Source organism: Mugil cephalus, chromosome 16 (genome assembly GCF_022458985.1).
Source record: "Mugil cephalus isolate CIBA_MC_2020 chromosome 16, CIBA_Mcephalus_1.1, whole genome shotgun sequence".
Classification (NCBI taxonomy): Eukaryota; Metazoa; Chordata; class Actinopteri; order Mugiliformes; family Mugilidae; genus Mugil; species Mugil cephalus.
The window spans coordinates 3,371,965-3,516,143 of NC_061785.1; the positions used below are offsets into that span (position 1 = coordinate 3,371,965).

The following is a 144,179-nucleotide window of genomic DNA, read 5'->3' on the forward strand; positions in this document are numbered from 1 at the left end:
ATAAAAACTCAAAAATCAGAATTTATGGAGTTGCAGAGATTTCAGAGTAATCCAAAAGAAACTAGTAAAGACCAAAATCCAAAGACAAACAAGGAAAAATCCAAAGAAGGAACGGTACAGAGGGGAATATAGCAGGCAGCTTGATGGAGAGCAAGGAGAAAGACAAGACTACAGTATTAACATCCAGAGGGGTTAATGAGACCACAGGCGATTGATGAGGGTGATTTTTTCCCTAAGTCATTCATTTATTTTTTTATTAAGGTTTAAAATTTTGTCTAATTAAAGGCGTTCCCACTTCCAGTGACAGGTGGTAGCCTGAGCTAACAGGTAGTGGAGAGTTGGTTGGGCGGGTCTCAATGTCCGACACAAAACTCCATGCTCATATTTGGAGTATCAGTGTGTGGTCGGAGTAAAGCTCATCCAACATCCACTTCTGGCTTAATTTTTGAGGTTCATAATGGGTGACGTCACCATGGGTTTGTTCATAGTATAAACAATTTATAGGTGGGGGGCACGAAACAAAAAATGCACCTTGTGCAACCTTCTTCCTTCAAAGAACTGAGAATCTGAGTTTGCTACACATCTATGTTCGTTCACCTACATATCTGGAGGAATCCTGTCAATTATAACATTGAAAATAATCAAATAAATTGACAATTATAAGCCATATTTCTTTTGTCTTGATCAGAGCTTTGAGACGTAAACAACAGCACATCTGACCCAAAATTACAGATGCTTAGATTGAGCTGGAGAATAGACTTTTTCCCTCTGCTGATTGTTAAAGATTTACAAAAGACGGAGGGGAGGAGAAGAGGAGGCTGACAGATTGTCAGAAGGGAAAATAAACAGATGCATGAAGAGATGGTGGTGGTGGTGGTGGTGGTGGGGGTGGGAAAAAGAAAGAAAACCGGAGGAAAACATTTCAGAAGATGATGCACACAACCTGCAGAGAATAAACTGATTCTTATTTCTGAATGCTTTGAAATCATATGTATGAGTGTAGGTGTGTATGGGTAAAGGTAAACACAACTGTAAAAGCAATTTCACAGCACATGCGTAGGAGAATGAGTTTGTGTAAAACCATGGGAGGTACACACACCGAAATACTCCAGTGTGGGGGTCCTCTTTCCATATGGTTCATATTAAATGTGTGTCACGGATGAGCTGACCTGAAAGTACAGCATGAAGCCTTCATCAAACCCTCTGCTGCAGCTCCATTCCAGGTCCAGAAGAAAGAAGTAGTAGTTTTAACAATAGATGGAACTCATCACACTGGAACTGGAGCAAAACTGGAACAGGGTGTTACTGTCTTTTTGAAGTGCTGATTAGTTTTTTTTTTTTTTTGGCGAGTTCTGAAGATTTGTATTTGAAGGGTTGTTATTCAGATTTTTATGTGTTAAAGATCTGGGAAAAGTGTGGAATTGTTATTAGAAGGTTGGAGGCCATCTTGAAATGGACCACAGAGCGAGTAACACATTGTAGACCAGATATTAAACCCAGCGGTGCCCAAACTGTGTCCATTTTTAATTGGCTTGCAGCAAATAAAGCATACAATATAATGGAGTATGTCCCCACACAAGAAACTTGCACTTTACTTTTGTACTATTTAGTTTTAGCAGAAGGTGGCGCTGCAGCTTCTCCACAAAACAAGATTAGACTAAGACCCAGGGCTGGGTGATACGGGGTATTTTGGTATCGCACCGATACCAAGTAAATACAGGGCTAGTATCGCTGATACCAGCACTTTTTTCTTGAAATATCGTATCATTGAATAACTTCATAATTTTCCCTTAAGTTAGTTGATGATAATTATGATTAAATACAGGACAAATATTTAGTTAAATATACCTGTTTTTCTTAACTAATTACAATATAAAACAGTTTGACAGTATAAAATTTAAATACAACATGACTGTTTCAGGGGGAAAAAAGTCATTAGTGCAAAATAAGAAAAAGGAACAATGTAACAAAAATATAATTATAACAATTTAGACAACACAACAGCAATTGAAAATAAAGTCAGTAACAAAGTCAATTGAGCAAAATAATTAAGCAAAAGCAAGAGGGTAAGAATAAATATAAAAACTGTTTGGAATGCATCTTAAATTACTTAAGATAAGGTTAAGATCTTTAGGTATTTGTGAGTAGTAGGACCCAACGGAGAATAAAAACTGTGCATTGGAAAAGATGAAATCCCAACTTCCTCAAACGCATACTTCTGAATTTGTTAAATTTGCATGTCATATCAAACTAGAAGCGTAAAAAAACAAGTGTATTGACCCTTTGCTACCAGTACATGACAGACAAAAATGTCCCCTTATGAGGATGCCGGGTCTCAGGACATTAAGCTAAACTAAGCCACGCAAAGCTAACAATGTGCGTCTTTCTAGCACTTTTTCACGTCCGCTAACAATAGCAACCCAAGCAACAAAACAATGTTAAAAATACATTTGTTCTGATGAACATTCCCATCATATTACTTAATCAAGTGATTTCCAAAGCTGCTGAAAACAATTACATTAATAAAAAACATTAGCTTACGTGACAAATGGGTGGTGGGATATTAAATTATCTTTCCCCAATATCCAGTGCAGTGATTATGGGTAGTATTGGATTGCCTCATGCCCAGAGCTACAGTCAACTGTAATAACCATTTTAATGAAAATACAAAAACAAAAATGTAAGATTTAAAGATCTATGCAGCACGATGAATAAAGGACAAAGTGTATATATATAATATAATGAAAAAAATAAATGAAAAGAAAGCACTAAAATATTGTCAGCCTTTGACATTTAGTTTCCACAGATTGTTCCTTCCATCTAGAGAGGAGTGGGTGACCCTTTTCCTCTCGGGAGAGGAGGCAATATTCTGTATCATCGTGGAGGTGAGGTAGGAAGGAGAAAATGATGGCAGGACAACGGTAGCGCCCTCTTAGAAGTAATTCAGTTCCCTCTGTCAGATGGAAGGTCACTCCATATGAGACGTTGGACAACCCCATTTAGCTGTGCTACGGAGCCCGAGTGGCTTAGAAAGAATTAGACGGCAAGCACCAGAAAATCTCTCTGCTCTCTGTAATCAGTACAGACAGAACAGGGGGAAGCAGGAGTCCCATGATTATACAGAGATGATAGTTCAATTACAGAGATGGCTTTTCCTACTAAAATCCCTCAGACTCATGTTGGCCTGAGCTTTTTTATTAGCTAGTGATTACAGAGCTCAATGACACCAATATGACTATGCTGTTATATATAGATACAGTGTAATCTATGGCTGTTCATATATTAATATTAGACAAACATTTCAACTGTTTCTTTGTCAATTCTGGCTAAATTGCTGATAAATAATACATTCCTGTGATGTTTGTCTACTGTTAGCCTATAGTTTCATCTGTTTGTCCCGTTTTCTTTTGTTTAGCCTACTCAGAGCTAATTATTTAAATGCACATCCGTCAATGCTAGCTAGTCATTTTAGCCAGATGTATTGTTTTATTGCTAATAGTCAAACTACTTATTTGTATTATTCCAAATGTTTTTAAAACTATTTTATCTGGCTAGCATTTTCTCTTATGCTTCTCTGTTGTTAGCTGTTAGCTAATCATTTCATCCATCCATCCTGAGCTTTTTTGCTAAGCAAGTGTTATTTCAAATCTTAACATTAACTTATCATTTCAGCGGTTTATCCTTAGCGTTTATGCTAACTGTTTCTTTTATTTGCTAACTTTAGCCTGAAGTTTTCTCCTGTTTTCACCACCATTGCAACTACTGTAATTTTTCCCACTATCACAGCATGCAGCTTCAACGTTGTTGTTTTTTTTATGTGGCTGGTTGTTATCACACCATTGACACCACATACTGTAGGTATGATATATTTAACTTATTGCTGCAATAAAGTTTGCAAAAGGAATTACCGACCCAACCAGTTTCTATACTTTTTTTTTTCCCACATATCCACTCATACCTACATAACTACCCTCTGGGGCGCACGTACTGTTCGATGGGAGTCATTGTTAATGTGCCGACACAGCAAATATACCCAACACCTTAAATTTTAGCAGCAGAGTCAGTTTTCTGTTCTGTGTGTGTTTGTCGGGATATGTGTGGGTGTTTCATTTTTCATTATCAAAGAAAACCAATCTATGTTTGTCTATGTTCAATGCAAAATCACCGAGATGGGGAGTTTTACCTCCTCCTCATCATCCTCCTCCTCCTTCCCGTTTACACTTGTATTTACTGCGAAGATGAATAGATGTAACGATCCGGACTTCCCGCACCGTCAGCTGAGACGTGTCTTAGAGGAGCTTAGATAAATCCCTCCGTGTCTCCAGATTAAATGCTGGGTTTCTCCTAACTTCACTGAGGTTCAAAACTTTTGGTATTAGATTATTAAGCAGCTCAGTTATCTTCATCTCTGGAAGGAGGAGGAGGAGGACGGAGGAGGAGATTTTTTTTTCTTTCTTATTCAAAGACAAGGTCAAGTAAACATTGCTCGGTACTAATTCAAGCTGAGTGGGGTTTTCTGAATGAAAGAGCCCCAGCTGTGCGTTGGCTAATGCCCCTCTGGGTGAGCTGATGGTCAAGGCTGCACTAAATGGTTTCCCTGCAGATGGATTGAGCAGCACGCTGATGATAAACAAGACACAATGATGGACGCGAGAGGGAAGGAGATCTTTCAATCAATCTGTCATCCTCAGTTCCCGTCTCATCTGTGGGACTGATGCTGCGGTCGATACGGGCGGCCTTTTGTCACCGGCTGATGTGGGTTTGCGTTACAGTACCTGCTGTACAGTCGGAGGGGGAGCTGAGCAAATAAGAGGGTTATGAATTTGTTTGTTTTGTCTGCGCGCTCTGGAAGTTTGTCTCATTCAGACGTGTGTACGCGGGCGAGTGTGTTCGAATGTGTTGCACTGAAGTTAAGTAGGCAAACAGTCACCATCTGCTGCCTGGAAATACCCGCTGACATTACGCACCACACAATATAAATGCTCACTTCAGCACTGGGCTCGGTGGGTGCAGCTCTGCTCATCCTGAACGAGTGTCTATAAGAGCAGCTGTTTCATCTTTGCATCTTAGATTTTCATATATATTTTTTTTATTTTTTGGAAGATAAGATTGAAAAATGTCCAGAACAAACTGGAGCTTTGATCTCATCATGAATCTCTATCAGCAGCTTTTTTTCTTTTTTTCTTTTTTGCCAAGCTCCAGGTTTAATCTGCTTCAGTGACCTTGTCCATGTCTGTTTTGGATTTTCTGTTCAGAAAAGGATATTAAATTCAAGTTATAATGGAAATTCAAGGCATTTTGTCTTCATCACGGTGGAGAGAGGGATAAACAAAAATTTAAAAACTGGTCGATTTAAATTTTCTGCTTCAAAAACAACAAAACAAAATTGTTAGAAGACAGAAACAAAAAAGCGCCTGTTTTTTCATCAACTGTTCCCTGATTGGAGTTTTTTTTTTAAATTTTACCTGAAATTAGTTTTTCTGCAGTCATGTCCTCTTCACTGAGACTTTTATTGTTTCAACGTACGGATCCATTAACTTCTGTTATACAATAGGCCTTCCTCATGCGTGCTCTTACTTTGAAAACGACAACTTCCGCTTTTATTGTTTCGATTTTATTTTTTGCTTCTAGAAACAGAAAATGAAAATCGACTGTTTTTTAAAGTTTTATTCATCCATTCTCAACCGATGCCTTAAATTTCAATTTTAATTTCTGAATTTTAAAATGAAATTCTAATAACTGCTCCTAAATTTCTGAAGGATATTCCAATGAATCCAAAACATACACGGACCGTCCCCGCTGGTACATAGGCAAATCAAGGATTTTTATAATAATAATAATATGATTTAACAACAAAATATATTGATGAAGATTTTAAATTGGTTTAGTTTTGTGTAGTCTCATTTCATTCCCTGGACCTTGTCCCACCCTGGACAGGTCTCCAGTCTACACCCAGTTTAGAATCACCACTGAACCTAACGACCATGTCTTTGGACGAAGGGAGGAAACCAGAGAACCTGGAAAAAACCCACAGAGACACAGAGAGAACATGCAAACTCCCTCCAGAAAGGCCCCAGTTGGCTGAGAGACCACCTGAGGGTGACCAGACGTCTTTCTGCTTTAGTATTTCTGGCTGCTTCTCTATCTTCTTCTTCATCTTCTACTCATTTCCGCATCCAGTAGAAGGTGATGTTGAATGACATGATACTTGTACCCAGTAAAATATTACAATTTTTTGTAATGCCTTACATTACTGCATTACAGCAAAAAGTAATGTGTTACAATAATTCCATTACGTGCATGGTCTTAAATGAGCCTTTAGTCTCTGTAGTAATGAACCGAAAAATTCACCAAATTCTCCTTTGAGACGTGAACCATGGCCAGTCAGTGTGGAAGCAGCAATTTAAGCTACTTTATTGGGTTCATATTTGTAACCTCACAATCACAATACGTTCATGACTGTAAAAGCACAGGTGGGAAAAAATACACGTTTCAAGTTCCACACAAAGAGCAGTAATCCTCTTCCTGCAGCTCCAGAACTCCTTGTTGCACATTTAAGTATTAAAAAATGATTTATTCGCACCACACTTAAGTTATTAACTGCCTCAAACTCAAGGACGAACATGCAGTCAGTAAAGCATCATTACTTCCAAGTAACTCCTCCATAACTCACTGAGCTGTAATGGAGCTAACGTGTGACTCGTGTGTCTTCATAAAGTGGGAACAGGCTCTCGATGGAAAACTAAAGGGAGGGAATTTTGTCCTTCAGCCACTTACGACTGCTTCCTGCACTCATTGTGTAATTGACTATGGCTTAGGTCAACTCACTAGAGTTTATCTGAATATAAGGATATAAGATGTGTTAGATCAGAGTCAGATTCAGTAAAACCTTTCACAGGGAACCATCTCAAAGCTTCAGGTGTTTCTGGATCACAGCTCAAAGATCCATGCATGTTCTGGTGAGAACAGAGCGAGTTAATCCTGCAGAGCTTCCTCTCGGCTGCAGAAACCCGGAGTCGAAGCGAAGCCGGGGAGCAACGCTGATGAGAGAGATTATCACCTCCTCTCCTGCAGCTTCTCCTCGGAGCAAACATCGACACCAGCGCCGGCGTCCAAGGCTGCTGCTCCGGTTTCTCTCGGGTTCGATATCGGCCGCTGCACTCGAGGCCAACGATGGATCAGTCAAGGCCGCGGGTTTCACACGAACAGGAGTTCTTTTCACCGCGTTATTTATTTTTATTGTTTCTCTTCTGAGCCTCGCGGTGTTTTGAGTTCTGAAAAGTTCACTGCAAAAATGTGGATTCGAAGAAAGCAAAAAATCCTTGTATCAAAGAAATATATTTTATATTTTGTTCAGGGACAAGAACTTTGTGCTTATTTTAAGAATTTATATCAAGCAAAAAAAAAAAAAAAAATCCTCGCAAATCCCGATGATTTTACTGTATATAAGAATAGTTTGCTTCTTTCTAGTAATGATGTTTCTGCAGTGAACTGGAGGAGTTACGTCTGTTCATCCAAAGCTGCTAATAAACATCTACAGTGTGAAAAAAGGCTCCAAAAGACACAGATTAAAGAAAACTTCATTCATACACCAGATTGAACCGAATTAAGGGTCAACATATGAAACGTGGAAGTTGAAACGAGAGTCAAAGGTGTTCCACATCCCTGCAATCAGCCACAACATTATGACCACTGACTGGAGAAATAAACAACATTTAAACCGTCCTGTGACGATTCATTGTTCTGCTGGGAAACTGTTGGACCTGTTATTCATTCCACCACCCCATAGCAATGACACATCCCAGCAGGATGCAAGTCAAAAAAATCAAAAAAAGTACCAGGCCTCTAAATTCACTAGAACCCAAACTGATCAAGTATTCCCTCAGATACCCCCAGAGTAATGTTCTGCCTGATCAGGGCTCAGAAAGTCAAATGGGAGTTAATTGTTTCTAGTAAAAAAAATACATGAGCATATTAATCGCTGTCTAACTCCAACATGAACCATTGTCCCGGTTTCCAGTACAAACTAAAATCCTCTCGTCTCATATAAATCTGCTTTTTATATATATATATATATTTTTTTTAATTTCAAAGACGTCATTCTGCTCCTTTAATCTGCACAACACCAGAAAACTAACAGAACCATCACAGACACTGAGTCCCACTGACTCTGCAGAATGATGTTAACGAGCGTCGCTTCAGACTCAGTTTGGTGTCTCCAGGCTCTAGGTCCTGATCAAAGACCGGCTCCCCTTTCCTCCCCCTTCCCTCCCCCCTTCCCTCCCCCCACGTTATTACTCCAGATAATGCTGTAGCACCTGAGCCAGGAGGCAGAGGCATGCAGGTGATTACTGGCGCCCAAACAAACAAAGCAGACGTCCAGTTGTCGTCGGAGGAAAAGACGACGGTCTCTCACCATCTGTTCTGGAATTATCTTCAACGTGACACGAGGACGCAGAGAGGAGCTGATTCATTTATTTTTTCTCTTCTTTAATAAACGTGCTCTCCACATGTATCCTGAAGCATGTGCAGGTGTCTCTCAGAAGGAACGGATAAAATATCTTTTCTTTTCTTTCTTTTTGCTCCACGAGTTTGTTTTAAAGGATTCATTTTCTGCTCATCAACTATTTATGCTCCTAAAACGCTGCAGAGATTTAATATTAAAAAAACAAAAAACGACTTTTACAGAGTGAAGATTGAACAGGCAGCGCCCTCTGGTGGTTACACGCGAACACAACATTCACCATCGTCCTCTGATTGGTCTAATCTGTTTTAACTGTTGTGAGAATCCTTGGATGACTTGAGAGGCCAATATAAATAAAAATGAGTATTATTATTATAATAAAGGAGAAGGAGAAAACATAGATGATCAAATTTAATATGTCTAAATTAACCCCAGACACTTAGTGTTTATTGTCAATAGTTTTATACTTTTCAAATGTAATAATTATAGTTTTAGTTATTTTTTTTTTTGTTCATTAAAACTCTCAAATCAAATCCCGCTTTTGTGTTTTTCTACATTTTAAACCATTAATAATCTAATAACCCATTAAGCATCACAGTAATCAAGGTGGTATAATTTCCTGGTGCAGTATTAGTACATGTGCAGAATTTTTGTTCATACTATACTTTATAGTGTATATATTTTTTTCATATATATATTTATGTATATTTTCCAACGATCCATCAGGCTGCCAGGAAGCTCAGCTCAGGACTTTTATTTTTATATATGTATAGATTTCTTTTTTTATTTTAGTTGTGTACGTTCTTTGTTTCAGTTGTTGCATCGTTTGAGGAAAGAAGTTTCAATCCTTTGTAAGTGTTGCACTAATACAATAATATATATAAAAATAACGTATAGTGTTACTTTATTCTGTTTGTATTTTGCAGCCGTCACTTTATGTGAGAATTTCCTTGAAGGATCAATAAAGTATTCCAGGAGGACTCCAGGGACCATCACAGCGCCAGAACCGATCGTTTCCATTCTCCTGAGACGTCTCCTGGGAACATCGCGACATCTTTCTTTTTTTTTCTTCTTCCCGTCTCATCCTGCTATTTTCTGGATCTTTTTCAGTCTACAGATAAATTCTGACCTCGTCTCATCTTTCAGAAGAAAATAAATAAATAAACGAAAGACACCATCCTTCTTTTAAGTGTTGAACTCTGTCACAAACACAGAGCTGCTGTTCTTCAGGGAACAGAGGGTTAAAAATAACGACGAATAAACAAATAAATAAAATAATAATAAAAATCTGTTACTCAAGTTTTTTTTCTGTTAATTAAAACTCTAAAATCTAACTCTGTTTTTCTTCATCACACTCTATAACATGCAGTAAATGATAAAAAAAAAACGTAGTCACAGGACATTTTCTGACCTTTGAGTCAAAATAAGTTTAAAAAGGTCAAATTTGACAAAATCTGTCGTGTATGCAAGTGTTGTTTTGTTTGTTTGTTTGTTCATTTTTCTTCATTTTAAACCCTTGTCACACTGTTATCATGCAGTAAGTTGTAAATTTTTATATTAAAAAGTTTCAGGTACTCTCTCAGAGGACGTTATAAGAGTCAAAATAAGCTTTAAAATGATCCATATAGACCTTTATTTGGTTAGAGGGTTAATGAATCTGCTCCTGTTTTTTATTTGACCTGTAAAAAGATGTTTAAGAGATGAGTGACTCTTTAAAAACCATTAAAACAAGACCCGACTCCTTTCATTTTTAAAAAATGTGTTTTATTTAAAAGGGAATACTGAGCATTAGCATCTCACTCCCACGCCGCCGACTTTATGTGCCAAAAAAATGGAAGCAGGCCCCTGTAGCTGGAGGAGAAGGGGGGGGTTTGTATAATACAGGTCTGATTGCAACGTATGAATGAATACATGACGGTTTACATAATACTTTTAAAGTTCAACACAAACGCACAAAGAAAAACACGTAGAACGAGACAAAGATTCAGATTTTGGTCCAAGAATCTGCAATAATTGGAACAATTATTATTTATAAGAACCAGGAAGTATCCAGTACCAACGTCTGACTAACACAGATTATTAACAGGATCTCATGTTCTTTGTTTTTTTTCATAGAATGGGAATTAAAAAAGGTAAAAACATTTTCCTGTACCAGGCACCGACTTGTTTTTGACTCTTTTTTGACAACTTCAACTGTGTTTTTTTTTTTTTTCTTGATCCATGAAATGTTAAAAAAATAAAATAATGATGAAAACTTCCCTCAGTTTTACCACAGACACAGAGACAAACTAAATAACACATTCATTCATTCATTCATGGTATATTACATATTTATAATGCAAGGGTAACTTTTTTTTTATGAGATTAACAATTGCACATAATTCTTGGCTAAAATATTTCAGTGACACTGGGAAACTTTAAAAATGACACTGGCTTTTTAAAAATAGACATTTGAACAGAATTGTACATTTGCTTCTTTTGCTAATGCTTTACAAAAAAAACAGATTTGTAAAAACTTTTCAGGACAACGTTCGAAAAAAAACAAACAGACCAACAAAAAAAAAACCTGATCTTTGTAGAAGTTTGTAGTTTTGTTTAGAAGAGACCTTTGCTCTTCTTCAGGTTCTTCTGCTTCCAGTTTGGCAGCGCGTTGAACTCCACTCGACTCATCTCAAGAAGCGTCTGCAAAACATTCAGTTCACGTCAGAGACGTTACACCAAGTAACTACATTTATGATTTTATGACATATAAAGGCTCAGACCTGCTGCAATAATAAAATAAGACACATGGATGAAACAGGAAGTATCGTACCAGAGTAAATTAAGGATTACTACCTCGCCTCGTTGGTTGTGGTTGTTATCATTGTTTTTTTTGTTAGATCACTGAAGTGTTTTCCTTTTGTAAAATATGGAAGCGTTTTGGAGAAGCAGTGGCACTAGATAACTTTTACTTCCTCCCGCTTCTGTTTGAATATGTTCCATGTTTCTTTTCTTTTAAATATATTTGAAATAAATAAAGCTTGAACTCAAACACATTTCAGATTTAATGTGTTGTCATGTACATTCTGTCTTATGCATATAAACGTTTATATATAAACGCTTATACTATACTATACTATTTTATTTTATTATTATGATATGATTTTGATTATTATCTAATTACTATTATTTTATTTTTTAATATTTTAATATGATTTAATTTGTTGTATTTTTGCGTATTTAATCGGATTTAATTATTTTTGTTTCATTTTATTTATTTATTTACACCTGCCTTTCTCCTACTTTTCTTTGTACTAGTAGTTTTCAAAAGATTTTTTTTTATTTTATTTTATTTATTTATTTTTATGTGCAACTGAACGACAGTGATCAAGTCCAACACGTTTCTCACAATTTTTGATTTGGACTTTTTGATTCCGCTAATGGGAAGAAAATCCATACCGGTTCCAGAAACCTGAGCAGCCAGGGTGGTGTCGCTGTGGTAGTTTCACTTACTCCTCCCCCAGAAGGTGATTACACTCTAATAACATCCAGACATTAAAAGGCTCCAGATATTGTTGGAACTTATTTTAAAGTTTGAAAAAGTCTAGGAGGACTTAGGAGAGAGGCTTAGGTATTAAAATGTTAATTATCTCTGCATAATTATTTGCAATTAAATAATATGAGAGGACTCTCTTCCTTTCGATCTTATTTAATGTCAAAATATAAGTGCCTAATTACAGCAGCAATATTCCTTTATTTATCCCTCATGGTGAAATTGTGTCTCTGCCTCTGATCCATCCAGTAGAGTTTACATTTAAAATCCATCTCTCACCATCTCAGAATGATTTTAATCTGCTTATGTAGAAAGACAAACAGGAAGTGGTCGTCCTACCTTGAAGTCCTCGTCTGAGAGATAATCCTCCAGACGTAGAGGGTCCACTCCCTCTGGTAGAGGCTTCCTGGTCAGCTCCTCGATGGAGTACTGCTCTTTACTGAGGTTGGACAGAGCCTCCTTCACCAGGATCACTTTGCTCTTGGAGCTGTCGACCTGAGAACAAACACACACAAACATATATAAACAGAACTTAAGAGTAGGGAGAGAAATGCAAAACTGAAACACGGTTCCTATAAAGATTATATCAAGTGATGGAGGAAGAAAAGCCACCCACTCCTGAAGCGACGCTGGAGTCCTTCTCCCAGTACGGGAAGATGTTAGTGAAGGTCAGGGGTTCACAGCCTGCTAGGACCAGATAGGCCAGAGGGGGGCGCCGAGGATTCTTCTCTGTTAAGTCACAATCCAGGATTGGAGGAGGGAGTTAAATTAAATGAATCACAGACCGAGATAAAGTAGCTGTGCAGCAGGGTGCCCAAATGTCTATTTAATGAGAGCGAGTGCAGATTCTGAAAAAATTATACAGTGTCAAATAAAATTCATCCCCAAATTGGGCAGCCAGGCTGTATAGTGTCAAACGACCCATTTAACCATCGAACACTGAATAATAAAAAAAGGGCCCGCTGCTATAAAAGGACACATGGTTTCCGGTGCTGCTAACCTTTGCAGTACTGCAGCACCGTCTCCATTGCACACTTCCTCTCGTTGTCCCAGCGCATCTTTGCCGATCCGGTGGACTGCGAGTCCTCCGGCTGCCAGCCCTGCCACAGATACACCTCCATACGGTTGTCCAGCAGGAACAGGGCTGCAGGGAAAGAGATGAAGCAGCAATTAAATAGGAAATTTATGAACTCTATGAACTGAAGGGATGTCAAAATTAACCCGGATTAATCCATCATGATGATTAATGTGATTAAAAACTCAATTAACACGTCTTCAGCAGACAGAGTATGTACAAGAATCTTGAAGTTAATTTCAACAGCTTTTTAAGACTTTTTTAAGACCTTCTCAATATGTTTCGACTTCATGGTATCAGTTTTAGTTTAGTCCGATAAAGTGTAAGACCACTATCAGACATTTGTCATTTATTCCACCGATTTAACGAGTAATTGGATAAGAAATACTTTCACTTTGTTGTAGAGCAAAACAAACACAGAAGAAAAAAAGTCTTTCTTAAAATTTCTATTGCACTGGTGGTGCTTAAAGTTAACAGCACCAACACATTTTTCATACATAAAATAAAGGCAAAAGCCCGAGTCAGACAGGTTTGCAGTTGCAGTGGCACAACTGGCATGATAGCTAGCAATGGATAGCTGCCGCTAGTGGTGGCTAACTGTGGCCATGCGGCTGATGTCATGACATAGGTGTGTTCATAATGTGCACCGAGAGCGAAACTTACACAGTTTTACAATGTTTTTGGGCTCCAAATCAAAATTTAACTCAAAAATAGCTTCAAATTTTAAGACCTCGTAAAGTTGGGGATACTACTACCTTTTAAGACTTTTTAAGGGTCATAATTTTAAAAACAAGACGGAACAGTGGGGCCACAAAGTATTTTCACACTCTGAAGGAAGCACTTACAGCTTAACATAGCACAATAACGAAGCCAAGCATACGTTAGTCAGGGATTCTGCTAGCACTTGGGCTAACGTGGCTAACAGCTGGAGACAAACCAAGAAAAACCAAGACAAAGACAAACTGGTAATGCTGGCTGCAACCACCGTTCCGTGTGAGAGACTGTAAATAAGCTCATGCAAAATGAAACGCGATTACCGTAGATTAAATTATATTTAATCGCGATTAATTGAAATTAATCCATACTTAACTCGCGATTAATCTGATTAGAAGGTTTTAGTCAGTTTGACAGCACTGATATGAATTATAGCACCCTCCAGGTGACTGTGTTACCTGGCTGCTGTACAGAGTAGAGGTTGTCCTGCAGGAAAGGCAGCGCCATGACTCCCTCCACTACCCGGGCGGGGTACAGCTGCTCCTCCCCCTCAAACACCCCAGAGCTGGCGCTCAGCCTGAAGAGCCGGGGAGTGTAGTTGTATTTTCCTGGATCTGCAGAAGAAAACTTATTATTTTTCTGTGAACTGAAGGTCGTCTGAAGCCGTCTGAGAGTTCTGGTCCGTACCTTGAAGCATACAGTCGTACGCTTTCTTATCCTGTGAACCCAGAGCCTTCACAAACTCTGCAGGTTCAGATCCCTCCTCCACCTCCTCAACTTTCACACTGCTGCCGCTGCTCAGTCCCAACTCCGAGGGACACCTTTGAAGACACAGAAAACCATCAGCCCCTCCATCGTCCATTCGCTCATCAGCTCCTCTCTGCGCGTGTCTTACCTCTGGGTTAGTTTGTCCACAGCCCTTTTTGCCACCTCTCTGGCGCCTACATGTGCTTTGCATCCATGCCACAGGTAAAGACGTTCCGTCTTAGCGTTGAGCAGCACCAGGCTGGCCCGGGACCGCAGGCTGGCTCGCTGGCAGTCCACCTCCACCAGGGAGGCCTCCACCTCGGCCTCCCCACGGACACAAAACAGCCTCCAGCACCCTGGACACCAACAACATGTGCACCCTGATAACTCTGTTTATATGCAACATCTGCATGGTTACACGTATATTTATTTATTTATTAAAACTGACTTTATGCCATTTGCACATCTGCTTTTAGAGACAGTTTAGCTTGTGGGGGCGGGCACATACAGTTTAATTTCAAGGGGGAAGGACTAGTAACATAATAAAATGATAACCCGTAAATAATGATAACTCAGTAGTACATTATTTAAATGTTTACTTTTAATTTTTACAACACATTTTATGAACAACTCTGAAATTTCTGCAGAAAAATAAATGTAACTCATTGCTGTTTAGTTAGTAGGGGAAAAATTATGATCAGCAGATGGCCCCCGGGCCGTATGTTTGTACGTGAATTTGTTTATGAATCTTGATAGATTTATTTTTTATCCTCTTTTCTTTCTATGGTGCTGCTGTGACTCGACCTCTTAGTTTCCTTTCTTGTAGCCGCTAAGGACGAGTTTACAGTATTTAACGTGAATCAGCAGAAACACGGAGCTTCTTGTTGTTGTTTGTGGTTTGTACCTGTGTTGTTAACGCTTCCCTCTCTACTCCCCTTGTGGATGATCAGACCTCCCTGGAAGAGCTGCAGGAAGCACGGAGGCTCTTTGCCTTGACTCACCAACACCTGGACAGAAGAAGGAGAAGAGGAGAACAAAGATGATGAGGAAAGATAAACTACTCACTACAGATGTCCTGATTGAGTTTTTTGCCACTAGATCTGATAATATTAAGTCCTAAAGTTGGTCTCCTGTAGAGTCCTAAAGTCTTTTCTTGTCTTCTCCGGGAGTCGACTGGATTCAGTCCAATAAATCTTGAGGTCAGAGTTAATGTAGTGTGTAGAGAGGAGCTTGTACCTTGTGTTCTCTACTCCAGAAATGTACTAGACCTCCAGCGCTGCCATAAACTACCTAACCCTCTCTCTGGAAGATTAGTCTCCAGGAAACTTTTCTCTTCTTTTAAACGCAGCGTCCAGTGTTTGTTCTTGCTGTTTTTGTAGGAAGTTTTAAATGACGATAAGCTACTACGACCTCATCAAACATTAGCATCAAACTTTAGGGAAGCAACGATGCAAAATCAATACAAATGTGACAATTCAAATCAGCCGAGACAAAAAAAAATGAATCCAGTGCCCCTTTTAAACAGCAGAGGGTTAAATCTATGTTTGAGTTCACAATTTCTTAAAAGAGAAAACTTTTTTTTTTTAGTTTTTATATATCTAAATAGATATGTTTAAAAATGTATTCACTGCACAGTCTTTTGTCTGAGAAATAATTAAAGGAATCTTTTCAGTCATAATTTATCTGCAAGTTCATTCTGTTAAAAAGACAACTGTATCGTTAACCCAGTATCAGAAATTGTATCTAATCTTGAGTTGAGTGTTTCATCACATCTCTATCCTGCATAATTTACAAATTTCTGTTAATTTCCAGAGCAAAGTTCAGCAGACATGTTTAGTCACATGACTTTGGTTCTTCTGCTACATAGATTTTTGGCAGCTGTGACACTAAACACCATCATCAAAACAGAAGAACAAGTCGTCGTAACGCTGCAGCGACGTGGTTTTGGTTCAGAGCAGACCTAAAATAAATAGGGTATGAATGCGACGTCACCACAAGCGAAGTCTCCATGGTTACAGCCACAAAAAAAGTGACAGATGATCATGGAGATTAGCAGCATTAGTTTGAATTTAATTTGCTTTAATAGCGTCTAAACTATGAAATGAAAAAAAAAAAGTGAAGAGTTGCGTAATTGACTGAACCAACAGACGTGAAAGTCAGTCAGAGATATATTTTTACAGATATCTGCCAAAGAAAAGAGAAGTTGTGGTTCACATTTAGTGTCAGATAATTATGCTGTCTAACAGTAAATAGTCTGGCTGAATGCACAGACTTTATCTGAAATATCTGTATGTAAATGCTTGTATGTACATGTAACTGTAGACTGGACTGTACATTTTTTATACTTTAAATTATTTTATTCTTATTCTTGTGTAACTGAAATGATTTAAAACTAACTGAAACTGAGGCTGATCCACTTTTTCCACATCCACACTAGTTCCTATGGATCATTGTTGAGTCCACTTATCATTAATCTGATCTGATAATCCACATTTTTCCTGGTCTCTCTGTATTTACCGATACATTTCACGGCGTGACGTCAACGCGTTCCCTCAGGCTTGGCCGAAGTCTCCATCCCTGCTACTGAAAAGTGACCGTGAATGTCTCAGTACTCACTTGTGAGCCCCTGTGGCTGCCCAGCTCCACCGTCATCAGAGCCGAGGTTCCCTTCTCGCTGATGCTGGAGTGACGGCCCTGCCAGAAAAAACAAGCCACCCTCTCTCTTCCAGGAGCTCCGGCGCTCAGCTCTCCAGGTTTCTGCCGCTTCCCCACTGACAAAACAGACCAAAAAAAAAAACACACACATTTGAACCTCTTTACCCTTTTTAAAGTCGGCATCCTCCTGCGTGAGCGCGTGACCCACCGAGCGTGGTGATGGAGTACTTCCAGCGGATGATGTAGGCGTCGCCGTCGTGCAGCTGGCCCAGACTCTCTTTGGGCAGCTCCTCCTCCCCGTGCTCCTTGATGTGCCACGCCTCCACGTCCACGGTGGCCAGCTCCGCCTGCCGCCCGTCCTCCGTGCGCACCAGGCCGTGGCCCCGCTGCACGTCCACCCCCTCCAGGAGCGTTTTCACCGGCTCCGGCTCGTTGTCCAGCAGGACTTTGGCGTCGCACGGATGCAGCTCCTGCTCCAGAGGGGGGCGCGTGGTGGAGTGAACGGGGCTCTGAGCCAACACAAGGGCTTTGGTTAGTTTGAAATTACTTCAACATTAAATTAAATTGCACCAATAACACCAACTACAAATAAATCTAAACAGATTTATGAAAGCCTTCACTGGTGGTACATTGAGAATGGATTATTTATCTTTTATATCTATATAATGTGTATTTACTTTTATTTCACACCTAGTTTTCTTTTTACTGCCAGTTTCTTAAGAGTGTTTTCTATGTGCGGCTGCGTGTGGACCAATAAAGTCGGTCTAAGTTCATCTACCTTGATTTCCTCTGTTTGAGCCGTTTCCTCTTTCTTCCTCTCGGCCCAGTCCAGGAACTTCTCTCTGAACAGGGACGTCTCATTGTGCTCCGACAAACGGCCGAACAGAGCCCAGCTCGGACGACTCTCCCCCTGCCTGAATAAAAAAAATAAAAAGACACACAAAAGACAACTATTATGTGATGGAATCTCTATTCTTGACCTGAATATGAATGATGAGAACAGACAACTCATGAGCTACATACCGAGAGCTGCAGACATCTCGCAAGTAATATTCTAGCAACCATTTATTTCAGTTTCAGTTTATACATAGAATACAATAAACGCCAGCCTGGATGATCTGTTCAAGAAGGCTTGGAAATAAGAACACTATATTCTATATTGGAAATTCCAGACTTCCGATCTCACAGCTACAGGTTAACTCAGAGGGGAAAAGATAAGTTTGGTGTATTGTCACCGTTTGATGAACGTTAGCTAATGTTTTCAAGTTGTCTTGAATGCAGCAACAGCTGCAGCTGGATCTCAACCAAGTTTTCTGAGTTTTCTGTTTTTTTATGTATAGCCTGTATAAAAACAGGCTGCACCTCAGCACCATCAGTAGCATCTAATAGTCCTCCACATCATGTTGTTACATGGGATAGTGTAGCAGCTAAAGGTCTAACAACTTTATTAAATTGCTTAATAAGCAGCCTCCTTCTCTCTGTTACTACAGGGCGTTGGGCGAAGTTGTTACTTCATCTTTAGCGAAATATTTCCACAAACTTGATGAACCAACGACCCCCTGAACTCCTCACCTTCTACTTCTTCGTCTTCTAGGAGGCGTCCATGTCGTTATTTTATCCTCTTAGCTAAATATTAGTTGGTCTAAAAACGTTAATTTCAGCAAATTCATTCTGCAGCTGATCACATAACAAAAGTGGAGAAGGTAGAAAAGCTCATCAGATTTAACAGTTGAAACTTGCTTATTTATTATTATTAACTTTTCTAGTTTATTATGACAATTCTTTCAATAGCTATAACTTCCGCAAATTAGCAAGTACTTGATTGAGGATGTTGGGAATTAATTTTCATGTGTCAACACTGCTGTGCAAAAGCAGACTTGCAAATAATGGTTTCATATTTTGCTACATATTGGGGACTCTATTATAATACTGAGTGAAATAATCCCTGTGTCCACACTTGAGGACATAATTTTTTTCCAAAACCTATTTCCTGTTCAAAGACAATGCTTATTTTTTATAGTTCTACTAATCTCAAATAAATAGAAATGGAGAAATTAAACATGCATATCAAACTAAAGGTCAGGAGGTTAAAGCAGTGAAGCCGACCAGTCTGTGCAACCACTAGTAGTAACAGTGAACAACCACTAGGAGTCACAACAACACAACCAACAGTCCGATAACATGCACGTCAGCTTGCTCTCATACTCACTGAGCCACATCCTTGTTGGTGCAGGAGGCGTCTAAAGGATTCACTCTGCAGCTGCTGTAGTCGTAGCTGCCGCTGTAGAGCTGTTTGCCCAGTTTCACCGCTACTTTCCTGTCGCCCAGGGGCACGTCTTTCCCATGCCACACGTACACTTCGCTGCCAAAGTCAAACACTAAGACCTGGCGTTAGCAGCAGGAGGAAAGAGATAGAGAGAAAGCAAAACAATAGATACAGTTATCAAGCGTTTCAGATTTGTTTTCGTCATTAATCAAATCCTCGCTAACGTATGAGCTGCGTTACCTCTTTAGAGTCGAGTAAGGTCACGCTGGGGATGGAGGCCCAGGCCTCTTCATGAGGCACCAGCTTGTCTCCCTGGAGCCTGTAGACCCCGTTAGAGTCCACCACACCGCTCTCATACAGCTCGTCCTCCTCTGGCTCTCCGGCCCCTACAGAATATCCGCAGGACAAAAGACAAGCTGAGCATGTGTTGGCGTGGCAGGAGGCCGAGCAGACGGATAATCCCCCATCAACCAACCCCTCAAACCTCGGTGTTAAGAAAGGATAAACAGAGCTCTAAAGAGAAAAGAGTGCAAGCTGAACGGAGATCAGCACCTGCGTGGGCGTTTCCCTTTGTCCTTTTTTTACCTCTGTATTTGGTCTTTCCACCCAGAAGACTCCAGAACTCTTTGGCCCATTTGCTCTCGGTGTTGATGCCCTCCTCCAGCACCGTCACCTGAGGGGCCTTACAGCCCAGATCCCTCTTGGCTTGAACGAACGACGCCATCTCCGATGCCTGCACCACATCACACACACGCACCCATCAGGCATAACATTATGACCGCCTTCCTAATATCGGGCCACAGACACTTGATCAACACCTTGTTTTTTTTGAGTTATTCCTGAAGTGTTTTTATGTTTGTGTGTGTGTGTCATGCTGCATCCTGCTGGGGATGTCTGCTGCCGTCAAGGAGTGTCACTCAGATAAGTTTTAAGCCTATGAGAGCGATGACGTGCAAACAGAACAACACGCTCACGCTTCTGACATTTACGGACAATTTGGTGTTGAATATAGACTCATTACGAGGTGGAATCATTTCAATTCAGGTGCAAAGCCTCAACTAAATAAGGCATGAAATGGGATTAAGATGTTATTTGATACGCATTTCTCGCCTCCTCCTCCTCTCGCCTCCAACTGGCTCATACCGAGTCAATGGAACAGAGGTTATGTGAGTGTCAGTGGGGTCTGGTCTGGTCTGTGTGGCGGCTACATGTCTAAGTAACATCCACACCAATGAATCTAAAAGTTTTCCAGAAGAACACTGTATTGTCACACGATGGTTTATTTCCTTCTCCTGTCAGTGGTCATAATGTTGTGGCTGATTGGTGTATAGCTACTAGGTCTTGGGCACAAAAAGGACTGAACGCATGGTGAACCTTGGTACTCCACTGACTGAGTGTCTGGGACAGAAGATAAAACATAAAGACGACCCCGACTTATTTCGCTACCTTTGCCTTTTCAATGACGTTGGCGAACTCTCCGCTCCACATGTAGCAGTGCTTGGGCGTAATGAGCAGGAAGCAGTCGCCGCTGTTCAGAGACTTTGCCGTGGGCTCCATCAGACGCACCTGGACGTGCCTCCGACCTGCAGACGACCAGCAGCTTTTTCACTTTCAGCCTCATTTAACACCTTTCACATTACTGAGCCGCTTCCCTGTGACCGGAAGCAGAAGCACCTCTGACCTTTGATGCGAATGAGCATGAGCTTGTTGAAGGGCACCGCGCTGTTGTTGGTCACAACATCCGTGGACTTCACACTGCGCAGGTTGACCTTGCGGAAGTTCTCCTTGCTGGCGAGCCCGGCCAAGGCCACGTCAGCCAGGTTGGAGTGTTTGGCCACTGAGGTGGGAAAGAGAGACCAGAGAAGAACATTTACAGAGCGAAACCTCAGCGCTTGACCTGACGAGCTACAAACGGAACAAAACAGAGGCGAGTTTCAGCAGACGTCTCTTCTCTCGTGTGTGCTATACTAGGCTGCTGTTACGTAGCTGCGGTGCAACACTTCCTCTTGTGTAAACACTGAAAGAGGTCACTGAGGTCAGGACTAGGCTGAAGAATTTCTAGAGAGAACAAGTGAACGCAGAAATAAACGCAAACAGCAGTAAATAAGCAGCGCTCCTCACACTGTAACTCGGGGTTAAAAGGTTGAGATCGTCACAGAATCTACAGCTACAGGACAAAAGTCTGGAGGAAAGATCAAATTAGTACATGAAAGAGCATAGTGTCATCGGTTTACTTTGCGTTTTTACTATAATTATCAGGTATTTGGGTTTTTCTTTCTTTCTTCAAAGTAATCTCCTCTGGCTTTAACCACATCCTGGCAGATATGAGGGATGTCTGTACACAAGCCAAGGAGTTAAAGTGAATAATATAAACTATGATTAATTTTATTTTTTTTTAAACTATGCACTAAGGTCGACTCTAAAACTAAGCCCTTCTTTTCTTTCGCTGACATTTATTTATGTACACCTACCTAAAAGGTGAATTGAGGAAAATGGTTCATATCAGTAAAAGCAGAGTGTGATGATGCAGTAAATACACAGAACTGATGCTGCTTTTTAAGAAAGACACATGAACAGAAACTTGTGGTGCCTTTAGTGTAAATATAACACAATACCATGAGCGTAAAAGGTCCAGCAGCGTCTGTTTTTCATAAGAGTTTTAATGCCTCTGTTGGATCAGTGCTTCACTGAGTCTGTTCTTACCTACCACCTACTGCTGTGTGGCCTGGTTTGGTTTCCTCACTCTCTCTCTAGTAAAAACAAAGCTTATCAAAACTGCAAGTAAGCTGATAGGAGTGCAGCTCGCCCAGCTCCGGGATGTTTACTTTAAGCAGTTAAGGAACAAGGCTGAACTTATTATCCACTTTTTAAGGAGTTTGACCTCCTCCCTTCTGGCCGCCGCTTCAGGATGCCACAAATAAGGAGGCGGCGTGTCCAGGGTCTGTTCGTCTGTTCCATCCTCATCACCATAGACGGGCTTAACGTCCTGGGCCAGGTTTGTCTGCAGACTGGAAGCAGCTTCAAGTTTCTTTCTTAAAAAGCAGCATGAACTCGTCTGGGATGTATTTACTGCATGATCACACTCTGCTTTTACTGATATGAACAAGTTTCAGGGCGGAGAAGGTTTGCAAGAGTCACAACTTCAGTGCACAAGTAAAAAGAAAACTAATCACAGTTTGCATTATTCAATTTAACTCTTTGACTTTTGAGAGTCTTCATACAGATCTCTGTTGTTAAACGAACGCTAATCACGTTTACTATGATCTTCCACACATGCAAACATTTCACACGTCGTTTTTACTTCTCATTTCTTCGTCTCAGGTTTGCACTTCTGCCTTTCACTCTAGTGTGTCTCGTTTTTATTCATAGTATTTTTATTACTTTCATTGTGGTTATTGTTTCTGTTGATGTTGGTGTCTGCTGCTAAACGAATTTCCTTCAGGATACAAATAAATCTGCTCGTACCCTGAGAATATTTAAGTACAACTAACTTATAGAAAGCATCAGCTGATGGGAACCTGAGGTGCATTAAAATACTGCGCATATTGATTGTTACTGTTCCATTAAATCCCAGACTCTCACTTCTCTCCACTTGGATCCTCTTGGTTTCCACCGAGGCCACGTTCAGCCTCTGCTCCGTGTAAACCTGCCGGATGTCGTTCCGGGCGGCCAGAGCCTTCAGAGGGTTCCTGGAGCCCTGGTTCCTCCGGGCGGGACGCACGGCGCGTTTATGTTCAGCTACGGAGGAAGTTAGTCTGAGGATGGAAGGAAAATAAAATAAAATAAAATAAACACTCACAGACTCAACACAACTCAGTAAAATACTCACAGCCGTTACAGGAAGAAAGAGAATAAATGACAGAAAGAAAAGACAGAGACAGGCAGAAAGAATAAAGTAATAAAGACGGAAAAATGAAAAGGGAAGGACAAAGAAAAACATAAATAAAAAAGTAACGGAGAAACCCAGAGTCCATCCGTCCCGTCCTGATTGAACTCACTTTGGAGTATTTGCTTGTATCTGGCTCAGGTCCTCGTCCGTCACCACCACCGTGGACTCGTGGGACGTGTAGGACGAGTAGGAGATGGACTTGTAGAAGTTACCGAACGTCTCGTCGTCGTCCAGCGTCATCACTTCTTTCTCGGTCTGAGCCGTCACCTCGATGGTGGACGTCTTGTGTTTGCTCACACCTGAGACGAGCACAGACAGAGCAGCGTGTCAGGAACCAGGACGTCAAACAGGGGAAGACGGGGCGGGGGACAGGGGGGGACGGACGGGGGACGCTGTACCTTTATTGTGGAGCTTGTCCAGGAAGGACTCCAGCTTGTCGAGGCGTTTGTCTCCTTCCACCTTCACGTCTGTTCTACTGGAGATTTCTGTCCAGCGGAGACACAAACACATTAACATCCAGTCAAACAATCTAAATATAACTCATTCATTCATTCATTCATTCATTCATTCATTCATCGGACCGTACCATCGTGGGGCTTCACGGGGGTGGCGTTACACTTTTTGAGGGAGATAATGGGCGACTCCTCTGAAGTGACACCTGAAAGAACAGCATGTTTTCAGCATGCATTAGCCACGCCCCCTTTTATTTATTTAATTATTTATTTATTTAAATGTCGGGAGAAAAACGTGAGACGTCATTAAACAGCGCTGACCTCTCCTGGCCATGCGTCCGGCCACGGTGAACTGGACCGAGTCGTTGGCGGCTCCTTTCCCTTTGTTCTTCCACTGCTCCTCCTTCTCCCTGAGGATCTTCATCCTCTCTGCCAGGGACATCTTAGGCTCCACGTCCACGCTGGACTTCTGGTGGGACATTCACCTCAGTGTGTTAGTGCTCCATTTATTTACTCATTCATTTATTTACTTATTAATGGAGAAGTGTTGTTTTTAATTCCAGTCCCTCATGTTCAGGGTGAACCAGTCCGGATGCTTTAAAGTCTCATATTTGTTCTGATGTGACGACGACTTGTTACTTTTAGTTGATCAGTATTTTTTTATGTAAGTTTGTTTTTGATTTTTATTAAAAGGAAAATTATAATGACAAGTTCCTTCCTTCCTTGTTTCCTTCTTAGTTTGCTTCTGTCCTTCTTTGTTTCCTTCCTTGTTTGCTTCTGTCCTCCTTTGTTTCCTTTTCTTCCTTCCTTCCTTTCTTCCTTCCTTCTTTCCTATCTTACTTCCTTGTTTGTTTCCTTTCCTTCCTTCTTTGTTTCTTTTCCCTCCTTTCTAGTTTCCTTCCTTCCTTCTTCGTTTCTTTTCCTTCCTTCCTTGTTTGTTTCCTTCCTTCCTCGTTTCTTTTCCTTCCTTCCTTGTTTCCTTCCTTCCATCTTTTTTCTTTTCCTTCCTTTCTTGTTTCCTCCCTTCCTTTCTAGTATGTTTCCTTTCCTTCCTTTCTTGTTTCCTTCCTTCCTCCTTCCCTTCCTTCCTCATATGTTCCCTTCCTTCCTCTCTTGTATGTGTCCTTCCTTCTTTGTTTCCTTTCCTTCCTTCCATAATTTTTTCTTTTCCTTCCTTTCTTGTTTGTTTCTTTTCTTTCCTTTCTCGTTTGTTCCCTTTCTTCCTTTCTTGTATGTGTCCTTCCTTCCTTTCTTGTATGTGTCCTTCCTTCCTTTCTTGAATGTGTCCTTCCTTCCTTTCTCTTATGTGTCCTTCCTTCCTTCCCTCCTACAGTAACAGACGGTCACTGTGTGTTTGATGCAGTGAAGTAACCGTGAGGAAAGTTTTTCATGAGGAACAGATTCTGTGGTGAAGGATTCTCAATCAGCCATAAAGGCAGAAACAAAACCCTGTTTTAGGGATTTTCTTTCTTCCTTTCTTTCTGTTTTTTTTTATCTTCCCACTAAAAACACTAGAGCCGGAGAACGTGACACTAAAGAGACGTGACACTAAAACATATAAACGTTGGTCGTCCATCACATCGTTATTCTGTACAGAGTCCTGGTGTGATTTACTCCTGCTGCCATTTCTGCACCTGAACCCGACCATTAAAAATAAATTACCAGTGGTTTAATGATGCCCCCGCCCTCTAACCCCCCCGATCCCCCTCCCCCAGGAGCCCAGTGGCCGTGTTACAGTAATTAATGATATTCCACTCCTTAATATCTGAAGCGTTTTATAGGCCTTCGTGGGCTTTTGCTTCTTTCCCTGATAACGAGCGATTCCCTGCGTGTAACACACACCAGGCTACGTTCAAGACGCAAAAACATACAGTAGAGGGTTCTACTGCACGAAATTAAAGTTAAAGACAAACACATGAGCGAGGTCCTAAATCCGCATAGATTGTTAAAGTCGGGGAGGAATTTTCTTTTTTTGGATGAATGACGAGTGTGTGCTCTGCCGAGTGTCAGCCTCTAACTCACAGCACCGGCTCTTCGCTCTGAGCGCCCGACAACCCACCTAAACATTCACAGATGTCGGCGGCTTTAAGGAGAAAAAGATGTTCGGCCTGAAACGGATGATGAGCTCCAGCTTGAGATCAGACACCGGAACAAAACCTCCACAATAATAATAATAATAATAACAACAATAATGATAATAAGTCTGGTTTCTCTCGGTTTGTTAAACATCAAATCAGCATCAACTGGTTGATAAAAAAAATGTCTCTGGTCATTTTTATACAACAATATTCATAAATATATCCCCTTCTTTGTTTCCTTCCTTCCTTCCTACTTTCCTTCTTACTTTCCATCCTTCTTTCCTTCCTCACTTTGTTCCTTGTTTGTTTCAAACAGTCAAAAATATGAAAGCGAGTTTTAAAACACAGTCTGGCAATTTCCTAGTTTCTTTCCTTCTTTCCTTCCCTGGTTTCTTCCTTGCTCGTTCCCTTCCTTCCTCATTTGTTTCCTTCCATCCTCCTTTCTTTCCTCACTGTGTTCCCTTCCTTAATTCTTCTTTCTTGTTTTCTTCTTTCCTGCTTTGCTAATTTCCTTCCTTCCATCCTCCCTTGTTTATTTCCTTCCTCCATTCCTTCTTTGTTAGTTTCCAATTGTCAAAAAAGAAATATATATATATATATATGAAAGGAAATTTTTAAAATACAGGGTAAATAACTAATTAAAGTCTATTTCCTTGTTTTGTTCCTTCCTTCCTTGTTTAATTCTTCCCTTCTATCCTCGTTCACATCCATCTTTCTTTGTTTCCTTCTTTATTAATCTCCTTTTTTAATTTCCTTCCTTGTTCATTTCCCTCCTTCCTACTCTCCTTCCTTATCGCCCTCCCTTCTTTGTTTCTTTCCTCCCTTGTTTGTTTCCAATAGTCGAAAATGCTCTAAAATACAGGCTAAATAACAAATTTAAGTCTGGAAATTTCCTTGTTTCCTTTCTTCCTTTCCTCGGTTCTCTCCTTGTTGGTTCCCTTCCTTCATCCCTCCTTTCCTCCTTTGGTAATTTCCTTCCTTCCTCCCTTTCTTCCTTGTTTGTTTCCCATAGTCAGAAACCCACAAATACATGAAAGCAAACACAGACAAACACCACAATGGTCACCACAAATAAAACGTAATCAGACACATTGTCGTCCTGAGCCACAGCGAACCTTGTACAAACATCCACGAAGCAGCAGCAGTTTCTCATGTAGCAACAAAGTGTGTTGATAGAAAAACAATCTCCGGCTTAAACAAACCACTCGCGCTCTCTCTCTTTTTTTTTTCCCCATCTTTCTCTTTCTTGTTGCATCTTTCGGTCAAATATTAGCTCAATGCGAGACAAAAGCTCAAACAGGAACACGTTCAATCATGCTGTCGTGCAAAACCTTGTGCAAACGTTCCCACTCCGGTTTACACAAAACGACCGGAGGCATTCGACTGTTACGTAACAGTTTGCATCATAAAGATCAGCTTTAAACCTCTTTAAATACTCTTAAATATCGTTTTTTTTTTTTTTTTTACGTTGTACGTAGAGTTTCGTGCTGAGCTGTAATCTGCAGCCTCATCTTAGATTTCCGAAGCTCTCTCCCACACTTCCACACCACTGATAGCTAGCTGGGCCATCTCTGGAGTCAATCAGAGAGGGGAAATACCTCGGCCTGACAGGACCCCAGGGAGAGGAGAGAGGGGAGGGGAGGGGAGGGGAGGATAGGGGAGGAAAGGGCCTCAACACCACCACCACCACCCCTCCACCTCTCACCCTACCACACAGGAAACCATTTTTCTCAGCCCTGCCTTCCTACCGTACGTACGACGTAGGCACTAACACGGATATCGACCACCAAACCACATCCATTTAGCAGGGGCTAATCTGTCGGCAGCTTCTCGGACGCAGCTGGACGAGGATATGAGCTCAGAGAGAAGATATTAGAAGTCCATGCAGATGGGTGCATGCCCTATATAGAGATATATATATACACACTCACCTGAAGGGATGGGGAAAGGTTGACAAGCAGGTGTCAAAGAAAGGGGTCTGCAGATGAGGAGGGGAAAACGGGAAAAGGAGGAGAAGAAGAAGAAAAAGAGAGTGGGAAGTATAAGTTAGGAAGAAGCAGGGAAACGTTAAACTGGAGCTGGAGGTAAAGCAGGATTTAGCACGGGAGGAGTAAAGGAGAGGCTCGGATCAGGCCCTGGCATAGAGTGGGTGTGGCATTAAGAGAAAGCAGAGGTCACAGGAGGCATGAGTCATTCTTATTTATGAGAACCCAGCTTCCAGGTGGAGTCTGAAATAGTCAGGGTCCTTCAAATTACCCTCTAATTGCGTTGTTTGGACTCAACCAGATAATGAACTTTAGCTAATTAACTCTGATGCATTTTCTGAGAACGGACTCGCGGAGGACGACGTTTCCCGGTGAGTCCTAATGCCGTGAGTCGAGCTGCTGCTGTGGCTCAAACTACTCCAGTTTAGTCATCACTGGAATATAAAAACCAGACTCTGAACAAACCCCCAAAGAATTTCAAACGTTATTTTAAAGAACACTTAAGCCAGAACCAGCAGCAGCAGGTTAGCGCGGAATATGATTAATTATTAACTGGGGACACATTGACGGGACAGTCAATGCGGGTTATGACTTATGAAGGGTTGTTCTTCTATAAATTAATCTCACAACACGGGGGTGTGCGGGACAGCTAAGCAGGACTAACAGGAAACATCTGGAGCTGACCGTGGTCTGGTCTTCCACGCGTCAACCATACGGCAGAAAGCAGAAAACAGGACTTAAACATTAAAAAAAAAAAAAAACTAAGAAGAGGCCTCTCATTTGAGAAGAGAGGGAAACAGAAATGTCACATGCAACTGAGAGCTAATGCAGACTTGTCATCGAATGCACCGCGCATCATCGGCATGTGCGACGCCGCTTCCCCAGAGCGCTACAGTAGCAGCCGGCGGTGAACAGACGTTTCCAATTCACAGGCAACAACCTCCGAGAGAATTAAAGCGAGAGGAATCCACAGACTCTCAGGACACATGGCTTGGCGCTCGCTCACGCGTGAACGTTTAAGATGAAGCTTTTGTGCCATTAATGTGAATAACACTTAGATTATTTGTGGACACAGCGAAGGAAAAACCACACGGACACAGAATGACATCATCCCTCAGTATCTGACTGGGGATTAGGTTTTTTTTTTTTTTTTTGGGACGTCTGTAGTTTCTTGTGCAGTGGTTTCCTCTTGGAGACTTCGTTCTAAGGTTAGCTCATCGTTGGACCAAATCTGAATCCAAGTGCTCCCCTCCTTCCCCCCTTATCTCGACAGACATTCTGCCAGAAGATGAGCAGTATAAATAAAAATGACATCACCTCAGTCTTACAGCCCATTTACTCTTCCAGGAACGTGGGACTTTTTCCACCTGCACTTGCACCAAAGGTTATAATGTTGTGTTGACCAAGGGTGGTCTTGTTTACACGGGAGGAGAAGATTAAGTATAGAGACCTGCACACACTTCCATCGCCACGTCATAATACTATTTTATAGTGTATATCTAATACTAAGGCTAATATCGTGCAACTCTACATTATTGCAATATCATAATATCGCAGTAATGTATCATATCCTGACTCAAGTATCGCGATACGTATCGTATCGTGAAGTCCTCGCCAATACCCACCCCTAACGTGTTATTGAACTCGGCCTTATAAATATGCACTATTATCATCAGTTTGCATTAAAATATTAAGACAACCATAACAGACATAAACATACAGATAACGTCTCTACTAAAATATGTTGGAGTCATGTTGATGTGTATTTAAAGAAATTTAAATCTGCGGGGGATAATTAGAAAAAATTAGTGGGGACTTTGGGTCCTATGGGTTGAGTTGTTTGGGATCAGTTTGGGATCTAGTGCATTTGGAAGCCAGGTCAACACGTTGTGCTGTTTTTCATGATTTTTTTTTTCCTGAGTTGCTCCCATCAAGGAGTGTCATTGCTATGGGGTGGAGATGTCTGGTCTGGTCTAGGTGGGTGCTACATGTCTAAGCAACATCCACGTGAACGAATGCCAGGTTCAAAAGTTTCCCAGCCAAACACTGAACTGTCAGTGGTCATAATGTTGAGGCTGATCGGTGTATGTCAGCTGTCTAAGCCTTCTCTGCTGACCTGTACAAACCTCTATGGCCTGGATGTTTATATACAGTCCATTTGTGAGAAACAAAGTGTGCAAAGAAGACAAAAGCTTGCTTGTGTAAGGAATTATTTTTCTAACTTTCTGAGAGGAGAGCGCAAAAGCCGCCAAAGGAAGGAAGGCTCCGCTTGGAAAGCTCGCAGGTGTTTGGTCATGGTGTAGGATTTTATTTGTACAGAGGGGGTAGGAGGTGTGTCCTTTGTTCTCTCTGGGAGGTTAGCTTAGCCCTGGATCTCTGGCTCTGGCTCCAACGCTCCCAAATGTGCGCTGCACCCCGAGCCCTGCTAACCTCACACCCTCTTGGCAGCGACTCAGGGAAATGAGCTGATTCAGCATGAGAGGAAGAAAAATATCCACGGCCAAGTTTTTTTTTTTTTTTTCCCTCTCCCTGCACACACAGTTGTAACATACTGCAACAATACTGTATGGCAGTTTTTACCAACACTTTTCCACAACCCTTGAGTAGATGCTGTCATAAAAGCATTGCAGAGAGTTTGTTCGTCAAATAAACCACTTGGGTAAGTCACCTTTTTCTTCCAGGCATTTTCAGCACCTTGAAGCAGGTTGAAGCGTTCCGACAGCGGTGTGTTGATCAGGTTGGACGGCTTCGTCTTCTTCGGTGTGTCATTTTCTCCACTGTTGAACTCTGCCAATCTGAAAAAAGGCAAAGGACATAGTTCATAGTTCACTAGGGACATGGTAAAACCCTAATTTGACATAAGGAGTCAAAAGTGTACTAAAGAGATGTGCAATTAAGCTACTGTGATCAAACTATGTCATTTGTGGATCAATAAAGTCTATGCAAGTCTAAAGACAACAAAGACAAGGCAATCCACTGCACATATAGGTCCAATGCTGCAGCCTAAATGGCTGCTAATGTTGTCCGTCAACCAGGATGTGGCCATTTATACTGCACGAGAAACTCAAGTGCTGGACTCCGGGGAGGTCCTCACAGGCCCCTGATACTGCAGCATACTTCACACGCACCAAGCATTGTGGGAGATCCGGGAGATAGACGACGAGAGGCACTCATTATTTTCAGATGTTAGCGGACACTCTGACTATTAGCATCTGGGAGCTCACAGAGCAGACCAGCCGCTAGCATTTCTGCTTTTCTGCATTAACCACTTCCAATTTCTGACCAATCACAGAGTAGGTGTCACGCCAGAAAAAAAGTTCTGCCTAGTTGAGAACAAACTGGAGGATCTAACAGCCCTGTGAAAAGGTTACACATGTCCAGCTGGATGCATTAGGGCTGGGTGGTATACTGGTTCATACCGAATACATGCATGAATTTTTAATAAACCAGCATAACGATATATTTTATTACACAGCGTTTGGAACGCTGCACCATGAGACACCATTTCAGACCAGACTATTTTCAATGTAGCGCTTCTAAACACACACATGCCATTGTGAGGCGTGGCGAAGATGGAAATGTCCAAAAAAAGAAGCAACAAAACGAGAAGACTTGCACCAAAAAAAATCTCTGTCCTGACCAAACAGTGTTTTCGGGTTTTTGTCCATCCCCGTCACGTCTACAAGTACGCAGCCGCGGGTTTCTGGATACCGACAACAACACCAACTTCCACTGCCGCCCTGTACGTACGCCGTATGAGGAAACAGAAGAGGGGGTAAGCGTGGAGGTATCCAAGCGAGGCTAGCAGCTTAGCCACACTAAGCCGGCGATTCCCACCATCGTTTTGGCCGACGTATGCTTATTGGACAACAAACTAGACTACATCCGACTACTCCGCTCTACTCAAAAGACTGTGAGGGATGCTGTGTTTTTTGCGTTTGTGGAAACATGGCTCAGACGCCGTTCGACATGCGTGCTAACATGCTAATATGCTACCGAGCAGATAGAGCTATCGTCGAGGGAGGTAAGACCAACACCGGCGGGCTCTCTGTGTACATCAACATTGCCTGGTGCCGTGATGCCGTCTTGGTCAGTAAACACTGTTGACCACTGCTGGAGTTCATGGTTCTGAAGTGCCGGCCATTCCATCTACCGAGGGAATTTACGGCCATACTGCTTGTGGCTGTTTATATCCTCCCCAACTCCAACAACAACAACAGGAGTGAGGCACTGAATCAACTATACCAACACATCAGTGAGCAGCAGACAGCCCACCCAGATACCCAGATAATTTCCCCATCCTTCCTGGGGATTTCAACCATGCTGACCCCAAGACTGTGTCATGTCAGCAAATTAACTTTCCAACACGGGGAAATAACTCTTTGGACAATGTTTTTACCTCCCACAGAGAAGGAACCATCTCTCTTAATCGAGCTATGCTTGGAATTCGACTTTCTGAATGTGGTCCTTGTCCCAGTTTACATGAAGCCAAGAAAATCGAATAACTGACGGGAACATGTCCTCCTCCTCCACACTAGGTGGCGATATGTGTCTTTTCAGTGGGTTAATACCACGTTGATATGGCCCCCTTTCCGGTTAACCTAGTACATCACATAATAAACAAGACTTGTTCACGCGGCAGACCGCGATTTCAAACAACAACCAGATGGGTAATACTACACTTCTTTAAATCCCATACGTATTGTTCGCCCTACTTCTGGTGCACTGTTACCTTAGAGGCACTTCAAGACTGTTTCTCCACCACAGACTGGGACATATTCAAACATGCTGCCGCCCACAACTCTGCCACTGACCTCCGGGAGTACACACAGACAGTAACTGCCTACATCAGCAAGTGCATGGATGATGTCACCACAACTAAGTCCATCAACTGTCCACACAAATCAGAAGCTGTGGCTGACAGGGGAGGTCTACAGGCTACTGAAGGTCTGGAACGCTGCCTTTAGATTCGGGATGAGGAAGGCCTGAGGACAGCTGACCTACGACTGCACAACTCCATCTCCATCAACTCCATCAAGTTTGCAGATTATACGACTCTGGTGGGTCTCATCAGCAATGGGGATGAGACGGACCACAGGAGTGAGATGAACCACTTGGACAGTTGGTGCACACACAACAATCTCTCTCTGAATGTGGACAAGGCAAAAGAGGTTGTTGTGGACGTCAGGAGAGTTCACACCCAGCCTGCTCCTCTGTCCATTAACGGTGCTGCTGTAGAGAGGATGAGCAGCACCAAGTTACTGGGTGTGCATGTCACAGAGGACCTCTCCTTGGATACCAACAAGGCATCACTGGCTAAGGAGGCTCAACAGCGTCTCTACTTCCTCCACCAGCTGAGGAAAGCCAGAGCCCCAGCTTCCGTGATATATCTGAGCTGTAAATGTCCCCAGATTTCCACATTAGCAGTCAGTGCTAACACGGGGCCATTGAAACCTGTTTTACTACTAATGTGGGATTATTCTACAATGTTTACTCATCATCACAGTAAAATAGTCCATCCTTAGTCAATCTGCTGCATTAATTCCTCTCTAAACCAGTAGAAAATGTTGTGAACATGTGATTATGCATGAAACATAAATACTGTGATGTACATTTTTGATCACACCACCCAGCCCTAGGCGGCATCTTTGTGCACGTAGGCCTTATTAAACGAGTGCATCCTGACCTCTGCTTCAGAGACGAGCCCACACTTCCTTCCAAGCTGCTCTCCAGCTCCTCGACATCTTCGGACACCGAGGAGCTCCTCTCCAGACTCTCATCAGGCGACGGGCTGCGCACCTCCTTGAAGCTCCCTCCCCTACTGCTGCCGCTGCTCCTGCTGCCGTCCTCCTCCCGTTGCCTGTTAACGCTGAAGCTCCCTCCGTCTGTGACGTCTTCCGTTAACGACTCGTCAACTTTGTCGAACTCCATCTCTTCCTCCTCCTCCTCCTGCTCCTGCTCCTGCTCCTCCTCCTCCTCCAACACATCCTCCTCTTCTTCACTCTCAGGGTGGCTCAGGGTGACGCTGCTTTGCCGGACCGGCGGCCCGTGATCAGGCGTGGAGCCCTCGCTTTGGTCCGACTCCACGCTGGTGGAGCGGCTCTTCTTTAAGATTCCCTTGATCCCGTGAGGTCCTGAGTCTTGGCGCTGGAGCAAGGACGAGGAGGACTGGCATGGAGGACTGGGAGGAGGAGAGGCTTCTCTGTTCTTGCTGATTGGGAGAACGGTGTCAGAGAGAAGACTGGAGGACTGGTGAAGAGAGGAGGAAGGAGAGAGGGAAATATCTTTTTATTACCGGCCGTGATATTTATGATGCCATTAAAGTTGCAATCCAACATGGGCCTTCTGAGGGTGTTTGTGTGTCTATGTAAGGCTGAATCCTGCCATGGGGTTGGGGGGGGGTCTGGTCTGGTCTAGGTGGGGGCTTCATGTCTAAGTAACATCCACATGAATGAATGCCAGGTCCAAAAATTTCCCTGCAGAACACTTTGTAGCAATTTGGTTTAAATGTTATTCACTTCTCCTGCCAATGGTCATAATGTTTTGGCAGTTCCCTGTATACTAGACATTGTGTATCTATCTTGTATCTCAATTTGTTTTCCAGCAGCCGGAATAACAGCAGGCACCCTCCAGAGAGGTCAAAGGTCACGAGGGAGTGCTGATTTGGGAGGAGAGGGTGAGGCCGGCCGGGTGTGAAAGTGCAACTCTAAACCGGTGGTCTGGATTTAATCAACACCAGAGCTCGGTGTGACGTCTTCTGCTCCGTCGGGAAAGTATGTGGACATAACTCCGCTACTTTCAGTTTAAAATCCGGGTCATGAAATAAGATAATTTTATCCAGATTAGTTACAGAATGCGTGTGCTGCAAAACCTGGACATCTGTGACATGAATTATAAACTGCACATCAACTTCAGGAAGGATGAACTAAACTCTACCAGACCAGAGGGAAACAAAGCCAGAGCTAAGGTGAGTAACAGTTTTGGAATTGGCTCATGTACGTGGTGGTAAGAATGTGACCTTCCAGATTTATGAAGCTCGTTTCTTTTTTTTTTTTTTAAGATGCTCTTTTGTGACGTTAAACATTTAATATGCATCATCTTTCATATTAAAAAAAGAAGGGAAACGAACCTTCTTTTCCTCTGCAGCAGACGTTTGCTCATGCCGCTCCTTCAGTGACGCTTCATCTGCAGACTCTTTCTCTTCCATCGCATCGCCTGGGTCAGTTTTAGGGAGGCTAAAAAAAGGATGATGATAGAAAGACACAAAAAACTGTTGTCACTTTGTGCACTGTTGTGTTTGTCCTATTTAATGTTCTTTGCTGCCTGCTATTTAATTTCTTTCCGGTCACTGTTTTTTTTTTTTTCTTGACTTGTGCTGCTGTAACATCTGAATTTCCCCGGTGGGATCGATCAATAAAGTTTTATCTTACAAACGAAAAGGACAAAGACAACGTTACAAAACGGTAAAGCTGGGAAAAGCTGCAAGATTCTGCAAACAACAAATGATTTTCAAGTAAAAAATCTATAGAATGGGAGCCAATATCAATACAGGCACAACGATCAGGCATAACCTCCTAATACTGTGCAGGTCTCCCTTGCGGGGACTCATCAGAGAATGGACGTGGGTCTTCTGAGAGTGTCTTGTGGTGTCTGGTTTTGGATCCTATGGGTTGCAGGGAGGGGCCTTTATAGTGGATCATCCCACAGATACTTGATCATGTTGGGATCCATAGAATTTGGAGGCCAGGTCATATTTTTTTTTGTGTCTGTGTTAGGCTGCATCCTGCTACTATCAAGGAGTGTCATTGCTACGGTGGGGTGTCGGTGCCTGGTCTGGTCTAGGTGCTAAGTAAAAGCCACATGATTGAACACCAGGTCTAAAAGTTTCCCCAGCAGAACATTAAATGGTTACAAGATGGTTTTAACAGTCACGTCTCCCTGTCAGTGGTCATAATGTTGTGGCTGATGGGTGTACGTCAGCTGTCTCAGCCTTCTGTGCCGACCTGTACAAACCTCTGTGGCCTGGATATCATTTATTTATTTACAGTCCACTTGTGAGAAACAAAGTCTATAAAGAAGACAGACGCTTGAGTCATAATGTTGTGGCTGATCTGCGTGAGCCAGGACCATAAGCTCATAACAATCTGATCTGACCTCCAGTGTTTACTTCAGGTGGAGCTGGTTACATACCGAAACCATTCCTGACATATGAAGAGTGTGACTCTGTTTGAGCTCCACACAGACACAAAGTGACTATGATGAAAGTCTTTTTTGTCCTTAACCACTGGACTTTGTGTGTGACTTTGTGTGTGTGTGTGGATCGGTTACAGTGCTACCAAGTACAGTCTGGCTCTCACTGCTGCAGCCATTAACTTGAGCCTGGTTTGCATCGCCACAGTTACCACGGACCCATGAGTGTTTTGTGTTTATGTGCGTGTGGCTCTGCAGGTTTATCTGGTTTATCTCTGCAGCTGTTTACAGCATCAGGTCGTGCTTTGGTAATTACCCGTGTGTTCCATTGTGTCATCTGGTGTATCTGCACAATTTTACTGTAAAACTCATTATCAATCATCTTTTTTTTTTCCTTTTTTTTTTTAATGAATTTAGCCTGATTAAATGATCCAACCAGGCTGGCATGAGGGCCAGTCTGAGGTACTCACGCTGCTGAGGCTTCCTCTTCGTCGCTGCTGATTAGCTGATGCTTCACTCCGTCATCGGCGTGACGACCGCTCCGTCCATCCTTCGTCCTCTCCTCTTCCTACAGGCAGAAACAGAGAGGAGAGGATGTAGTTCGTTTGTGCCAAGATAGAAATAAATCCTGCTCAAGTCCCGCTCCGGCTGTAAAGAATATCCCGATTGGGGAAGTGAATGAATGAATAAGGCTCCGCCCCTCCACTTGAGGGAAGCAGTTAACCCCTGCAACGCTCCAGCTGAGCTGCTCAGAGGTCAGTTCACCCATGACGGAGGGATTGTAAAAGCAGGGCGTTGCTGAAAAGTATTAAGTCAAAGATCAAGTGCATACGAGACATAAACCCACCCACACACTCACACACACACACACACACTCGGTTATTAAATAAGGCAGTATGGGGCGAGCCCTGCTGGTAACACACCTTTTACACATGAAACGTCTCCTCAAGGGAATCATCATGGTTTATTATTTGTTTTTCTATCATCTCCATGGTCAAATGTTCCCTCAGAGGACGCAACGTCTGACTGACTGTCTGTCTGACTGACTGACTGACTCACGGTCCATTTTAGGAAACAAGGGACAGACGCACCACTGCCAACAGAGGCTTGGTCTCCTCTGATATTTGTGACTATTAAAACTTAATTATCAGCCCTGTGATGGACTGGAGACATGTCCAGGCTCTAGTCCCCCAGAAACCCTCCAGAGGACAAGCAGTTACAGAAGATTAATGAACGGTTCAACTTAAATTATAAAATCTTACCTCATAAAGACTTTTTAATACTTTCTATGGGTCTTAAACGAGACTGCATTCAGCTGGCTTAGCTTAGCATAAAAAATGAGAAGAGCTATCCTCTTCTCCTCCTCCTCCGCTCATTTATTTCTGCGTTACTTTGTTTGCACATGTTTGTATATTGCATGTGCATAATGGGTATAATTATTTATCATTATTAAATGTTTGTTTGTGCATTTAGAGAGCAGGAGGCTAGCGATTTCACAACTTGTTTATGCTAAGCTAATGGGTTCCATCCGTATTCATCTTTTCATCTTTCTCCAGGAAATCAGAACAGCTTATTTCCCCCCGAAATAACTCTTTCATAATAATCCTTTACTGAAGATAAGTTGATCTTCAGCAGTGAAACTAAGTGATGTGTGTTGTGCCTTTGGTGAAAACACATCTTTGGACACTTAGGATATTCGGTCAAACTTTAAATGAGCTGTGTCCCCCTCCAGACGTGTCCACGCTGTGACCTCACTCCTACTCCGTCTCTTCTGACGGAGACACTGACTCACGGCTTCTCGTCAGGGATCATGGAAGAGAAAAGTGGAGAACGTCCCTGCTGCTGGTGGTGCTGGTGGTGTTGGTGGTGAGACACCTTAAAATAACAGAGCTCTCGGTCGCAGCAAAGGACGGAGGCCGAGTCGTGTGATTTTAAGATTTGTGGGAGTGCGTTTTCCCAGCCCAGAGTTTTTCGGTTGGAGCAACTTGCTGCCATCTGGGTTCACTTGGCCAACCTTGGCACAGCTCCTGGTCTGTTAAGGCCAAGTTAGCACAGCTATTTACATCAAACATGATGAAACCCAACCACTTCTGAAACCTTAGCAGCCTGGGAAAGCCTGATCCTCTGCACATTTTCTTTCTTTCTTTTTTTTTTTTTTTTTAAGCACACATGTGAAGATCTCCCCTTAGGATTGGGGACATTACCAACGTTTTTGTTCCTCAGTGCATCTCTAGACTTTTCTTCCCACCGCTGCTTTAAGACCTCCATGGACTATGGGAGCTGAAGTCATGACTTTGGCCCAGCGTGCATCCAGGTGCAGGACAGCTCAGTGCCGTATGGAACAGCTCAATTTGTTATTAATGGAGCAAATTTCCAGAGGGGAGCTGAAGTGTACACCAGCTGCACTGGCAGAGGCAGAGAGTAAATCAAGGAGGGAAATGAAAAGAATTCACCGTCGCATCTGAATGTAGTGAAACAAAATGTATAACCTGACGTTTCTGATGTACGCGTGTTATCTTGCTAGAGGATGGAAAGATTGACTTTGAATTTGGGCGGAAAAGACGAGGACGGAAGGTGCCTCACTTCTACGTTCTGTGACTTTTAGCGAATCCCGGACTCATGACTCCAGGAAGAGTCCTGGGTTTGGTCTGGAAGCTGAGCGACATCAACTAAAAAAACTGTATGAGGAAACGAGTAACGCAAATGGAAAAGACAATAAGAAAATGAAAATGCAAGAAGAAAGAACTTTCCTTTCTATATTTCCAGTTATTACTTAATTATTCCCCTTCATATTTATCATTTTATTTGTTTCCATTTATATTTCTGCAATCATCAATTTATTTTTAATGTTTTTATTATTTTATTTATCCCTCTTCATATTTATAATTTGATTTATTTCCATTTATATTTCTGCATTCATCAATTTATTTTATTTATTTACCATCTATTATTTTATTTATTCCTCTTCATATTTATAATTTTATTTATTTCCATTTATATTTCCGCATTCATCAATTTATTTTATTTATTTACCATTTATTTATTATTTTATTTATTCATGTTAATATTTTCCCTATAACTGTACAGATTATTATTATTTTTTGGCACTCCTGAAACTCCATATTTCTGTAGGCAGAGGATGCAAACTGGACCTCACACTTAATAAATAATAAATAAAATAAAATGAATATTTAGGGGGTTAAATGCAACATGTTTCCATCACGTCACAAGATACTAAACTGATTTATTTTCCAGAGTTCAACCACCAGTAGCCAAAGTCTCCTTTTTCCTTATTTCATTAAAGGAAATTTTTTAATAATCTAAATTGCTTTAAGATGCTTTAAAACCCCCGAAACCCTAAAAACATGGTGAAAGAAACCTTCAATCTATCTGATAAATAAGACCCAAACCTAAAAGTATTGTGATCATTGGTGTCGGCTCTGTAGTCTCAGGTAATAAGAACATATTAGTGACTTTAAGCAGAGCAGTTTCTGTGCTGTGATGAACTCGAAAACAAACCGTTCCTGACTAAATGGTCACATACCTGATTAGAAACAGCCTTTTCTAGGATTATAGTTACATTAACAATCTTTGGCCCCCACCAGAGCAGCTGTTCAAACACAAAGAGGAGGAAAGAAAGTAATGGAAATACACTAAAACTGCGTTGTACCTTTAAATGAGACGTCTGGGACGTTGCAGTCCTCTTGATCAATTCCACAGGCTTCACATCAGCTGGAAAAAACAAAACAAACACACACTCAACAGTAAGATTTAATTTGCTCATGAAGTGTAATTAGCACCTGCCAACATAACACAGCATCAGTCAAAGCGACGTCTGACACCGTCGACCATCTGTGCTCGGCATCCACAACATAACTCACTGCCGGTGGTCCTGAAGTGCATTTCTGCATTTTGTCACGAGACAATACAAACGTAAAGAAAGACAGAAAGGAGGTAATTCAGTGATTCTGTGCACATGTCAACACCTTGTGCTGTTCTTCATGTTTTTTTTTGAGTTATTCCTCAAGTTCAGTGCATTTACATGCACAACTTAATGCTCCAAATTCAACTTTCCGAATATGGTCTTTGTCCCAGTTTACGTAACTCCTCCACACTAGGTGGCGATACCTGTCTTTTCAGAGCATTAACACGGCCCTCCTACCTCCCTACAATAAACAACGTCATGCAACATGATGGATAATAGCTCAGCTTTTTTAATCCCATGCGTAATGTGTGCGGTTGTGGTGCATGTGCACATGCGTTGTCTAGTTTAACTCTGATTAAGGCGTAAACCTGCCGGATTATCTGGGTGTCTTAGTCGGATAAAGACAACTCCAATATCAGTCGGAGTGACATGTTTTATATCAAGCGTCTGAGCGATTAGGCCCATGTGGAAGTGCACAAAACTGCAGTTCACCCAGTGGCCACTAGAGGCTCCAAAAGGGAGCAAATCCCCATAGACGCCCATGTTAAAAAGCCCAACTTTACAGCGTTATTAAACATGTTTACAGCCTGGTAGAAAAACTGGTTTTGGTCTCGATAGTTTATTTCACTTTTCATGACAACTGTACGGAGGGTGATTTTCATTCATTCGTTTATTTTTATTAAGGTTTAAAATTCTGCATAATTAAGGGAGTTCCCGCTTTGAGGTGGTTCGAATAAATTTGAATTTTCGGTGGTTTATATGTTATTTAATTCCGCCTGTCAGTGGTCATAATGTTGTGGCTGATCTGTGGTTTCTCAGGCAAAAGTGTGCAGCACTTAAATGAGCCGTATGCGCACAACAAACTCCATGCAGCTTTAAAACACGCATGCAGGAATTTAATTAAGTTTCAAAGACGTCCAGAGATAAGACATCAGCACCTGAAGACTCACCGAGTGTTTAAGCAATGCAAAAGATTGATATGGAGATATAAGACCCGAGTATGGAATAAATCAACCTAGTGTTGGTGCATACTGTACATGCTAGAAAGAATTACATTTCATGTGAGCCGTCACATAAAAACCAGCAACCGAGTCTTCTAATCAGAACGAGAGGAAAACATTAAATTTAATGGTATTCCAAAACAACACAAATTTCTTAAGTCAGCACATCCGCAGCCATTATCCCACTCTAAATCTGCTTTTTATTGCCTCGACAATGTGACATTTCTTGCCAAAATAATAGCACGTCTCTGACAAACTCAGTGTTTCCAGTGGAAGGAAGAAAAAGGCAAAAACAGAAAAAACAGAAAGCTCCAGTTTTGATTTATGTTTCCAAGCTCCCCTGCGGTCCAGGACTAAGCGTGATTTAGCTGAGATGATGAAACATTAAGCATTGCAGACTGGTGACTGCACTCAGACCTCACTCGTATAGTTTTGACTCGAGTCCAATCTCTTTTACATCATCATCCGCTCAACGTCCAAACTAAAGACAAGTGGGGGAGAAAAAGAAAAAGAAAAACACAGGAGATGGAAAAACCTCCACTTGAGTTTACAGTCTCTTCTGTAAGTGTTTTAAACCATCTCAAAAGACAGCTCACTTACAGCCGGTGAGAGCTTATTGGATCGGTCTTTGAACTGTGGAAATAGTCAGAGGAGAATATGTAAATATTAGCCACATTCACAGCGTCGAAATGTCACATTTGCATAATGTGAGCGGACATTGTCCAAACTGATGCTAGCATCCTAGGGAATATTATTATATGGATTTTTTCCCCCCCTGCTATCAAGTTCCTGCAAGATCATTTCATGGCAACTGTCAATCATGATCATAACGTCACATCCTGTTTTTATAGCGTCAAATAACTAATATAATAAATAAAATAACGTGATACTCTGATACTTGAATACACGTCACCTAAAATGACAGAAGCCATCTTTAAAAAATAAAAAAAATACATATATTAACATATACTTTAGTGTTTTAGTTCGTCTCAAGTCCCGCCCACTATCATGGAGGAGGTGGAGCTTATGACCTATACTGCTGACAGCCACCAGGGGGAGCTCTATATTCCCTTTGGCATCACTTTAGGGGAGCAGTTCCATTCACACTTATTTTATCTGTCCATTATCGTGATGTCACATGCTGGTTTTATAGCATTTTATACATTATATTAAATGTCTAAACTGACAGAAACTATCTTTCAAAAAAAATAAGTTTCTGACATGTACTTTGTTAATTTGTCTCATGTCCCATTCATTAACATGGAAGAACACAGGGCCTATGGCCTATTCTGCAGACGGCCACCAGGGGGAGCTTGTTCTGCATGCTTTGGCTTCAGCTTCAGAGGAGCTGTCATGGCGTCCACTTTTCTTACGGTCTGTGCTCGGACAGGAACAGCCACCAGCTGATTATCCACATTTATTACGAATATTAATATAATAGGATTCACAGTATTTGCTTGAATCATTAACATGGTTCAACAATCAAACATCTACTTCAGTAATGTTGTTTTTTTCCAAGTAGAAAATCAATTATGTTAATTTTATATTTTGAGTATGTCATTTAAAAGCTCCCCTCCGTTTGCAGAGAAGAAGAAGAAGAAGAAGATGTTATCCTGTGCTGCCACAATGACAAAGTCAATACCAGTGGCGCTGAGTAAGTACCTCAGTCAAACACACTAATCAGTGTTTGGATAAAGCTTGTGATTTATTTACTCTCCGTCTTACGACTCCGTCACCTATAACTCATTCATCTCAGTGCACGTTCAGATTGGGTGAATGTGATTAGAGGCCTATCGCACCATGTAACCTTAAGATAACTCCTATATCTAAATATTATGAAGTCTTTGTCTTCTGAGCTTCCTGATTTACTACAACGGTAAAACAAGAAAAAAAAAAATAACAGCTTGCATTGAGCAAATAAGATATTACACAACATATGTTGCTCAATGAACCATCCTATCTGTCTGCACCTTTTTTTTTTCTTGTGCACACACACACACACATCACCAGCTGGCAGAAGATACAGCGATCAGCCACAACATTATGACCACTGACATTGGACGATAAATGTTATTTACTTTTCCTTTTACTTCTGTTGGGAAACTTTTGGATCTGGTGTTCCTATAAAACCATAACCCACCTAGACCAGACCAGACACCCCCCACCACCCACCCACAGCAATGACACTCACTGATGGTTTACAGTGGACATCCAAAGACACAGGCAAACACACAAATCACTTTAGGAATAACTAGAGAAAAACATGAAGAACAGACCGCGCTCCATTTCTAAACTTTGCATTTCTCCTCTTTAGTGCAGGATTAATTTGTAAATCTATTCAGTTAAAATAAGCTCCCAGTGTGTCTACGTGGATCAATCACACTCTTCAAACAAAACGTCTTCAAACGTGAGCACTAAACATAATCTACCTTCACCCGAGGTAAAACTTCCACTTTACATCACACACCAACAACAACAAATCTCAGCCAAGCTCATCAGCGCATTCGTTTTCCTCATCCCCTCACTCTCTCTTCGGCGGCTAAAAGCCCTCATCTATAAACGCAGGTAATCTGACATCAGCAATGAGCTCAGGATTCCTTTCACAGCGAGTAATGAAGAACCTGAATGAGTCTCAGGACGGAGCGGCGCGCGGAACAATAGAGGATCTGAGTGCAGTGAAAGTGGAGAGTTCGTCTTACCCTTCGGCTCCTCTGTGTCACCACTTTCCAGCCGCCTGGGAAGAAAGAGAGACAGGGAGACAAATGAGGTCATTCTCCAGCATAATGAAGTGACGACAGAAGTGACATGTCTGTTACCACTGATGTTTGCAAAAGAAGAAAGAAGAATAAGTGTTTACACGAATCATTAAAAATCCGCAAAGTGAGACGGAAAAACTGAAACTCCGACATAAATGAGCTACAGGAGAGCGAAGCCGCCGACTGAGCCTCATGTGACACTGTGCATCTTTATCTCAGCGCTGCTCCTCCAGTCCCACGTCGGCGGTGATATAACAGCGACGAGTGTGCGCAGCATCTGAAGGTGGCTGTTCATCTCTAAGTAATGGGCGTTAAAAATGGATGGGGACAGCAGCTGCCTGTGGGGTAGCAAGCGGTGATGTAACAGGAGGAGGGGAGACGACTGCTTTTAGCACAATGGAGAGCCACGGAGGACATCTGGGAGGGGTCGAAGGTCACGGAGGAAGGGGCAGACATATGTACGCTGTGCACCCGATACCGAATTTAGGTAAAAAGCTTAAAATTAGGCTAAATTAGGCCGTTAGTGACGCTGCGTTTGCTTCCAAACGTGCGCCGTTTAAACATTTCATGATATAAACAAACAGCAGCGAGCAGATACAGATTAATGTGGGATGCTGGCGAGTGGAAGCTGAGCTGCTTTCGGGTGATTTTGCATAAATTTGATCCTCGCTTTGCAGGTTAGCCAAATTTGGATGCGATCAGAGAATCTGTCCAGATGGAAAATACCACAAGGTGCTACGTCAAGCACAAATAAAAGCTAAGTTATTAGTAAATGCTCAGTATGACCAATCTTGAAGACAGAAGAATAAAAAAAAAAAATCAGAAAGCTGGTTGGAAAATATAATTTCACAAATGCGCACATAGCGACGTGAATTAATATTATATTATGCACATTTTTTTAAATTAAGAATTCACAAATCTGATTGTTCAAACTTCACAAAGCTAAAAACTGTGTAATTTCATGACAAAAAAAATACTAGAAACTATAAAACTTAAAGGGTTTCTGGTTGGTTGCTGTTAGGGTAGTGAAGCCAAAGCAAGCAGAGCTCCCCCTGGTGGCTGACTGCAGTACAGGTCTTAAGCTCCACCTGTTGGTGTTAGTTTCCATAAGTCCGTCCTCCAGCAGCAGAAACTTATTTCACATATATTCATAACTACCTGGTACCTGCGTGGGTTCAGTGTTGCCACTAAACCAGTTAAAGAACAGTTATATCTGTAAAGATGATATGCATCACGCCGACCAAAGCCCAGATTTCCGAGTTTCTCGATAACACGCCATGCACGTGTGGGATCTGTGCAGATATGAGCAACGTGAAAACTGTCTCCAACTCGCCTTTAGAAACACTGAGCAATGAGCTGAGCAATCAGATTTGTGAATTTGGAGTAAAATGCACATTTATTTAAACTGCTACGTCTGCATTTGCCAAACATTTTGTGACCACCCAAACTCACAAACAAATAAAAGCATGCATTTGTGCATCTAAACCATTTAAATACAGCGCTTTGTCATATAGGTAGAGGTTTCACACTAGTTTGTATCCAACATATTCATGAAGGCTGCATTGCAGTTAAAGAATCCTGCGAGTTTTACCTGTTCAAATGTGGAAAAGAAAAATGGTCTTTACCGGCCTTGTTATCGTGGACTGTGTCGTGGACTGTACAGGAGCTATATTATGCCAAAAATAAGTTAAAAAATGTTGGATTTCACTCAGTGTTGTCTGGCTTTTCCTTGGACTGCCGTCATGTTTCCTAAAATACAGTTAAAAAGTAATTGTTGCTGCAGGATATCATTAAGAATGATTCCAGGCTCCAGTTTTGGTTGCTATGAGGAAAGTTTTTTGGTCGGTTAAGGCCTGGCGCGCGCCTTCGGTGGAAATCTGCCAGGCTACGGTATTTATGGCATGTGAATATGGAGGAGTTAAAAGTGGCAGGGAATGTGAAATGGAAAAAAGCAGGTGGAAGAATAAAGCGATGGAACACCACCAATATCTGGCGACACCACACTCAAAGCTTTAAAATCCTCTCATCATCATCTGAACCCGTCTAATTCTCTCTCTGCTATAACACCCCCCCCCCCTCAACCACAGGGCTCAGTGACACTTCAGCTGCCCCACCCACACTCTTGACAGTCGAAAGGCCGCGCTGCCAAAACTAACTCCGAGAAGAAGAACAGAGTGCAGAGAGAGGACAAGACGAGAAGCAGCAACTGAGGCGGAGAGAAACGTTAAACACGCTTTCAGATGCAGGCCGGTCCGTCATTAATCCAACACTTAGAGAAAACTTCCGCACTCTCACTTCATAACATCATATCACACAGCGCTCGGCTCGGCGGTAAAATGAAGGGGATTCAGAGAGCGTATCGTGATGACTCGTCGTTCCATTTTCGTTTCGTTCTTCAGTTCTGTAATGGTTCAGCCAACGACAACGAGCTCTGAATCCTGTTTCTAATTCAGCGTTAATGACCAAATCCATCAGGTCAGTGTTTACTAAACATCACTCCAACCCTCATTATCTTTTCCCAATTACATATGTGTGAGATACGTCATTTATACACAGACTGACTGAAAAGCTGACTTCTTACCAAACACTGAGGCACACCGATCAGGCATAACATTATGGCCACCTTCCTAATATTGTCTAGGTCTCCCTCATGCCTCCAAAACGGTTCGGACTTGTCAGAGAATGGACATGGGCCTTCTGAGGGTGTCCTGTGGTGTTAATTGGGGGCCTTTGGGTCCTATGGAGCAACATACTGGCAGGAAAATTGAGTAAAAATGACGTCCTTCGAGTTTATTGCACTTCAAACAGATACAAAATGATCAGTACAAGGCTAAACTCAACAGATAACAGATCACAGACTCTTATCTTGCCCCAGTTGTGCTTTTTTTGATTAAAACAGGCGGCGGGGACAATGTCCCAGACCTGGAGTATCCGGATACATAGAACTACATCAGTAACTTTCCTTCGTCCTACTCTGCAGTCACTGACAGCACACTTTACTCCAAATGGACACCGTCAGGTTTCCTGACACACATCCAGTTTTGGAGGTTTGTCGGCTGAAACCAGCGTCTCTTCATCACTGTTACACTGACGTAACATAACAGCAGCATAACGTAACGAGCCTTTTATTGCATTAATCCACATCTGTCGTCTTTGACATTTCCATTTCCACAACAGCCCCAGGTTAATTAGGTGGTTGCTGACAGTTGTCATCTGAATAGTCATTAGAGAAGTGCGCTTTCCTGCCAATATGGCGGTGTTGTGAGGGGAGGGGCCTCTGTGGATCCTCCCACAGATAGTTGATCACTTTGGGATCCAGTGAATTTGGAGGCCAGGTCAACACCTTGTGCTGTTCTTCATGATTTTTGTCAGACAATCGTATTTATTTGTGTAGCCCTCGTGTTTGTACTCAGCTGGTGACAGTACCAATCAAACTTGACGCCATCTTTGACATTAAATTAACAGAAGACAAGAGTGAAATGTAACTGTAAAAGTCAAAGTCAGAACGCAGTCATCTTAGAATGTCACCCTTCAACTGTAACGCAACAAGCGAAGGATTCCTGTCTGCGGCTGATAAACCTGTTGACAGTTTTTCATTATCTGTGGAGCAGCTGAGCTCCAGTTTCCTTTGTGCTATTCCTGTCACAGAAACGTCGCTCATGACGTTCAGAGAAAACATGTGAAGCTCTAATCGTCAAGTTCAAGCGACGAACCCAGGAAACTTTTGTTTAAACGTTCATTTATTAAGATGTCATCATCTTTAAGTATATTTTAAAAGTCAAATCCTGTCAGGCCTTTAAGGTGAGAAGCTTAAATTAAACAGGGCAGCCTGGTAAACTGAGCTTCTCGTGTCTCTGTATGTTGCGTAAGTGTGGCCTGCATACGAGATTGCACAGCTGGACTGCGACACGTACTGAATGTCATCACAAAAACTGTCAAGATTAGTAGCTAGCGTGAAAGGCATGCAGACAAACAATCGACGTGTCAGCCAGTCCTGGAGCCCTCTGTAATTACAAATATAAATGCAAGTCTATAACTTGGTGTTTACTCTGGAGCTCTTTCGAAATCTGCAAAACTAAATTTAACCGAATATCTGCAGTTAAGCAGAGATCTGCTACTTCTGAAATGGATGTTGTACCTAATTAGACTGATCTGGCACAACATTATGACCACCTTCCTATTGCTTGTATAGGAAGCTTATTTCAGATGAACAACTTGAAAAACCGATCCTGCACTAAAGAGGAGAAAATGCAAAGTTAACAAAAGGACGGCTGTCTTTTTACGTGACTCTTCACCTACTGGTTCAACTACTTCTGTTTACATAACATTATGACCGTCTTCATAATATTGTGTATGCCTCCATCCAAGAATGGACACGGGCCTTCTGAGGACGTCCTGTGGTGTTAGTGTTGACCTCTGGGTCCCACAGGTTGAGGGGAGGGGCCTCTATGGTGGATCATCCCACAGATACTTGATCAGTTTGGGATCTAGTGGATGTGGAGGTCTTTAGGTGATCCTAAAGTGTTTTTATGTGTGTGTGTCTGTGTCAGGCTGCATCCTGCTGGGGATGGCTGCTGTAAACCATCAAGAAGAGTCATTGCTGTGGGGGTGGTGGTGTCTGGTCTGGTGTAGGTGGGTGCTACATGTCTAAGCAACATCCACACCAATGAATTCCAGGTCCAAAGGTTTCCCAGCAGAACAAGGAATTGTCATAAGATGATTTAAATGTTATTTATTTCTACATTCAGTGGTCATAATGATATGGCTGATTGGTGTACATGCTGGTGTGAGGAGTTATTGTCTTTACTTTTTGTTTAGTATGTGCTAGTGAGGTTCTTGGCTGCAGGCTTCGTAGCGTTCTCCAGTTTGTAGGCCTTGATTGTGTAATTGGTTTCCACCTGTGGGGTCTGGTGCTGCCTGCTGATTGGTTGGTTGGTTCACCCTCATGTTGTCTATTGTGGTGACATGGTAAATGAAGGCCAGGTCCAAAAGTTTCCAAGCAGAAGACTGAACTGTCACAAGATGGTTTTAAAGTTACTCACTTCTCCTGTCTCTGGTCATAATGTTGTGGCTGATCGCGTGCCTTAGATTGGCTGAAACATGATCTGTGTGTGTGTGTGTGTGTGTGTGTGTGTGTGTGTAAGCTGCATTAGTCTTTCAGGTCGATCACAACACGAGACATGCCTTTTCTGTAAAATATCCAGCGGGCAGAGAATCAGTCAGTCAGATCTCTCTCGATGTTGCCGCGGTGCATTAAGCGCGAGGCACGAATACCTGGCAGAGCTCAATAACTCCACACAAGCCCCAAACTGCGACACCATCTCCCTCTTGTCACTCCCTCCGGCAGTTTTCTCAGGAACAGACAAGTCTGTCTACGTGCACAGAGCGCAATCTCTGGCTTGATTACAGCTCAAACATCCCCAGACCCGTGACTGGACATGTTTCAGTCCATCTGCGAACAGCTCAGTTACGGCAATTCCTGTTTGTTGTTCTTGCTAAATGTGCGTGAACCCCCATACCGCCGAGCATAGGAGCAAAACAAGCAGCGAGAAATACCACAATAAAATAAGTATTGCAGTGCGTTGCACACATGGCCAATTTTGGAAATGCTCGCAGTCGTGTTTACTTCAAACGGGAGATAGGACCAAGTGTTTCTCTCACTAGGAGCCAGCAGGCCCTTTTACAGTAAACTATTACATGTCTAAATCAGGATACGTCAGAAAGTTGTAGCGGATACAGTCCATGCAAGTCAACTGCAACTCAGATACAATTAAGAGTATCTGAAAATACAATCTATGGCAATTAGTTCCTGATGAGATCGACCTGCACTGGAACCATGAGCAGCTCCGGCCAAGTTTATGTCACGTTGAGAAGAAAAACTTGATGAGAGTTGTGCTTTAAACTTTTAACAAAGTGACTGAACTCACCGGGAGAAAGAGGACGTCCTCGTGGAGGAATAAAGCTCAGATTTGGAGCTGGAGTCTGCTTTGAGTTGAGCATCAGCATCTTTTTCTTGCTTGTTCTCAGGCTCCTCCACGGACTCCGACGCTTTACTCCGCAGGCCCCTCCTCGTATGCGTTTGCTCTGATCCGTTATCCTCGTGTTTCTCCTTCTCCTTGGCGGCTGAAGACGTCGTCTCCGACGCGTCCCCGGTTTTCCTGTCCTTGCGGACGTATCTGGAGGTGACGTCCTCCATGTTGCCATAGCGCTCAGCCAGCTCCCTCCTTCTTTCTGCTTTGTAGCGAGCAATTCGCTCGGCCTTGGTCTCCGGGGCAGAGCTCTGCAAGGTGTCTACTCCGTCCATTTTGCAGCTTGAGGCAGTTTAAAGTGATAAGATGCAACGTTGCTGTTGTCGTTCTTTTTTTAAAATGAGATGTGAGCGATGTCTCACTCCACCAAAACCATCCCAGTGCTGCAAACGAAGGAGAAAGACAGAATTAGTACCGTCAGGAAGGAGCGCAGTGTCACGACGCACCGAGGCGTACGTTTGTCTAGCGTTAAAGAAACTGGCTCAGCTGTACATCTCCAAGCCGAGCCCTGCCCTTCCCCTTCCACCTCCCCGTGGAAGTGATGTCAGCCCGCTCAAAGGCGACCGACCACCGCACTGAGACTCTCACATAACCTCTGTCCCATTGACTCGGTGTTAGCCCGTTGGAAGGAGGGAGGAGGCGCGGGGAGAATGCGAGAAATGCATATCAAATAACATCTTTATCCCATTTCATGCCTTACTTAGTTGAGGATTTGCACCTGAATTAAAAATGATTCTACCTCGTAATAGGTCTGATTTAGTTTAAATTGGCCGTAAATGTCAGGAGCGTGAACGTGTTGTTCTGTTTGCACGTCATCCCTCTGAAAGGCTTAGAACCAAACTATCCAGTGGGGGTGTGACACATCCTCAACAGGATGCAGCGTGACGCAGACACAAAAACGCTTTAGGTACAAGTAAACAAAAAAAAAAGAACCTGGCCTCCAGATTCACCAGATCCCAAACTGGTCACGTATCTGTCGGATGATCCCTCCCCTCAACACATAGGACCCAAAGACCCAAACTAACAACAGACCATCAGAAGGCGCATGTCCATTCCCTGATGGGTCACAACTGTTGTGGAGAAACACACCTGCACAAGGTGGTCATAATGTTATGTAAACAGACACACATACAGGTAGTTGAGCAAAAGAGGCAGAAAGTCACTTTGCATGAACTTTGCATTTTCTCCTCTTTAGTGCACAGCTATCCATTTCCCAGACAACCTTAGGAAGGTGGTCATAATGTTAAGCCTGATCGGTGTATATCCATATATCGGCGTTGAACTAATGCATGCTGGGACGTTCGTCAGCCACACGTGAAAGGGATAACGTGTCAAATATCTCCTTTCCACGTCTTTCAACGCAATAAAAATAGCACCGTTTAATTGGGTTTTCAATATCTAGGAGGTTGCGTTGAACTCATTTTGTTCCATTAAGTATTCACAGAGCTGGAAACCACACATGACTCAGATGGGGCTTTAAAAAACTGCGCTCACTTCAATGCATTCGCCAGCTGACAGCAGCAATAATCCGTGAGTTTCTGAGCGCAGGGGCTTTTCCACAGACGTTTCTCACAGCTAAAGTATGCCTAACCATGCTCCGGGTCGGCCGAGGAGACCAGAAAGTGGGGCTTACGATATAAACGGACACATATTTACGATAAAGAGGGGCATGGGATGAAAGTAGCCCTTTGGTCTCCGTCCAATTACGAAGCGCGAGTTAATAATTCAGCGCATACGTTCTCACATTTATGGCATATGTGAGGAAAGAAAGAAAAAAGAAAGTAAGAAATGAGAGGCCCGTGTCTGGACATTGTTAGTAATGAGAGGGTGGAGATGAAAGCGGAGTGAAGAATGGGTGAAGGCGACACAGAAAATAAGAGTGAGTCTGGTCATAAGGTGGAATAAATGAGCTGTCTCCAGAAGTCGACTCTGAAACGATGACAGGCTTGAGTAGATCTCGAGTGCCCCCCTTGTGAACTCTGACCACCTGCTGGTCTATAAACACCAACCCAGAAGAAGGACTGGTCCTGGTCCCCCCTTCATCCCCCGCCCCACCCCGCTAGGAAAATATACCGCTTTGAAATATTACACAGGAAAACGGTGTATATGTTAAGAAAAACACATCTGTGTGGGAGAGTACATGCGTCGACCCATCTCTACTCCACTTAACGCTGACTAAACACTCGAGGACCACGTTGCCTTCCTTGTGTCCACAGATCTACGATGTATGTTAGCCTGAGTTAGGAGCGCAAGGTAAGAGGTAAGACGTCCAACACCGTCTGAGAAATGTCCACGCTACATTACTGCCACTATGGAACCAGTGGAAAGCCTCCACAACCGATTCCACTGGGCCACAGCAGAAACTAGAACAGATTCGAGGTATGTGCCCAAGCTCATGTGAGGCTAAAGCTGAAAGAGTTTACTGTTTAATTTGAAAAACCAAATGTCCCATTAAATATGCATATCTAATCAATTGGTAGCAGAGAATCCACTACTACTACTACTACTGAGCCAGAATCATCCGTCCAGAGATACACAGATAAATAATAAAGATAAAAAAAGGGATGGGAGGAGCAGCTATAAGATTTAGGAAAGATTAAGAAATAAATATATTTTTAGGGAGGTCCTGATCAAGTCTTTTAGCCCCCCCAATCGGATTTTAAATAAACTAGAGTTCCTCCCCTGGAGATTCATAAAAGCTTTTCTTGTCTTACAACAAATCCAATAGTCAAATAAATAGTGCAGCTTTCACACTAGCCAACAACAAGGAAGAGCATGTTTGGATGGTTTATGGTGAATAACTGCAAAAGATTGTGCTTGGCTGAAGATGTAGCACCAGATCACAACCAGAAGATGTAACTGGACTCAGTCCAATAAATGGAGAAGCTGTGACGGCAGCCAACAAAAAGAGGAAGAGGACGTTTCAATGTTTCAGAGACGTAGTTTTGGTTTATGGTTGACCATGACATCCCTATTTACTTTGTTGGCGCAGGAAACACTGTGCTGCACAAACAAAGCTGTAAACCTAGGGGAAAAACTGCTTTACATGCAATGATATGCAAAAAGTTCCTAAATATGTGACTGACGTAAAGAAGTGCTGATCTGCTGATCCCTGACCAGGCACAAGAGTCCCCCCCCCCCTCCGAACAATACACACACATGTATCTTTAACTTCTCGTCGTTTTGGGTTTAAACTCAACATTACTCTAACGAAGAGCCTGCGAGTTTCCTTATGAAGGCAAAAAGGACCCGGGGCTTAGATGTTGATTTCGGGACTATGCGCGCACGCTTACATAATTCACCTAAGTCACTACCTATAAAAGGAGTGCTGCACAGTGCACCAAAGCCTGTCCACAGAGACCCAGAACATGGAGGCTGCTTTGTTTGGAAGCCGTCTCTGTTATTTTAAGCAGCAAGGGGGGGACTCGAAACACATTTATGAGTCATACATTAAAAATCATCACCCCTATCAGCTGAACCGTGGTCTCACCCAGAACATTTGCTTTGTTTGGTGGTGATTTACGCCGCCCGAAAACAGCGCGCCGCATCATTACCTATTTATGGTTATTTCTTCTGAAATGCAGACAAATGGAGCGACCAGAAACCAGGATCAAGAACATGAAGACAGCTCTGAATGACAGTAATAACAGTACAAGATGATGGGTGGTTTTTGGAAACGACGTATCTGCTTCAGATTAAAGTGGATAAGTGAGCTGGTTCAGTCCGACTGTCCAAATTAATGCACCCAGCTGCACAATCATCCCAACTGAGGAGTTTGAAAAGAGAAACATATCTGACTGAATCGTTTGCGTTACTGCATCCGATTTGTTTAGTATGGATTTTTTTCGAGTCCTACCTGGTAATTCACGTGGGGAACGTCTTCTGCTCTCCTTTAGGACATGTAAACAAACTGAATCCTCAGTTTCCAATAGCTGGAGTGTTCTCTGACCTCTTGTTGCCCGTTGGGAGTTCCTACCAGCTATGAGAGGAAGAGCTGTCTCAACAAAGGCCAAGTGTGTCATTTCCTGACCCTGCCCTATATCCTTCTTTATGAAGAGCTTGATCAAACCTGGCAAATGTCCAAAAAAAAAAAAAAAAAAAGAAAGAACCCAAAACAAACCTCTGTCTTGAAGGATGGGCCAGGTACTGTAAGACGTCCCCTTTACAAACCAAACACTTTTGTATTTAGTTTCGTATTATTTCCTCCTAAGTGTCTGACTGGCGGTCCAGTTTTTAAATATTTACTTCTCTCTTAAAACCTGGAGTGATGCTAAGTAGTTACTTTATATTACGTAACACAACTGCAACAAGCCACAAATGCAGAAGTAGATTCGTGTCGAGACAGCTCAGGGACAATTTGAAATGTGTTTTTAGTCTTTTAAATCTACGCCAGAAAATATGAATCCGATTTGGTTTGATGGATCTACACGACCCGGTCAGAAAGACAGGACTCTTTAAGCTAAACTCAAACACTACGATGTGCTCCAGCTGGTCACTTGATCTGTTTTGAAAAATTTCGTAAGCAACTAAAGCAACCGGAAGGAAATCCAGTCAAATTCATTATGTTGGTCACGGCCCACTGATGTCATTATCTACACGGGTGAAGCAATGGGAAGCAGGTGTCTTATTGGAAATGAATACCTGTCACACACAGCAGGAAGGACATACAGCTCCGATTCATTCTGAGATAAGGGCCAGACACAAAGTCGCCTCAAAAGTTGACCTGTAGCCCACCAGAATGTGTATCTTTACAGAAATCCACATGTCCACACAAGAGGACAGAGCAGGAATGCAGTCAACACCCTGCTCGTAAACCGTGGATTTGTGTTGGAAAGGTAGTTCTGCACATGTAAACCTTCAGGAATCCACATCGATTTATTGCAAGCATCAGGGAGACCTTAACACATCACTGTCCTTCACTGAACCGAAAGGAAGAGGGGATTTTCGGACGGAGCCAGCTGCTGACACACTTTAGTCCTGAGGGAAGAGGCCGGAAAGTGGAAAGTTCCCTCAGCCGAGGAAACCAGGTGCCAATGAAAAAAATAAACTGGCTGGCAGAGCGTTCTGAAAAAAAAAAGTATTTTCAGCTTGGGAAGTTGTGAGAAATTTTCAGCCAGCTCCAAGAACCACAAAGGAGCAAAAAAACAAAAGATGGAAATATCTGCCACAACCTGCAATGCAGAAGCAAAAGACTCTTCCAACAGACAGGAAAAAGACAGGATATCTGAATGACTCCCAGGGTGAGGTTCACTCCAGTAATGACTAAGAAAACAATTACAACAACATGATTCTTTATTGGTGTTACAGCAACGCCAGAATATTAGCTTCATCCTGTTCAACAGACAGTTAATTCAAAAAAAAATACTAAATGAATTGTTGGTCAATCAAATCTAACCAAAAGACTGACACTGATGCATTAAAAGGAAGGTGTCTTGTGATTTGTTAACCATGTGTTAGATGTCTGACTGCAAACATTTCACGTGACAAACCACTGGAATCAGGTCACCAGGCCATAATCCAATAACTCCAACTCCTAAAAACTAGTGATGCCCCAATCACTACTGGGGCCAAACCAGGCTTTTTCCCTTCTTCTTTTTTCAAAATGTTCAGATCACAATCAAAATCCGGCGAAGCCTTATCTTTTGTGGGGTTTTATTTTAATTGTGACATAGACCAAAACCACACCCATGCAGGATCAAAACATCTTCTTCCTCTTCTGTTTTTACGGTGGTTGGCTAGCATCATAGCTGCCAAAAGGAAAACAAACAAGACACCGACTTCTTCTTCGTGGCGAATGACCACTTTCAAAGAAGAAGACGACCCAGAATCAAATGACTAAACGTGTCAGATGTGTGGAAGAACTTTACTCTGGAAGAAATTTGTAAATTGTGTAATGTTTGCCGAGGTTTTAATAGGACATTGTTATTCAATACTACCAACTTGATTGGGACCAAAAAGACAAAACAAAAACTTTTTCCACTCAGGGAAAAGCTGCATCCAAACAACAACAACAACAAACACTGAATGTTTAAAAGAAGAGAAAAGTGGGTTAGGGAGTTTACGTATGGTAGCGTTGGTAGAGAACACAAGGTACGAGCTCCACACTCTCCACACAACATTAACTCTGACAGAAAGGTTTAATATTTGACAGAAACTGATTTATTGAACAGTCGACTCTCGGAGACAAGGAAGAAAAGTCTTCAGGAAGCTACAGGGGAGGATCTTTAGGATGAGGACTCGGATCGGTTGATGCTAAACATTTAAAGATTGGTAGACTTGATGGGGACGTCCCTACTACAAACTGCACCGTATCTTAATCATTGGCTTCAAACCAGAGTCTAACCAAACAAACATACGCATCAGAAAGTAGCCTGAGAGAGGGGCAGATTTAGTCCAAAGAAAATTCACCTTCATCCAGCAATCAACCACATACCGAGTGGCCAATGTGTTTCTCATTAAAAAACAATCTTTCAAACACTTAAGGCGCTTTAACTGGCAGGGTAAACTTTTAATTGCGATAGCAGAGACCCATGGCGCTCCATCCCATCGAAACTGGCCTCCACTAACAGAGAGCTTCAAAGGACGGTTCTGACGGGACGGCGTGTTTGTCCAGGAGGGCGCACGCAGGATATCCATTCACATGACTCAACTCTCTCTCTCTTTTAGCTTTGAGCTGCGAGGAAAGGAAAGGGAGGAAGGAAGGAAGGAAGGAAAATGCACTGAAAGTGGAAGAGGAGTATGAAGCACGGAAGATGAAAAGAGTTCAGGGAATTCGACAAGAGAATGAAGAGAACCTGCAGAGGTCAGAGCAGAGCAGAGCAGGGTGGAAGAGGAAGGGAGATGGAAAGAAAGAGCTGGAGATAATGGGCTTTAGTGGGGGTGGATGTGTTGGCTTTGTAGGGCATGGGCTTCCAGTGGGCCGTGGGGCCCCGGTCTGATATGGGGGCGGAGGGAGGAGGACAAGATCTGCTGTTGCAGAGGAGGAGGAGGAGGAGGAGGAGGAGGATGGGGCAAAAACAGGGCCTGAGACTAATCCATCTCTCCCTCTCTCCCCTCGGTCTCACAATGACACAAACTCCCTCAAATCCCTTTTACCAGAAGTCCTGCTGACTCCAGCCAGTCGCCAAAAAACCAGTTGACAAAACACGCCCGCGCTCTGCTCTGCCTCTGTAAACCATGTATATGTGTCGCTGTCCCTTCTTTAAATCCTGAACATCATCTCATGCCATTTAAACTCAATAAAGCTTCAAAGTTAAACACAGACGAGCATGTGTGTGTGTGTGTGTGTGTGACTTTTCCCATGTTTACGAGCTCTAGCTCTTTGTCCGAGCTTTTCCTGTCTTTCCGTTTGCAGCCGTTTCAGAGGAACCATTAAACGTGACGTATGGGAAAGCAAACAAGTAAAAACGCGCGCACGCACACAAACACGCACACACACAAACACTAACATGCATACTCAGCAGCGCACACTAGACACGCAACTAGAGAGTCAACAAGGCTGCAATCAGGGAAGCTGGAGTGGTGAGTAGGAAGGGTGGGGTTTATGGGCCTTTATCTAGCCGGGGGATCGTATGCATCCACACAAACACAAACACACACAGGCACAACACACACACTGTGTTAAGTTAAGTTGGACCGTATTCAAAGACCTCATGTAGGCCAGAACCCACATTTATTTATTTTTTTCACTTATAACATATGCGTTGTGTTAAAGTTGCGGCCCCTCACACCAATTTGCAGAAAGAACTGCTCCGTTCCAAAAACATTTCACCATTTCTCTCGACTTTTGATGGAAAGGGTGCAAATTAACCATGGAGACAATATCAAGACCTGAACCAGGTTACTCAGAATGAGGAAAAGGGATGCTTTGTTTACTAATCCTCCATCTGTCAAACGTGCACTGGCATGTACGGTTGCACAATGACTTTAAGAAGAACCTAAATCGTGTGACTAAACATGTCTCCTGTGAGGAGGAAGTTTACTCAGGACAATGAGGTCAATCACACTGAAATTTGTAAATTATGCAACGTGGGTGTTTGATGATGTGATAGTAGGTCATCAATACCACCAACATGATTCAGCACCTCAGTGGAATCTCATCAACTCTAGGAGAAGACAAGGAGAGATTTGAGGAATGTTCAGGGAGGAACTCTGCTCTCTCTGCTCCTTTAGGACATGTAAACAAACATGGAATGCAATGAGGATGTTTGCTGGGGTTCTAGTGGCTGATCGTAATTCAGTGGTACGGGTGGGAAAAAATATCGATACGGCAATATACGGCGACACAGTATTTATTTTGTATGTCTTAATATCGATTTTTGAAAGAAAAAGTCATGTTTTGGGTCGCACCTCCACTCCACAAGGTGTCGCTGCAGCGCCACCTCACCGCCTGCCGTTCCCCGCAGTGGTGAGAAGAAGTAGCAGAAGCGAGCATGGCGCTGACGTCAAAACTTGAAATCAAAATTCAAAGCTGACATTTGGAGGCGGGAGCTAATAAACTGGACAAAGAGTAAACAGTTTACAAACTGTGCTTCGCTCTGGTTAGACATTCAGGGAACACGACCAACGTGGGAATTCATCCAATGAGACACCATGAGGTCTTCAAACAGTGAAGTGAACTGTATTTTATTCATTTAAGTGGCAAGAACTTGATTCTGCACAAGAGCAATAAACTGGAAATGGACAATTTCTATTAATATTGTTTTATGACTCAGTTTGTCCACTGAATAAGTTGATTTGCCACCAAAACGCTGCATATAAAAGAAGAGAAATCTCAGAGAGGACTTAGACCAGCCAATTTCTATAGTACAGGACACCGTATTGTGGAGGAGCGCTACCGTCTCCTCGCTACGTTCGCTTTAACGACCCTAATCATTGCACTTAATCCAGCGGCACGGTGCACACGTGATCTATAAGATTAAGCAAGATAAGAAAAGCCTATAGGTATCTATACAGGGCAGGACATTTCTTTTTGGACCCAGATACTGAATATTAAGCGATCAACATGGGATTGGGGGAGGGATAAACTGAATCGGGACACCCCTAATCTCTACACACATATGTTGCGCCTGGTGTACGACCTCTCATTTCTACAAATAACGAGTCAAACACTGAACTCTGCCATGGAAACAAGATCTTTCAGCCTGTCATAACTTATCAACATGGACTTCATCCCCAGAACCGAGGTCTGCTGTAAGTGCTGTAAGGGAGAGGGGTGGGGGGCGACATGAGGGGAAAGGGTGGGGAGGGGGGGGTAGAGATCAGGGGGGTGGAATGTCTCAACCGGAGAATCCTGCTGGTGGGGTTTCTCTCCGTCTCCAGTGTCCACTGTGGAGAGCAGACACCATCTGGCCAGCTGGAATGCTACCGAGCGAGCAGGGGGGTGGAAGGGTTAAAGGGGGGTCTTATCTTTGCAGGGGGGGGGCTGGGTTTTGGCTGGGAGATGAAAGATTAACAGTAGTGGTATTAACCATTTAAAAACCTACAAAAACCTCCATGTGGAATCGAGCTTCTCGTCGTCCTCCGACTTCAACTTTGCAGCAGTGAGGTTTCTGTGGTTGACGTTGCAGGTGGCTCAAGGTATTTCCCCTTTAATGCAAAAGTTAAAACTAACCCCACACGGATGCCGTTCCTCATTTCTGCGACTTTTTAATAGCACTACACCAGAGACACTATTCTACAATATACAGGGCGCCGCGCAATAGCAATGAAGCTAACAATAATACGAGATGTGGGAGCGTTGTTTGGATTTTCTCTGCGGACTACAAAGCAAACCGCTAACAGAAAGTGTTTGCGTCGTTAAACCGGGCCCCTACAGATGGTTTACCAGTCATACGTTTGTCGGTGCGTGTTTAATTCATGGACGTCTCACTGCAACATCTGTCACTCACATGGGCGTAAAGTCGAGCCCTGGTTGACAGGCACAGAAAGTGTTTCCCATTAGCTCATTTGTTTTGAGCACAGATTCAAAACAGTTTGTTATTTTATCCCGAGCCTTTGTTTCCAGTTGCCGATGGTGTCAGATGAAATTCATCTCTGACGCAGGACTAAAACAAAGTGAAATGCAGCATGGAGAAAAGGCCACGCGGTGCCCCGGCGCATGGAAACTATTATGTATGTATGTGTGTGTGTGTGTGTGTGTAAACCAAATGCGAGTCTGAAGTACAACCATATGTTTATGTGCCATGCAAATATCAGAACGGGTTAAAAGACGTCATTGAAGTGGGCCTCGGAGCAGCCGCCGCTGACCAAATACAGTTAGCGTCCTGGTGTGGAAGCTGGAAGCGGTCCACCCTAACTGCTAGCACGATTTATAAATATGTCTTGGGGGAGATTAGCCCGAGGCTAACCCCTAGCACTCTTCCCTGCGGAGTTCCTATTCCTCACACTGTCACATCCCTTCTGCTCTATATAAATATTTGTACTCCATGACTTCTTGGTTTCTTGGCCGACTTGAAAGTGAGAGCGGAGACTGAGAGGATAGGTCAGATCTATCCTCTCGTCTTGAGTGGGTGGACCTGGTGCCCGAGATTCTTCGACCTCTACATGTTACTGTTAAATAACACTGCGCAGCTCAAGGTTATTACTTCTACAACTGGGTCATGAATCATGCGTTGTCTGATTCAGATTTCCAGTTTCCCAACAGTGTAATTGGCCCCGGCTCAGTCACCCCTTCGTGACCTCATCTGGCAAAAGACAGTGACTCAGCAGAGATTTACGGAAAAGGAAATCACAACAACTCAAAGCAAACAAACCAAAGTGGATCAAAAGTGCTCAATTGCATCTAAAAATGAGTCAATTCCTGCACATTTGTTTTTGGGCCCTTCCCTTTCAGAGCCTTGTTAAAAACCTTAATTGCCCACATAAATCTAACTCACGATGCTAATTTAACAAGAGGGGTTTTTAACATCCCTTCAATTTACTCGTGAGCCAAGCAGGACTCCGTGGGAGGTACGTTTTTGTCAGGGCACCAGAAAAAATCTTTTCTGACAGCACGCTGGAAAAAAACGGCAGCACAACATGTGAAAATGGCCTAATGAGAGCGCTTCACCCAGGCTGCAGTTTAAAGAGAAGGGAAACCCCCTCAGATAGCAGCCAAAAATTAAGTATTAACACACAGCCACCACGCAACGAGCCAGTGTCTTAGTCCCAAGCTTTTTGACTTTGTTCGTCCCGTTATCAAGGACGAGCATCTATTCCGTGACTCAGGCGTCGACCAGGTAAAATATCTGATAAGAGAAACTATGAGGAAATGTAACCGAGACGAGACGTGAAAGTTATTTGATTTGACAAGATGTTATTTGGTTATCAGACATTAAAAGCACATGATCTCGTCATACGTGGGTGGCTGTCTTTTAAAAATGTGCGTCCCTGTCCTCTGATTGGTTCGGGACGTCTGTCTATCTGATCTCAGATCTCAGGTAGTCTAAAAAAAAAAGACTAACAAGCTGCGCAAGTCTACGCAGGTAGCCTACGCCCGTGCCTTTCATTTCTACTCGTTACTCTGTAACAACTCCACCCAATCACTAGTCAGTGCTGTGTCTTTTTTGCCATTCAGGTCAGTTTTTGTGTCTACTTCCTACTTCACTTTCAACAACGGCGACTGAAACTTTTTCAGAAATTTCGCTGAAGACGACTCCTACAAATGTTTGAACCTCTGAACCTCCTCAGTTAACCTTCCCCTGATATGCTCCATCTTCATTGATCCAAAACAATCAGTTCGAAAATTGTGGAGGTCGAGAAGCGGCCGGAAAATTGGCAACAAGTTACATTTCTGGGGGAGGGATGCGTCAGTTCCAGCTATGGGCGGGAACAAATATCTCTACGATAATTCAATATTGATTTTCAATGTCTTAATATGAATTTTAAAGGAAAAAAATTTGGACAAAGGAACTTATAAGTAAATAAAAATACGCATATTGCAAACTATGTTCTGACATTTAAGCGGCAAGAAACTTGATCCACTTTTTGCAATACTTTGCAAGAAACTGGAAATGGATACTTTGGATTAATATTATTTTTCGACCCAATTTGTTCAGTGAATCACGAAGTCCTTGCCAACGCCCAACCCTAGCTATGGTCCATGTAGGCCCCTGCGCTGTGGCTTCTGCACCAACTTAACGTAAAAGTCCAAACCACCTGTTAAATTTTTTCCACCAAAGTCAGTAAGTGAACTACAAAATCAAAGACCTTTAAAAGTTGCTGTTTTGTCCTACGTGAAGTTATTTCCTTCTGACTTTTTATTGACACATATATGATACATAAAAGGGGATTAGCATTTAAAAAAAAAACTGAAACTATCTCTAAATATAGTTCCTGGAATGAATCCTGGAAGTCCAAATTACCAAGTAATACAGTAAATCATTCAAGCTCCAATGACCGATGCGTGGTCACATCAGAGCCTGTGATTCAGAGCCGACGTCTGTGAGAACGTCGTTCTTTGCAATTCTGGAACTTACTGCTGAGTTGGAGTATTACAGATCATTCATGACAATGACAACAACAACAAAAAAAAAGAACAGCAAGTTGATATTTGCACAGACACGTCTGTGAAGGGGGGGGGGGAGAGGCCCTCATCCATGGCACACTCCTCCATCCTCCTAAAGCCTTTTTCTCAGCAATGTGGAGTAACAAGATCCCTGCAGGGGCCACGCAACACCGCCCCAACAGAGACACGAGGCGTTCAGGTGAACGCTAACACCGGCGGAAACCACACAACACGCTCACCTCTACGTGACAACAGCAAAGCGCCTGCCTCTCTTTGTTTGGGGTCTTCACGCGGTGACAAAGACACGGCAGGCAAAGAGCCGCGGGATTACGCAGGTGACACTCCCTCGGCTCGGGCGCTTCTTCGACAATGCAACAACGCTGCTGTTCCCCTGCAGCTTCAACGCGTACCGTCCTGCTCAGGTCCTGACACACACACACAAATACTCTTATCAGTCGCTTTCTGTCTTGCTCAACAGCGGCTTGGTTACAGAAGGCCCCGGGAAGCCTGTTGTGACACAGGCCCATCGAGACGCCTCACAGCGGGAAAATTACAGTCTGGCAAGCCTCAAATACCATAGCCCTTGGATACGGAGCGTCAATGCGTCTATTCATCATTTCAAAGAAAGGAGCAGCAGTTCTTGAAATGACAGATAGCAGAAACTTAAAGAGCGCATTTTTTAGACATGAGTGGGCGTTTTTTTTGTGTTTTTTTTTTTTTTTTTGCACATAACTATGGAAATGATCCCGTCTCTCCTTTCCCAACCTGGTTTGCGAGCCTCGCGAGGAGTGCGTCACCGCGTTCCGGCGAGAACCCTCCACCCCAAAACGTACACAACGCTACCCGAGCAGCCTGCAGTTATTTGCACAGTCACGGTACTTTCGCACAAGATAAACTCAGATTTCAATTGAGCCTGCGCCAAATTAACCCATCTGCAGGACCGCGGCCGGGGCGGGACAAATAAAAAAAAAAAAAAAAACGCGCAGCAGCCCGACAGCGGGGGCCACGGAGGCATTTCAGCCTTCTCAGCCTTCTCGCACTTTGTTTTCACAGGTGGTTTCGCAGAAATGCTCGCTCCTTTCTGTCACTGTTTGCAGAGGGACTGCTCAGGGCGCTGGGGGGAACAACTCAACAAGTCAGTGTTTGCCAAGCCCAAAGTAAGACATTGGGTTCAAAAAAAAAAAAAGAAAAAGAAAGAAAAAAGGGTGAATCCAGATGTCTTAACACAAAAGGAAAGGATAGAGTTGTGTAAAGGTTCAGTAGGGAGTGAAGGAGTTTTGAGGTGCAACAGGCTTTTGCAGTGGTGTTACATAAAGAGAGCTGTTACCAGTCCGGCCGGTGCACAAGTTAAAGCGAATAGTTTCGGCGTTTAGTATTAGTTTAAAATAACAGAGAGGTGCAGGTTCAGCGTGCTTTCAGTTTGGTGCATTGTGTTGCAACTGACGTGTGTTTCTGTTATTCCGATTGCAGTCAGTGGGGTTGGGCTACACAACAGAAACGCCTGTGTTCAATTAAGGACGGTTAGAAATGAGATTTAATACAGGACTGACTGTCATTTATTTATTTGTTTGAAGCGCAGACTAACGCAGTGACAGCTACAGTGTGTGTGCGTGCGCGTGTGTGCGTGTGCGCATGTGCATGGCAGCGTCTCTCACACACAATCCATCCTCGCATGCAACATTTCGTACACAAAACGACGCTGACGACCGGCGGAGAAGATTTATTTCCTTAAACTGCAATCAGATGACTTCAAAAGCCCTTCGACAGGAAGCACGCGGAAGCGGCAGAAGCGGCGGCAGAAGCTGCCGCGGCAGCGGCGCAGGAGAGGGCAGGAGGTAGGTTCCCCCTGCGACACAGTTTACTACTGCACAAAAAAAAAACATGCGAACACCGACTCACGCTGAACCGAAACGCAGCCTGCGATCACTTCACGGAGCTCCGCGGCGTCAGTAAAACGCATAACACGACGAAAAACGAAGAAACCGCAGATGTTTTCGGAAAGTTTTGCTGCATTGCATTAACGCTCGCGACTCCGCAGTTCCCCTTCAACCGGCAACGTGAACCACACGACAAGAAAGTAAAATGAAGTAACCAACACTTGCCGTCTTCAGAAAACAGTCCGGGTTTTTTTTTAAAGTGTCATCTTCCTCCTCCAGCGGAGCCGAGCGGAGATGCGGCTCAGTCCCGTCCGGGTGCTGACTGACTGTCTGACTGACTGTCTGTCTGTCTGTCTGACTGACTGACTGACTGCAGCTTGTCCTCCTCCAGGCTCTGTTCAAACTTCAGAGAAATCTCGCTTCTGATTGGTCGAGACGCAACGCGCTTGCTGCGTTCATGCGCCTCCAGTAAACGGACTCACTCTGATTGTAAAACTACAACCGTCGCTGCTGTTGTTGTTTTTTTGAAGAGGTAGTAGTAACAGTAGAAACTTTACGCCTCGTTTTATACGTGCACATTAACCTTTACAATAAAAACAGTTCCATACCAGAAGTTTTACGCACACGATTTCCTGCTACTCAGTGGCAGCGCAACAACAAATGCAGCGGAATATTGTGCAAACAGCTGCTGCCACAAAACAATTGATCTTTATCAGCTGTTGTATCAGCTGGGTTTTGTGTGAGTGTGCATCAAAAAGCAGAGCATTTCCTACTGTGTCATAACTAAAGGAATATCTTATCTTATTTTATGAACACACATATATATATCCCAAAATTGCACCTAAATGTACACATACCTATCTATATTGCATTATATTGTGTAGATACCTACACGTAGGTGCAATTTCAGGTTGTATGTCTGGCAAAAAGGCACCTGGACTTGTTCAGTTTAGAGAAGATGTTTCACTAGCTTCATCAGTTTTTCTAAATACTTTTTTGGATGTGTAATTTCAGGGTAAATGTATATATGTGTGTTTATTTATGTTTTTTATGGATGTTATGAATCTATTTATATACATATTATATGAGTGTGGGTCCACACTGCTTTTACCGATCCACATAGGAGTGTCATACATACTATTATCTTAAAATATCTACTTTCTTAATACAGTAGTTTTAGCTTGTTCCCTTTTATCAGGTTAATTCTGCACTTTTTGCTATTTACAGGTCAGATGCTGAACTGCATTTTTGTTTTGCACACACAGTATGATTCTTACTTTCCCCAATTTTTACTTTTACTTGAGCCTTAACTTTTTTTATGCCACTTTCTTCCTCTGTGTTGTTTCCCATCTAAATTTAGGCTTTAAGTTTGAGGACTCAGCAACGGCCTGGAAGAGGTTGCTGCTTAGGTCGTTGATTTCCTTCAACATCAATATGTTGCAAACTGGGAATCTTCTGTTTCTGCAGTTCACAGCTGTTTGTTCGCCCTCCAAAGACTTGCATTCATTTTATGTTGCAGCGCCCCCTACTGCTCATGTTTCGGCACTGCATGTAAACTATTGTTTTTGTAGCCTGCTGTCAAATGTGTGTAGCAGTAGCCCTGCTTGTAACAATCTGTCGCTGTTGCATGATTTTAAAACAAAGAATAAAAATATATTTGATTTTTTTTAGTGCACAAACAAGCACAAACTCAGTTCTGTTATTATATTACATGAACAACGAATTAATTTACAAACTCAATTTCATCTTTATTCTCTTCTTGCTTGTGTGTTGTCGGTTCATTATTTTTCAGTCCGTCTTCATTAGCGTTGATGCTGTTTCCTGTCAGTCACTCTGATGCTTTCATCTTCATCTCAGTTGGGCAGCATCACGCTCACCTGTAAAACACGCTCCAATTAATTTAAATTACCGATGACTGGCAGCCACAAGCAGGCCCACTGGAACCGAAATCTGTATTCAGTGTCACGAATCAAGATCAGACAGCGTATTTTAGCAGCTCCAGGTTTCAGACACTGTTGTCAGAGGAGGTGGGGACGTTTACTGCACCGTGTACCTTGTCTGGCCTCATTTTCGGACACATCCAGTTGTACAAGTAGTAGTGAACGGTCCTGTCGCCGATGCTGAACTTGAGCTTCTCCACGAAGCTCGTGTTGTCCATCACGTCGAGAGCAGAGAAGACATCAAAACCTTTCTGTTAGTGAGAAGAACAGAACGTTTGTGTTGCCGTCATGTGCACAAAAATGTAATTTATACAGTTAATACAGTTTATGTGAATCCTCCTATTCATGTTCAGATCTATGACGAACACTGGACAGCGTAACGTACAGTATTCCAAACTCAGTCACAGGTTTTTCAGCTTCGTTATGTGAACGTTGTTATGTTTTATTACATTAAATTACATATGACTGCACTGAAGAAGTTATTTATTAATAACCACTCGTTAACCTACGGCCCCGTTCACTTCACAAGACGGCAGCTACGAGTAGGTTGTGCTCACATCTGGCAAAAACTTAATTTCGTCAGCTACTGTTACAAAACAGTGGCTCTTTATCTGCTGTTGTTTCAGAACCATGAACAGCACTGTTGGAGTGTGCATCAAAAAGCACATGTGAAGATATCATTTATTTATTTATTAATTTCCTGCCGTACCTGTAGTTATTTTAGAGACTCACAGTGTTTGCAGCTGTTGTATTGGCAACTTCACGATATGATACGTATCACGATACCTGAGTCACGATATGATACATTATCGCGATATTATGATATTGCGATATATTGCAATATTCTACATAGTTTACTGAGAGATTTTAAATGCAGCTTAAAATACACATTTCCATTTCCAATTTGATGCACTTGTACAGAAAAAGAAAAAGTGGTAGTGGAGGTGTGGAAGTCGTCCACAATCGGGTCAAAACACGACTTTTTCTTTTGAAATCTATATTAAGACATTAAATATCGATATTGTATCGGAAGAAAACCCCTGCTGCACACACAAATTGAGCATCGTGAAAAGCTAACATGAAGCATTGAAGTTTTTTTTAGTGGAGGGGGGCTCCAAGCTGCCTTTGCCTGCGGCCCCCAGAGTGTCACATCTTGAAACATTCCTGTGCACAGTTGCAGCACTCACAGACTTGGCCAGAACCAGTGCATCCTCCACCAGGTCCGCCAGCTCCGTGGCAGTCGAGGCAACGTAGAAGAGATGAGCTGCTCTGACGCCGGCGTGGACGGGATGATTCAGCACTCTGGACGAGACGCTGTAGAAACTCACCACGTCCGTCAGCCCCCCATCATCACCCTGCGTGTTGGGAGGACAGGAGGCGCATCAATATTTCACTACAATATCTGCTTCAATTTTTAACAAAACAGAGTTTTCCCTCTCTTCGGAGGAACTGAGAGGAAAGTTACTGCCAGGTCTGACCTCCACCACGTAGGTGTCAATCACGTTCTCTCTTGGCAGCAGCCAGTGCTCGACGTCTTGCAGGGACAAGACGGGGCTAAACTGAAACTTGCAGAGGTTTGTCTGGAGCAGTGAGTGTATCCTCTGAACATCTGCTTTTGTCATGGAGCGCAGGCCTCGCGTCTTTGTCTCCTTTGGGGAAAGAAACAATTTCAGGATGTTTTCACTCAGTTTCTCTTTGAACATTTTCTAATTTCTATTCAGTCCAGCATCCTGCTGTATGCTCTGCGAAGGTTGCGTCTCTAGATGGCAGCACAGACTAACCTCAGGCAAACGGTTGAACTTGCGCGCTCTCTGCAGATTCATGTTTGGCCTCAGACCTGGGTAGTTGACCTCCATCAGCTTTCGGGGATTCAGAGGGCGATGCCAGTATCTAATGGGATTCGTTTGTTTATTTGGCACGCACAGCAAAGATGTTTCATGACACCAACAGTTGTGCAAGGTTATTATACTCTGAGTATGATAATGGTGCATGAAGCGGAGCTACAACCTGGAGGAGCTCAGCGGTGAGGGCAGGACTGTGTCGGCCGTGTAGACGGCCTGCCACAGGCCCTGCTGGTTGACCCGTCTGGTGAGCTCTCGGATCAGAACCGGAGTCATCCGCTTGAGGCGCAGCTTCTTATGAACACACAGGAATTTGACCTGCGCCACCCGCTTCTCCCTGCACATAAATATTTTGAGTCTCATCCTTCAGATATTAGCTCGAAAATTGCACCGGCCTCGCGTCATGAATACTAACATCTGATTGCCCTGATTGCAATGACTGCACACATATCTTTGCATATATTTATGAGCCACTCACGTCTCGTATATTCGAACATCTGCAGGAACGGCAGCAATGAAGCCGACTAACTTCTTATTGGTGTCTACCCTCACGCCGCAGTGCCACTGGGCCAGCCAGTCAGGAGGCTGTAGAGCCCTTAAGAGGAGACAAATGACACTGTATGCAGAGCGACTCTGAATAAATATGGACGTCGTTCAATAAATTCTGATTAATCACATTTCCCCAAAAAACAACCAAAAAAAAAAAAGTTATCAGAGCACGACTAGGCAGAATGGATAAAGAACCTTTCCTAAACCCTCAGGGCCAAACCCGTGCCAGTCTTTGGAAATATAATATTAATTCTTCATTTCAAAGTAAATGGTATTATGTTTTGATGCGAGTGTCCCTGAAGGTGGCGATACCATTTAAGGAGATTTATGAGGAAAAAAAAGGCATCAGTAAAGAGATTAGAGGAGCTGGCTTGTTACCGATACGGTACGTCTTGGGTCAGAGTGGATGGTTGAGCGAGGAATATTATGGTGTCCTAATTCAGTGTAACGCGACAGCTAAAAGCAATGCACGGCGATTACACCGAACAGCTTCCAGCCATCAATCTGTAAATATTAAAGAGGACTGAAGCAGAGCGTGCACTTCTCCACCAGATGAATAAAAGATTCAACAATTGGAACAAAACAATTGGGAAAAAAATGCATCTTCTTGTCGTTTACCACTGCAGATACTCTGGATAGAATTCACATCTGATGGTGTTGTCGTCTTCGTCCATGTAGTTCTCATTCAGGAGGCTGCAGAGCTCTCTCAGCTGAAACGGCAGAGAAGCACACAGCCTTCAAAAGCTAAGAATGGACTTCCATACGCCTAGAGACAATCCAACTTGGCTGATCGCTCACCACTGCGGGGCTGCTCAAGTCCAGAGTATCCCAGGAGAAACCTGGAGGCAGGGAGTAGGGCTCCTCCCGGACACTGGCTTCAGCTGCTGCTATCGGCCCGTGAGTCGTAACGCTGTCACCTGAGGACGGAAAAGAGAAAAAGATTTCTGGACCAAATGAGGTGTTTGATTCATAATATTTTAAGAATCTGAAAAATTGCATTAATGCCCGCAGGGAAACTGCTTCGTCACAGTTGCTTAAGAGGGTGGTAGTAGTAAAATCGAGCAGAACGAGGAGGAATTGAATAACTGGACGGCCACGGGAAGGAAGGAAGGACCTCCCGTGGCGTTCAGTGGAGCGTTTAATCATCCTTAGTCTCTGGCTGAGCGGGCTCCTCCGGCTAACCGAGACACTGTGCGGAGGGTGGGAGACATTATAAGTGACGGAGAGGAGTTTAGACAAAGTCCTCCGCTCTCCGTGGCTGCATACAGATTTTCCCAGCTGCACTCGCTCTGCACTCAGCCAACTTCATAAATATGTTTGTTGAGTCTTTAGGTGTCGTCCACCCTAAGGCTCCTTCTTGATCCAGTGTCCAACACAGACTCTTTAAATAGCCCGGGGATGCATATTGAAAACCAGATATGAGAGGGGTAAAGTCTTCTGCTTTAAGTTGGCAGTCAAACTTGTACCGAACCCCGAGTACGACACAGAGTATTTCTGAAAGAAGAATAGTTTTATACCCAGTTTGGGGACAGGCTGAGTGTCCCAGAAGCGGTAGGTGTGTTTCTTGGCCTGTTGCAGGGTCTTGGGTAGGTCTGAGCTCAAAGAGAAGAGGTGAAGGGCTTTCTGGATTTCCTGCTGCTTCTTCTCTGGCAAAGAATCCAGCTTTTTTTTTTTTTTTTTGCAGAACAAGACAGGGAAAGGACACATTAGCATGCTACGGAAAGTTAGAGTTACCTTTCCGTAGGGTTAGCGTACCACAGCAACACACATCTGCTTGAACTGCACAAACACAAGTGCAGCAAAATCAAAAAGCAGAAGTGCTCACACTAAGATACAAACCAAAGCAAATGGGTCTCTGGGTCCCTCCGGTCTCCAGGCGTCTTCCTTCTTCTGCTTCTTCTTGCTCTTTTTAAGAGTCTCTGCGTCTGTCGGCTTCTTATCACTAGAAGACATGTTCGTACTCTGGCGTTCCCGCCGCGTGTCCTCGCACATTCAACTTCCAGTTCACTCCAAGCAGAGAGCACGGATGTTGCTTCCAATTACTTTGAGTCAGTAAATGAGCGTGACTCTTCGGAGCTGAACCGGGGTGTTTTCTGACACTTGTGCGGTTGCTCTTATCTCGTCCTGCAGCGAGGGGAGGAGAGTGGCCGCCTCGCCTCAGCCACCCAGCCCAGCTCACACCCAGCTCACAGATAACTGAGAACAATAGCAGCAATTAAACACAACTTCTCACGGGTCTTCATATGTCAGACAGAAGCTGAATTTCTGAATTGAGCCCTCTGGCAGATTAGAACTTGCAGCAGCTTGATCCAGGTGTCGTGTGTAACTGCTTGCTGTTCACGTGTTATGCAGCCGTCCATTTTAACCTTATATATCATAATATTACCATAAAAATGTGTTGCCAAATGTTTGAGGATGCCACAAAAATGAAATCATCTGTCAATATTGGGCCTCAGACCCATTTATCGTGCAGGTTCTCCCTTTTGACCCCCAAAATACCCTGACCAAATCCAGGCCTGGACTCCTCTAGACGTCTGAAGTTGTGCTGTGGTATCTGGTACCCAGACATCACCAGCAGAGGCTTGCAAATTTCGAGAATGGGCCTCGATGCCTCAGACTCTCATCTCTTTTGAGATCTGGGGAATTTGGAGGCCATTGCTGGCTAAATTGTTGTCTGAAACCATTTCTGCAAGGCCTCCATTTTTTAGACGTAGATAGATGCTTCATACTTTTGCTCATCAGTCATCCTTGAAACCACATCGATAGCGGAGGGAAAGGATTAATTCCTCTGTTGTGTTGTGTTTTTACTCCATAAGCATCGTTACATGAGGTGAGTTAATGACAAAGATGCAGCTTTTATGAAGCGATTCTGTGTTTTTTTTTTTCTGAAACAATCAGCTGGGTGTGCTGTCTCCAAGTGGTATAGTTTCAGACACACCGTGGTCTCTCCTCGTTAGCCACCGTTGTACATCCTTGGTCATATTTTCTTTTCTTTGCTTTGGAAGTTGTGTTTTTCAGCTGATGAAGAGGTTCGTCCTCTGCTGTACGTTTAGCTCTCACAGACCTCTCCGTGGTATGCTAGCAGTGCTCAAGCAGGCCTCATTTAACCACCCCCTTTGCGATAGCTCCTCACCCCTCAGTCGGCGTACCCTCCTCTTCAGGATCCACCGTCTTAAACCATTCCTGAAATGGTTTGCTTTGGTGCCACTGCTGTCAGTGATAGTATATATGGTCTGAAACATAACTTAGGTTAGGTTGTATGTGTCAAACATACAAGCTAATCTAATCCTAAACATACAACCTAACCCTAACCCTCAGTTCCAGGCCAACTTGTTCCTTAGGTCTATGGCCCAGTTTTATTTCTGGTGCAACTTCACCTAATACCAAGGGATGCATGGAGGAGGAGAAAGAATTGTAGAAAGGTCAAGACTCAAGCAGCACTTGTACTTCACTTGTACGACGCCTTTATTATACTGACTCGTTTCGGCTACAATAGATCATCTGCCGGACCACTTCTGCAAAGTACTAACTACTGCAGACTGGAAACACCCTGCGAGAGCTGCAGTTTTATAGATACAGTTTTAGCGCTTGTTAAAGCTGATCAAATCCTCCCACTTGCCCACTTTTCCAGCTTTTAATACAACAACTTTAAGGACAAACTGTTTTCTTGCTGCCTAATGTATTCCACCCACTCACTGGTGCCACGGTAACGAGATAGTCGGCGTTATATTCACCTCACCTGTCAGTGGTCATAATGTTATGGATAACGGGTGCATAAAAATGAAGGTATTCTCTCTTAAGTGACTTTCTCCCCAGCACGATAATGCAGCTAATAAACAGCACAGGATTCTTTTACTGCAAATTTTGATTCAGTGCACCTACCTTACTCTATACACCAATCAGCCACAACATTAAAACCAGCGGGATGACCCACAGAGGCCCCTCCTCCTCAACCCATATAACCCAAAGCCACACAATGACAAAGTTTTGAATTATTAACTCTCAATTTAAATTCATGATCAAATCACGGAGTCAGAACACTCCAGGAATGAATGGGAGTGAGGTACTTTAATCATTTTTGCCAGAGCAAGGGAAAGCCATTTAAAGTCTTCAAACCTTATATTTATGTTCTCTTTCATTGTCGCATTTGATATGTATAGTAACAAATAAATAAAAGATCAAACGGTCGCATGAAAGCAAGCAGCTTTCTCCTTTGTAATGTCTGCAGTGAATACATATTATCATTTTTAATTCAGTGATACATTCATGTAACGTCCAGACTTTGCCGCTGATCGTTCTTACCACATTTGTGAATCATAATTGCGACGCCTCTTGCATTGCACACGCACCCTTCGGAGGGTTTAGCGTCACCCCCCCCCGTGGAGCCGGCTGCCTGCTGCTGGGATTTGTCTGGCGAGCATCCTCATGAGCTCAATTCATGTGGCGTAACCTTGTGCTATAAATGATCCACTCTGCTTTGATCCCAGAACAAAATAGATGTGACCCTTTTTTTTTTTTTTAATGTTTTTTTTTTTTTTTTTTAGATTATTATTATTTTGAAAGTCCAGCCTGGAGCAATTTTGGCTTCATGCTTCCGTGTTATTATCCTGCCACTCAGAGCTAAATGCCAGCAGGAGAAGGATGCTGCTAACACCTGCCACCCTTCAGGGCGGAGTCAGTGCTGAACTCATAAACAACCGCTTATTTGGTGACACCGCTCAGGAGGAGCGTGCACCCCAGGAGGTTCAGGTACTTTGACGCAATACAACACACCACACGTTCTACAGACGAGTACAGGAAGCGCTGAGAGTCGGTTTGCAGGCAGGGTGACCAAAACAGCCACAAGTCCCTGGAGGCAGGACGGCAGGAAGCACAGCTCGATATCTAGCAGCTACTTTTGTTTAGAGTTGGTCGCGCCCTAATTATTTATTTATTTTTTGTTGTTTCGGCTCATACGTCCTTAAAAGTGCACGACCATACACATCGATCAGCCACAACATTATGACCACTGACAGGAGAAGCGAAAAACATTTAAACCCTCTTGTGACAATTCAACGTTCTGCAGGGAAACTTTTGGGCCTGGTATTCACTCATGGGGATGTTCCTTAGGCATGTAGCACCCACCTAGACCAGACCAGCCCCCCCTCCCCATAGCTATGACACACAATGACAGCACGATGCAGCCTGACACAGACACACACACACAAACGCTTTAGGAGAAACAGCTCAAGAAAAAACACGAAGAACAGCTCAAGATGTTGACCTGACTTTGCAAATTCACTAAACTGATCAAGTAACTGTAGGATGATCCACAGAGGCCCCCCTCCCCTCAAAGCCCCCCCTGCCCCCCCACTAACAACACTGTGCAGCCAGACACCAAAAGACACCCTCAGAAGACCCATGTCCGTGTCCAATTGGATAAATTCCTTCTTGTGCAACAACCCATATTTTTACTGACATTGTGCAATAACTCAAGTTCACTTTCTTTTCATATACTTGTTCATATTTCTTTATATTTTTATTGGACTCTGGACTCACTATGTGCAATAATTTCCCACTGTGCAATACCTCATATTCAGTGTTATTATAGAGCAACAACTCGGAAAACATGTTCACTTACACTTGTTTATATTTTTATATATATTTTTTTATATTGATTCATGTATTGTTATCTAGGTCACAATGTTATGCCTGATTGGTGTACAGTAGGTATGTTTAACCCCCCTCTCTTTTTCGTTGCTTCCCTTTTCTTTTGTTAAAATTTATTTATTTATGGGTGTCACCTCTAGATGGCGCAAAAACACCTACAGCCCCGGTTTCAGCAGGAAACTGCAGTGGCAGGTTGTTGGTTTCTGCTCAGGGAATGTGAGGATAAACCAGGGAACGGCGTGTTTGTTATGTGTGTGAAGGGAGGTGGGTGTGTATTGCTGGTGTGTGCACACACACACACACACACACAAGGATACACACTCAGTCAGAACCATTACTAGTCTGTAAATAGATCCGTGTTTCTGTGATCTCTCTGCAGAACAAGATCCTCCTCACTCTGCCTCTTCTTCTTCTTCTTCTTCTTCTTCCACGTCTCCCCCTCATCTGTCTTGTTCTCTGAAGCTCTGTTGTTTTGTGGGACTGGATGAATGAGCAACGATCTCGGCGTCTCTCTCTCTCTTTGCTGACTCTTGTCTTTCAGTTTCACTGACTCACTGTCTCCGTCTCAGATTTCTGTCTCATTCTCTCCCCCACTACTCCTGCATTTCTTTATCTCGGCTCGATTCTCCCCGACAGCCGTGACTGTCAGACAAAGACGTCGAGAACAACTCCCAACATTTTCTTGAGACGTACACAGATTGTGCCGTTAAACATCTGCTTCATCTTAATGCGTTGGGCTTTTATAATCACTGGGCCGGATCACGAACTGTCACTTTTATTGTGTTTGCTTCCTTCAGTGTCGTTCTAAAGGGATATAGATCCACCCATGGGAAACAAACAAGCACAAATATATGACTATTATTTATTTATGATTTTGGAAAAGCAGTGATTTCATCCTCCTTCAATCATTTACTCAGTGAAAAAAACATCTAGATGAAGAAGCTTGGATTGGCCCTTGAAGCTGAAATAACTTCTTGCAGGTACTTTTGCATAATCCGCAGCAAGATGCATCCACTTCCAAGTTCAAATCCCTCCACGACATTTCAATAGAGTTCATATCTGGGCTTTGACCAGGCCGTTCCACCACCGCTAACCTCTACTTCTGAGCCGGTGAGCTTACGGGATCATTATCCTGCCGATGGGTTCACTTCTGGTTCAGCTTTTGTCCACGTGGCCTCACATCATCTGAAGCGCTGTTTGATATGATGCAGATTCATAGCGGAATCGTTGACTAAGCCTGCGACTACGCCCTAAGCCGTTCCACAGCCACAGTTCACAGGTGAAGTTCTCCTCTCTTTGATCAGCGGAGAATATTTGATTCGTACGTTCCGAGCACAAAAAAAACACAACTTTTTTTTCTCTTTTTCTGTAGCTTTAGTTTAGTCTTAGTCACATTTTAGTCATTTTTATCCTTCATAGTTTTGGTGAAAGTCTTTGCATTTTTGTGAACTTTTAATGATTACATGAAGTCAAAAATGCAACTAAAAATGATGAGGAGCACAGGGAGTGAGAGAAAGGTGAATCTAACCAGGGGTCTTCAATGGTTTTCAATCCAGGGACCCAAAAACTGATGGAGAGATTAAGTATGGACCCCCCACCTACTATATGTGTTCTATATTAAACTAGTCTGTTTATAAATATACATTGTTATTCACATTTTGCCTTCAATATTAAGCTATTCAGATTCAAATATTATTTTTTCTATTTAAATCTAAGCCTCCTTTACACAATAGGCCAAATAGGCAAAATATTTAGATATGTGTTTAGCTATAGCATTTAGCTATCTGTCAATTTTATATACATAACATAACTTCAAACGTAGCTAAATACTATCGTACTAAAATAAAAATGTTAAAAAAATGTTTAATCAACCAAAGATTTTGCAACCCTCTTGCAGTACCTCTGCGGACCCCCTAGGGGGCGTGAACCCCCTGTTGAAGACCTTTGGTCTAGGATTTCCCAGGATAGAGTCATATGTGATGCAGACAGTCTTGGACTTTTTATGGAACTCAATATTAACCTGAAATATGAAACATTTCAGTTAATTGATTGAAACAACAATAATAATAATATTAAATGAATTCCTAGTCTTTGTTAGCTGTTTGTGAAATGTTGTGCTCACACGCTACGTTCGCTTACATCCTGTGCATCTCCCGGGGGCTAAGCCTCCCCTGCCCTTAAAACCTAGTGACGCCCCCGACTAACAACATTAATGTCGACAAAATAGAGGATTTGTTTTCTGAAATTTCAAATTAAAGTTCAATAAACACAGATGTTCAGAAGCAGTACGATGCTTGAACACATATTCCCAAGAGGACAATACTCATAATTATAGTTGTGGTAATTATAGTACAAACATAATGAGGTAAAATCTTTAACAGTACATTTCAGGCTTGCAGCATGGATGGTTTACTGTATTAATTTGACTCATAAACAAGAAGGATTCATTCCAGGAACAACATTTATGGACAATATAAGTTAAATGCTAAGCCATTATCCACTCTACTATTTAAATATGTGTAAAACATCAGGAAGCAATAACTTCATGTAGGTAATGTAACTTCATAGTTAGCTTAAAGACAGTGATGGGGGCTGCAAAAATATCAGAGTGATGATTCTTCCACCTAATTAGTTGCCACAGGATTTTAATAGTTTTGCTCGGCTACCAACGATGACAGTCAGACCGTGTGAAGAGATCATGTATTTTGAATGTCCCATAATCAAACAACATTCTAGTCTCCTCATAGTTTAAATCATCAAATATTAGTTTCAGCTCATCAACGTCTTAGTCGCAGATTTTCATCAAACTCTTAGTTAACGACATTAACACTGCTTACTGCAAAGATCCAACTGTTTACTAATGTGTCTAATGGTTGTCATCTGTTCTCGTGTTCATGTGACTGTATCAACATTATATTTTTCATCATTTGACCATTTTGCTCAGCAGCTTTCTCCACTGCCATCACATTTGCCATCTGTGGTTACGGGGGTTAATTCACCAGCACGGTTTAGTTTCATCTGTAGGTCAATATTGAGAAATCTCTTTGTAATCATCAACACATTCAACTTGACTCCCAAGAGTTTCCTGCACGTCCTGTGGTGAAGTTTTTGCAGGTTTCATTTTTGCATAAAGTCGTGAGGCTAAAATATGTATCTGCAATACAGCTTTATTTACCCGGTGCATTTTTAACTTTAAACATCTGGTTTAGTTTCTTTTCAGTGGGGTATAGTCTGCACATTACCTGTTTGGAGACGCAAACAGAAGAACCATCGTGGAAAAGTTGCAATACATATCTGAGGATAGTGTTGTAGTCAGGACTGCGACAACTGAGACCAAGACATTTCAAACTAGAGAAAAAAAATTACAACAAAACAACATGACCAGTGTTTTTTTGAAATTAAGTTTGCTTTTCCATAAATGCACTAAATTCTGCTGTTGTTGTTTTCCAACCAGCCCAACGAAACAAATTTCGCTTCTTGCACAAATTACGTAATCATACTCATCAAAACTGCTTTGACCTGACAAGTCATTATAAATATGTCATTTCAGAAAGAAAAAAGAAAAAAAGAAAGACAAAGTAAGGAATTATTTCTAAATTAAATTCAGTAATTGAAAAAAATAACCCTGACATTTTTTTCAGTGAGGTATTTTTTTTTTTTTTAAATAATTTTTTGAACTGGACTTAACAAGTTTTCTTTTCTGGGTTAGACAGGATGTTCGAGTCTTGAACTAAAAGCTAAAAGTTGCATTTTAGAAGAAGGCTGAGACCCTCAAGAAGTACTGCAACACTAGTCTTAAAACAAGGCCCACCTAAAAGAAAGAAAGGACGAAGGAAGAAGAAGTAAATACCAGATTAAGTGTCAGTTATGTTTAGCATTGTTTTCCAGTGGGAACCTCCAGTGTTGTTATAAACTGTATCTCCAACTAAAGACTGATACTCCCATCGACCGTCCTTCAGAGGAAAGAACATTTTGTAGTTTTGAAAAGAGGAAACTTTAGAGATTCTCTTGGTAACAAACAACAGTGTTCGGAGACATTGTCGTCACATAGAGAATAAATATTATTGTACAAACACTACTGCTCATTGAATTTTCATTCAGTGCCATCATGCAGCATGAAGCTAACGCTCGAAACTGATTTTCAACCACGATGCCCCCTATTATCCTTAAAGCTTGTTCTTAGAATAATGAGACATGGCACAAGGTCAGATTATGGTAATGTGGAAGGTGACTGGAGGACACTGGCTACATTTTCACAGAAGAATGAAGTTATCCTGATTAGAAATTCCAACTTACCTGTTTAGGTGAATGCTGAAATAAGTGATTAAACGGATAAGATGTGTGTTGATGTCAGGGACCTGGCAGTCAAGGACAAACAGGCACGGGTTTACTTTTAGAAAAGAATTATTTTCATTGTACCCAAGGCACAGAAGTAATTAACAAACAACTCAAGGGATGACTTGGGGCCCTTAAAAGAGGTCAATAAGAAGAAATACAGCTAACAAAAGAGCCTCATAACTCAGCTAACTGACCTGCAAAATGAGACTGAAGGGGAAGTCGTATACTGACCAGTCGGCCTATAACAAACAGTTCATGTGCTACATACTGTGAGCTGCAGATGTGTATAGCCTGTATAAAAACATGCAGCAACTCAGCACCATCAGTAGCATTTAATAGTTAGATGGGACAGTGTAGCAGGTATTTCTCTTAAGCTAAAGCTTTAATAACTTTATCAGACAGTTGATGTGAAGCCTCTTTCTGGACAAGCGGTGGAGATATCAATCTAAATATCGATAGCATTGATACCAAGTCTAGAATATGTATTGTATCGATACTAGTGTGGTGAGATCAATACTTTTGTCAGTATAACTGTGTGGGATACAGACCCACTTCTTAGGTGGAAAATGAATTAGTCAACATTTCTGTCTCTGAGTGAAAAAAAGTGAATTGGGAATTATTAGATTTTTATACTGTTAACTTGTTTCACATTGTAATTAGTTAATAGAAACAGGTTTATTTGTCTAAAATATTTGTCCTGTGTTTTATCACAACCATAATCAAATAATTAAAGGCAAAAAATTGTTATAATGATCATGATATTTCAATTAAAAAAGTATTGGTATCGATATCAGCGATACTAGCCCTGTATTCACTTGGTATCGGATTGATACCAAAATTCCCAGTATCGCTCACCCCTGCACTGGACTCCTAACCTGTCTTCTAGGGGGCGTCCATGTTGTTATTGTCATGTGATCACGTCACCATGTTGCATTTTTAATTTCTCCAAAGTATTTGAGATCAGTAGGGCCTAAGAAGTACAACCACTAAACATCATCTTTGAACGAGAATAATTCGTTTTTGTAAAAAAAAAAAAAAAAAAAAAAGCCCTCATATGTGGACACAGGGATTATTTTGCTGTATAATACAATAAAGTCACCAGTGTATAACAAATATAAAACTACTTATTTAAATTCCTGAACACTGCTGTGCAAAAACAGGGTCGCAAACAATGAAATCCCAACGTCCTCAAATGAGTACTCGCTAATTAGCGACGTTGTAGCTCGTTACTTGAGGGTAATATCAAACTACAGAAGTTAATAAGCGTAAACAAACAAGTTATCGATGTAGAATTTCATGAGGTTTTGTACTTTTGTCCTTAAATGTCCACTATCATACTTTTACACCAATAAGTGAATTGACCCTTTGCTGCCACTAAATGACAGAGTGAAGCGTCCACATACGAGGACAACAAGTTTAAATGAAGCAGAATAAGAAGTTACTAAAATTCTAATGTCCCCATATGAGGACACGGGGTCTAACTAGTCTGTACGACCCCATAACAGAATGGGCTCTTATTGAGATTATTGGAGTAACACTAGTTACTGGCCTTATAATTTTATTTATTTATTTATTTATTTTGCAGAATCATCCAGTATCAGTGTCCGTGTCTGTGTCTCTTTTGCGCTTCCTTCCACACACTTCACTCATCACTCATCTTGATAGACTTCCCACCCCGGAAATGTGTCTAGCCTGAGGCTGAGTCCGCATGTCCCACACAAGACTGACGGCGAAACTAAGAAAATAAAAATAAAATAAAAACTGATTTTGACGGACTTAAATTGATAAATAATGTACCTTGTGTGCCTTTTCTTATTTTTGACATCAGTAAAAAAAAAAAATAATAATTCCCAGACAGTTGAAACCTGTCCAGAATTAAACATAAAACCTCTCCTTGCAGGGTCAAATTCTCTGGTTAAATTGAGGACGGCAGCACCTCTCTCTTCCCTGTCAGCAGAATTAGTGAAGCCTCAGCTTTTGGGTCCTAATCAACATCTTTTCATCAAAACGTCCGGGACACTACTTTGATGTTGCCAACAACTCAGAAAATGAAAAGCTTGGTTTTGTCCTGATTAGAGGATCCTCCCTCTTCAGTCGTGCAATCACGGGGCCTTGTTTGTTACTTGGCCGTGTTGCTGGCCTTGATAATTGGACGCCACAACAATACTTGCGTTTGTCTCGTGCTCTGCTTTCCCCCTTTTGTTGGGGAATATTTGAATATTAAAGCTGGTCGTCAGAGTTATTGGCAACTTGTCATTTCTGTAAAATCTTATATTTAGTGCATGAAGCAGCCAGATTCCTCGAGGACACGGTGGTTAACTATCGGCCAAATTGGCTGTTGTGGGAGATCAAAACACTGACTTTGCAATAAATTCTATTACACCTACAATCACGGGCGTCTTCCACTCTCACCTTTTCTTTCTGCCTCATTCACTCTCTTCATCTATTACCACAAAACAACGGGACGGAATATGAGTTTGCGCTTTAGCAGCCGTTGCTACTCTTAAAGTGACAGACAGGGATACATGTACAGCAGGTGTTTGTCTATAAAGTTGTGGGTTTGCATTCACACTGAACTCTTGTTCTCTCTTCAACCTTAAGTTTGTTTGCTGGATGGATGCCATTCATCCCCAACGCCTGGTAATATATAATGACTTTCTCTTCTATTGCGGACTACCGCTCTTTGAGAAAAGTGATGAAACTACTGCAGTGAGTGTAACTGTTTGAATCACATTGTGGGAACCGTAAAATCCACCCATCACGAGGCAAACCGTTAAATCTTCAGATACAGATTAAAGGGTTAGGGCTGATGTAAGTGTTTGGCCTGCATTCAAAGCCAAATACAGTTCCTATGTTGTGCTAAGCTAACAAGCTACGGACCTACTGAAATGCATTAGCTATTTGGGAATGTGCCTCCAAATACAATGACTGCGAGTCATTTATTATTAGTGATGTTCGATACCAACGATTTCCTTTCTGACTGATACTGAGTAAAATTCTGGCTGGTATCGTCGATACCTTTCCGGACCATGTGTAAGAGAGAGGCTGAATCGCGTCCATGTTGATCTGAAGTGGGGTCTATGCCAGCTTTGATCTTAGAAAGTTTGACTTTCATCCTTTTTATTCTTTTATTCTTCATCTTTTATTGCCTAGCTGCTGTTTTACTCTTTTATCGTTTTTATTTTTGTTTTAATATCGTGCTAATTTTCAAGATGACGTCATTTTTTCCCTTTAGTGAAATAAGTTGGATTCATGTTAATGTGTATTTGCAGAAATTTTAATTTGTGTTGGAAAATTAAAAAGAAAATATATATAAAAATGTCTAAACAACCAAAAATGTTGCACCTCCCCTGCAGTACCCCCACCGCCCCCTAGGGGACCCCTGCTGTAGAACCATGCTTTAGAGCAATGCAGACAGGGAATAACTTTGTACTGAATAACAACATGTCTAAGACAAATGGGGTATTATTTTGTGCCAAGCGTCGTCCGTGACTGGTTCATTTATCTCCCGTTTATTTTTGAGGAGGTCTAAAGGCATCAAGTTATGAGAATAAAGTATTTGTGCTGACAAACATTATCTGCTTTGTGTAGTTATTCCTAGAAACACAATGGGTCCAGTAACTTGGCTGCTCAAAGAACTTTCCACTCTTGAATCTAGACTCTCTCTCGATGCCTCACGGAATACCACATTACAGGACCTCTGCCCTCAGCATCAGACCCTTAAGGTCCGGTAAATTGTGAGTCTGAAGCCGTGGATCAGTCTTGTTTTAGCACATCCCCTGTGGTATCAGTGGTTTTCCCTCCTCAGATCACTACTGGTAGATGGATGGATGAGGATCAGTCCTACACAGGATCTTTACAGCCGCCTACATGAAATACATTTACTACAAGAGATGCCCGATGACTAATTGTCTAATTGCGTTCTTCGGTGTAAGAATTTGCTGTTTTCATGGTAACGAACTCCAGTTGACCTTTTTTTTTTTTCCTTTTCCTCAACAGCTTCTCTGCTGTGAACCCATTTGCCATCTGGGGACTAATCCAGCAGCATGTATGTGCTGAACGCCGTCTATTCAAGCAACTAACTTCCTGTCCCACTCGATTACACTCCCAGGGGAAAACAAATCCTCTCTTGGATGTTTGCCACGCTGGTTTGTGAGTTTCCAAAAACTCATCACTCACGTCTATTATTCTCTCAGCCAAACTAATTTTGCGCTTTAAGTGAAACTCCATACTGCGGATACCTGCCACAGCGGCGACGGCGGCGCCGCGGCTTTTCAAATGCACGAGTATTTACTGGTTGTTTTCCCGTGTTACTTGTCCCCCCGCTGATTGCTGGAGAGAATGTGAAAACCGCAGCTTGATGCAACATCACAAACTAAAACCACCGCGTGCTCTCGCTGCTTTGTCTCCTCCTCTTACCTGCATTTATAATCCGTCCCCGCGAGCCTGTTTGGGAAAAGAACTTCATGAATGCATTTTGTTTGACACCAACATCTGCGGATTAATTTGGTAACCCGGTTAAATCAGCCACATCAGCTAGCACCAGCTTTAGCCAAAGCTTAAAGGCTTGAAGGGAGACGACTCTGACAGCAGCCGACTCCAGGTCAGACGGATAACTCTCCAACTTAAAGTTCAGGAAACAGTTTTGACTCCGTTTGGGACTATTTCATCCCTGTTTCATCACTAAGCATCATGACAGAAGATGCAACACTTGGTCATACCTCCTGTTTTTTTTTTCTCCCATTATTACCATGTTCAGTGTTTTAGAAAAAGAAAATAACAAAAAAAAAATTTACTGAAGATTCACTGAAATCCTATCAACGCGAAATCTGCGGTTACGTCGACTTTTCTAATTCAATTTAAATACCAGCGCAGGGATAACGATCTTTCAGCAGAACTTTATTTATTATATTTCAGAGTTTTACAACAAATCGTCATGACAGAGGGCAAAACGGATGGATGAGCTGGGTGAGTAAAAAGAAGAGTGATTAGACGAGAGACGGGAGAGAATTAAATAAAAGAGAGGCAACGATTGGCAACGTTGGCCTGCGAGTCTCTAAAATCTCTTAGAATATGATGAGACACTAAGTCACTATGACTTATGACAGGAGAAGTAAATAACATTGACTGTATTTTTTTATTTTTTATTATTATTCACATTTATCCACATAAAAATAATAACTGCCTTGGAACTTGCAGCTTCTTTTCCATGTCAGATGTCACAAGTGTTGATTTAACCAGTTTCACTTTAAAGGTCAGTTCTGGACAATGTCACACAGATATTTTATAATATACTATTACAGGTGACCATTGTGTTGAGAATAAATCAGATTTTAGTTTTGCTGTTATTCTTTCCATCACATATACTGTGATTAATCTTTCTTTCCATTGATGTAAGGTTGGGTTTAAGCCAGAACAAAGTTATCATTTTTCTTGCCTCTAACTGAAGGATGTTCAGCAAATGTACCTTTCTCCCATTTATACTTCCATCTAGAATTGCTCCCAGACCATAGTACAGTGGATCTAATGGTAAATGAATATTCAAAATGGCAAAAAGTTCAGTATGAATCCCTTCCCAATATGATTTTAATTTTAGTCCCAAATGTTTTGTCTCCAGTGTTACAATTCCTGCAGCGTAAATGTTGCCACCAAGAACAGAGTCCTGAAATACCTCATTTTTAATTTCCAGCTTTAATTTCCTCCACAGTGGTTTATTAGTTACTCTGATCCCTCTTCACACACATGTTCCCATGTCTCCTCTTCAGTTATGACATTCATCTCCAACTCCCACTTTTCTTTTGTGTCAAGAATATTCCCTGACATCTGTGATTGCAGACATTTCTATGTTTGTGGCACAACTTTAACCATCTTGTGACAATTCAGTGTTCTGCTGAAGCCCCCACCTAGACCAGACCAGACACCCCCACCCCATAGCAATGACACTAATTGATGTCAGCAGGATGCGTCTGACACAGACACTCAAAAAATGCTTTATAAACAACTCAGAACAACATGAATAGAAGCACAAGGTGTTGACCTGGCCTCTGAATTCACTAGATCCCAAACTGATCCACAGAGGCCCCTCCCCTCAAAGACTCCCACCAACAATATTCAAAACCTTTAGAGGACCCATACCCATTCCCTGATGAGTCACCACAAGGGAGACCTGCACAACATGGGTGGGCGATACTGGAAATTTAGGCATCGATCCGATACCAAGTAAATATAGGGATAATATTACGGATACCAATACCGATACTTGAAATGTCATGATCATTATAACAATAATTATTCAGTAATTTTGCCTTTAATTATCTGATTGTGGTCATGGTAAAACACAGAACAAATATTTTAGGCAAATAAACCAGTTTTTATTAACTAACTACAATATAAAACAAGTATAATAATTAAATAATTCCCATTTTACTTTTTTAACGCAATCTCGCTGAAAGACGGAAATATTGGCTCATTCATTTCCTACTAAAGAAGTGAGTCTGCATCCCATGTTTTCTCTTCCAATAAGCTGTCCCACCTCAGCTGTGCGATGCTGCTGTGATACCAGGATCTGAGTATCAAACTCTGTCCATATCCACCTTTCTTTTGCTACAGGTTTGGATGGAGAAACTCTCGACGTGCACAGACGAGGAGAGAAACTGCAACAAAAGAATCGATCTCACCAACCTAGTATCGATCCGATACCGATTCTAGCCTGTTATGCCTGATCGAGGTGCAACATACAAGAAACTGTACCAGATCAGCTGCCTTTCTTTAGCATTTCTTTTCTAGTGTTAGGGCCTGAAGTGAACTCTGAGTTTGTTTGCACACACACTTGCTTCTCTTTCAGTGTAAACGTCACCAGCACTCACATCTTAACTTGCTTTTATGCTCCATTTGTGTCTCAACACTTTCACAAGACTTACTACTGTGGAGGTGGGAAAAGGTTTGTGGCTGAATGTGAGTGAGTGAGTGAGTGAGTGAGTGAGTGAGTCTTCTCTCTAACCATTTGTAAACCAGAAGTCAATGTGTCTGAATAGTGCGTATTGAGATGGAGAGTCCCGCTTAAAAAACAAAAAAACAACAACAAAAAAACGTCCCCTCGACTCCACACCCAGAGCTTAGAAATGTCATTCTGACGTCTGTGGAACACAGAGATGGACAGAGAGAGAAATCAGACAGGAGACAGCAGCTCTGGTTTCTTTATTGGACCAGATTCAAGACATAAATAAGAGAAAAAAAACATCTACAAAGACAAAGAAAGAGCCTTTCAAGCTGTAGCCCCCGCTGACAGAGACAAACACAGGAAGAGAGTGTGGTCAGAGCGAAGACAACGGAACAACAACACAAAACAATCAATGCTTGGTTTTGCTCTCTTTGAATTGTGACCCTCTATCATCTTCCCGTTGACCCGTCCTCCTCCGTTTCACTGTTTATAAACCCTATGATAAAATAAAATGTGTGCGTTACACATTTCAAGTTGCATATTTCTGCTGGAAATTGCATTTCAGAGTTTACTTTCTCTTTTTATTTTAATTTAACTCAAGAACTGTGGTTGACCTACTACATTTTACCTATTTTTACAAAGAAAACAGCAATTACGCTCTGTCTGCATTACAGGCGTCAAACTTTTTAGAATATCAGTTTGTTCACAGGATAAATTAAGTGTAAAATAAACTAATTATAATTCATTCTATTTTCTGTACTTAGAAAATGAAGTTCTGGCCGAAGCAGGAAGGTAACGCAGCGAGCTGAGGATTCACTGGAACCAGAATCCCGTGGTCATTCGAGGTCTTGAGTATTTCCTGTTTGCACGTATGGTTAATCAGTATTATTAGTAATGTATCACCAGATAATGTGTCATAGTGTTGGACCCAGGTTTGTTAATAATTTACCAACGGTGTGAGTATCACTAGGGTCAGAGGATTGTCAATAATAAAACTCCTTTCAGAGCATTAGGTGTAATTTGTAAAGCTGACAGCAGAGGGTGCTGTTGGGTGGTTAAAACTCCAAAGGGTGCATCTTCTGGGGAGACTGACTTTATTTGACATTATCTGAGTTTTACATGTGCAGCTGAATTTTAAATTTAATGAAATGGTACAAAATATTCTGACTTGTTGGTGGTCATTGGTTCTAGATTGGATGCACATTCCACCCTGGTGATGGTCAAATCAGCGTAAAGCTTTGTTGCATGCAGCACTGGTGGTCTAAATGTTTGCAAACCGCTGTCACTGACTCTCAAAATAAAGCGGTTGTTCTTAAAGAGCCGACTCTGCAACATTTAAATGGGTTTGACTCAGGCTTGCACTAGAGTGCTATCGTCACCTGTCAGCAGCCAGACAGGTGGAAATCAGGACATTCCTGCACAACACAATGGGTCGGGATCGAAATGCAGTGGCTAAACCTCCTGTGGGGAGGGAGCTTGTCAGGAACCGAAATGCGTCAGTCTGATAAAATTCCATTTTCTACAAGTGCTGCTGGATTTCCTGACCTTACAGTTTCTTTGGCAGCAGAATGGATGGACTGTGGCGCCTCTTGGGACCCACAGGGAGGGTGTCATGAGAAGTTCTTTAGAGACCTGGGTGCACATGTACCACAGTAGGTCTGAGCTCAGCTTCAGGACTCTACAGGCTGATAGAGGCCAAGTGTCAACCTCCAGGTCTGAGCGATGAAGCCCATGTGCAAGTGCAACAAGCTGCAGTTCATTGAGTGGCCACTAGAGGCTCCAAAAAGGAGCAAATCCCCCATAGACCCCCATGTTAAAAAGCCCAAACTTTCACAGGCTGCTACAAAACTAATAGTTTATTTCACTTTTCCCTATGACAACTGTACAAGGGGAGTTTACATCCCTCCGTCAGCAGACAAGGACACATCATGCGACACGATCTGTGCCACTGTTGCTATGCAACTGGCCAAACAAGCGGATCACCTTGGACACTGTTTTGACAACAACTTTTGTACATTTGTTCATATGTTAATTCTGTATTACTTTTTTTTTTTTTTACTGTATTACTGTTTATTTTACTTTACTAGATGATACTTATTTTTTTACTTTATTTTAACCTCATCTTATTTTAACCTAATCTTATTTTAATCTTACTTTCTTTTTACTTGTGGATATTAAGAGTGTTACTTTCATGTGCAGCTAAGACACTCTGACCAAGTCATTTCACCTCGTGGATCATTAAAGTCCGTCTAAGTCTAAGTAGCAGGTGAAGTTGCACCGGTTTGAAGTTGCATCTTAACCTAGCAACCGTAACACAGGGGGGTTTCAGTGCTTGCATCTGTGCAGCCACATAAAAGATTGGTGTGAACTCCCCCAGGACACATTTAAGAGATCTGATCTCTGACCACATTTTGAGGAGGTTTTTCTCACATGCGAAGTCCTGAGTTACATTAAAGAACTAACATTTTATCTCATTCGTTCAGAACAAAAACTCATAACTTCTATTATAAATGAGCCCCTAAAAAAGAAAGAAAACCGGATTGGTGATGGTTCAGTAGTAATGAGAGCCTTGTAGATTTGTAGCTAACTAAATAATGAATGAAAATAGAACAATAATAAATTCTAAAATATAATTAACAGATGAAAGTATTTAATGAGTACACGAGTGTGATTTTGTCATTGAACAACGCCTCAGCGTGAGGTTAATAATTCATCTATGAGAAGTATTTTCCCGATCGCCAATGTCTTTATTTACCTTTATCACCAGAGATCATGGTGCGTATGGAGACTTCCAGGCTTGGAGTTCTTGTCAGAGTTTTCCGCAGGTCTATGTAACGTCAGGTTGGAGATCAATAAATAATAACTTGACTTGTGAAGCCAAAGTCATGATGCACACACATAAAAAACAGCGATGTTATTGGTTGTGAAACAGCAGTAGAGATCCATTAGAGGCGTCTACTGATGGCGATGGGGGTTCAATTACATACAGTGAAATTGAGATCAGATGTGGATCTGGATCATGTTAATGCCAGGTGTGAACACACATACCTAAAAATGGCCACCTGAGCCCAGATCTGGAGTTAATGCAAAGTCTGAACAGGACTTGATAAAGGACAAACCCCCTCTGGTTGGTGGTCAGCAGGCCAATACGAAGGCCAACAAAGGGTCAACACAATGTCGCGGCGTCCAGTTAATCTCCATTTAATTCACTCTTTGAACGAGTCACCCTTAAAGATTTGGCAGGAGCTGCCTCTGCTGGAAGCAAAACGTCAGCCACATCGTTAAGATCTGATTTTCACGGGAAGCGCGAGTTGCTGCCCTCGGGGTGAAATGATGGACTGACAGGCTGGGGCGAGTCACAAAGTCATTCCCCTCGACGGAAAAGAGGGGAGAGGCCCGGGCACCGTGTCATTATCTGCATCTCGGTGTCACAAAAACCTGGAGTCACGCTTCCACGGATGCAAATGGAAAGAAAATCACAGGAAAACAGGATCTGGTGGCATGAACTCACGCTTGTGCATACAGATGAGCAGACACATGCAAACAGGTACTGGACCTTCATACATGCACGGGGCTGGGCAGCGTGTTCAGGGAGCTTTACGCTGAGCCAACGCTGGCACTGAGGGACCAGCGATGCTTGGTGGACTCGCTGGCAGACCAGTAGGGATTGTCACATTGAATGTGGCAATGAGAATGAGATTTACTTTGGGGGTGGGGGTGTGGATAAGGGAAACTCTGACGATACAGAGTTGGGAAGGATTCAGCTGTAACTGAGTAATTGGGTTCTATTTGCTTTCAATATTTTGTCGCCTTCTTTTGTCAAAATTTGATGAGTCCAGAGAAGCTGCAAGGTTTGAAATATGAAACGGGAACATATTCAGTAATGGCATCATCACTATTTGCTGAGTAAACTGGTCTGACCCTGTGTACAGGCAGGATTATCCAATCAGCCGAAAGTTTTCTGGTGAGATTGTTAAAGTGTACAGGATTCAAATTGTCAAGGGCATGGATGCAGAACCTTGTGAAGTTTGAACTGAAGTGCTAACAGAAAAACTGGAAACTTTAGAAGGTATTGTGGCCCAGAGATTCTCCTGCAATAAGAAAAAAAAAAAAAACTTCTCGGTGAGAAAAGAGAGAGGATCTTTGTCCTTCCTCGGCTCCCAGCTGATTTCTTCTGCACAAACACGACTGGATGAGACAGCATGCAACTAAAGCCACACACACACACACACACACACTTACACAGCAAGGTACAGAATGCACTGGTGTAATAAAATATAATATGAAACCTACTGTACTGTGTCGTGAGAGGTTTGTGTTTGTTGCTGAACTGCATGTTTGGGAGAATCTGCAACTAGTCAGAAAACTCCCTGATGGTAAAGTGAAAGGAACTTTGCACAGTAGCTGCTGGGGTCAGTTAACAACTTGACCAAACGTCCTGTGGTAACAGAGAGAAGGAGGCTGCACATCAACTGTCTGATAAAGTTATGAGAACTTTAGCTGCAGAGAAATAACCTTCTACACTATCCCATCTAACAAGACACTGTCAAGGACTGTTAAATGCTACTGATGGTGCTGAGTCGCTGCCTGTTTTTATACAGGCTATACATTAGTGATGTGCGGATCGATACTGAAATATCGATACTTTCAATACTTTTAGTCATTGGAGGTAATGTAGGTGGAAAGTAATTAAACTATTGAGTTGTGGCAAGAAACCTTGTGAAACACTTCAGGTTAAATCACAACACAGAATACGAGGCTTTTATGATGAGGAGGAGAGAACAGGGTCACAATTAAGATGCAAGGTTTTATTTTATTGTCGTTCTTAATAGTTAAACAATCGTCTATTTTAATGATCTAATAATTTTACTCCAGTATACTCCAATTACTCCAATATACTTCAGAGTTTAAAAGAAATAAATAAATTACTCTGATGTCTTGTATTCTCTATGAAGCTATGATTTGAAATACACTACTTTTTTTTAGGTTTATCAGACACATTAGGGTATATTTTCATACTTACAAAGTATCGGTATCAGATCGGTATCGCCGATACCAGCCTGAATTTTACTCAGTATCGGATCGGTGGTATCGAACATCACTAATATGCAGCTCACAGGATGTAGCACATGAACTGTCTGTTCTCAGCGTTTGTATCCATGCATTCAAGTCAAAAATATAAATATCATATAACAATAAGTTGTGTAGATGCTTGTAAGCGCACACTCTGTATTCACACACATATTCCACTCAGTCAGACTCATCTTTGAAACACACATTTTTGAAACACTGACACAATTTGCAATTTCCCAGTGACTGCCCAGTTCAACAGCGTGGCAGCAAACAACTGGACCAGAGGCTGCAACCACACACGCACACACACACACACATTCACAGTCTCCATCTGTTTCCACCACTTCAGAGGACATCACATCAGCCTTACACTCATTTCCCAGAGTCTAATCCTCATCATAGCCACCACTTGGACACAGCCCCAGCCCCAGCCCGGCCCAGACCGTGGGAGAGGCAGGCGGGCCTGGCGACAAAAACACACAAAGGGTTTATTGTATATGGATTTTTGAAAGTATATACTCTTAGGACCACAGCAGAGGGATTAGAGACAGAGAATTTACTTTTTCTTCAAATGTCATACATCTCGTGTTGCGTGAAATAGAGCCAGCGTAGTGAATCCGGGTCACAGCTATGATCCCCAATTGATGTTGCCCATTACATTCCCCGCGCTGGTGACAGGGAGATGCAAAACTGTGGAATTGCGCCAGAAAAAAAGAACCTTAAGGCAGCGCGTTCACAGAGAATACTCGACGAATTTTAGGGGAAGCACTCCTGCGTATGCATGCCAAAAGGAGCGAGTCGCACGTTTGCTCCCGGCTGCACAAAACTGAAGCACGACGCAGCTGAACGAGAGAACGCGTTTCCTTTCATTGACTGTCACGCGGCCGCGTAGCGTGCACTGATCATTCTGCCGCACACTACGACAGAACGCCGGCTGAAAGGGCATCATTTCTGAGCATATTTATGAGGCCTACAGTGAGGAGGGTGCAGGTGCAGCTGACTGGAGGCACCGGAAAAGATGTCAAGGGTGCACACAAGCATTTCAAGCTGCCGCTGACACTTGTTCAATGATGTAAACCAGGGAGTTCAACATTATTCAGGCCGAGGACGCTCAAACTGATGGAGAGATTAAGTAGGGACCCCCTACCTACTATATGTGTTCTATATTAAACTCATCTGCCATCTAATGGCACAAATACTCCCAAATTAACGAGACCAATGATGAGACGAATGGATGAGTGGATGTTGATGAGAGCTAGCTGCACTGTTAGCTTCTCTTCTGCTAATACTGTAGCGTGCATCTGGAATTTCACCTGGCGACTGAATAGGCTCTCGGCCAATTGAACCGGAACAGAGACAGCATGTAATATGCAGCCTCCTGATTGGCTCAGCAGCGATAGGGGCGGGGTCTATTGTGTACAGGAGGCATTGATTTACAGGTCTCATGTATGAATGAGTAAAGTGCTGACTGAAAGAAAAAAGTAAGAAGTTGGATTCGTGTTAATGTGTATTTAAGAAAATTTGTGAGGGAGAATTAAAATATATATATATGTGAAAAATGTCTAATCAACCAAACATTTTGCGACCTCCCCTGTAGTCGCGGAGCCACAGTTGAAGTCCTAGTGCAGACTGTCCTCCCAAAAAATATCACTAGTAGATACTGGATACCAGTTTTATTAATCCATCAACTCCTGTCTCTGTTTATGCTCCTGTTCAGATCTTCAGACTCCTCCGTGTTCCTCAGTTCTTGTCTTGGTTTTGGGTTTTGTGAGTTTTCCTGCTCCTGCCTCCTCTCATGTCCTACGTTAGGGTTCTATCTCAGCACTAAACACGTGACGCCATGGTTCAGGCTCACCGATGACATCCACTGTGCCTCTAAGAGGGGCGGCATTAGCTTTGAGATGGTGCTACCAGTAAGGTAATTAAGAAAAGGAACAGCATCTTTGGCTGTAATTGCAGCGGGCGTGATGTCAGCTATCGGCCTCACTGGAGTCTGTTTGATTTACAAGGAGCATGAACAGGCGATGATGGTTTGTTGATGTGACTCAGGGACTTCCAACAGATGGCGGGACACGAGAGCTGAGCAGAGCAGCATTTGTTGTACTGGCAGAGGACGTTGTTTGACAATTGAATAGCAAATGAATCAACGGACGTGATTGGTTTTCCCACCACGGGGCAAAACAAGGTTTGTTGCGCTGCGTGTTAAAGCGTGAGCTCATGACGGGGGGGAGGGAGGTGAGGGGGGAGCAGTATCAGCACATCACCGTTGGTCATGAATCCCAAATGTGCACCCACTTGGTGCGAGCGTAGTCGTTGCTTTCAGCCCCACTGAGCTCATTCTGCCTCGTCCCTCTTGAGGTCTCGCTCACGTGCGGATATGTTAATTTCACCGTAACTTTGTTGGCGTGTGCGCGAAATGCTGAAAAGGTGGAACCCGAGACCGCGTTCACGCCAACTACGGCACCTGTCATTCGCGCGCCACCTGTGCACCCACCCGAGCGGATTCTGAAAGCGTCTGACAATCAGCCAGTGCATCACACTGGGAAGACGGCTACTTAGACAGGAATGGTGCAAGTGCTTTTCCGCACATGATCGCTCTGTAAGCAGCATGTCTCGGTTTTACATGTAGCGTGTGGATAATGTGGACTATAAAAACTTCAATTAGAGCCAGAGAAGCGGGGCTTGGCAGTAAAACGCGCAGGGAGATCAGATGTGCGCGGATCCAGAAATAACGAAGAAAATAAGTATTTAATCTGAACAATGCAGCAGCGCGGACTGATTAATGGAAGAAATATCAATTTTTTTTCCCGCAGACTGTTATCTATTTTTTGCATGGGATTACTGATCAGTAAGTTAATGGGAATGATTTCCATTTGAATAGATCGTAACAAACAAAAATATTAGAGCTGAGAAGATTTGATGAGAATCAATTTGAGGCTGATGCAGCGTTCATAGTTTTATCTGCTGCAGCTTTTTTTTTTCCTTGTGTAAAATAACTGTCTTTTAAAAAACATCTTCTTTTCTTGAATAATTCAATAATGCAAAAAAAAAAAAAAAGTTAAGTCTCGTAACTTTGCTGGATAATAAGACATCAGTTTTTGATAATTGTCTACTGCAGGGGTGTCAAACTCATTTTAGTTCAGGGGCCACATACGAGTCGGTTTGATCTCAAGGGGGCCGGACCGGTCCAAATTGTCCAAATTGAAGATGTTTTGACGCTACATTATAGATTGATTTGTGGCCCTAAACCTGCCCTATAGGACTATAGTCATTTTAAATCCTTTGACAAGATAATGCACAAGAGATTTATAGTCTCAACCTAAGGGAGATCTAACTGCTGCAGGAATTAGTCACTATTATTTGTCTGCAGTCCATAAAGTGAAGCCCTCGACTGGGCTTTGATATGTTTAAGTGGGAGAACAGACCAAATATAAAAATCTGACATCGGTCAAAGTGGCTGGATCTGAAAGGATACGTGAGCCATCAGTCAGTGCGTTTACATGCAGAGCTTAATCGAGCTATGCTCAAAATTCTACTTTCTGGCTACAGTCCTTGTCCCAGTTTACATGCAGCGCCAGAAAATCTAATAACTGTTCTCCTCCACCACACTAGGTGGCGATACGTGTCTTTTCAGCGGGATAATACGGCCCGACTTCCGGGTGGCCTGTTACGTGATATAATAAACAAGAGTCGTTCATGCGGCGGACCGGCATTTCAAACAACAACCAGACGGATAATAGTACATGTTTTAATCTTGCACGTAATGTTCGCGCTACTTCTGATGCAGGTAAGATCCGCGCTGTCATTCAGACGGCTCCGTTTCTCTTCTTCTTCTTCTACGATCGGCTTTCTTGGACGTTTTTGTTCGGGCGCAGTGGTTGTGGAGCATGCGCACACGCATTATCCGATTGAAAAGTCCGATTCAGTCGCATTATCTGGGTGCCTCAATCAGATAATGAGAACTCCGATTTTAATCGGAGTCACGTGTTTACATGCACTTAAGTTCTCCTGTTATAGTCGAATTAAGGTAACAATTTGTTTTTTTCACGTGCATGTAAACGCACTGAGTCGTTTAAAAAAAAAATGCTAATGAACAAGCAGCAGGCTCTGTTTCAGGACACCCAGCCAGAGTTTAGAGTCCTGTCAGTGGGTGCCAGCAAATTTTAGGGTAGTAGAGCAACTCTGAGAAAAAAAAAAGCCATTCATTTAGAGCATTTCAAACGCTGCAGCAGAAGATCCCTGCAGAGGCAGCGTAACTAATAAATCTATTTCGGACATGCGCCTGCACGTTTCGAGTCCCGCGCCTCTCTCTGCACCGTGGACATCAAGTCTGAGTCGCTGCTGGGATTATTCATTCTCTCCCCGAAGCCTCGGAAAAAGAGATCGTACCATTAGCGCGGCGCACGAAACTCTCTCTGGGGAAATTAGGGAGTTCATCGCCATGTTGAAGTTCAGTGACACGTGGAGCTCGGCCGGCGAAGGGAAGAGGGGAACGAGGAGGAGAAGGGGAGGCAATGATGGAGGGAAGGGGGGAAAAAACTAAATTAAAGACTTAATTATCTGTGTTACACTCTCTGAATTATCACAACAGCAGCCTGGATTTATCTGGAATGAATCACGTTGACACCTTGATCCATGTCCTGCTGCAGACCGCTGTCCCGACATTACTGAGCTCTATGAAAACCCAGTTTACTCTTAAATAAACTCCCGTCTTTGACGCCACAGGACTGTGGAGTCAAATTTGAACTTGTACTTAACGAGTTATATCATAAAGACGTATTTTCCGTACAGGAATCATATGTCTCAACAGATCTCCCAGTTTCTCTGACACATAAACGCACCGTGTGTTTGTGGAACTGTGTGCAGCCTGATCTCTGCGTATCTACTAATCTGCTATGCAAACACTAAGACATCTGAGAGCTCAGGAAGCCTTGTGAAAGTGAAAATGAGGAGTTGAAAGATTTTTTTGAATTCACTCGATTTATCTGAATTAAACAAACATTCATTCAGGCTGCTACGTGTGCATTTGCTAAAGTTGTCTGTGAAGGTTCTCAGTCATCCAGGTCATGGTAATCCAAAAAAGTGTTGAATAAGGTCAGCTGGACTTGTAGAATTTCTTGAAGACGTTTCGCCACTCATCCGAGTAGCTTCTTCAGTTCTGATGAACTAGTGGGAAATTGAGGTTTAAATAGGAAAAACTCTGTGAGTAGCACCCACCAGAAACTTGCTTGACCAGAAACTGGGGTCACTAATTACCATAATGGCTGATACTTACCTGTCCTTGAATGGGGGGAACTGTGTGCCTAGGCTAACTTACCCTTATGAATAGAGCTCTAACGAGGCTATTGTCCATGGGAACCTGGAGGCTCAATGTGTGAATGTTGTTGAAACTTCTTGGGGACAGAAGTCAAAACTGAATTATAAATAGTTGGTAAATTAAATCTCAGTCCACCTCCTCTGTTTAGAGAAGGTTTCTCCATTTTGACATAGATGGCTTCCTTAACTCCTCTCTCAACCATCTGTCCTCTCTGGCCAGGACTTTGACGTTGTTATCCTCAAAGGAGTGTCCTTTGTCCACCTCCACCTGAAGGACAAAGGACACTCCTTTGAGGATAACAACGTCAAAGTCCTGGCCAGAGAGGACAGATGGTTTGAGAGAGGAGTTAAGGAAGCCATCTATGTCAAAATGGAGAAACCTTCTCTAAACAGAGGAGGTGGACTGAGATTTAATTTACCAACTATTTATAATTCAGTTTTGACTTCTGTCCCCAAGAAGTTTCAACAACATTCACACATTGAGCCTCCAGGTTCCCATGGACAATAGCCTCGTTAGAGCTCTATTCATAGGGTAAGTTAGCCTAGGCACACAGTTCCCCCCATTCAAGGACAGGTAAGTATCAGCCATTATGGTAATTAGTGACCCCAGTTTCTGGTCAAGCAAGTTTCTGGTGGGTGCTACTCACAGAGTTTTTCCTATTTAAACCTCAATTTCCCACTAGTTCATCAGAACTGAAGAAGCTACTCGGATGAGTGGCGAAACGTCTTCAAGAAATTCTACAAGTCCAGCTGACCTTATTCAATGCTTTTTTGCATTTGCTAAAGTTGTTTTGCACATAGTTTAATTGCATTTGTGAATCTCATGTTCCACTTGTGCATCATAGAACATATATATTTGACCGTTTTTCTGATCATCTCCAGCAATGAGCAATAATAGCAACAATAATTGGCATTGTAACAAAGTTTTCTGTCTTTTTACGATGTTTTTTTTTTTTGTTAGCCACTCCCCCAAACCCCTCACTCCACACCAAAAGCTGAACTTTGTTTGAGACCAAACAACAACTTCATATCTTCTTTTCTTTTAGTCATGGAGGGAGGATAGGCTTCAAACTTCACATGCATGGGAAAAAATAAAAATAAAAATGACACAGAATGACTGCGCTGATACTGCACCTCAGTAAACAGCTGTACAATCACATCTGATATGACAACAACCAAGTACAATAAATAAAAGAAAGTCTCTTAACACCCTGGTCCAAGTTGAAACTGTAGAGCTGAAAAAAAATTCAATAGTATTGAAACTGAAAACCAGTTGGGAAAAAAAAAAACACATCGTAAAAAGACGGAAAACTTTTGTTACAATGCCAAAGATTAAAGTCAGGTTTCTGTGAACAATAAAGTTGGAACACACGGAGGAAAGTGTAACTGAGGAGATTCAGAGATACATAGATTTGCATGGGGCGTCTTCAGCGAAATTTCAGTGAAAGTTTTAGTGAAAGTTTCAGTCGCCATTAAAGCAGGAAGTAGAAACTGGGCGTTGCCGTCATTTTTGCGCCGACTAGTGTTTGGGTGGAGTGAGCGAGACGCGAGTAGAAATGACGCACACAGGCTGCATGAGCTTTAACCTCACTCCATATCAGACAGAAGGTGACGGGCATCTGCATAAAATAATGACATTCATTCATTCAGTGCATCTGCTGAAAGTGTTTTGCACATATTGAAATTGCGTTTGTGAATGTCAGGTTCTGTCATAGGACATGTATTGTTTGACCATTTTGAGACTAACAGCTTTAGACGTCTGTGTTAAATTGACGCCGAGGCGACGTTGACAGCAAATTTATCAGCGAAAAGCAAAGACTGATTCCCTCAACCTATTTCAGAAAGAAAACCAAGACACTTTAATGCATCACAGTTTTCCTTTTCCTTCGCTGCCGCGACGTTTTCAACCAAAGATCAATAAAGTTGCATCTTATCTAATCAACGTGGCTTTAGGAACATTTACAGGGAACAAAATAAAATGAATGGAAAAACTAAATGGAGCTGGAGAGGCGGAACGAATACTTCACCAGTTTTGTGTTGGAAAAGAAAACGCAGGGACGCGCGCACACACACACACACACACACACACACACACACACACACACACACACACACACACTCACTCTGAAGTCATCAGAATGGTTTATTGATTTGTGATCGCGGCCACAGTGGCATTTCACTCTTTGTTTTTCTTCTTTTTCTTCCACCAACAGAGGAAATTCCATTAAAGCCGTTCGCCACAAACAGCTGCTGCGTGTTTCTTTGGAGAGAAGCTCGCTACGAAAAAAAAAAGAAAAGTACACCGGCTTTCAACTGTAGACTTTTGTCGTGTAATCTTCTAATAAAAGATTAGAAAAGCCTTTAGGAATCCTCGGTGGAGGAACTCGGCCGATACCCGGTAATAAAAGATCGGTATCAGATCAGGGGGCGTCAAAACTAGTTTGGAACATATGTGGTTCAATAAACCTTTTTTCTTACCTTTGGAATTACATCTAGTACGTATGTAACAAAATATAAAATAAATATTCATGCAAGCAAAGCACAATACCATAAAAATGCCACCTACACAGGTGTTGTGACTTTCCTAAATCTGTAAGAACGCACCAGACCTTTTACCTTATTCTTTCCAGTGTTATGACAGGGAAAACATCCATAGATTTGTCTGGGTATGGAAGTATTTTTCCGATCAGACCCCCCAGCTGGAAGTCTGATTGGTGTCTGAGCATTAAGGCTCGGGGCTTCTCTAAACTCAACACAAACACACCGTTCACCACAGAGACATCCACGACCTCCGGGTAACGTCCCGTGGGTCTGCAGGGCTGGAGGAAACGCTGGAGATGCACTGAACTCACCCACCTGTGATCCTGCAGTCACTAACTTTATACTACAGAAAATCAACCAAATTATTTTTTAAAGAGGAATACAGTGTATGATGGACATGTCTTTGTATTTCAGGTTGGAGCAGCATGTGTCATGATGGAGAACTTCTTCCCTGGGGTATCTGTCCTGAAGGAGAAGGAGGAAGGAGGTACACCATGACCATTTTCAACAGGTAGCTGCTCCCTAACCCTCTCTGGAATATTTTATAGCTTGACATTGTGTCTTGAGGAAACTGTTGTTTCTGTTCTTTGTTTTTGTTGTTGTTGGCAAATCAAGTTGGTAGTACTGAATAAGCAGACGTCCTCTGTCAGAGTCAATTTTATTGTCAATTCTGACATTTGCAACACAACACAGGACTGAAATCACCTTCCTCCAGAAAATGTGCTATTTTAACACTTACAATTATTACATTGAAACAACATAATACATCAGAACTACGCTGGAGGGAGTGTGGAACGATGACTTAACTCATACTGTGGTATTGCCCAAGAATACAGACGGGGACTGTTTTCCCCTTTGAACCAGCACTTTACATCCTGGGTAGAACTTCTGACAGTGTAACAGATAAAAATTCTACATTTTTACTGAGAATAACACTTCTGGTATCAAGCAAACAAGGTTTCTCTCCAGACGCTTTCGCTGAAGTCGACACAGGTCGAGGTTATGAGGAAACAGACTATGGGAGATATGTTGTGCTTGTAACAAAATCAGAGAAAAGACATGAAAAGTCGTGCATCTGATCTGTATGTGTCGTGTTTGTGCTTATGTGTATATGGCAAATGAAAAATGAGTAACTATAGTCCTCAAAGGCCGACGGTGCAGGAAGTAAACATGTACAAATGTTGAGAATATATAAAATATAAAATATATCTGTATGTACAAAGTGGACTAAAAAGACAAATATGAGATGGCACATGACAATGTGCATGAGTTCAATACTGAGTATAGATATAGATATATAGATATTACAGTATAAAAATAGATGTACAGAGAATAGTGACTTTATTATCTAGGCAGACATGTCTAGTCATGTGATTATTGTCATTTTAAAATGCCTAGATTGGCCCCGATACCGCCTTCCTTTTGTTTCACCGGTTCCTTTTTAAACATCCTCCTGTTTTGTGTCTCTGCTGCGTGAACAAGCATCAACCAGTCAGACGAAAACATTCTCAAATCAGTTCTCAAACAAACAACTCTGTGGCCTCTTCCTCTGGCGTCCAGCTGGACAGTTAACACAAGCAGCTGTTTATTATCTGCACAATTTCATTTATTTATTTATTTACACTGCAGGACACGTGTTCACATTTTCTTTCACCCGTTTTCTTGCACTTAAGCTGAATTCGGACACGTGGCCGCACGCGGAGATGAAAGAGGAAGACGAAGATGAAAGAGAATGAGACGAAAGAAAGAATCTGCGCGTTTCCTAGAATATAATCACATGCCCAGAACTACATTTTGAGAAATATCTTTTACATTCTGATACAACATGCGAGCGTCTTATTGGAGCACACAGAAACCTGGACATGTTGGGAGGACGAGGAGGAGCACAGAGGGACGGGAAAGTGAGAAATGCTTTTAGAGGAGCAGGGATCAAAGTCATTTTAAGTGTCTCTTAAACGGCTGTTTGTGGGTCATGTTTGTTCAGTGGAGCTTTGTCCGTGTAGCTGGGACATGGTCGAGCAAAAGCGCCTTCTACGCTTTTTGCCTTTTCAAGCGAAGGATAAGAAGAAAACACTCTTACTTTCACACGGAGCTGGTTAACACGAGCTTTATGGAGCGAGTCATGCGAGCAATAACACAAATAACCGCGAAGCAAATGTAACTTTGTCCTCATAACACGTATTAGTTGCTGTCAGCTTGTTGTCGCTCCTCCGTCCTTCTCTTTCCTCTCTCCTCCCCCTCCGTCTTTGCCAACATTAATCATCGCTGACAGTCAATAACCCTCTTGTCTAAAAGTTTTAAGTGGCCACCAAAAGGTCAAAACTTTAGAAATACCTTAGAGATGTGTATGAGAGACTAGACACGTCCAGACGATCTGCTGTCTAAGCAGCCAGACCGATGACAGTGATCCAGACCGTCCTTTCCTTTGGCTTCACATACAAGCATCTACACATCTTAAAAGGAAAGAATCACAAAAATGTCTTCAATCTAAAGCTTTATTATTTACATATATCCAAACCACATAACTAGTCAAATCTCTTGAATGTTTTAAAAGTGAATAATGATGCAGAGGTTGTAGCTCGTTGCTATCGATAAACTTTGCTAAAGCTGCGCGTCATATCAAACTAGAAACATTGATAAATAAATAAGGTTTATCTGAAGAATTTGATGAGGTTTTGCTCCTCGTCCAGTTTTGTCCTGTGATCGTCTGTAGAATGAATCCACCATCATGTTTTAAGCTTTAAATGAAGCTGAATAAGCTGAAGCAAAACCTAAAACTCAGTGTCCCCATACAAGGACGCAGGGTCTCAGGAGGTTAAATCCATGCTGTTATGTCTATTTGAGGGGCGTGGCTATGAATAGGACCCAATCTTTACCAGGTTAGGAGTTCCATCCTGATGGAAAACCACTTTTTAACTGCTGAAGCGACATTTAGCTGCAGGAATTATGAGAGAAATTCTGTTTGAGTTCTAAGGAAACTAAAGTCTCTTGGAGAACAAAGGGACTGAATCTGTAATACAACGTTTATCTTGGAGCTTGTCGACGTTTTGTTCATTGGAAAGATCAGCACGACAATTATGGTTCCTCGTGGTGGCACTGCTCACCTTCCACAGGTCTAGGTGGGTGCTACATGTCTAAGAAACATCCACACCGATGAATGTCAGGTCCAGAAGTTTCTCGGGCAGAACTGTCACAAGATGGTTTTAAATGTTATTTACTTCTCCTGTCATAATGTTATGGCTGATCCGTATATGTGGAGTTGTTTCTGATGTTAAATATTTAAATAAAATGTATGGTCCGCTTGTAGAATTTGCCAAAGTCAGATTAAGTGCAGGGCATGAAGCCGAGAGATAAATTTGACCGTGCGTACGTATCAAATAAAATATCTGGAAGAAATCGATTTATCAGTGAAAAGTACCTCATCATTCGTGTTTATTTGACAGCGTTATAATCAAAACTACTTATAACACTTGATCCATTTTTTGTTTTGCTTCTTTTATATAGTCTCCTACAACCTTCTTACATCTGGCTCCAGGCCCTCGAAGCACTCTGAGTCGAGCCACGCGGCGGTAAATAAAGGTGATGATGATAAATGATGTAGCGCTACCGGGGGAATATTTTTTTTCTTTAGCCTTTCCAGAGGAGCGGCGTCGGTCTAAGAGCTGCCTGTCAGCTTCAGAGAGGCCACGTCTTTGGGGTGATGCCTCGTTTTCATAAGGGAACTGACAACGCACACGGAACCCGCACACTGTTGCTCCACGTACACGTGTTTGTGATGAATTTTTTCATGGAGCATCTGGACGTGAATGATTGTGAATACTGAGCAGGCTGGCCCCATCGGAGAAGATCCACTTTAAAAGTCAGACTGGATGCAAACGGAAACACAGATCTAGCTTTTAATAAAAACCCTGAGTCTGATAACAGAATCTGGTCTCCATCATGCAAACCTTGGCCTTCTGTGCAAACTGTGAGGTGACGTTCAAGCTTGAAAATAACGTCTAATGTAACACTGTGGAAAGTTCCACAGGATTGGTGGAGGAGTTGGGATTAAAATGGGAACAAACACACATGACTAGTATCTGTTGGAGATAAACAGATAGATGTGTTTGTCCGTGTCCTCTTTCTCCAATGAGTAGTTCTCTAATGTCACATTATCAGCAAAAACACCATTACCAGAAAGAAGCAAAATATTCTTATGTTCAGTCAAATCTTCATTTTGTATTAAGAAAAAAACATCTACCAATGGGTTGAGCTTTTTATGTTGGCAAAAATTCTTAAAATAAGCACAAAGTTCTTGTCTCTGAACAAAATATAAGATGCATTTCTTTGATAAGAGGATGTTTTGCTTTCTTGAAATTTCTGTTTTGCAGTGTATTCCCCCTTGAAATGCGCCAAACCCAAATATCGCAATAAAAAGCTGGAGATGGAAACGCCTGCACTTCCAGAAACCTCTCAGATATCTAAAGCTAAAACACTTTTACGCTCTCACGAGGCGGTTTTTCAGACGGATTGATGTAAAAGTCAGTGTTGTACAAGTCACTTCAAAAACATAATGCATTACTTATTACTATAATTTCAAAGTAATTAGTTACACTATAATATTGCTGTGTTTGAATTGAGAAGGTCAAAGAAGCGTACTTTGTGCTTCAGGTGCAGTTGGACCGCTGAACGGTTTCATCAAGTTTGGGATGCGCCCTAGTTCCCCAAGAGGGTTAAGTTTAGTCCCAAGGTGTCCCAAGGTCTTTTTATCATGGTTGAGTTCCTGTGATTCTGGGAGCTATGTACCCCTGGTGGACCCATAACCTTGCAAAAATAGAAAGCAGGTGCAGTGCACAGCCTGGATTCTTGATCCTGTGGACTCTTTAATTTTCATGAGTCGCTCAGGGTGAGGTAAGGTAGGTACGTGAATACTCACAAATTCCAGAGTGAGCGCCTCCATATTTGCATCCTCTATGCAACTGCGCGCTTTTTGGCAGGGAAGACTCTCTCTGACTGCTCTTAAGCGAAGGAGTTCAAGGCTCTTTGGGTGTTGTTTGTCATTGTGATGGTCTGCGCTGACAAAAAAATAATCTGTTGCAAATCGGCTTTTCCAAAACACTGTTTACAGACTTGGCTGGATATAACCCAAACTGTATTAGTTTTAGATTCTAGGGTTCGTATTAGTCTGACGATATGCACCTCTTATTCATAGATATACACCAATCAAGCGTAACATTATGACCAACTTCCTAATATTGGGTAGGTCTCTCTTGTGCCTCCAAAACTGAGAATGGACATGGGCCTTCTAAGGATTAGTTTTGGATCTAGTGAATTTGGAGGCCAAGTCAACACCTTGTGCTGTTCTTCATGATTTTTTGAGCTGTTCCTAAAGCGTTTTTGTGCGTGTTCAATGTAGGATTTCAGAAGGAATCCTTCATCTATTCATTACTTTGTCAACCAACCTCCACCATGGTTCTGTAAATGCCTTTTAATAAATCTTATCAGTTGTACGTGGACATCATTTTATGAGTCAGCAGATGGAGACTCACATCATGAAGTTGGGTTTTTTAAATATTTTCAGGCCCTTATCTCCATTTTTATTCCTGCAATATTTTAATATTGCACGGCTCTGCATAATATCGACATGCTCTCCCATGTGAAGTATGTGTCTCCTCGCAGAGTGTTCACACAACCAATGAAATGATCTCTGGAACAGTTAAAATTTGTCACATAATCGGTTAAGAACACTAGGAGCACATTTACCTGATTACAGATAGGTCACCGTCTTTAGTTTCAAGAGTTTGCTTTTCTTTTTCACTCCGACTTTTTTTCTCATTTCACCCCCCACCCCTCCCTTCGATCTGAATTAAAGCTACTTTTATAGAAGGGAATCAGCCGTGTTATTAGCATCGGCGGCGCTGACTAATGCCCCTTAACGCAAGCATTGCAATGCAACAATCAATTTGAGGCTTTAATTATTAAGCGAGTGTCGGTGGGCCGTTTGTGTTCACGGTGCTGCAGACTCATAAATGATTAAAGATATTCAGTCTGACCCAGCGTTGTGTGTTTGTTTGTGTTTGTGTGTGTGTGCCCAAAAGAGATTGTGAAAGAGAGAAATATGCAATGAAATTTAGTGCATTGTTGAGTTACACAAAGGTTGTGAGTTGGCATGAAAGGCTGGTGTATAAAAACCCATGAATACTAATAATGAATGTGCAGGGAAAAGCAACATCACAACATCAAGGTGTAAAGTTGGTGATAAACTAAACACTAGCTTCACACTGCATCCTAAACTCCTCGACAAAGAGATGAAAAGCCTCAAAACATACATTACCTGTAATGACTTCATTACACGTTGACTGTTTAGTAGATGTGTAAACTTGGTAAATGTTATGTTTAAATGGATCATTAACTAATTAACTGATAATCCTGGTGTTTAAAATGCCAGAAAAGTGTAAGTGAAGTCCCATAATTGTGAGTGAGATAAAACACTCACATACTAGTGATGTTTGATGCCACCGATTTCCTTTCCAATCCGATACTGAGAAAAATTCAGGCTGGTATCGCCGATACAGATCCAATACTGATATTTTGTGCAAATAGACCTAATGTGTCTGGTAAACTTAAGAAAAATCAAAGTGTATAAATTATTGTTTAACTGTACTTGCATCTTAATTGTGACGCTGTGCTCTCGATTCGAGAGAATAAAGATCTGGTATCGGTGGTATCGACCTGCACATCACTACTAGTCACGCGGTAGTTTAAATGATCCTTTAATGCAGCTGCTTTATCAGATGTAGAAAATCCTGGTAAAAAGGGAGCTAAGCCAGTATTGAGACCCTGGGGAAAGAGACCCTGGACTCAGAACTCATTGGAGGGATAATGTATCCCGTCTGACCTGGGAACACCTCGGGCTGCGTACACCACGACCCGACCACCCATAAAGGATGGATTAATGTATGGAAATAGTTTACATATCATGAATCAACAATCGGGTCCATCGAGTAATTGTTCATAGTTCAAAGCAATCTGTGCTCATGCAACAGGGACCTATTATTGCTCATTTCAAGCTCTGCCTTTTCCTTTAAGTCTCCACTACAGTAGTGTTTCATGATTCACATTTCAAAAAAAAAATCAAATCCTTATTTATCCTCTCTTGACCTTTCATGAAGCCTTCAGTAGTTCCTCCTCTGTCTGAAACAAGGTTTTGTTCTCTCTAAGGCCCTGCTCCTCAAAAACCTCACTTTTTTTTTCTGCCTGGACAGTTTCCAAAATCCTGTCGAGGGGCATCGGCCAGTTCCTGTGAGCTCTAAAGCCTTCGCTTGGTGCATACAGTGGTCTGATACCTGAGCTTTTGGCTGCTGGTCTTACTTTTACACACGGTTGCCTAATTATCTCAAGTTCTGGCTGCTTTGTATGTGATCAGGTGGAAGTTTGCACTGTTAATTTCATCTGAACCAGAGGTTCTTTAATATATTTACTGTAGCCTTTAGCCTTAATAGTACATATAGAGTCAGTTCAGGATTACGCCAAAGACGTGGAAATGTATGCAACTTTAAAGTAATATTTTCATCGTCTTATATTGTATATTTTTCAGTTTTAAGTACCTGTGACTCAATGTTTTGTGCCTTTGTTGATCTGAAGTTCATCTCCCTACAGAACACGTCTGGGTTGTGTTCTCTTAATAAATAATGATGTTACTGATCTAATTTAAGCAAAGATAACATATATACACACATAAATACACACCTACAGACAGAATCATAGACATATGTCTGTGTCTATGGCCAAAATGCCAGAAAAAAAACAGACTACTGGGGCTAATGTGGTGTCGTAAACACCACCTCTATATATGATTGTTATGATGCCACTATAGAAACCATCAACCTTGTACAAATATTGAATATAACAGGATGTTGCACGTAGCCAGGTTTCTCATGCAGAGATACAATACATAACACAGACTGCAAGTCTCCTCTCCCCCCACTGCAGACACCAGCGTCACATACGTCAAATGCAAGAAAAGCATCAATGTTGACCCAATAAAATGGCAAAAAGATGCATAAAAGATGTAAATAGAATTAATTTTACTCACCAGAACTTAAGAAACAATTTAGAGCTTCCTCTGAGCCCGTGATCCAGTGGTACTGCTCCTAGTTAGTGGACTGAAAGTGGCTGACAAATCATTTTCTGTAGCTTCTGAGTGGCCTGACCTTTCTTAACGATGTCCAGCCTTTCTTGAAAAGTCCGTGTTGAAAATGGCTTTGACCGTAAATCCTCAACCAAATCAATTTCTTCTGCTCCTTCAGCCATTGTGCAGTGACAAAGCAGCTATTAAATCAACAATTATATTTTTGCTCGTCCTGCTCAAAGCAGACGTAGTGCGGTAGCTCTGGCTAGCTCGCTCTTTTAGACTATCCAATCAGAGTGTATGAATACGCTGACATCACTGTTCACCTACTAGCTGGCCCTGATGTCTTCAACTCAAAATCAGTTTGAAGCAACAGTTTGATCAACTCTTATTTTATGCTGCAGGGCCCGCAGAACTGATTCCGGAGGCCTCCAGGCAGATTTCTTTGACCCTAGCAACAAATCATAGCTGAAATGTGACTGGATAAGGGCTTTTATATGAAAATACACATTTTGAAGCAGCGCAGCCATGGGAAAAGCTATGAAAGGAAGTAAACAGAACATTCTGAATTATTTAATGGCTATTCAAATATGTTATTCTGTTATTCAGATATATTTTAGGCCAGCAGAGAAGGCCTAGCAGGCCCTGGCGGCCCCACCAGTGGCTGTATGTGGCCCCCTGAACTAAAATGAGTCTTAGGAAAAGGCAGAATAGGTGCGGGTGATGACTAAAATTATGAATAAATATACAATAATGTACATTTAATCTACTGCGCTGGCTGTAATGTACTGTTAAAAATCCAATTTTCATGTCATACATAACAACTAAAGGCACTGAGAGATTCCTGGGTTAAGATGTGCACCTGATGTATTCAGTAATGGAGTGAAAAGATGTATTTTTACTGAAGGGTCGACTTGAGCGGAGTGGGTGTGTTTATCAAAGTGTGTGTGTGTGTGTTTAACTGGCCGTTATAATCCTGCACGAATGCAGGCAGCATTTACAAAGCTCTTTATCGCCGCAATCAATAGGTACGTTAACCATTCCGTTCATAGAGGAGCAATATGTGTCCAGACCTAACATCTGAACCTTCGATGCAGACAGACATGAATCTAGAATAATGGAACACGTCAACGCTTACGCATACTTTTAAGCGTTTTAAAAGCAAGAAGACGCCTGCAAAGGTTCGAGCAGATTTCTATTAACTGCGTGTTCTTTAGAGCGCACACGTTGAAGTGGTGCAATTTGGGGAAGATGTTTAAATGCAAAGTGCCAAAGCGTCCAGGTGTTTAACGGTTTCATTGCGACAGAAGTAGAGGAGCGTAGCACAACTTTCCACCTCTTAACTGCGGTGCATGGATGCCACCCTAACGCTCCTCCTCCATCACTTCAGACATCAGTCCACACTCAGACGCTCATTCACACCATTTGAAAGTTGATTGACTGCTCGCTGTACGCCCTCAATCTTGTACACAAGGAACCAAACGCTGCGCTGTTTACCTGCCTGCTCATTTGCTTGTGATTTAACAAGGCCGAACGTTTTCCTGGAAGGAGTCAAGTCAGGCTGCCCATTGCTAAGGAGTCAGGCAGCTTTGAGAGTGGGAAAAAAAAACCTGCTGGGTGTTATTAGGCTATTTACTGCTCCATTTGTGGTCTTATGGCTGATGTGACGCTCTCAGGAAATGAGTCTGAAAATGCTTTGTTGGTGGGGAGGGGATTATGAGATTGGGGTCCCAGAAATAGTTTGGCTGCACGGTGGGACACTGGAAATCAGTAATTACAAAACCTCTCCTGTTTTTTTTTTTTTGTTTTTTTGTTTTGCGTTGACGGACCAACAGCCTTCATGTCTCCCTCCACCTTCATCTTCTACTCTTTTCCACTTCTTGTTTATTATCGTCAGATGAAGAGAGTCATGTTTCCGGTTTATTCATTGCTTTACTGCCAAGCAGAGCAGCCGCTAACGTCACCATTTTAGATGGAAACTGCATTAAGTCACATGTTTTACAAACATGACTATTTGTAATCGTAATCTGTGTCTCAATGGCTTAAGGACACCATGTTTTTTTTCTCAAACTTGAGAAAATTAAATACAAAATGAGAGGGTGTACGTATAACTTCTCTTTGAAGTGTCAATCCTTTATTTCCAGTGTTAAACAAATCTCCTAAAATTTGCCCAAAGATCAACTGGAAGAAGGTTCTTTGATCCAATGAGACAAGAAAATTTGCTTTTTGGCTCAATCAGACTAAACACTGTGTGTGACGAACCTCAAACGCTACACATCATTACCACAAATACTTAACACCATCTCTAGCATGAAGCACGGTGGTGGCAGCATCATGGTCTGGAGATGCTTCTCAGCAGCACGACCTGGACGACTTGTAAATGTAGAGGGGAACATGAGTGCAGATAAATATTGCCAACAATGTCGCCACAGTTACCTTTAAAAAATAATCTGATTACTGATTAAAAGTTACTTTATTGGTTACATCCGGCAGCTTCCGACCTCGTTAGTGGAAACAAGAGAAAACGAGTTACCGGCATCACTGATCGACAGATCCTGCAGGATAATCTGACTCTGTCTGCAAGAGAACTACGACATAGCAGATTTGTTTTCCAGCAAGACAATGACCTCAAGTAAACATAAGAAGCCACAGTAACTATAGTAACAGCGCTGCTGTCCCAGTAATTTGACCCTTTATTTTTTCATTCAGGTTTTGACATGTTCCTGAACCTTTTGGTAATTCAAATGTTCCAAACAATTTTTTTTTTATTATTTGTTTGTTTGTTGTTGTTTTTTTATTTTTGCATTGAAGTCACTCTCAAGGTGTCGGCTTAGCCGCAACATGTATTTAAAAGGAAAATTGCAACCCCATTTTATGCTGATTTCAACCGACATGAACCATTTCAATCTACATAATGTCCTTATCACATGGTGCCACAGGGGCAGCTTGTCTCGTCCCTTCTCCGTTCGTTTACTCTCGTCCTGCTCCCTCTTTGCATTTTGCACAGTCGTGTTTCTCTCCCCGCTCCCTTTACGTTTCTCCGGCTGTTCTCTGACTGTCAGAGTAAAATACAAATGTAATCACGGCAGCTTAGGAGAAGTTCATTTCATTAGAATTAAAGGAATCAGAATCCCCGTCGGCAGATAAGAGGAGCAGCATGTGGACAGAAAGATAAGAAAATCATTATAAAGATTCTTGGGACTAGATATAAAACGGATCATACAAGACATTTAGTCAAATGCACATATGTAGGATGTTATTTTACAAAAAAAACAACACAACAGCAGCAGCATATGGTCCCAGATGTCCAGATGTAGCTTTTTGTGACAATGGCCACAGGATGCAATTGAGTTTCTGTCAGAAATATCAATTGCTCAATTTCTCATCTGTCACAGGGTTGGCGAGAGGGAAGGGATTTGCGGGAGGATATACACGGATCAGGCATAACATTATGACCACCTTGCTAATGTTGTGTAGGTCTCAGTTGTGCCTCCAAAACAGTTGTGAGTCATCTGAGGATGGACATGGGCCTTCTGAAGGTGTCCTGTGGTGTCTTTGAGGGGAGGGGCCTCTGTGTATCATAGATACTTGATCAGTTTGAGATCTAGTGAATTTGGAGGCCAGGTCGACATGTTCTTTTTGTGTTTTTGATTTGTTCCTAAAGCGTTTTTATACCTGTGTCAGGCTGCATCCTGCTTCAGTGTCATTGCTATGGGGTGGGGGTGTCTGGCCTGGTCTGATCTAGGTGGGTGCTGCATAACTAAAAAACATCCACACAAATGCACAACACTGAACTGTCAGTTGAGATGGTCGATGCTATTTACTTCTCCTATCAGTGGTCATAATGTTGTGGCTGATCTGTGTTTTAAAAATACAAGCTGTAAGTGGATCAGAAGTCGGTCTGATTTCTTATTTTAGTTTCATATTTTCTTGTAAAAGTGAATTACCAAGTCATTATCTGCTTGTGCACTTTCCTACGGCGAGATGATAAATTCATCTTCAAAGGTCAAAAAAATCTTGTTTTCAGCTTCCAGCACCTGGTGTTTTGATCATTTCTGCAACACTCGCACCACTAATCCGGCGTCTTTAACTACATTCTCAGTACTTCTTAAAATAATTACATGCCAACCAGCTCCTGCGCTAAAATGAAACCCCTTTAGGTGCATAGAGAAAATACAGAAATCTGTAATATCTAGAGAAAGATGGTAGATTAGAGTCTCGCAGAGCCGCAGCGTGATTAAGAATGAGATTCTTCTCCTCACTGAAAATATCTAATCAGAGCATTGGCTTCTTTTGAGAAGGATGTGGAGAGGGTTAGTACTCTCGCCAGTCTGAAGCTTAAGACATCTGACGTATCCACGTCTCATCTGGTAAACTGTGAGAAGCCGCTTCCACAACACCTGTCATGTATGTTTTCGCTAAAGAGGTAAAAGTTTCCAGTTTCAAGCATTAAAATGCAGGATCATCATACCAGGAATCAAGATGTTAGTATCCGTAACTTTTACAACAATGGAGTTTTATTAAATGCTACTCGTGGTGCTGAGGTGCAGCCTGTTTTTATACAGTCTATGCATATCTGCAGCTCACAGTATGTAGCACATGAGCTGTTTGTTCTCAGGTTAAGAATATAGCTACACACATAATAGTCAACTTTAAAAAAAAAGAATGCCTACTACCCCTATTTAAGGGTCACAGTACCTTAAAAAGAGTCACAGTATTGAAGTTTCTAGCAACATTTGGATGTTCTGGAGGTAATCTGTGTCGTTAATCCACCATGATTTTGTTATTATGAGCAAAGTAAGGTGAAATGCATCATTTCTATTTATAAAAGTGGGAATGATTCACATCGGTGATGCTGTAGCTGTGTCTGCAGATATGAATTGCCATGGGCTCTTTTAAAATTGACATTTTTCTTGATGCTTTGTTCCATATTTAGCTTCCAAATGCCGACCTGCCTCCATCTCTTCACTGTGTTCCACTACGAGTTACTGGTTACGTGTTATTTATTTATTTATTTGAGTTTGATAATGACAGGCTACAGAGGAATATGTGAGTTTTGAAGTTTCTCTTTGATTTTAATTGTGTGCAGTAGTCGGACAGTGTCTGTGAAGCATGTGAACCAGGTCCTGTTCATTCTGTGTCCACACATGCATGATGCAGTAGAAGAGACACTCGTTGAGGGGAAAGGCACCTGTTACTGTATATAGTGTAGTTGCATAGATTCATAAATATTCTGCATGGACAGTGAGGTTGTGCTTTGGGTACGATACAGTATGAAAAAAAAAAAAAGTTTGGTGAGATTCAGCAGTGACTTTAAATAAAAAAGGAGGCGTGCATAGACCAGCTGTCCCCGTCTACAGAGAGGAGCGAATGTACATAAATCTACACGGATCATGCATAACATTATGACCGCCTGCTTAATATTGTGTAGGTTTCCCTTGTGGTGACTCATCAGAGAATGGACATGGGCCTTCTGAGGGAGTCCTGTGGTGTCTGGGAACAAGATGTCGTTAGTGGGGGGAGGTGGGGAGGTGATACTTCTGATACCAGGTCTTTATGCTCTAAAATCGATTCCCAAATCAAAATATCGACACTTTCCATACCTCAGTCATTGGAGTTAATGTGGGAACACGGTGGAAAGTAACTAAACTATTGAGTTTAGCAACACAACAACATACCCAACAAATACTTCAGAGTTTAAAATAAATAAATGAATTACTCTGGTTTCTTGTATTCTTTATGAAACTATGATTTGAAAATACTCTACACAAAGTATCGGTATCAGATTGGACGTACAGTCTTCCTCTCTTCTCTCACACTTTATCATTAGTTTTTATATTTCCTCTCAGTTAATAATAGCTCACACGCCTCGTTGCTTAGATCTTTTAGAAGTTTCCGGGGTGTAACATGTCCAGAGAAAACTCCCACAGCGGAGGTAGTTATTTAAACCTTAAAATGATCTATGGTGGTCACTACCGTTTCTCCTTCCATTCCCACTCATCTTCATCGTCTATACCTCTGTTTACCTACATCACGCTGTTTGCTGGCTGTGCTCCTTGTGCCTCCGGTGCTCAGCGATAATTCTCCACTTGCAAAAACTGTGATTGTGTTACGTTTGCGAATTACATAAAGTGAATACGAGGCTCAAATCACATGTAAATGCAGCTCACAGTCACCATTTACATCACCCTGCACATCTCATTGATCAGTTCTGCTTCCAGCCGCCAGACCCCATCGATTTACAGTGAAGCTTTTTTCAGACTAATAACGCGTGAAAACTGAGCTCGGAGGATTAATTTCAAATCCAAGCTTTCTGTGCAGGAGCTCCGGATGTTTGGGTCGAGGGATGAGCAGCATAGTCTTACAGCAGCAGCAGGATGTGTCCACACTTTTTGAATACGTAAGGAAAAATATGGAAAGGACTGAGCCCCTCGGATGTGTACAGGAAGCTTAGATTGACAGGTCTAGTGTGGAAAGGACAGGTTGAAAGATAACATCTTCAGCCAATTTGTAGGGGAATATATATATATAATATTATATATATTATATTATATATATATATATATATATATATATAAATATTATATATATATATATATATATATAAAATATGTAATCAACCAAAGATTTTGTGATTTTCCCTGCAGTACCTCTGCAGACCCCGTAGGGGGCATGGACCCCCTGTTGAAGACCTATGCATTAAAGGCTTTTCATTTATATTGTTATATTGAGTTGGCAGCTAATTAATGAAAGCAGCTTTGTATTGCTTTTAAGTCAGACCGGTTGGCAGGACAGGAGGAAATTGAGGGACATCACAGAGACAGATGTTGGTTATTCTGGTTCTTAATCTGCTTTTCTCTAAAGTAAGTTATCCCCAGTTGTGCATCACAACTGGTGATGACTTACTTACGCAACCGACCAGTCCCCAGCTGCGTTTCTAGACATGCTAGGAACAGTAATTATGCAACTTTAGTGAGTCACTTACAAAGTCACCATTTCAGAAATGTTTCCATGTTAGGCAATGAGCTGAGGAGAAGACTAGCTACCGTTTACCAAACTTTCTGCCTCAGAGTAGGTCTAACGTTTGGTTTCCTGTTGTTCACCACAGCAACGGTTTCATTTCATATCACACAGACACACTTCCCCTCGTTTTCTCCGAAGGGAAATCAAATGTTTTTTGTTTTTTTTGGTTTTAGTTGTCTTTGATCAATCTTGTTTTGTGGAGAAGCTGCAGCGTTCGAGACGCAAACTCCATCTACTTTTTAAAATTAAATAGTGCGGTGCAGTTATGTTCCAGGTGTGGATCCTGGTCCATCATGTTTAGAATTTGTTCCGGGCTGATTAACCTACTGACACCTGTGGTCCTCATACGGGGACATTATGTCTTAGGTTTGTTGCAGCTTCTTATTCTGCTTCATTTAGACCTTTTGTCCTCATAAGGAGACACTTCTGTCTGCCATCTACTGGTAGCCAAGGGTCAATACACTTGTTTATTTATACTTAACTTTTCTAGTCTGATACGACATGAAAATGGATTTTGAGGACGTTGGGATTTCATCGTTTCCAATTTTGCTTTTGCATTAAAATAAACAGTTTTATATTTTGGTTCCCAGTGAAATAATCCTTGTTTCCACTTAATTCATTTCAAAAACTACTTCCAATTCTAAAATGATGCTAATGTTTTTTATTTATTTTTAATCTTATCTTAAAGAAAAATTAAGATGCATTCCAACAAATGCTTCGATCCCAAGAGGTATGGATTGTGGGCCTTAGCTTGGACAGCCCTAACGTAAAGGGATGCCTTTTTTTTTTTCTGGTGAGTCCCTGCGATGTGATGCAACGTGATGTGATGTGATGTGATGTGTGGTTTCTTGTCCACAGCTCCCAGCAAGCCTCGGGGTGAGGTTGACAGGGAACTGTTTTTTGAGTAATGGGCCTCTTGGATCGTACGCTACGTCTCAAGCAATCGAAGCCGAGCGGCTGCTGAAGTGTGAGCACCTGCTGCATCGCATCTCTGGTCCGGGCGCGGGCTGCAGATAATAAAGAACTTGGCAGCTGTCTGGTCGTGACATCATGCTTAATGCCGCCTGCAGGGGTTGGTGGATGCTCGCCCTAGTTGGCTTGACTGGGACGAGGGGTCGGGTGGCAGCCGTCCAGGTCCAGACAGTCGAGACCAAAGAGTCTGGCTGCTGCATGGACAGTAGAGGATCCTACGGAGGCCAATCCTAATGGAGCTGGAGGAGGTTCCTCAGCTGTACCTGGCCTGTCCTGTTATATTTAATATTTATTATGGTCTGTTTGTGAATACGTGTAGTAGAGTATTTCTTTTATTATTTATTTTTGTTTGCAAGATGACAGTTCCCGTGTCTCTTTGGCCTCTGCAGCCTTAATTTGCTCTCCACACACCACATGCATCATTGAGTAGTGCTCGAGTTCACAGGGTACTTCAAGTCAAACGCAACCTGTTAAGCCTTCACAATAAATTACGGTAATACGAGCAGTGCAGCGCCTGGACACATTCTGCCTCTAAATGATTTTATCTCATTAAGTTTGTGCTTGAATTAGCACAACAACACTTGTACTCAATAATGAGTACTGTCCTCTGGAATGTAACATTTTACATCTTACACAATACATCGCAGGCTTGAATGATTTACTCCTACGCTGTATATAATAAATATGGACAGTGCATCTCCACTTCCTTGCACTGGCCAAACTGACACTGTTTTCACAGAGATAAGGACGGCGCCATCTTACAACTGATCACTACGGTATAGGAGTGAAGCCACACACTTCCATTGCTGTTTAATTTATACTACACTCAGTTCTACCTCCACTGTTTACAAGAACATGTTGGAATATGAACTTTTTTCCCATGAGAAGGCTTTACAGATCACTTAGTACAGCAACTAGTAGTCACCATGGTGTCATTTCTATACCGTCAAATAACTCAAACAAAACTTATCAAAAAAAATGACACTTCAATATTCATCAATCTCCCGTAAGTTAATACTTAAACTTACCAACGTAAACCACTGTCAAACTGTGCTGTCGTAGGAGAACTGTCCAAATGCACTTGTGAATTGTGCAGAGCAATATCAGAAACAATGCAATGAGCCCGAGATGTTTGCATACATATGTTTGAATACATATCAACACCAATAAATATTTGGTTAAAAAAAAAGAATATGCATCAAGCTTATATTTTACTAACTGAAATAACACAAGAAAAGAAAAAATATATATTTGATGTGGATTTTAGTGTTTTATTTCAGCCTACTAACATGGAGGGGGCGGAGCCTATGACCTATACTGCAGCCAGTCACCAGGGGGAGCTCTACTTGCTTTAGCTTCATTTTAGAGGAGAAGTTCCACCGTCCATATTTATACTGTCTATGGGTTTACTGTATTACTTTGTATTAACACTTTTAGACTCGAGAAGGATTCATTCTATTAACTAAATTTATGAACGTCATTAGTTAAATGCTGAATGCTAATCCATTATCCACTCAACTATCCACTGTTTAAATATGTGTTAATAAAAAGTCAGAAGGCAATAACTTTATGTAGAGCTAAAGAGAAACTTTTAAAGTGCTTAGATGAGACTTGTTTTAATTCAGTTAGCTTACTGACCCGTGATGGAGGCTGTAGAAATATCAGGGTGATGATTCTTCCACATCGTAGAAACAGGGCTTGTGGCAGATGCTAGTTTTGCTAATGCAAGTGTTTGACAGACTCCTGTTAAGTGTGTAGCTGAATTCAATTTCCCTATGTGTTTCAGCATACACAAAAAAATAAATTACTGTATTTTAACATTACAGGATTTTATATTCACAATATAATACTGTAATTTAGTGTATTACTGTGAAATAGGTGCTGCCACAGTAAATCACTGTGATAAATTTACAGTAAATTATTGCAGAATTACTGTGAAAGTAAAGCAATAATTAGCCAAAGATAAATAAAAATCTAAAATAAAAAAAGGTAAAGGAATAAAATAAGAAAATAAAAAATAATAAACTTAAAGACTGAAAGAAAAATAAATAACAAGCAGCCTGTTTCCACCAGTGCACATTTCCCAGCAGTGAGGTGCAATAAGGTGCAGTAAGTAGCATTAATGCTACATGAACATTGTCGACATTCCCGCAGCTAAACATCTGCATGTTTCTATGCTGACACTAGTATTTCTGTCAGAGCTCTGCGGTGCTGAAGTGCAGCCTCTCAAAGCCGCTGGCACGGCTGTAGACTCTTATTGTAATGCACACTGTTAAGAGGAATTATTGTTGGTTACGCTCCGCAGAGCAGAAAGAGCTGCGCTTAAGCATAAAGGAAATGCAGAGCGCGCGCACGGAGCATTATGGAAGGAGTCAGGTAAACATTAATCAGCAGCGATAATCCAGCGCACTTTGGTACAAGGGCGTTGACTTCCATTGCCTTCAGGGAGTAACTACATCTACATATAAAGTCAATAAAAACACCTACTGGCCGCATGTTTGACCAACTTCCTGACATTTTGCTGAACATCAGGCATGTGGTGAAAGCCTCTAGAGGAGGTCCAACAGGGAGGGGGGACTGGCTGAGAAGAATATGAAGCATTTGTGTGATCAGATGTTAGTGTTATGTATAACAATGAACCGTTATTGTTAAAGTATTTCATGTCTTAATGCTTGTTGAATGACTTTCTGTTTGGCCTTAAAGGAATAAAGTGTTAGAATAAAGACTGCTAACAGAGCTAATCTGGCTCTGTTCAGATACCAAAAAGAAAACCAAAGAAGTGGGTCTGCATCTTGTACAATTATCTTCTCTTCTGAATACCGACGCATTTCAATATCAGCATCAGTTCCAGTTGTGTGATACTGCTGTGATACTAGGATCTGAGTTTCAAACTCTGTCCATATCCATCTTTTGCAACAGGTGGTGATGAAGAAGCTCCTGTCGTGAACAGACGTGGAGAGAAGTTGCATGAACTTTCTGACAAAAGTATCAATCTCACCACACTAGTATCGACCCGATACCGATTCTAGCCTTAGTATCGATACCATCGATATTTAGATATGCCCGCCCGTAGTTGCCAGCCACCACAGGACACCCTCAGAAGACCCATGTCCATTCTCTGATGAGTCACAACTGTTTAGAGACACAAGAGAGACCTCCACAATGTTAGTGGTCGTAATGTTACGGCTGATCTCTAAATGAAGCTGAGCTAATCTTTCAAACTATCCCCTCAGCTAAAGTTTACTAAACTTGCCAAAACATTACTGCTACACTGAACCATCTGAGCAAATTAAAATGGCTGGTGATGATGCATTCATGCATCAGGGTTCGAGCTAATTTCACTGGTTCAGATGAGCCATTGTTGGTGGAGTCCATTTCATTTTTCTCAGAAATCATATTGACTTGTTCAGGAACGTTTAGGGACTCTTACTTAGAGTTTCCACCGCGAGAGCCGAGGATCTCTGGCTTTGAATGGTTCGTACGCTGTCAGCGTTGTGGATATTGATTAATTGAATCAATGTGTCTGTGGATGGATGGCTGCCTGTAATTTCCCTTTTATGAGTAAACACACCTTCAACCGCGACTCCTCCGAATAAACAGTGTTCAATGTGGAAAGCAGAGAAAGAGCGAAGTTTTTTCTTTTTTTCTTTTTTTTCGTCTGTAATCATCAATCACCTATCTCCCTTTGAGCACAGTAACAATTTTCTGGTAGAAAATAATTTCATGGTGCCAAAAGGGAAATATCTACCTCGGCATCGCTGATTGAGGTGCAGCCAGAAATACAACATGGTTGGTTTAACTTTAACTGCAGAGAGAGGAGATCTATTATGAAAACATCATCTGAGGTTCAGTAGTTTGTGTTAAAAATGTAATTTATACAGAACAGTGGCGACGTCTCCAGACAGTTCTCAGGCGGATTCGAAGCAATTGATACGAAGACAAATCTAATTGTTCAACCATCATCTGGTTGAGAGCAAATAATCAAGGGCTTCGTCTTCGGGAAGCGGCCGAACTGGAGAAGTTAAGCGCAATAAATGGAACAGAAGAAGAAGAGGAGGAAAAGGCAGTGAACTGAAAAACAATAACAAAACAACCTGAAGGAGGAAAAAAAAAACCTCAGCCAACAGAAAAATAGAGACAGAGATTTCAGGATTAAGTTTCAATTGGGGTTTAATTATTCATTCGCACCTGCTGGTGTTGGTATCAGTGGGAAAAACCCGATAAAATCTGGCAACTTTATTACATTTATACACAATGTCAGAAAAGAGTCAACTAAACTGAAACTACACTTTCTATGAATGAAGCTGTTTGTGTGGGTGGTTCATCAAGTGTGTGGAAATATAGATAAAGCTCATACTACTAGTCCTGAAATACAGCTAAAGTTCTACTGCATCTGAAAAGTAGAGATGCCACCGATTTCCTCTCCGATCCGATACTGCGTAAAATTCAGGCTGGTATCGGCGATACCGATCTGATACTGATACTTTGCGTAAATATGTGTCTGTTTTTCAAATCATAGCTTCATAAAGAAAACAAGACATCAGAGTAATTTATTATTTTATTTTAAACTCTGAAGTATATTGAGGTAGTGGCCTCATTTACTATATAGCTGAGACAATACAACAAGAGAAAAACCAAACAGAGACACAATCACACAGTGAAAAAATTAAGACCATTCAGATAAATGAATGTTTGTGTCCTCGTCCTGTATTTGTGTTGAGCTTCATGTTTTATTTTGTCAGGTTTCTTAGTTTCCTGTCTGTCGTGTCTCCTTGTGGTTTTGTCATGTCTGTGTCATGTTGTGTTTCCTGTCTTATTTTGTTAAGTTACAGATTTCCTGTCAGTTGTGTTTCCTTGTGTGTGTGTGTTGATTGCGTATTGGTTTCTCCTGGTGTGATTTCCCTCATGAGTTTCACCTGTGTCTTTGTTATCTCTGAGCCCTCTTGTGTATTTATAGCCCTGCCTTCATCTTTGTTCCTTATTGTGTCATTTGTGTTACCTTCCTTAAACTTGTCTTCATGCCTCATTCCTTGTTTTTCTTTGTTTTTTTGTTTCTTTTTGCTCCATGCCACGTCCATGATTCTTTCGATTTTTGTATTTTCCTGCCTGTCTGCAGTGCTTTCTGTTTGATTTTCGTTAATTAGTTACCTTTTTCCTGCCTCATCCTTATTGTCCTGCACCTCAACATCCTCATTCCTGACAGTTTAACTATCAAGAACTACTATAAAATGAAACTTTGCATCTTAATCCTGACCCTGTTCTCTCCTCTTCTGTCCCCCTCATCATAAATGTCTCGTATTATGTGTTGTGGTTTAACCTGAGGTGTTTCACAAGGTTTGTTGTGTTGCTACAACTCAATAGTTTAGTAACTTTCCACTGTGTTAATACATCACCTCCACTGACTGAAGTGTCAAAAGTGTCGATGTTTTAATTTGAGCATCAAATTTTAGAGCATAAAGACCTGATATCAGAACTATTTCAGTATCGATCGTCATGACTGAAAATGCAGTCAATTAACAACTTCACCAAACGTCCTGTGGTAACAGAGAGAAGCATGTATTCAGATCAAGAACAGAGATTAGTACTTCCTACACTGCAAAAAAGGGGATCTAAAAAACAAGATAAAAACACTAAAAAAAGTGAAATTTGATTAGATTTCTTAAATTAAGATTGTTAAATCTAGAAATAAGCAAGTTAAACACTTGAAATAAGAAATTAACTCTTAAAACAAGACCAATTATCTTGCCCTTCTAAATCTAAGTTCTTTTTTGTCTTGGTAAGAACCAAATAATTTGCAGTGCACTGTGGTTTTATTTGTCATGTCATCAGAATAGAGACTAGTGGACTCTGCAGCAGCTAAATGGCCGACAGAGTTAAATAAACCTGCGTCAGACTGAAAGCGGCTGATGTTACCAGATTAACTGTGACGTGCTCGTTTGCAGGATAATTTATTAGATATTTGTGTTCTGGTAACTCCAGTACTCCGTGGTAACAGGAAGTGAAAGAGAAGTTACCACATTCGGTTGGTCTTTGTCGTCAGCTGTCGTCCCCTGGGAATAAGACGTGGTTCAAGGGAACGTGGTCATGTCTGGTTTCAAAGAGATCACTACATCTAATGTAGTATCTGAAAACAAGTGTGTCATCATCATAACATCACGACTCATGACATCTCCCAGGGTTCCTCGTGTTGAGGACAGGAGCCCAAGTTTAATAATCATTCTCTTTATATATATTTATATATACATCCACACGTGTAGAGATGTACTTCACTCTTAAAAACAAAAGAGATTCTGTGTCACTTTACACACACACACACACACCGTTAAACAGGAAATGGAGACGATGATGAAATCTCAGTGTAATGTTCTGGGTTCAAACATGGAATAGGACAGACAAACGTCAATCACCTCCTCAAAACAGACCATTGTCGGTGTTTCAGTCCAGATTTGTGTGTGTGTGTGTGTGTGTATGAAACGGAGAGCTGGGGAAAGGGTGATGCAAAGAAGTCCCACTGATATCTGAAATTGGATCACAAGATCAAAAGACTAGAGTTATGGCGACTGTAGGAGCTCGGATTCAGAAAAACAGCAGGAAATCGCCAGTTTTACATGATAACATTGGCCATGAAATATTCTGGGCAAAGTAGGTATTCATAAGAAAATAAATATGTAATTTAAATGCACATGTATTCAAAATGTGACGGAGGTTTAAGTCTGTAAAATAAATAAATTTTATCTGTGATTGATGGAGTCCTCCCGTAGCTGTGGAAGTAGGTCACCTTTTAGAGCGTCCGGGCCTTTTGCTGATGATGTAGTTTCACTTGCTTCACTGGGCCGTGACCTAAAGAGCTCAGTGGGAGGTTTGAGCGTGGACGAGGGTCAGCACACCCGGAGTCTGAAACTACGATGCAGCAACGCATAAATGATGGATTCCCACGTCCTGGTTGGAGTTGGCCGAGCAGCAGCGTGAGCTTTGAACTGGACTGTAATGGTGAAGAGGGAGCTGTGAGAAGGGGGACCTCCCAATAAACCGGTTCATTACAGGACCCACCGACGGCCAAGAGCCTTAGGGTTAGGATGAGGAGTGCATTTGACAAATTTTATGGAAAACTAATCTCTCTTTGACCACAGAAGAAACATGTGGTGTTAAACTCTACAGACTAGCTGGTGAACAGAGTCAGCAATGTCCCAAAGTGAGCACAGAAAGATAGGGTCAAAAATGTCAGATAAGACAATAAATATCAGATAAAACACTTATAGTAATATACTGTTGATGAAGAAACGGTCTTTTTTGTTTGTAAAGCGTTTTTTTTTTTTTTTTTTAGAGTTTAATTAAACCATTCTTCACTTTTAAACCAACAACTTTCTGTATTCCTCGTGGGCCGAACGGTTCTAAAAAGGCAGAGGGTGTTCAGCCTTTAATCTGTTGAGTTTGCAGTGGGAGACCATGACAAACAGCAACTCCTCTGGAAGAAGAGAAATAATTTCACCCCTAAGCAAAGAAAATTGATATATCAAGTACAGCGCCGTGGAAACCTGAGAGGAATGAAGACGCAACTTGGAGAATAAACACAAGACAATTCAAACACTGATAATAAAATGCAGCTGAAGACAGAAAAAGTGCACGTATCACAATCAGCGTGTTGAAAACAGAATTACAGCGGCTACACTGTGTCATGCGACTCACAAACATAATGCCAAGGCCTCCTCTGTGTCTGTATTTTGTCACAACATAAATCTCTTAAGTGTTAAGCTTAGTTCCTTAACCAACATGGAGCTAATGAACGTCTGGACCTGAAGCAGACAAAGGAAATAATTTGAAATAGTTTGATTATATGTAATAATTAAAAGTTGACTAAAATGACACGAATGTGGCATAGAATAGATAAGTACTTTATTTATCCCCTTGGGGGTAAATTTGAGTGTCCAGTAGCTTGTGCACAAACATACACATACATCAACATAATAAAATCAACATAGGTAACAGCAGCAGTAAGAGCAATGCAACAGGAAATATGCTGGTAATATATATAAGACTGTATGTCTGTGCAAAAGAGCTGAGTACTGGTGGTTCCAACCTACGTAGAGTTGACTGGGACGGGAGCATTCAGCATTTTAAACTGCGGTCTGATGGATGTGGGGACAAAGGACCTCCTGAAATTCTCAGTCCTGCAGCGCAGTGAGAGAAGCCTCCCACTGTTGCTGCTTCTCTGCCGCTCCAGGATGTCATGAAGAGGAAGCCTCATGTTGTCCAGGATTTTCTGGAAGGACTAGTAAGACTGAGACTAAACCCCCGGTCAGAATTAACTCTGCCGTGTAGACGCACGGCCGTCAGACTCGTGACAGGGTCCCGCAGGGAGACGTGAGTCTAAAAATGTCCGTCCACTTATCAATTCTGAACGTTTTAAGATATTTTTTCGAGCAAACAAACCCTGTGACGCTTCCTGTCACAAAAAGGCTGCCAAGGCACTTCTGTGGGAATGACAGCGCTCCTTCACTGATGCCAAAATAGAACGGGGACCAAACAAAGGTCAGGGAGACGGAAGGCATTATTCAGATGCTGAATACACTTATTATTTTGCGCAACATTTGCAACATTAGTGAAGCTGAATGTCCTGACCTTTCCACACACGAACCGTTTATGAAACTGACATCATGTGATTATGAACGAAATGAAACTGCTGCCACGCTGGATTTATCTCTGGATCTTCTTACCGAAGAAAAAAAAAAAGAATGACACGATTAGTTGAGGGTGAGATCACCTGTGAGACCTGCGCTCTGCTAAATTATACACACAAGTACGCAGGTCGAAAACGTCCTGTTTAATGGTTTAAACGAACTGTGAACTGAAAGATGAAAACAGTCTGAAAGGCTTCCGTTCAACACTTTTTCACTGAGCATACTCCACCGTGGGTCTCAGATTATCCGCCTCCTTATTTTCTCTTTCAATTTTTGACTAATTTACAATCTTATCTCTGTCTCCACGTTCTCTTTTCAGTTATGTCTGAGACTATCTGTACTCTGGTCTCGTATCAATTACTCCCCGGCCTCCTCGGCGTCCCCTCTTTCGTGTATCTTATTGATTCGATCCCGTAGTCTCCCCCCAGTGCTCGGCCCGGCTCTGGCGCATGGTGCAGTGAAATGTCGGGTACCTTCGGGAAGATGAGGTTGGAAAGCTCAGAGCGATGCGTCTGTCTTTATACCCCCAACTTCTCGTTCGTCTCTTTCACTTGCATTTCTTCCTCTGTTTCTCTGCACCTGTCTCACCCTCTTTGCTCCATCGTTATTGCTCTTTCCCTCTGTTCTCTGACGTCCTGATCCTCTCAAGTGCTGGTTTTCCTAAACCATATTATCACAGGGATCACCTTTGGCTTGTTGAATTAAAAGATGTATCCAATGATATGGAGGAGATCCACAAAATTCTCAGCTACATGTTGGAGGAAACCATGCTCATGGATCTCATGACTGAGGTTAAAAAACTGAAAGAGATTTTCCAAGAAAAAGATGATGATTGAAGGATGGAAAACTGAGAGATCTGCAAAACCTTGTTTCTCCAGAAGATTTAAAATCAGCAGCTCCAATGTGTGTGTTGATGCTCTGAAATACTGGGAGGTAAAGTCATATCATGCGTAAAACAAAGATGCCAAGACTTCAACAATGTCAGGATGTTGACATTCACGTGCAAATATTAGATAAAATGTGTAAAAAATCAAGATCTCTTGATTAAAGAAATTTGTCGCAGTGCACGAGTAAATTCCACCACTGTCATGGCCGTCGTTTGTTTTAATAGGTCTTTGATTGTTAGAAAAAGTTTGAAATTGATTTGAGAGTCTAAAAACTGTCCAGATACTGATACTTTATATGAGAACTTAACATCTGTTGGAGGTGCTGCTCTTTAAATAGAACCGAACCCAAACTTAGCCCAGAACATCCCAGTAGTTTGGCCCATACAAGGTGAGGATGCAGTTAATTGATTTGGTCCTTAATACTTGTGACATCTGGCCCATTTAAGCTGCACCTGTGGCTGAGCTGAAGTTACTGGGGCCGGATGTGCGTCCTAAAAGAACTTTAAATTTGGGCCAAATGTTCATTGTCGGTCCTCAAACCTTTGTAATTTACAGGAAATTCAGTTCAGAGCAACTTAAATGTTTGGAAGCAAAAGCTCTGTGACACTCACATGCGGCACAAAGTGTATTGAACATTAATTCTTATTTGTAATAAGAAAATAAATAATTGAAGTGGTAGAAGTTGATGCACCTGCTTTGCAAGAGCATCAAAATGTGTGAGTCAGAAAAAAGTATAAATTGTCTGTTTGGGAGCAGCTTGTTTAAAGTTTCTTTGCACATTATATACGAAAACTTTCTATCTACAATGAAGTGATTAGTGATGATAAAACTGAAGTTCCTCTCAATGTCTACCCCGCTGTTAATTTGTTCATTTCTGTGTCAGGTAATGCATGAATCTGGTGATCATCTGGGTTATGTGTGGGCAGTGTATGTGATGTGAGATCCTCTTCATTACCAGAGGAAGAACTGCTGCTGCTTCTTCTTCTTGTTCAGAGGCGGTGGTCGTCTGCAGTGAGTTGTGGATTCAATATCTATTTCTGGGAGGCTGCACTGCACCTCGAGTCCAGTGTGAATGTTAAACATGAAAGTTATGAAACATGTACATCACTTTGTCATTCACAAATCACCGTCCAGAGCCTGTGAGCCATTAGAGTAATAACACCTGTAGGATTCTAGACGACTTTAACAGAGCACTGTATATCACGTATATCGTAGTTTCTTAACCCTCTGGAGTCGAGGGACGCGTTCATATCACAGCAGTTCAACTTTTGTAGAAAGTGTTGGCTTCAAACTATAAACCAGTTTTAAAATTTTGTCGATAGGTCAAGTGAAACTAGACTTATTATAAATAATTCACGCCACAATTTTTCCTGCATATAGCATCATGTTGATGCACGGAGAAAAGCAAAACGCTACCATGATGTTAGCCCTAACCCCAGCTGTTTCCTATTGGTGGAAAAATCCATCCAACCAATCAACCAATAGGGAAATTATGTGTCAGTGATCGCTAAGGATAGTTTTGAAAATCCTTGTAAAACGCTTTACAAAAATGCATGTGAATATGAATAGTTATAAATAAGCTTTTTAAAATCTACACTTTAGATTTGCATTCTGAGATTTAAAATGTTTGAGTTTCACAATGAAAAGTTTTTCCCGTTTTATAACAAGAGTTTCCTGTTTTTCTGATTCTATGGTTTTAGTCTGGTTTTAGGTCCAACGTGTTATACAATATAGTTTTTCATGAAAATGAAATGAAAAAAGAATGAAAACCATCAAATCAACAAGGTGAACAGTTAAGATGGAATATAAAGGTGAAATGAAAAGTAGTCAAAAACAGTCAATTATACACCAAAGGGTTACAGAAACTCTTGGTTCAATGCTGAGTCTTTGATAAAGAACTGAAACTTAAACTTAACTCCTCTCAATCATCACGTATGACTAGAGGTGTGAGCCCAGTGGACGAACTCAGAAGACAAATGTCCATTCTCAGATGAGTCACAACTGTTTTGGAGGCACAAGGGAGACCTACACGACATTAGGAAGGTGGTCATAATGTTACGCCAGAGGTAGAATATCACAAATACTGAAAGAGACCAAGATATTTTAGATATTCTTGCTTCTCTGATGTGTCTCCGTTGCTTCTTTCAGGTTGTAGGTGTGAATAAACCCATTGAGACTAAGTGGATAGTTTTTTATTCATCGCCGTGACTGATTGCCAGGAAGCTCTCTTTGGACACTTTGTGCCCACGGTAACATTAAAGGAGACTGATGGTGCGACACCAAACAGTAGGAAGTGCAAATTCATCGAGTGCAAATGGAACCAAAGCTTTCACAGTTTTTTTCCCACGGTGTTAAAGTAGCCGCCGTAAAATATTCACCACTGAGACGTTTATTTAGTCTCAATGAAGAACGAGACAAAAGCTTTGGACAGAAACAACTTTCAGCATTAATTCATTTTAATGTGTCTTAAACTGAATTTATCCAGACGCTTCATCAAAACTGAACATTACCTGATATTTATGAAGCACATGTGTCTGTTTGTTGCTTTTCTCCCTTTATTTCATGGGGGGCAGTCCAGAATAGAAGGGAGCGTAATGTAATCTACTTGGAAAAGCTGCTACCTTGTGGATGTCTTCTCTATTTTCTCTTTATTCCTTTTTATAATACTTTGTCCTTTTGTAGACACCCACAGGCTGGTTGATGTGAAACAGGCTTTGTTCTGCCGGTTCCCTCATTTGAACACAACCCCCCCATGACCCTCATGAACTCTTCCTCGTTTCTTGTTCTTCAGTGCGAAGACATTATTATTATTATTTTTATTTATTTATTTATTTTTTAAATTTATTTACTTATTTGCTCAGTTCACTATTATAAGGTTGTGGAATGACTGTTTATTTATTTTACTCTCGGTCTTTTTTAACTGCACCTCTTTGTGTTAAAGTACAAATTATTCTATTTTTGCACCGCTGGGTTTAGTTTTGACAACTATTAAGATTTAATTTTAATTTCAATGCTACTCGTTTTATTTATTTATTTTTTATTTCTAAGAAATAGGCCAGAGGCAATGTGTGTGTGTCTGCGTGTGTGTGTGTGTGTTTTCACGTCTATCTTTCTGAGGACCTTGAGTTTTCACCATCGGAGTGAGGACATTTGTGGTTCTTACGTCTTTACGAGGCTATTTGAGCCTGAATCTTTCACTTAATTGACAGTTAGTTGAGCTTGTTTGTGTAACGGGGCTAGGGGAGCCATTATTACAAAGAAAGCCGTACAAACGTGTATGTGTGTTTGCCAGTGCACTCTCATTTCATGGCTTTTTGTACTCCTTCGAATGGATACATGTTTCTGTATTCACTGCATGTGGCCGTACAGTAGAAGAACACACACAGCCAAAGGGAGGACATTAGGATTAACACACAGACACAGGCAGACTAATAAAATTACACACACACGCACACACAGAAATAAAAATGCCAAAAAAAAAAAAAACTGAAATACAAATGACGAATAGCAGCAAATAGTCATGAGCTCCTTCGCCGTCTCTGGTTTGCTGCCAGGAGCTGCTCATGCTCCGGGCGAAAGGCAGCGTATTGCAGCAATTTAAAATTGATCAACTCCGGCAAACACTTAATTGTAAAATACATTTACTTTGTGTTGTAGTGTCGTAGTCGCATATTGAGGTGGAAGGCCTTCAGGATTGGTTTGGAAGATGTTGAGATCATAAATTCAGCCCGATCTCTCTGCTGATAAACCTAATAAGAGTTTGATTTGCTGCACGAAGACGAACATTAATGGAGGTTGACAGAATTCACGGTAGATTCGTAAATCTGTTGTATTTTCGTTCTTTTTTTAACAGCTACTTATGGTAAATGTGGTAAACATGGTTTGGAGGAAACACGGCTCTGTTGGCAGATAATACATAATTATATCTTTAAATGGAAACTGGGCACAAATGTGTGTGCAACTGTTTGTGCGATCAGTTTAAATAAATGAATCCTTGGTTGTCATTGCACATCAGCGTGATCCACATCTGAACTGTGCAAAGATAAAACAAAAACACAGCCACCAGTATCCACAATAATACAAACATGAGGCCAATGAATAGTATGTTATGTAAAAAAACAATTAACTGTTGTAGTTATTGCACATAATTATAAATTAGCACCATTCACAGTTCAGGTGGCCCAGGGGTGGAAGCTGTTTTCAATTCATAGTAATGTTGAACGCTATCTGCACAGCTACGGCTGTGACTGCTCCAATTTCCATTTCATTATTCACGTGACTTCTGGACGAGCACAAAAATTTCTCCTTTGTTCAGGCTCATACTCACCGTCTATATTCTGTTCTCTGGGGATTTTAGTGAAACTATCTGTTAATTCACATTTATTTACTTCAACTCCAACATAATGACATACCTGATCGGTGTTTAAACTGCAGGAAATGACCTGGAAAACAGGAAGGAAAAAAACAGAGCGTGCTGTTTCTTCTTCGGTTAGAACGTCCACTAGAATGAGGAACTCCGTATGATTTCCCAGTAGCTGCAGCAGGCAAAGCAATCGATGATAGAATAACAGATCAATGCTTTCTTGCAGATAAAAGATCCAAGCTTATTTTTTAAACTTCATCAAAATGAATAAAACATGACATGTTTCCAATATCTTGTTTGCAGATCATACATTGTTTGTGCTTCTATTAACATATCCATCCAATAATCAATAAACAATATTAACATAGTGACTTTAGCAGACTCATTGTACACATCTATTCTTAACTTGCAACACATTTATCTTTTATCCAGTCTCATTTTGTGTCACAGCCTCCATTTAAAGGAGTAACTATTTCTTTGCATCACGCCAACGTGAAAGCACCTGATCATCCACTACTGTGACAAAAATATCCATCTTGAAAAGTGTCTCCTTCCCTTTCTGGACCTATGTTTGACCTCACATGGGTAGTTCCCATTTTTGCACACACATATGGAAATAAAGGCCAGTGAATTCCTCCTCAAGTTCTGTGCAAATGTATTATTTGTTGGTTTCTTTGGGATTTGCAAACTGCATGCAAGATGTGTTTATATGGATATGAATGCATCTCTGTTGTTGATGAGGTGAATCTCAATTCTGTCCAACAACAGCCCAGATTGTCCCGCCGAGACACACATGTGCTGGTGTTACACTTCACAGGTGACTCATTACTTAACAGATGGCGATGAGGGACGACAAACACGAACAGATGCACGAGAACGCGGGATTCCCAAATGTGCGCACACGTTTCCAAAACCCTCATCTCCCTCTTGCCCTTGGCTGCCCTGTGAACTGAATTAAACAGCTCACACACAAACACAGACGCCCGAATCCTCAAATAACATGCGATTCTTTATAAAACTGCCACCTGCTCTTAAAGGGGCAACGAAGACACGGGGCTGAGTTCACTCCATCAATGACACCGCTGTGGTCGGCCTGAGGACTGGAGGTGATGAGTCCGTCTGCAGGGACGGGGGGGAGAGGGCGCTGTCCAAGTGGTTCATTGATCACATTGGTCCCTAAACACCAGGAAAATGAAAAGAAATGGTGCTGGACTTCGGAGGAAACAGGACCGACCGTGCACCACTCTTCATCAGCAGGGATGAGGCGGAGTGGGATAGAAATAGAAGAAAGAATAGAAAAAGTCTTTATTCATCCCCTGGGGGAAACTCAGTGGCTCGTACACAGACGTCAGACATCAACATAACACACCAACAGAATCAACAATCGACAGTGCAAAAGTAGAAGGAAGATTGGAAATATGTATAAGACTGTACTAACATATAAAACTATGTACAGTTGATCAATTTACAACTTTACAAGGGAGTATTTTAATATTTAAGCATTGGCGTTGTGCAGTCTGATGACTCTGGGGACCAAGGACTTCCTGAACCTCTGCAGACTAGCAGGTCTCCTCCTTTAAGTTCCTGAGCACCGCCGTCCCCAGAGGCTGCTGGTGGTGACAAAGTCCCAGCGGAGATTACACTTTATAAGACTGCTTCGCAACAACAGTCTGGGGAAAAATCTGCTGATGGCGTACCAGCTTTACTCCATCAAGAGTATGCTGGCATACTGCATCGCTGTGCGGACAAGAAGGCGCTTTAGAGGATCCTAAGAACTGGTGAGAAAACCATCACATGTCCTTCGTCTTCTCTGGAGGACACTGCCGGCTCGAGATGTCTCAGCAGAGCTAGGAGCGTTTTAGAGGACACTACGTCCCCCTGGACACCACCTGTTTCGTCTCCTACCATCTGGGACGAGAAACAGGAGCCTGAAAATAAGGACCAAGAGATTTAGGTCTATTGTCTAACACAGACACACAAAAACACTTTAGGAACAACTTAAGAAAGCACCTAGCACAAGGTGCTGACCTGGCCTCACAATTCACTGGATCCCAAACTAATCAAGTATCTGTGGGATGATCCTCAAAGGTCTGTATCCACCCTGTCCATGGTTTTAATGTTGTGGCTGATCGGTGTATTACTTTAGTTCTTCCAGTTTTTTTCTAAGAGTTCAAGTTTCAAGAGGATGCACTTGATATATCTGAAAGTTTTCAAGTTTGTCAAGGTCTAAACAAATGAGAATGCAGCCTGTTGTTTTTCATAATGTTAAATCAGTGAACGTCATGGCCGATAATTGCGTGGAGCGCCGCGTTGCCTCCACTCTCTCTTTCCACTGTACGTCTGGTAAAAGCACCCACACAACCTGGAACATTCACACACAGAAACACAAGCACCAGAGTCATGTTGTGGCGGAGCCGCTGGAGCAGAAATTACGTCTATTAATCAATGTAATTGTGTGCATGTGTCACCGGGTGCAGTTTCACCGGGTTGTGTTTGTGTGTCGGGGGGTTCACGGCGAGGTCGGCAGCTCTATCCGACGCCACACTTTTCAGCTCTCATTTGAAATGCAGCTCTAATTATCACACTGATAATTACAGACACATTCAAATGCAGAGAGGGGGGGGTAAAAAAAAGAGGATGTGGGCTCGTGCACGTGGGTGCGCATATTTGTCTCAGGTGATTCAACACATAATGAGATGGGATGGGGGTAAAGGAAGAGGAGACGTGTTAATGCACCACAGCATGACCTGATGGAGGTCTAATGAACAGCTTCATGTGTAAAAATAAAGTGATGCGTCACAGCTGGAACCACCATCACATCGGTCTCTGAATCCTGTTTTCTGGATGATAACTGTGATTTGCTGCTCCTTACGTAATTAGTTTTTATGTAAGACGAGGACGTACTTGGCAGGTGGGTTGTTCGAGAACCTTGGAGAAATCGCAAGAGTTCTTCTGTGAATTTAGTCCGTCTCTGTCTGAATTTTGTCTCGACTCTGAGATGCTCAGACCAAAGGCTCTGTGGGGTGGGGGGGGGGGGGGGGGGGGGGGACCATCTGCTCCAGAACTCCTTGGTCGTCCTGTGACTAAACATATTTCTTTATAGTGATACCCCAATTGGTATCGGATTGGTATCGGCCTTCAGCCAAGTCTGACCTTTTATTGTTACTTTTTTTAAGTTCAAAACCACGTCTTCTTGCTCCCCTGTTTTAATGGCTAGCGTCAAAGCTCTAAAAATAACAAAGAAGAAGAAAATGACTTCTTCTATTACTCTTTTGCTGAAGTTTGGCTAGCACCAAAGCCGCCACAAATCAAAGTAGAAGAAGAACTGTTTTATTCTTTTTTATTGTTGGAACTGAAATAGTTACTGTCGGCCGTAACTACGACAAAACAACAACATCCACAAACTTATCTGACAGCCCTCCAGCACTCAAGAAGTAAGTTAAGGTATGACTTCATCAGAAAAATACAGCATAAATGAATCTAATGCTGCTAATCTCCATGTTAAACCGTCACTTTTTGTCACTCATGGAGGTTTGCTGACTGTGACGTCATGCACATACCCTCTATTAGCTGTACGGTGGGGCAAAATAGGGTTAGAGCTGCAAGTAAGTTGTTCTTTGTTGTGTTTATCTCAACACTATTGACTCCTAAAAGTAGCTTCTGGAAGGATCCGTTGGTCAAAAGCCAGGTTCAGATAATGGGGAGGTGGTGGAAAAGCTCAATAGAACCAAATCTATGACTCTTAAATGTGTGTCTGTCTGCATGTCGGTGTCTCTCAGAAGTTGCAACTTCATTAAATTTTGCTGAGGTCACAGCAACATTTAATTGTCGTAATTTATCGAGACAAGCCAGTCGAAGGAAGCGAGTACATGAACCCCCCCCAGCCCCCCACCGCCCTCTTGCCACTGAGTGAAATGGCTCCTGCAGCGTTGGGACGAGAGGGTTTCCCACGACGACCAAGTTAGTTTTTGTTCCGGCAGCGACATGAAACTTATTCGAGTTCTTTGATTTCCCGACAGACCAGCGCGACGGAGAAGAAGCGCACAGGGAGGGGTGCAAAAAAAAGAAAAAAAGAATAGAAAACAGGGTGAGATATAGATGGAGTGAGAGAACGGAGAGGTAAAGACAGAAGGGTGGGTGTGTCTGGGGGTAGAGGTAACCCAGTAAAAAACAAACAAACAAACAAAAGAAACTACTACTGGCGAGACTGGAGGAGGATAAAAACAGATTGTTGTTTTTCTGGTTTTCGGGATCAGTGAGTTGAACAGTCCTGCGGTAATCTTCAGTTCATCATCAAGTTTTATTGTAACCCCATCCATCTATTCATCCATCCATTATTCTATCCCACCTCCCCTTTTTTTTTTTTTTTTTTTTTTTTTGCTTTATTGCTTGTATTTCTTCAAACCCAAGAACCTGCACGGAGCAGATTCACATTCTTTTTTCTTTTTTCCACGCTCATTGAATTGGATTGTCCTGCAGCAATTTGCCATCTGTCACTAAATGACTGAAACCGTATTGGTTTGATTCTTTTTCTTTCTTTGGCCACGGGGACAGATAATGTCACTATTTGAAAGACTCCGCTGTAATATTCAAATTTATACAATAAAACTGTCAGTGTGTATTATTATATTTCACTTTTTGTCAAGAATAAATGTGATAAATGCACTAAAACTGCACCAAAGAGCAATATTTGTGAATAATAATCTCTGGCTAATGCTTTAATTCTGTAACTCTGGGCTGACGTACACACATTTGCACATTTGGACAAAGTTGGCACACCAAAAAAAATGAAAAAGAAAAAAAAATGGCCATCTTCCATAGAACATGTTTGTTTGTGTCAGCAAACACTGGCTTATGTCTGCAAACAGACGTTTTGAGAGCAACAGAGTTGGTGACAAAGAGCGGCGGTGATGGAGGGTAAAGAGGAAGAATGGAAGACAAAAACAAGAAGGAGTGGGACTAAATGTAAGAGAAAAGAAATGTTCAACATGTCGAAGGTTCACACAGAAATTACCAAAGGTTGTGGTCAAATCGATGCTAAGAATATATCACTTTCTGCACTGTAGTAAAGAGCCCACGAAAGTTTCTTTTGGGGAAGAACATACATCAACCAAAACACAGATGCAACAAAAACCCAATTTTAGAGATAAAAAAAAAGGACACAAATACATAAAAAAACAGACACTGCTTATGTGAAAACAAGGTGAGCATCTGTTGGGATGATTCATAGAGATTCAGTGAAGTGATGGATGAATTTGTTGTTTCTAAATTGATTTGAACAACTTTAAGACCCTGCGTCCTCATATGGGGAAGTTAAGTTTTAGGTTTGTCTCAGCTTCTTATTCTGCTTCATTTAAACTTTTATCCTCATAACTAGTTACTAATTGGTGTAAAAACATGGATTCATCCTGCAGCCGATCATTGAACAAAAGTGGACAAGTTACAAAAACTCATCAAATTTTTCAGTTGAAACTTGTTTAAGTTTATTAACTTTTCAGTTAAATATGATATGCAAATCAATAGTAACAAACTATAACTTCACTAATTAGCAAGTACTCAATTGAGGATGTTGGGACTTTACGCTTCTGCTTTGGCACAGCAATGTTCAGACATGAAAATGAACACTTTTATATTTTGTTACATATTGGTGACCTTATTATTATATTGAGTAAAGTAATTGCTGTGTCCACACATGAGGACATAGTTTTTTCCCCTAAAAAACTACTACCTGTTCAAAGTTTTTATATTTCTTAGCTCCTACTAATCCCAAATAAAGACATAAAAAGGAGAAATTAATGCAAACCAACAACAATAACTAAAGCTCACACCTTACAAGATACCTTGTAAGGTGTATTCTAAGAGACAAATACCTCTAATAGATTTAGGGATAGCACGGGTTGGTCCTAAAGCGAAGGTCTAATTGAGCTAGCAAGGGGAGATTCAGATATTTTTTCAGCCACGTCAGACAGAGTCCCGTCTGTTCGTTAGCTAATTTGTGACCGGCATTAAAGCTGAAGGCCTGGAAGGGAAAGAAAGGTGAGCCCACACAATTTTTAATCATTCAGGTTTATTAGACCTCTGCTCGGAGTGAGAGGGCCCTGAGAGTCCTGGGAAGAGGTCTAATTAGGCAAAAGGGAGGGCACCCCGTGTAGGTGGACCATGACCATTAATTCTGTAAAAGAAAAACATTATTTCCACGAAATGTAATAAGTTATTCAATTCAGCAAGTTGGGCTCTTTGCACTGTGACTTTCAAATATGCAAAAAAATACTAAACACGTGTGATGTGTTGAACGAACGACACCATTTATGAGCTTCTTATCCTAAATTAGCTGCATTGATTAACAGAGGAAGTCTATTTAAGATGGAATTAGTATGGATTTGGCGGTTTCACTAATGACCATAAGTGAAAACATTTCAGATTTTAGTAATGATTTTTGTGTTGACTTGTCTGCAGGGGGGGAAAAAAAGGCATCAAACCACTTTGCACAAATTGTGTCCCGAAGTGCTGAGGTTACCTCAACCATGAAATTAAGAATCAAAAATCTGTGCTGTCGAGCATCAGTCCTGTTCTTGCAGAATATAAAGAATGACTGTCGTTCAGATTATTATTATATATAGCATGTATGTACGGTGTAGGAGCCTGTTCTCTATTCATTTCTCCTCTCAGCCTCAGTCTTTTCTTGGGATTATGATAAAGTTGTGTCGTCGTGCGTAACATCTGAACCGAGTCGTCAGAATGAAAAAAATTGTACTACAACATGTCACTTCACTTTGACAGCGGCACAGTAACAAGTTGCCATAGTCAGCTTTCAGTTGTCCATTGGTGTTGGTTGTCCAGTTGGTACCAATGACAATTAATCTCCTTTTATGGTGACGTCCATGACAACTATCGCTGCAGTAGAATGTGTTTAATTTAGTTGCTTCTAGTTTTAAATGGTGTTACCAGTATGAATATTTATCTCAATGCTGGGCTCATACCCAACCTTTTTATGTCCTGCTGGTACAACTGGCAACCGACTGATGAGCTACATTTTGGAGCTGCCAGTATGTTTGCAGTGACAACACAAAAAACAGGGTCAATCATCTCAAATCTGCTCAGTTTTAATTTATCTTTCGTGAGCATCTTGATGCTGTAGCGCTAGTCAGCTATAACTTCCTGTCATGAGTAATGGAGTTTGGTTGCTCAGTGTCTCTGGTTAAGACCAGAAGTGGGCAGTCTGTGATCAGCCTTAGATACATATGTTCATACATTAACATGCGCCTGAAGATTTTATCTCAGTTTCACTGTATGCAAATAAACCCCAGCATCATCTGCGAAGCAGTAGAATATTTTAACAGCGTCTGTCTCTAATGGATCTATACCGCTGTTTCAGAACCAAGAACTCCATCGTTGTGGGTCACACTAAGGTACTACTTTCTGACTTTCCACTTATGTTCGGTAGACCTGTTCAAAAACTCTCATACACACCGTAATCTCTGGTAATAAAGGGAATTAAAGTCAGCAGGAATTGAGGAAATACGTAATTTAATCGCAAGTGACTCAGCGCTTTCTTCTTTTTTATCTATAATAGTGTGTTGTTTTCTCTCTTTCTGAATGAATGAGGGAAAACTCTTCCACAGATCATCCCTGTTGAGAAGATGGTGTTTAAGGTGACCCAGAATGCATTGTGTTCACATTAGCAACAGAGATCAGCTCGCTCCAATGCCATCTCTGCACTAAATCAAATTGATCACTCCAACCAGTTCTTTCTTTCTGACTCGTACAGTGAAGTTTTACCATTAGTTTGTCTTGATGTTGCTTTTCTTAGTAGTTGATGTCATGACCTGGCCACAACAACAGGGAGACGCACCAGAGATGACACCAGACACCAGTGCAGGGCGCAGACGACTTGGCTGACAAAAAATAATCTTAACAGCCTGAATGTTGAGCTCTAATGAGCTCTAATGAGCAGTGTGAATCTAGACGTCTACAATTTCTTCATTTTAACCCTTTGATGTACATATCTGTAGAAAGTTTAGTTATTGACTGCTCATGTTTACCCAGTGTTTTGTTAAAAAAGGACCTAAATTGGACTAATTCCACCCAGTCACGTCCCAGTTTAACAGTCTAGAAGCTATTTAGAGTTTTTTTATTTTTTTTTTATTCAGTTTTCCTCTTCACATTTCTCATTTGCACAGACAAAGGATTCTAAATGAGGCTTAAAGCAAACCAAACCTCCGCCAAAGGCTTGTTTTTGCCAGGTAATCTCCCGTGCATGTGCGTGTTTGTGTGTCTCGTCTGTTAGACGTCAGGTATGAGTATGTAATTCACTTCTTTCATCCGGCATCACAAACACACTGATAATTAGGCTGGTACACACACACACTCACATACACACACATGCAAACACCTCATATAAACCGATTGGAAGTGCGCTCTTGCGTACACCCCAAGGCTCTTGTGCACCTGCTACTGCGGGAAATGAGAACAGACGCGCACAAAGTAATGCAAATGCGTGAAAGTGTCTTCGTGCAAGCACTCGTGCGTACACAACACACACATGCACATGTTTATCTGGGCTCCGGGATGTTACTGGCATTAGTTTTGTTTAGTTATCTAGAATTAGCTATTTCCGGCCAAGTTTTTAAAGACAGTTTTGTTTACTTTAGCATGACTTTAAGATGTTTACTGGCATTAAAGGTTTAATCTAAATTCTGAATGAACAGAGCATCCGCATGTAGGTAAAGGTTCAGTCTGCTGCAGGTGAATACACGTTGATTGGCCATTTCTTTCATTAAGCTGTTTAAAATTGAGCTACTTAAAGCTGGAGTGCTTCTCAGACATTGACGCAACGCAGATTAAGCCTGTCAGTCAAAATCTACGCACCCGACAGAAATCAGGAGCGAGGTGGGAAAAAAAAATCTTGGAAGCATCTGGTTTCTAATTCGATTCATCTTTATTGTCATTGCACTTTGGCAAACGGCGAATTAACTCAATAACAGGGAACAAGCTGCAGCCAGTAGCCAGTATTTTACAATAATAGTATAACAATAATGTAATACTAATATACACCGACCAGGCATAACATTATGACCACTTGCGCCAACAGTTGTGACAAATCAGAGGATGGACACGGGCCTATAGAGGGTGTCTGTGATGGTCTTTGAGGGGAGGGGCTTCAGTGGATCATCCCTCAGATAATTGATCAGTTTGGGATCTAGTGAATTTGAAGGCCAGGTCAACACCTTGAGCTGTTCTTCATGTTTCTTTGAGTTGTTCCTAAAGTGTTTTTGTGTGTGTGTCAAGCTGCATCCTGCTGCCATCAAGGAGTGTCATTAATATGGGATGGGGGGGGTGCCTGGTCTGGTCTAGGTGGGGGCTACATGTCTAAATAACATCCACACGAATGAATACCAGGTCAAAAAGTTTCCCAGCAGAGCATTAAATTGCCACAAGATGGTTTAAATGATATTCACTTCACCTGTCGTAATGTTGTGGCTGATCGGTGTATTTTAATACTGGGCTGAGCCAATGCAGCAAAATTTCCTGCAAAGTATTATTTAGTGGTAGTCTCAATCATGCAGCAATATTTATCTGATGCTTAAAAAAAGAGAAAGCAACCTGGAGTGAAGACAAACACAGGTAACCAAGCACCGATGTGGCCTCACTGAGTGTAATTCCTCTCACTGCCTGAAGGAAAAGATAAAAGTTCAACACTGTAGCTTTAATAATGTATTTGGAAATGTTCATGGGTCTGTGACATTGGTTCAGATAGTGGGGTTCAGCCCCAGGGACGGTAGGACTGTGATATTATACGTGATGATTTCTTTTTGAATTTTAATTTTTTAGCAGGTCTGAAACGGTCTGAAAACTCCCCTGTTCTCTGCTCACTCACTAATCTGCTCAGTTCTCCCCGTTAACAAATAACACATTTCATTTCTCATATTCAGCACAGATTTTTGGTTTGTTCTGTAAATGTGTGTTTCAAGGACTTGAGTCAAGGCAAAAAGCATGTTTGACAGGTCTCTCTTTTCTAGGAGTTCAATGTTATTTTTTATTTTTATTTTTAGACATTAATAGTTTGAGCTTTCTCAAAACACACAAAAAAGATATTTTCTTTTTTGTTTTGTTTTTTTAAATCCATTTGAGTATTTGCCTCGCGTCAGTGTTATTGGCAAAATGGTTTACACTTTGGTTTGATGGGCTTTTTGACAGGTGGCCCTGCCTTTGTTTGTCTTTCATCGGCAGACTGACAAAATCGTACGTGGTTTATTTGCTCGTTATTTGTCCGCTTTGTTAAGTGATCACAGAGGATTTAAGAAATGAGCAGTCAAACAGGGAGAGACAAAACGATGTTTAGCAAAGACGCATCAAAACTCTCACGGCCCTTTAGAAATTATTTTTGTATGCGTTAGTCGTGCAACCCAGAGACAACTCAAATTATGGCGCTACATCAGAGGTTAGATTCGACAGTGTAGCCCTATGGGTGGATGTGCTATGTTGAAATAAATGTCTTATTTCCACCATTAACAGGCCTATAAATGTTATTACCAACGTCTGTCAATATGTAAAAGGCCCTCACTTAAATATCCCAACTGCTTCCTTTAAATATCTTAAATGAGCCTGTAAAATGCTTTGTAGCCCAATCACCTCATCAATCATGGAGCTGTGTTTACCTTCTCCTCAGTCTCCGTGTTCATCCATCACCTTTAAAAGGTTCAAATTACTCATTAGCACAATAGTCATAATAACTTAATAGTAACTGAGGTAGAGTTACATGTCAATTAAATGTGTCTATCTAAATAAATTACATGAACACATGGGTTTCACAGTATATATGACGCTAGCTGCTACTTTTCTAAGACTTTAGTCTAAATAAACTAGCTAGCATAAGGCTAGCATAAGGCTAGGCTAACTTCAAACTTCATTCATGTGTAAAGTTGTGTTTTTAAGATCAAGGTTCACATTAATGATGGTATGACTTTAATTTTACTGTATAAAATCTTAACAAACATCCAGTTCTTCCTTTTCATCTTCTGCTCCATAACTTTCTCTGTTTTTGTTCACTGGGGAAACGGGGGAGTTTCCTCCGTGTTTTCCTGATCCTGTGGCATATTTTAGCTTTAATCCTACTTTATTCTCTGTTATTTCCACTTCTCTATGGGTGAATATTGGTTAGATGTATCTAACATGGCGCCCATGAAACACGTGACCAGCTCAGAACCAATCAGCATAGAGGGACAGCTCAGACGCTCTGTTCTCTGGTTGGACGGACTCTCTCTAATATACGGCTCTGATGCAGCCCCTTCATATCAACAATTAGAGGCTTGACTTAAATGACTTAAGACATGCTTGTTGGCTGCATACATGTCCGGCTGCATGTGTTTTTCATGCACAAATCAATACTTTCAGCTTTTAAACACTTACATTTTAGTTTCTAGCGCAGCCACACAAAGACACAAAGACACAGTTGCACTAAAAGGGGGAGGAGAGTGTGCGTCTGAGCACCCAGTTTCTATTTTTGTTTTTTTTTCCCCCTAAAATCATTATGTTGTGTTAACAGAGGTGTAAGGGGCCCGGAGCAAAGAGCCATATCACTGGGTTTTATCTCCTCCCTCCTGCTCGCAGACCTCCATCTTCCCTCTCTCTCTGTCACCGATCATTACACGGTCTGTATGGAGGATAATTATGAGTGAAAAAAATAAAAAATAAATAAAATAAGGGCAGTGCGTGACATAATGCTGTTTGGTAGACGTGGCACGTCCAGGGATAGACAAACACACACAGAGAGACAGTTGTCCGTGGTGAAATAATTATGAGGAGCCATACAGAGCGTACAGTCAGATCAATAACTAATCACAGTATGACCTTCATACACAAACACACACACACATAGATAGATAGAGGTAGAGAGAGCTGGATCCGCCCGTTTTCCCATCTGGGTATTCCTTGTCATATGAAATCAGTTAGTGTGGCTGAGGATCCCGGTGCTTAGACAGCCATGCCCTGAACACCGCCCCCCCCCGTCCCTTCTTTCCTCCGGAGCTCTCACTGTAGCGCTGGTCAAAGCATTTAGAAATCAATAAATCATTACCACGTTCCTTCGGAGTAATTAGGATGATTGCTTTAAGAGAAAAAGACCATCAGCAAGAAGGACTGGCAGCTCTTTAGTACATTTGATTTTTACATCTGCAGCGCTTTAAAGTACGAGAAATCACTTTGCAACACGACGTCGATCTTCCTGTAAACTAAACTAAAAAAAAAAAAAGTTCTGTAAACTACTGGATGATATTTTGCAGCAAATGTTGTTGCACTGGCTTAGCCCACTATTAAAATACACCGATCAGCCATAACATTATGACCGACAGGAGAAGTGAATAACATTTAACGCTCAATTTAACTTTGAATATTTCTCAGTATTTAATATTATAAACTTATAACTCTTGTAAATAATATCTTTTTGCACTAATTTGTATATACTGTGTTTTTTTTGCACTGAAAAGGAGAAGCTCTCCAATCTCAATATGTAGAATGACAGTAAAGGGCATTCTATTCTATTCTATTCTATTCTATTCTATTCTATTCTATTCTATTCTATTCTATTCTATGTGAGGTCTCCATGGTTACGGCCACTGAGCGGCAAAAATTGACAGTTAAACATGGAGATTAGCAGCATTAGTTTGAATCATAGACTTTAAAAGCATCTAAATTGTAAAATGAATGGTGAAGGTGAAGAGCTGTTGTGTGAGTGACTGAACTAACAGGTTTGAAAAGCAGTCAGAGATAAATTTTATATTTTTACAGATATCTGCCAAAGAAAAGAGAAGTAAATGGATCGCGACATTATGAAGAAACAACTGGAATCCAGACACAGAAACCTGGTTCACATTTAGTGTCAGGTAACATTAACTTATGCTGTATTTATTGATGAATAAGTTTTATTTAGCTACATTTATCATAACTGAAATGACCAAAAACTAACCTAAACTAACTGAAACTGAGGCTAATCCACTTTTCCAAATCTGTACTAGTTCATATGGTTCATTGTTGAGTCCAGTTGTTTTAATTTGATCTGATAATCCTCATTTTTCCTGGTCTCTCTGTATTTACTGATACATTTCACCGTGTTTTAGCCACTGAGGCGGGTGTAGCGTAGCCCTGGGTGGCATCAGTGGTGACGTCAGTGCATACCCTCTGTAGAATACCTTGACCTTTATGGTTTCTAACAAATACCTGTAGTCGTTTCTCACCTCTTGTTTGGAATAATTGCTCCCACAGTGTACGCGTTAAGCTTCTATACTGTATGAAACTAAGTCAGCGCGGCTTCTCACCTTTCACTGAGGCACACGAGTTTAATACGTTTGACCTCTGATTATCGGACTCCATTCATTGATTATGTGCAGGTTCTGTGCACACGTTTACCACTTTTGCTTGCATCTTTCATTGTAATTAGAATATTTCCAGCAGCACTTGCAGCCATCAGAATAACTAATGTCAAGTGTCATTAATATGCTGCTGCACATTGATTTCAGCAGAAGTGACAACTGTTGCCCTAGTGTTGCGGCGACAGCCTCAAAATAACCAAATCCATTTTTGACATTTGGCCACATCTGGGTGTGTACGTACATATATATATAATTATCTTATTCAACTGTAGATTAGATCTGTTGCTTTTTGTCTGAGCATTGATCGGTTTGCACGGTCAGTCATAATTAATGCAGAACACAAGCGGGCATACCATGGTCACCCTGGGTTCACGCACAACACAGAATGTACCAAAGTAAAGTCGACAAGGTTAGGAAGCTGGATCAGTGATGCGATTACTTTTCTGTCTCTCATTTCCACACGCACTCTCATCAGCATGAGACCAGGCAAGGGCTCCATTTTTGTTTGGGATAGATCTTTCAGTTTTGGAGTAAAATGCAAATAAAACTTGAACCTCCTCAGGATCACATTGGAATTTAATTTAACCAGTACTGCATAAGTTGCCTAAACTTGTAAGAGAAAGGCAAAAGTTGGGGTGTTTACTGCAAAATTAAAACCCCTTTGGATTTGAACTGGGTGCTTGGGATGGGGAAAGAGGATGACCAGTTCAGAAATGAAGCCTGGTGCATCAGGTAAAAGAACCTTTTAATCAATTTTGTTTGTAAAGGCTGACTGGTTCCTATGTAAAGAGGACGGCGGGTATCTAAGAGAGGAGGAATTTTACAATTTTAGTCTCATTTTGTTTGACAGTAGCACATTTTTTTTGTCTGAAAGCATTTTGCAACCTCAATGCAATTCAGAGGGGAATCAATGCTGCATGGAGTGACTACATCACTACAGAGAACTGCCCGTCACTTGGATGACAGCGAAGGTTGAACTGAGCGTCATCCGTGTAACATTAGAATAGATTTTCTAAAAATAGACTCTACAGCTGAATGATAAATTGTATTTTCATTGTCTTCATAGCATGCACAACGATAGTTTTTTTTTGTGTGTGCGTGGTGCCGTGGATACATGAGGGGGTTGCGCGACTTCAGACTTTTTAAAGTCGACTGTTATGAGATGAAAGACAAGTGGACACCGACAAGTCTCTGGTGACATCACTAGTAAAGTAGAAAGTGATAAATCTATATTCTTGACCTGAATAAATGTGCTACATACTGTGAGCTGCAGATATGTATAGCCTGTACAAAAACATGCAGCAACTCAGCACCATCAGTAGCATTTAATAGTACTCTTCAGTGTGTTGTTAGATGGGATAGTGTGAAGCTAAAGCTGTAATAACTTTATCAAATAGTTGATGTGCAGCTTCCTTCTCTTTATTACCACAGGACGTTTGGTGAAGTTGTTACTGACTGATGTCCAGAGGATGTGGACCGTTCCTCTGCTAGCGTTAGCAGATATCTTCAGGACAAACTTAAAATTATTATTTTTTATTGTAAATCATATCACCGTTACAGTATTGAACAATGTTTCCTCTGATTGTGTGCGGCTAATCAGCCCTGACAGAAGCATAAACAGCGCTAATAAAATAGGACCTAAAACAGAGCCTTGGGGTACACCATATAAGATTATAATGTTATAATAGAGGGCGGCCTATCGACAATATTTAACTGCACATGACTTTGAGGAATTACAAGTCATACCCATTTAAATGTCATTAAAAAATGGTGCATAAACACTCAGCCAAGCTTGGCGTATGATATGGTAATCTTTAGAGATCCCTTCAGCAACCGATGGTATTTACAGAAAGATTAGAAATTTTAAAAAAAGCACTAATTTATATAATTAAAGCTACACACTCAACAAGTCATGATATTTACATTATAATCTTTTTTTTTCTTTAAATCCTGGTGTACTGCACTAATCCTATGTGGGCAGATTTAGTGGCACACCAGTTGCAGCTTAGCACATATTACTCGCTCGTTGTTTGTTTACACCACTGGCATAAAGCTCTTCTGTGTGTGCGTTTCTATGCATGCGTGTCAGATTGAGATGGAAAGGGAGAATAACAGAGGAGGGTTCACGGGCCTGTCTGTCTATATTAAAAGTTTCCCTCGGAAAGGGGCCGTTTTTAATTGTGTCTTGAGGGCGTGTTTGTTTTGGAGTTTGCTGACCTCCCTGGGTGCATGCAGATGGTGCCTCGAACAACGAGGGCCCGACGGGGGCTCGCATCTGCGCGTTTGCCTGCGTTTCCGTCCGCCCTTATTGTGCATCTTTTTAGTTTAAACATTTATTGGTGCTATTTAAGTGGCTCCGACGCACCATCCAACACCTTCAGGACAAGTTGGAATGCCAACTAAGAGCCATCAGTGGGATTACTGCTCCTGTGGATGAATGGAAGTAAAGCCTGTGGTTGGCTTATAGTAG

The 144,179-nt window shown here is 41.8% G+C and overlaps 2 protein-coding genes across 4 annotated transcripts; both read right to left on the reverse strand.

The window, feature by feature from the left end:
- Window positions 1-10,206: 10,206 nt before the first annotated feature.
- Window positions 10,207-64,509, reverse strand: LOC125022212 (supervillin-like). Of its 3 annotated transcripts, none has more exons than XM_047608648.1 (29): window positions 64,348-64,509; window positions 49,657-50,141; window positions 43,673-43,707; window positions 39,718-39,779; window positions 36,518-36,615; window positions 34,987-35,092; window positions 33,544-34,106; window positions 30,526-30,652; window positions 24,116-24,263; window positions 23,929-24,000; window positions 23,741-23,827; window positions 23,452-23,641; window positions 23,036-23,208; window positions 21,135-21,290; window positions 20,900-21,036; window positions 20,039-20,186; window positions 19,694-19,839; window positions 19,397-19,572; window positions 17,966-18,101; window positions 17,396-17,696; window positions 17,149-17,303; window positions 15,437-15,539; window positions 14,681-14,888; window positions 14,473-14,606; window positions 14,244-14,399; window positions 12,997-13,140; window positions 12,613-12,725; window positions 12,336-12,491; window positions 10,207-11,146 (listed from the first exon to the last, which is right to left on the reverse strand). In XM_047608648.1, the coding sequence occupies exons 2-29, from the start codon at window positions 50,031-50,033 to the stop codon at window positions 11,060-11,062; spliced, it is 4,494 nt and encodes a 1,497-aa protein (XP_047464604.1). In that variant the 5' UTR covers window positions 50,034-50,141; window positions 64,348-64,509; the 3' UTR covers window positions 10,207-11,059. The 3 variants fall into 3 exon arrangements, with proteins under 3 accessions (XP_047464604.1, XP_047464605.1, XP_047464606.1); XM_047608649.1 differs by lacking the exon at window positions 64,348-64,509 and adding an exon at window positions 62,485-63,834; XM_047608650.1 differs by lacking the exons at window positions 49,657-50,141; window positions 64,348-64,509 and adding an exon at window positions 43,831-43,955.
- Window positions 64,510-65,750: 1,241 nt separating this feature from the next.
- On the reverse strand, window positions 65,751-70,553 carry LOC125022557 (glycylpeptide N-tetradecanoyltransferase 1-like). The gene is made up of 11 exons (XM_047609287.1): window positions 70,292-70,553; window positions 69,970-70,114; window positions 69,251-69,369; window positions 69,071-69,162; window positions 68,382-68,498; window positions 68,070-68,240; window positions 67,844-67,952; window positions 67,541-67,711; window positions 67,250-67,417; window positions 66,176-66,313; window positions 65,751-65,999 (listed from the first exon to the last, which is right to left on the reverse strand). Exons 1-11 carry the CDS (start codon window positions 70,442-70,444, stop codon window positions 65,976-65,978), a joined length of 1,407 nt encoding a protein of 468 aa, XP_047465243.1. The 5' UTR covers window positions 70,445-70,553; the 3' UTR covers window positions 65,751-65,975.
- Between the last annotated feature and the right edge of the window lie 73,626 nt (window positions 70,554-144,179).

Bases quoted from the DNA above. Each gene is read 5' to 3' on its own strand.
- LOC125022212 (XM_047608648.1), bottom strand. From the start codon at position 50,033: ATGGACGGAGTAGACACCTTGCAGAGCTCTGCCCCGGAGACCAAGGCC. The intron at 30,653-33,543 runs GTCAGGATGCAC...GCCTTTTTTCAG, and splicing joins GGCTCGTCTCTGAAGCAGAG to ATTGGCAGAGTTCAACAGTG. The intron at 19,840-20,038 runs GTAAAAAAAGGA...GATATTCTGTAG, and splicing joins TGGAAAGACCAAATACAGAG to GGGCCGGAGAGCCAGAGGAG.
- LOC125022557 (XM_047609287.1), bottom strand. From the start codon at position 70,444: ATGTGCGAGGACACGCGGCGGGAACGCCAGAGTACGAACATGTCTTCT. The intron at 67,953-68,069 runs GTTGTAGCTCCG...GAATCCCATTAG, and splicing joins TCACCGCTGAGCTCCTCCAG to ATACTGGCATCGCCCTCTGA. The intron at 67,712-67,843 runs GTTAGTCTGTGC...CTTTCCCCAAAG, and splicing joins AGTTCAACCGTTTGCCTGAG to GAGACAAAGACGCGAGGCCT.